Source organism: Microchirus variegatus (genome assembly GCF_963457635.1).
Source record: "Microchirus variegatus genome assembly, chromosome: 7".
Lineage (NCBI taxonomy): Eukaryota > Metazoa > Chordata > Actinopteri > Pleuronectiformes > Soleidae > Microchirus > Microchirus variegatus.
The window spans coordinates 2974184-3118362 of record NC_139808.1 but is presented as its reverse complement, the minus strand read 5'-3'; the positions used below and the strand labels follow the sequence as shown (position 1 = coordinate 3118362).

General features: G+C 40.0%; 1 protein-coding gene across 1 annotated transcript; it reads left to right on the top strand.

Annotated features, from left to right (window-relative positions):
* Nucleotides 1–24537: 24537 nt before the first annotated feature.
* On the top strand, nt 24538–106408 carry kaznb (kazrin, periplakin interacting protein b; the record flags this gene model as incomplete). Its single annotated transcript, XM_083892931.1, has 8 exons — nt 24538–24730; nt 73407–73514; nt 98165–98359; nt 101274–101410; nt 101616–101786; nt 103053–103233; nt 103446–103579; nt 106177–106408. 8 exons carry the CDS (start codon nt 24538–24540, stop codon nt 106345–106347), a joined length of 1290 nt encoding a protein of 429 aa, XP_083749057.1. The 3' UTR covers nt 106348–106408.
* Between the last annotated feature and the right edge of the window lie 37771 nt (nt 106409–144179).

Below are 144179 nucleotides of genomic sequence, written 5' to 3'. Positions count from 1 at the left end.
CGAAGCGCTTGTCAGTCGCGCTATTTTTAGCCATAAATCTCGCCCGAGAAGACAGAGTGTGTTGTGATTGGCCAGCCAGCGTAGAGCCTTCCCACCTGTGTTGTGATTGGCCAGGTATCTGGAAGTGACGTAATCTATCACGTCAGCTCTCAGAAGCGCAGCGCCCCCCTCTGGAACGGTGGATGCACTGCTACTCATTATCAAAACATTGTTTTAACAGTGTTTAAAAATAGCTTCGTCACGACTCCCCGCCGCAGTCCCTTTTATGACTTTAAACCGGAGTCAGACCCAGAGTCAGAAGACACTGTTGCTCGTGAAACACCTCCACAACGGACGTTATTCTTCTTCTGCGGTTCAATGTACGTAACCGGATGTGCCCGGACTAGTGCCCGGAGCAGGACGATCGGTTGTTCAGGAGAACCACTGTTTACGTAACTATTACGGGATTTTCAGTGATCTCGTTGAGCCCCGAGATTACAATAAAACACAACGTTCTCAGCAGTGGCTGAACTGTTTGTTTAGAACCGTCAGGGCTTCATAAACAAGGTAATGACGCAGATACACACCAAAAAAAACAGCGATAATGGGAACTTCCGGTCTAGTTCCGCTTTAATGGGTAAAAACACAGGGTGATAGTGTTTGTAAAACATTACAACCACTACTTAATGTTAAATGTATGATAAAACCAGGAAAAGTTTTTTTTTTTTTTATTAAATACTCGTAGTGGTCATTTTGACCTATCAAAATAGTGCCCCATTCAGTCCTCAAAAGATGTTTATATATTATATTCTTAAATTATTGTGCAAACTAGTGCACATTGACGGTGATTGTTTTCTATTTCATGAATGTGTTTACAGTTCAGGTCATGTAGATAACCGTCGCCTAAATGAGACTTTTGTCTGAAAATGTCGTGATAATGGGAGTTAGTTTTATGAAAACGAGCAGATTGCTGCCACAGATGATGGAAAATGACTGAACGTGGTAAATATCCCTTCAAGGTTCTCCACATTCGATTTGATAACAGCAGATGTCAGGTAAAGACGATCATTTTTTTTCTTGTTTTTATGGAACAATATTTGAATAACCAACAGTTTTGGAATAGGTGATGCACATGTTCAGGTTTGAGAGAAGCTGTGGATTATTCTGCTTTCAAATAATGCAAATCAGATTATCCTGTGTTCATTTACGTTTATTACCTCCGTCACACGCGTCTGTCAGCAGCTAAACCCTACACATAATCTCATATGATTCCTCCTCCTGTTTGCAACACCTTGAAGTATAAATGTGGATTTTAGGGGTTAAATGTTTGGATTTTCCTCCTTCGGTCTCTTACATGTTCTTCATTTTAAGTCAGTTTGCTTCTATACATCACCTATAAATACCTGGCTTCCTTCAGTCTAATCCACACACTTGTCACTCATTCTGTCACAGCAGCATCTCCTCACTCTTTGAGGAGCAGAACTACGGCATGAAGGACTCGTAAAGAAGTTACTGCAACATTAAAGCAGAACTAGACCGGAAGTTCCTATTAACGCTGTTTTTTTGGTGTGTATCTGCGTCATTACCTTGTTTATGAAGCCCTGACGGTTCTAAACAAACAGTTCAGCCACTGCTGAGAACGTTGTGTTTTATTGTAATCTCGGGGCTCAACGAGATCACTGAAAATCCCGTAATAGTTACGTAAGCAGCGGTTCTCCTGAACAACCGATCGTCCTGCTCCGGGCACTAGTCCGGGCACATCCGGTTGCGTACATTGAGCCGCAGAAGAAGAATAACGTCCGTTGTGGAGGTGTTTCACGAGCAACAGTGTCTTCTGACTCTGAGTCTGACTCCGGTTTAAAGTCATAAAGGGACTGCGGCGGGGAGTCGTGATGAAGCTATTTTTAAACACTGTTAAAACAATGTTTTGATAATGAGGACCAGTGCATCCACCGTTCCAGAGGGGGGCGCTGCGCTTCTGAGAACGGATGTGCTGGATAGTACTGGAACAATCACAAGACTCTGTCTTCTGGGGGTGAAAGTTCACTCTGAAATCTCGCAGCAGAAAAACACTGTCAGAAAAGAGGATTTCTATCGGCTCGTTTACAGAGACTAGGAGGTTTTTGACCATAAAAACAAGTTAATATATGTAAGTAGACCTCCATAACTAACATATATGTGCAACAGGACCACTCTATGTCACCTTTAAACCCTATTTCAGTATGTTTGTTTGTGCTAGTTAGTTCTTTTTTTTTCTTTCCGTCTTATGGCGATGACAGGGGGCCACGCGGTTGGTGTTAGTGGTTTGCGCTCTTGCCTTTGCACCAAGAAGACTCGGATTCGAGCCCAGGTTTGAACAAGGGTCATTCTGCATGGAGTTCGCATGTTCTCCCCGTGTGTGCGTGGGTTTTCTCCGGGTTCTGCGGCTTCCTCTCACGATCCAAAAACATGCAATATGGGGATTAGGTAAATTGGACTCTATAAATCGGGGGTCTCAAACTGGCGGCCACATGTGGCCCCCCCACTTAATATCATGTTATAATGAAAACATGGCCCCACGACCTCACCGTCTTTTAAACACAGCGTGTAGCGGAGGCACAGCTGCCAGCGAGGTGATAGAATATAATATATGTTTGCTCGCAATGTTTTTTATAACAGTAATAATAAGACATTTAGTCATAATTATCCCATTATTAAATTACTTTCAATTACATGTACAAATACACTTGTTAATCACAGTTGTCCACACTATTATTTAAAGGCGCCATATGTAAGAATGTGGCCAAAAACGGTTACTACATTGAAATTCAAAATACCCAGGGTCTTTTAGGTTTCGTTTTTCTGACGTAACTGGCAACCCGTGGTTGCTCGGCAGCTGAGACTCTACTGACTGCAATGATTGGTAGACGGCGGTAGGTGGCGCCACATGACGCCAAAACATGATTTAAAAACATATACATGATTTGCAGTCTGCAAAATATTTTTTTTTAATGCAAATATTTTGTCTGTACTGTTGTTGTTGGTGAGTTCAGTTTGTTATATGAACATTATTCCTGAGTCTCTGTGACATATTAGGAGGATTTTATGGCCAGTTGCTTTACATTTATTACATAATGCACCTTTAACCTTGAACAGCTGTTTTTTCCCCCCACTTTTTGATCTCTAGGCCGACCCCCTCTTGACCACAATAGATGCGCGTTGGCCCCCAGGTCATTCTACTTTGAGACCCCTGCTCTAAACTGTAACCATAGGTGTGAAGCCCAATTTATACTCCTGCGTAAAGTGCTCTGCGTAGGCTACGCAGAGTCCTCTGCGTCGACGCAGAACCTGTCGTAGAGCCTCTGCGTCGTCTCCGACTGCACGGAATATTTTTTAAGTGTCCGTCACTCGGAGACGGCAAGAGCTGCGATTGGTCCTCAGGACAGGCCGAGCTAAGCTGCTCTGTGCCGGGCGCCGAGCGTCCACAGAGGGTGGAGCTTAACACCGCCGACTTCGTCGCTGCCGAACTATAAATACGTCATATCTTAACACACACAGCACATGTTTAGACTCTAAATGGCCAATTTCTCGCCTCAAATTATCTTAAAACTGCGTTCCGTCACACAGAAAAGTGACAAACGGCCACTGTTTCAACAACAACAACAACAGTCTTTCTCCCTCGGACGCCATCGCTCGCTGTAGCCAAAAGCACAACAACCTTGCGCAACGACCCCTACTGATCGGGCGGGAAATTGCAGCGCCTATCCTGACGCTGTCGGATAACGCATTACGCAGTCGGGGAAGTATAATGTGGCCTTAAGCGTGAACGGTTGAATAGTTGTTTGTCTCTGTCGGCTGAGATTGGCACAGCTTCCCCCCCCCCCCCGTGACCCTCCTGTGGAGGATAAAGCGACAGCACCACTTCACTCTGACTCTGGGTCCTCACTCTTACGCGTCTCGGCGTAATAAATGTGTTTCTGTGTGTGACTCTGACTGTGTCGCTCTTCTCCTCCGCTCTGCTTGGTCGCTCCGCTTATTGCGTTTTGACTCCTTCAGCGAGAACATGTTTTCGGGGGATCTCGGCTAAAAAACGTATCTGCATGCATAATCGTGCATCGTCTACTGCCACCGCTGCTGCTGCTGCTGCTGCTGCTTCTGCCAGATTACTGAATCTTCATTTTTTTTTATACAATTCCCTGCAGAGCCATCCTGCTTTGTCATGACTCTCTGTGATTTTTTTTTTTTTTGGTGGAGGCAGATGGTTTTTTAATGAACTCCACAGAAGACATTTTAATGTGAGCCTTGTCCTCTTGCAACCCTGAAATAAGCTGCCAGACAGTTGCTTTTTAAAAAAACAGTTATAATTGTTATGCTTTGGAGGAAACGTGCACCTCCGTGTGAATTTTAAATTACACACAAAAAAACAAAAAAAACAATCACATTTTAGGTTTGAATTGACTTAATTTTATCACTTCAACAAGGAAACGAATGTAATGAACAATATTAGAGAGTTTCTTGTCTGTGTGGCAGCAGACGCAGTATAATTGTATGCAAATCACTTCCTTTTAAGTTCCCCGGGTGCTACTTAATGTGTCACGTTGCTATTTTGCCCGCTTTTATTTTACATCAGAGCGTTGACATTATTCTCCGGTTTGGTTCAACATTGAGTCATTTTTTTTTCCGAGATATCGCCACGTTTTCAAAAGTCCCTAAAAGGTTTATGCATTGTGCGTCTCAGCGGGGGAGTTTTAATGATCGCTGATAACAAGAAAAGGTAAAAAGGTTTTTGTTTGTTTAGTTCAATAGGAAACAGCACAGCAATTACTTTTGCCGTTTTTTTAATAATTGGTAAAAAAAAAAAAAACTCTCACTTTTCATGCACACGGCAACACAATGTGTTTTTACAAGAATATTTATAAGTTTTAGTTGTTTTTTTTTAACAGGATTAACTCTTTAAAACCGAACCCTCAATAAAGTGTTGTTGCTTAAATTTTTTTTTAACCATAAAAGGACCAGAAAATGTCTTGGAGCTATGTTCTTTTTTCTAATTTTTCCAGAATAACGTCCCATATCTGACGGTTATTTACAATTTGCTGCGTGTTAACGTAGTGTAATAACAATTTCCTGAGGAAAAACAAAAAGGTTCATTTAGAAAACCACTGCAGTTGTACACAGACGACAGATTTTGCTTGTTCAGTTTGAAATTTGAGTCTCTCGATGTGCAAAAAACGGGCCAAAAAAATGGAAAGAACTGTACGCAAAGGGCGTTCTTCCCACTCTCTCCTCTCTGGCGACAAAGATGCTACATCGCCGGCTTCCGGAAAACAGCAAAAGTGAAATTACCGTAATAACCGCATAACGTGCAACTTCTCAGCTTTCAGAAACCGCCGTCATTTTTCCGATAACAAAAAACGTGGCGTAACGACAATGTTGTGGAAATTCTCTGCTGCTGGGTTTTATTTTCTTTGCAAGTAAAAGGTCAATCTTCACATGAGTGATGATCCTAGCTGAAGAAAGATCCAAAGCAAAGCGAGCCCTCCACATTTATACCTGAGCAATTCCCCTTTCGCATTCCTCCAATAGACAAAGTCTGCCTTTCCACATCTCTTTGTCTACTGTAGGTATCGGGGAGCCGACTGCCTGCGGATGTTGTAGGAAGGTGCAAATTCAGACGAGACCAGTGTTGTTTTCGTCAACGATGACGAAATCTTTTCGTTGACGCCACTTTTTTTCATGACGATAACGAGACGGTGACGAGATAAACGTAACTCTTTGATGACGAAAACATGACGAGACGTGTGTGAGTTTTCGTTGACGAGACGAGAATGGACGAAAATGTCAGTGGGTGTGGTCTGTCAGACGCTTAAAACGCATGACATTTCGTTTTTTTGGCCAATCACCTGACGGTCACGGAGAAAGCACATGGCTACTTAATATGCACTTCCCCCGCTACTGCTTCTGCTGTGTGTGTGTGTGTGTGTGTGTGTGTGTGTGTGTGTGTGTGTGTGTGTGTGTGTGTGTGTGTGTGTGTGTGTGTGTGTGTGTGTGTGTGTGTGTGTGTGTGTGTGTGTGTGTGTGTGTGTGTGTGTGTGTGTGTGTGTGTGTGTGTGTGTGTGTGTGTGTGTGTGTTCACCGTTGAATGAGGATGGATAAGGAATCCCACAGAGGGACTTCTTCTAACCCGACACTTATGTGAGTGGAGTCGTTAACATTTTAAGCTAGCGATCTTTATGCTAACATGTTAGCAAACAACAAACAGATGGATTATTTAGGGACATGACAATAACTGGACACAGTTGTTAGTAGTAGTGGCTAAAGTTAGCTTGTGTTACGCTAACGTCAATTCTTTATGTGTGTGTGTTTCTTTAGCAGCATGTTTAGCCATGTTTACATTCAGTGACAGTGTGGTGATCTCTTTGTGTGTAATAATAGCCAATCTGCAAGCTCACAGTGTGTTGAACTTATAGATCTGCTGCTATTTTCACAACTTATGTGCGACACTGCCCAACAACAATCTCCAATACTTATTGACCTAAATACATTTGTTAAAAGACTATACTTCTTTTTTCGACTAAAACTAGACTAAAACCCTTTTGAGTTTTCGTCGACTAAAACTCGACTAAAACTATCACATATAGAAGTGACTAAAATGTGACTAAAACTAATAAGCATTTTCGTCCAAAAGACTAAGACTAAGACTAAATCTAAGATGGTTGTCAAAAACAACCCTGGACGAGACATCCTAATTCCACAATATACAACACACAATACACAAAAATACTTGTTATTCTGTGTTAGGAAAAGGGTGATGGCTGTCTGGAGACTGCGCTTGTGCAAACTTGACGTCAGCTATACGCTCGGTTTTAAAGGGTAAAGATGTTTTTGTCCGTTTTGCAATTTGTATTGTTTTTTACACACAGTCAATATATGAATTTAAGATGCTCCCATATTTAGATTTTGACCTTCATCCCATTTTCATTTTTCATAACCTCAGCTCAGTATTGGAGACAAACAACCACAATATGTTTCACTTGGGCATCGTTCTTTACGTCTTGGAATGTATTTGCATTTTTGCGGAAAACATGCACTTGGACGGCATGGATGAACTTTTTGGCAGTTTTTTTTTTTTCTCTAACTCCTCATTATTAAACAAATGTGGACGTGAAGGCAGTGAAGTGTAACTCTTGTGGTTGGTGTATGGAGGCGTATTTGACTGTGAGGCAATGATTCTCATTCTTGAAAGTAAGTCTGAAAACAAGTGCAACAACAGCTACGGGGAAATGAGGTGTGATTATATATATATATATATATTTTTTTTTTTAAACCAGCAGAAAAGCTCTTAACACTCACTGTACACTGTACCTGGTTACTACCAAACAGCAGCTGATGCATTAGGTGACTCAGGAGCTGGTTAAACAAAAACACACACACACGCAAATCAAAGAGCAGAGCTAGTACAACATAGAATATTGGATTTACGTCACTGTTGTTCTTTAAGTGAAACTCTAATAAGCAAATCAATGATTTAAGTTTCAAACTGACCCTAGTGTATACTGTGTAAACCCGCCCACATACAGTACTGGCCTCTGGGTCCTTCTAGTCTGCCACACACACACACACACACACACACACACACACACACACACACACACACACATTCTTGATGTAAAAAAAAAATGCGACCCAAAATTTTTGGTCCAAAATGTGACCCAAAATTTTTGGTCCAAAATTTTACCCAAAATTTTTGGTCCAAAATTTGACAAAAACGTCATACTATACTGTCGTCCAAAATTTGAAAAAAAATTTACCAAAAATTTTTGGTCCAAAATTTGACAAAAACGTCATACTATATATATACTATGTCGTCCAAAAGTTGAAAAAAATTTGACCCAACATTTTTGATCCAAAATTTGACCCAAAATTTTTGATCCAAAATTTGACCCAAAAAAGTCATACTATACTATATCGTCCAAAATGTGAAAAAATCTTTGTAAAAAAAATGTTGGTCCAAAATTTTACAAAAACGTCATACTATACAATGTCGTCCAAAAAATGTTTGTTTTTGTTTTTTTTGACAAATTGAGTATAGCATGCTATAGCAACCTAAGGAAGTGATTTCAATGAAAACAAAGTGAGGACCGGCCAAAATGTCCTCACTCAGTAAAAATGACCTCACTTTGTTGGTTAAAAACCCTCACTGGTCATCAGTATGCAGGAAGTACAAGAACACACACACACACACACACACACACACACACACACACACACACACACACACACACACACACACACACACACACACACACACACAAAAAGTAACACTGGAGTGAATAATAATCCACTAATAACTTATTGTTTCTTTCCACAGAACATATATGAAACAACAGAAGGGAAATTGTAAGGTACAAAACATTATATTGGGAGTAGGAAATTGTGTAGATCTTTCTGGGAATAACCCAATAACACAGAGAATGTCGGCTGCTTTTTCCCATTACTATCTTTAAATGTATACAGTATATACAGAGGCTATAAGAATGTGCAATATAGAATGTCTTATATCCTTTTTTTCAGCACAACCGAGGCAATCTAACGAGAAAAAAAACATTATTTTCACCCACTGTATAAACACACCTCAGCAAAAACTTTAAAACAGGATTGAATCTGGGATATTTGGCAATAATATGTCATACAGTAGTTCGTTTTTATGGACAAAAACTAAAGGAAAACTGTCTAATTTTGTGACTTCTGCACAATTTTTGCTACTTTATATCACTGCTAAAAATGTGAATGACACAGAAGACTGAAAAAAACACTGTTTTTAAGCCTCAACAACAACAATCCTGCATTTCTATGTACAGTCAGGTCCATAAATATTGGGACATCGACACAATTCTCTTCGCTTTGGCTCTATGCACCAATACAATGGATGTGAAATGAAACAAACTAGATGTGCTTTAACTGCACACTTTCAGCTTTAATTTGAGGGCATTTACATCCAAATCAGGTGAACGGTGTGTAGGAATTACAACACTTTCTATATGTGCCTCCCACTTTTTAGGGGACCAAAAGTAATGGGACAAACTAATGCACAAAAACTGATTTATGATTGTTCAGTTTGTCCCATGACTTTTGGTCCCCGAAAAAGTATAGAAAGTGTTGTAATTCCTACGCTGTACATCTTGTTCGTTTCATTTCAAATCCATTGTAGTGGTGTATAGAGCCAAATAGAAGAGAATTGTGTCGATGTCCCAATATTTATGGACCTGACTGTATAATATACGTGACATATTGCTCGTTGTACATTAAACCACATATTCTATATCCGTCTATTCGAGTGACAAACAAGGAGATGCATGTACAAACACGGGTGTCCTGACTTTGCAGCTTCTCTGCGGCGTCTTTTCTCTGTGTGCTTTTTTTCACGTCGTGTTCACAGGAGCTTTTTCTATAGTCGAGAAGTCACAAAATGTTCCATTCCGTTCCAAAAAAACTCCAACGTGATTGTTACCCTTGGCAAACAAACGCTTTGCTGAATGACAAATACCTTTCTTTTTCCTTAATGTCTCCGTCCTCTCTTTGTCGGTCCCTTTTTCACTTTTTGTGCCTTTTTTTTTTTTTCTCCCCCCAAATTTTCCCCACCGACAGAAACGCATGCAAACAGCAAACACCTTGAACACGACAATAACATCACCATCCATCCATTTTCCACCGCTTATCTGGGGCCGGGTCGCGGGGCAGCAGTCTGAGAAGGGACGCCCAGACCTCCCTCTCGCAAGACACTTCCTCCAGCTCTTCCGGGGGGACCCCAAGGCTTTCCCAGGCCAGCCGGGTGACGTAGTCACTCCAGCGTGTCCTGGGTCTTCCTCTGGGTCTCCTCCCGGTGGGACATGCCCGGAACACCTCCCGAGGGAGGCGTCCAGGGGGCATCCGATACAGATGCCCGAGCCACCTCAGCTGGCTCCTCTCGATGTGGAGGAGCAGCGGCTCTACTCCGAGCTCCTCCCGGGTGATAGAGCTCCTCACCCTATCTCTAAGGGAGCGCTCCGCCACCCTGCGGAGAAAACTAATTTCAGCCGCTTGTATCCGGGATCTTGTTCTTTCGGTCATAACCCAAAGTTCATGACCATAGGTGAGGGTAGGAACGTAGATTGACCGGTAAATCGAGAGCTTATATAACAATAACATCACAAATAACTAAAAAACACACACACGGACACAGTGACTTTTCTACAAGGAATCTTCTTGGATACATATTCATTTATTCAGCATGATAGCGGTGAGTTTGCTGGTGAAAAAAACTCTGAAGAAACAAACAAAACAACAATTGTTTTGCTTTCCTTGGGTCTCTCCGTATTAATGTCCTGTTCTAATCCCTTACAAGAGCTTAATTCCCCTGAGCCAAACAAGTCCTGGATATAAACTCATTTAACATGCAGATTAATACCATTCCCGAGCCACTGTGTTCAGCACATTTAAATCACATATATTTGTATAATTAGAGAAAAGTTTTGGAGCCGCTTTGTCTCTCTTAACACATTTACATAAGTACATTTTGAAGCGTCATGTGGTCCGTGTTTACCCGGATGCTTTAAAGTGTTCAGTCGGGACACGTGACACGTTGTTTTCCCGTCACTTACATTAACGGAGGAGGCGGCCATATTGCTCTAATTAAAATAATCAAACTCCTGCTGTCAGGTTGGCACCTTTTCAGCACTGTTGTGGCTCGTGTGTGTAATTGCTTTTGCATTTTTATATATTTGAGATGTGTGCGTGAGAAAGAGAGCGGGTTTTATATGGTTATGGAAAGGTTTTCCACTGATGTGCTTAAGTCTCTAGAACGCTGAGAGAATCTGCAGCGCTCCGTGTTCCTTTTTTACTGACTTTACTGCACGCTCGAGTGTCTTTCAATTTAGCCGTTGCGATAACTCGGCCCTGACTCGGAGCGATAAATATAACTGAAATATAATAAGTGACTTTGCAACTTCGCGTTCTTTTTTGGCTCCAAACTCGTCCTCCTCTCGCACCCTTTCGTTTCCTGCTCGCCTCGTCGCTGGTTTACAGCATGTTGTCGTCTTGCCGTAGCTTCGCTAAATGAGGGAAGATCAACTGTTGATGCCGTGGTTATGTTTTTGCTTCTTTACAACTAAATATCATTGTCCACAGTGTAACGTAAAGTGTCTTTTGCTCCACAAGAATACATCAATTACAGAAAATGTCTTAGAAGAAAGACTGTAAAAACAAGTGAAGTCCAATTACAGACGATGACATTCAGTTTAGCATTTTGATAAATTAGCAATTTAATTAATTGCATTAAAGACTTCTTGTTGAATTTTTTCTTTTTGTTTTGGAGTGCAGCGTGCAATGGATGAGACTGATCACTAGTTATGTCGGCCTTCTTTATAATGCTCACGGCACTTTTCCATTATAGCGCTAGCACGGCTCAGCTCGGCTTTGGTATCAGACGATATCAGTCGATATCAGGAAGTATGTATTCCTCTAGTGGGAGCTGAAGAAGATTTTTCAGTCATGGTAATGCATGATAAGGAACGTAAAGGCTAACATAATACAAACACTGTGCAACCTCATAAGCCAACAGCTAGCTACGCTAATGCTAATCGAAAATGAAAACATTTGCGTTGTGACTAATGAGGTTGAGCAGTGTTTGTATTACGTCAGCCCTACGCTAATGCTAATCTTAGCCTCGCTAGCTTACATTTGGAAACAGGTTCGCCAAGTTAAGCCCAATTTCTACTCCTGCGTAAAGTGCTGCGTAGAGTCCTCTGCGTCGACGCAGAACCTGTCGAAGAGCCTCTACGTCGTCTCCGGCTGCACAGAATATTTTTTAAGTGTCCGTCACTCCGTCAAGGGACAACGGAGATGGCAAGAGACGGCAAGAGCCTCAAATTATCTTAAAACTGCGTTCCGGGACACAGAAAAGTGACAAACGGCCGCTGTTTCAACAACAACAGTCTTTCTCCCTCGGACGCCATTGCTCACTGTAGCCAAAAGCACAACAACCTTGCGCAGCGACCCCTACTGATCGGGCGGGAAATTGCAGCGCCTATCCGTCACAACGACGCAGAAGTATAAAGGCTTGAGTGGTCTACGTGGTGACGCAGACGGATAACGCATTACGCAGTCGGAGAAGTATAATGTGGCCTTTAGCCACAAAGTAGTAGCATGCTAATGCTAAAAAAATATGTGCTGGCGTATCGGCGAATGGACACTGACTTCGGCGCTTCAGCATGTTCTGCGGTGAACCGTGTGAAAATGTCTCACCCACCGTGAGGACAGCGTCTTCACTCCCACCTCCCCACTCCAGACAGCGCAGCTGCTGCTGATGAGCCGCTGTCCGCCCTGGTGTAGCGTGATAGATCGGCAAAAATTAAAATTCCTGAATGAAATGAAATCAAGGAAAACCAAGGATGCACAGCATCAGGTCACGCACAACCCACATCCAAAGTCTTAGGTCAATCTGACTAACGGTCAGCGAGATATGCCTGTCACAGACAGACACACTGACAATAATAATCGAATTAATTCAAAAGTAATTAATACGATTATTTCAGTACTTCCTGCGTTTGACACAGTCACTGAACTGAACGTGGTCGTTTCTTCTTCTTTCTGTCATATTCTGGGGAATATGCTTAGGGACCATTTTTCTCTCTCCACTGTTGCCAAGTGCTTGCTCATTGTGTTCCTGTTCTTGAGTTTCTCTGTAATAATTCTAAGGTCTTGCCCTAACCATGTAAAGTGCCTTGAGATAATGTTAATGCTATGAATCAGCGCCATACAAATAATAAACTGTAACTGTGGACAGTTGCTGTTTGCACATCCGAGTGTCCGTGCCAAGCCACCGTGTTAGAAACACCACGTTTTCTCCCAGATTCTTGTAAACAAAAATGTCAAGAATCTTGTTTTTTTTTTTTTACGAGGTATAATAAATATGTTTTATTCTGTTTGTCACCTCGTGAAAACAATAGCACTATCACAAGGACACTACCGAGACAGTATTTGGACAAGCATGGAGTTTATTGCATGCTATAATGCATTTTTTGATAAGAAGCAGATGAGGCTGACACTTGCGTATTGACGCGCATGCAAAGTAGCTGCTTAAGGACACAATAGTTAAGTGGCGGTGGAGCGATTATTGTCTCCAATGTTGGAATTTTTCCTGCGGAATGGGAACCCGTGATAGTGAGACGAGTCTCTGGATCAATAGGCTTTGCAGATGTTCCTTTACATGCACCAACAAGAAGGATAAGCTCTTTATCAATACACTCCTGAAACAGCTCTACGACAGATGACTGTGCAAAGCTTCTTTTTTCCCCCCCTATTTGTCAGTGTTTCCCCTCAGTGCTACAGTAATTCTGTGTTTTTAAATGCAGACTGTTGGTCTGTCGCTGTATACTTGGTCGCTTTGGAATAATTTGATTAGAAATCCAAAATATAACGTATTTACTGTTATTTTTCCGAAGCCTTTTATAAAACGGTAGAAAAAATTTAGTCCTTATATCGTTTTAATGTTATGGAAAACTAAAGATACAGTGTGTAACTTCTGAAGGGATGACTCCTGGTACATATTCCAATTATTCTCTTTCAACATCAATCTCAGTATCTCATCACCTCACTCGTGTTTCAGAGAGAGCCAATAGGATAATTCCTTGAAGATCTAAAGTTCGCTGCTGTCTCACTTCACTGGCCGAGGCTTTTATGCCCCCACCTTCCTTCCTTCCTTCCCTTCCTTCAATCAGACATGATGTAAAAGGCATCAGTCTGTGTCACTGTCACCGCAGACACCGAAACAAAACACCGCGGATATACCGAGGAACACAAAGAGAGTCCCGTGGAGCTGATTGGCTCAATCAGCATCCTGTGAACTCTGTGTAGGACAATGCTTTCAATGTCACTGACAAATAATACTCCTGTTTAAAAAGTAACAATATTGCCTAACATTTGATTTTGTATCATAGGTGCGAAGTTGCATTACTCGTATTACTAAATTACCTTTATAAATTATAATTAATTTTTTTAAAGTGATGAACTACAGGTTAATGTTGCAAATGAATCAACTTCATTGAATGAAAAACTCACAGTCAAACGGCAACATTGTGATATGGCACTATGGCAGAAATAAGGGTTCCAAAAGGGTCCTTCTACAAAGGCTGAGGTTCTACCTGGAACCATTTGCTTCTGAAAAACCCTTTTTAGAAGAAAGAGTTTTTCAAGGGTTCTTGGTAACACTAATGGTTCCAGTAAGAACCATTTTGATCCAGAGAACCCTTTAAAACCCCTTTCCTGGATAAAGGGTTTTAAAAGGGGTTCTTGGTGGAACCCTCTAAAAGGGTTTCAGGTGGAACCTTTATAATAAGGTTCTACCTGGAGCCAAAAAGGATTCTCCTATGAGGACAAGCCAAAGAACCTTATATGGTTCTACTTATCACTTTTATTTCTAAGTGTAAAACTCAGTGTCTGACAACTTTTAGTGTTCTAAGGACAAGAAACTAATTGTGATTTAGTAACACAGTGACTTACTGCGTAGCTGTAATGTTGTTGCTGTTTTGTAAATTGTTGCCGATTACTGAATAATGTGTTACTGCCCCAACACTGGACATGAACCTCCTCTGGTTCCCTGGAGCCCTTTTGACAACCACACGACTTAAAGACTCAATATGAGGAATATGCTTTTTTTTAACAAATGAGATATAATGTAGAGATGTCATGATATATATATAGAATAATAATATATATATGACGGGAACATCAAACTCAATCACAGCATCATAACATTTAAATAATGCTCTTAATTTCGATTTCTCTTCTACCACTTTAAAACTAGCTTTGACAGCAGCTTCATTATAGCTTGATTTTTTACATTTGCAAACATGGCCATTTGTGACACCAGACTCTTCTTAAACTCTTCTACCTCCTGTAGCTTCTGCTGCGTGCATGTCCAGATGTTTTGTCCAATGTTATATCCATCAACTGCAGCCACGTTAGCTCCACAAAAAGGCAACTATGTTAAGGTGCTGTTTTCACTTTCGACAAGCTTAAAGGTGACATAGAGTGGTCCTGTTGCACATAAATGTTAGTTATGGAGGTCTACTTACATATATTAACTTGTTTTTATGGTCAAAAACCTCCTAGTTGCTGTAAACGAGCCGATAGAAATCCTCTTTTCTGACGCTGTTTTTCTGCTGCGAGATTTCAGAGTGAACTTTCACCCCCAGAAGACAGAGTCTTGTGATTGGCCAGTACTATCCAGCACATCCGTTCTCAGAAGCGCAGCGCCCCCCTCTGGAACGGCGGATGCACTGCTCCTCATTATCAAAACATTGTTTTAACAGTGTTTAAAAATAGCTTCTTCACGACTCCCCGCCGCAGTCCCTTTATGACTTTAAACCGGAGTCAGACCCAGAGTCAGAAGACACTGTCGCTCGTGAAACACCTCCACAACGGACGTTATTCTTCTTCTGCGGTTCAATGTACTTAACCGGATGTGCCCGGACTAGTGCCCGGAGCAGGACGATCGGTTGTTCAGGAGAACCGCTGCTTACGTAACTATTACGGGATTTTCAGTGATCTCGTTGAGCCCCGAGATTACAATAAAACACAACGTTCTCAGCAGTGGCTGAACTGTTTGTTTTCGAACCGTCAGGGCTTCATAAACAAGGTAATGACGCAGATACACACCAAAAAAAACAGCGTTAATAGGAACTTCCGGTCTAGTTCCGCTTTAAATATCACTGAACTGTATAAGCGCTGACCACTGACCACTGTGTCATTAGAGCGGTTGGCCAGGGATTGGGCTTCTTCTTCTTCTTCGAATAATAATAATAATCCTCGGCTGTAGGTTGGTTCTCTCAGGTCGTGACCCGCACGGCAGCTGCTGCAATGCTATTTACCAATGAAATTATCTTGTGGGCCGGGGGTATAATTGAGTCTCTGGCCAGATGTGGCCCCGCAGACCTTGAGTGTGACGTGTCTGATATGATGCAATAAATCTGCTTTCGAGTTTCTCTCGTAGGGCCTTTTCCTAAGCTAAGCTAACAAGCTGCCAAACCCTTCTTTTTAAATGATCTTCCATTCCATCACCCCATCATTGATTGATGCTTAATTCTGTAGCCTTGACAAGCGTCTCCCCAGACCGCAGAAGAGACTTACGCCGCTTCATCTTTCCAACCGAGGCTCCCCTCGCCGTCTCGTGGAAGGTGTACTCTAAGCTGTTTTCAGCAGCCTGCCGTGATTAGCCAATAAATAAGTAAACATATATCATAAATCAACAGGGGGAGCTCTGTCGGGGTGATTTCCTCTGCAGTTACCTTTTCAGAAGAGAGAGAAAAAGATGGATGGGGTGGGGAAAGTCGGCAGTGAACCAGGTTTCTCTGTGTGTGTCGTACCAAATGTTTTACCTTGAGTGATATTCCCGTGTAGCCGTACGCAGAGACGGCTCCTTTGCTCTATATATCGAGCAGCTGGTTCGATAATAATAACCTGTAGTTGTTTTTAGGATCACGGCTGCGACGAAGAAGCTGCCACGGGCCACACAAATGATTCCGTGTTAATAGATTTATTCAAATGACACTTTAATTATGTTGATGTTTACAACCGCGTTCGCTTATCTTTCGCTCCTCTCCCCCCTCCCGCGAGCTTTATCGGAGAATCTTTACATCATATAATTTCAGTGTGATGTGTTTCTCGTGCAGAAGAACCCCTGAAAAATAGTGCCATTATGAAGAAACTGCAAATACACAGACGTGCCCTGCAACCAGGCACTTAGTGAACAATACCAATGGTCAATTACACTCACATGTGTGGTATTTTACCATATATTTTCCTCTAAATGGTATAAATCAAGTGAGAAGTAGGCTCATTTTCTCATAGACTTCCATTCCGTCACCTCCTGGTGGATAAATGCTACTTTTGGGTGGAGCAGATGTCAATTGGGTTGAAGTTTAGCAATGGATTCTATCAGAACAAGCAATGACACAAACCAACCAGCAGGGAGCAGAATTAAGATTAGTGTTGGGCACTGTCCTGTGAAGTAGGAACACATGAGTCTGAGTCTCTCAATCGATAGCCTCTGCAGATAATGTGCTTTTTCAGACACCAACAAGGGGATAAGCTCCTTATTAATACACCATAAAACATCTCTCTCTCTCACTCTCTCAGAATTAATCTGTCCACTTTCAGTTTGAATCCCCATCATTGCATGTATGTGCTTTTCACCCAGGGGTCTTGTAGTTCATCATAACCAAACAACCTCATCCCTGCAACCCCGCGCAGACAGGCCTTTATCTCACTCATGACAGCCTCTGGCGCGCAGTCGACCATTATCTCCAAGTGGAGTAGCTGTCAAACTGTTTATTATCGTCAGAATGTGCGAGATGGGAAAAGCAGCTGCAGGGCGACGGGGTGGAACTCGGGAAGGACTTTGGTGTGACACGTGTGCCGAGTTTGACGGCAGATAATAGGTGCTCCTCTCCTGGTCTTATCTCAGACTCCCTAGGCTGCAGCTTCAGGGATGGGAGTTTATCACTGCCAAAGTTTGAGTCTCAGATGAGAGAAGACGCTGCTTTATATACGCTGTCAGCCCCTGGATAACATTCTGCTGAAGGTTTGAATGGGCAGTCAATCGCTAAACATCATAGAATTAATGTGATACACACAGGAGCTCGTTGCAGTGCACAGGACCGTTTGATACCTCGGCTTGAAAGGATGACCATGCATTTGAGAGCTGACGAAATATTGTTCGTTTCAGTTGAAAAGTTTCGAAATACTGTAATTTTCTTGGCCGTATAGCTGTAGTCTGTAGCTTTACTAGCGCAATGTTGCTCTCGCCTCCTTCCGTCTCGACAAGCAAAAACACCGAATTACTTCCAGCGTGCAGCGCCTTGTTCAGACAGTGCTATGATGCTGGTATGCTTAATCACCATTGTGCGAACTCATCTCATCAATGGTTTGAATGTAACAGGCGTTTGTGAATATTTGAGAGTTGCACATTACAGTTTTAAGTCTGCACAGAGGCAACAACATCGCCCGACTCTTACAATGCCAGTCGAATAAGTGAGCCTTGAACAACAGCCGTGCATATAAATCCTGTGCTTGTAATGTTATGGTTTGTCGGGATGGTGTCAGTGTGTTCATCGATAAAATATGCCAGTGTTGTGTGTGTGTATAGCTTGTTGTGTTCAATCAGAGACAACCATTCACATTTAGGGTAAGGGGTGGTGTGACACTCTGATGCTATTGTTCGGGTAGCACCATTTTGTAACTTTCACTCATTCACTTCTACCGCTTTGTCCTCCACATGAGGGTTACCGGGGGCACTGGTGCCAATCTCAGCTGACATAGGACCATCACAGGGGCACATAATGGAGACGAACAACGATCCACTCTCACTGTCAATTTAGATTATCCAATTTGCATAATCCCCAAATCCAGGCCCTTGTTCTGCGCGGATCACGAACCCAGGTGTTCTTGCCGCAAAGGCAAGAGCGCAAACCACTACCATTTTGTACCAATGGACATTAAAATGAAAACACGGAGACGTCGAATCAGGAGGGAGTGTGTTGGCACGTTTGTCAGGCTTCATTTGTTTCAGCTTGGAGGAACTCTTGTGTTTAAGACACTCGTGCAAGTGCCCGTAAGAAGTATGTATTCCTATAGCGGGAGCTGAAGGAAGATTTTTCAGTTGTATGATAAGGAACGTAAAGGCTAACAGTAGCTAGCTGTTTTGTGACTGTCGGCCACGCAACAGCTAGCTGCGCTTATGCTAATCGAAAATGAAAACATTTGCGTTGTGCCGAATGAGATTGCACAGTGTTTATATTGTGTTAGCCCTATGCTCATACTAATCGTAGCCTCGCTAGCTTACCTTTGGAAACGGGTTCGCCAAGTTAGCCGCAAGGTAGTAGCATGCTAATGCAAAATAAATATGTGCTCGCGTATTTGGTGAATGGACACCGTGTGAAAATGTCTCACCCGCCTCTTCACTCCCACCTCCCCGCTCCAGACAGCGCAGCTACTGCTGGTGAGCCGCTGCCTGCCTGGTGTAGCATGCTAAATCAGCGAAAATTAAAATTCCTCCAAAAAGTTGGAAAATCAAGGATGCACACCATCGGGCCATGCTCAACCCATATCCAAAGTCTTAGGGCGATCTGACTAACGGTCAGCGAGATATGCCTGTCACAGACACACGGACGCAACTTGCTTTATCGATAGATAATGGTGTGACAATGTGGTATTATTCTCTCTTGCGTCCCTGCGCTCGCTGCCCTGTATAGTCTTGATTTCGACAATGCACTCACCAAAAAATGGCCTCCACTGGATGTAAGAGATTTAACCCTGTGCTTTGTGCTGTCGGGGGGAGCGATGTGAAGAGTCCTTGACAATCATATTCCCCCGAGAGTCAAGAAGCACCTGCTCTTTCATGGCAGATTGAAAATGACAGAATACAACAGGATTGCTGATTTGTTCATGGCACAAGCGCACATCATAATGTCAAGGCACTGAGCATTAATACTCCACCAACCTTAACCTGCTGGTTTTTAATTTTACATCTTTTCCCTTTGCCTTCCATTAAAATATCCAGTTCTCATACAGCGCGGCTGGCTCTGCATCCATTTCTCACCGTAATTGATGGACATTAGTCGGTTTAGTGTGGGTGTTTTCCCGTTCTCCCTGATAAGATCTGTATAAATAGTTGAGCAGGACATTATATCACTATACTATTGAGGGTGGGGGAAAAAAATGGAAAGCATTGGAGTGTGTGGAGCATTAGTCGATATTCAATTAACCCAGGCAGACAGTCATGGTGACTGTTTATCAATACCTCTTTTTAACTGCACACCCTCTGCACACTTGATTAAACTTCTCATTAATAGCAGCAACAACCGAACAAACTAACAACACAAACACTTGGAGCACAAGTTTGAATTTTTTTTGGTGGTGTTGTTGTTGTTGTTGTTGCCAGAACCACAACTGTTATTTAAGAGACTCGGCCCCTGCTGGTTATGCGATTACTGAAATTAATGCATTCCATTTGTCTGTCAGCTTCGGTCCAGTTGTGGAGACAATGGAGGACTTTGTGCGCGCCGTAAATGAAGCATCCTCAAAAGTATTTGCCCGCTTATTGATGTGTATCTGGGACACGTCGTGACCCCCGTGACCCTAAAATCATTCATTTCCTCGCATTCCACAGTGAAGCATATGAAAGTCCCACCTCCTGTTACTAAAAGCAGACTGTAGTTTCACTTCCATTGTTACGACCAACATTTGCAGTGGAATAATAATAATACTAAGAAGAAGAAGGGGGAGTGGAGACAGCGTCACGGGGCTGTGCTGCATTTGCGCTTTGCTAATCAGCTACAAATCAGGGCCAGTGCACTAATTGGGGACAGTGATGTGACTGTCTAGACCACGGTAATGATCTGCTAACGCGATGTGATCGGCCGAGCCGGGCCACTGCTGGGTTAGGTACTCCGTGTCTATACTGCAGCCTAATAATGGTCATGGTAATTGTTTGTTTATCACGAGTTGTGAGTTAAACAGTGTCCATGAGGCTATAAAAAGCGGACGGATGGAGGGAATCATGCAAGAGAAAAACAGTAGCATGCATCTCTGTGTGTGTGTGTTTGCTGATGATGTTTCATCGTGACTGGAACTAATAACTTTTATATTTTTATGTTTTGTGAGCAGCATAATTCCCAAAAAATCAAACAATGTATTTGGACTTTCTAAGAGGTGAAGGCTGTGACCCAAAGAAGAAATTAAAATTTCATTGGCGAATGAAAAGTGTATCAACACTGTGGGGAAACTGGGCAATGTTGGCGGAGGTCACCACAAAGGTGTTCAATTGTTTTATTTTCTTTTAAAACAGAAAAATTCTCACATAGAAAACCTTAATGGAACACTTCACCAATTTGCATTTAGCTTTGTATTACTAGAATAGGGTTAGAATTTTTGAAAAAGTAGGTGCTTCCCAACCTCAGTTTCCCCTGAGTTGAGAAATATCTTCATCAGTTTTTTGTTACGTACCCACCAGTGACACTTGGTCCTGTTAGCGTAACTGTTAGCAAAGATGGCGGACACTGTTTACATACAAGGAATGAGGTGCCTTCCCCCAGGTGGGTCTAAAAAGTGGGGACTTAGCATTGAAGTTTCAAGCCTCAGACCAAGATATTTCTGGGCTCAGGGGAAACTGAGGTTGGGAAGCACAATTTTTCCAAAATCCTACCCTTAGCATGCTACTACTTTGCGGCTAAATTGGCGAACCTGTTTCCAAAGGTAAGCTAGCGAGGCTACGATTAGCATTAGCGTAGGGCTAACATAATACAAACAGTGCGCGACCTCATTAGGCGCGACGCAAATGTTTTCATTTTCGATTCGCCTTTAGCGCAGCTAGATGTTGTGACCGTTAGGCGTGTGACCTTTTTCTAAAAAAAGGGTTCTTTGTTCCCCGCTGTTCGCCAAAAGGGTCCCATGTTCCCCTGTCACGCATGTGTCAAACTCAAGGCCCGGGGGCCAGATGTGGCCCGCCACGTAATTTTATGTGCGCGAGTGATGCTGCTTTAAGACGTGCGTTGGCCATAAACTACATTTCCCACAATGCATGGCGATTGTGTTACCCGCAAAGTGACGGCATCCCGCCACTAGATCGCAGCGTGTCGTTGTACATGCATCGTCACACGACGAGTGAAATTGAATAAGTAATAAATACAGAAAGTTATTTAGCAATATGTTATGGAGTAGTTACCTTTATTTTACATTATATTTGGTTACATTTATTCTGTATGACAGTTACATCTGGCCCTTTGAGGGTAATATGGAAGTAAATCTGTGCCATCTGAGTTTGAATTCGAATTTCTAGCACTGAATTTTTTTACATCGAAATTAGACTTTGAGCCATTGATTTTTTTTCAACGTTGAAATAAATTCAGTGTAAAAAAATGCAATATCTCAAAAAATTCACTTGCAAAAATTCAGTCGCAAAAAATTCACTTGCAAAAACGTCAGTTAATATCCGGGTCACCAGAGAGAAGCAATCGATCCCTGTCTCAATTCATCCAAGTATAATTTAAGTATCTCGAAGCAGAGCCAAGTGGTCTGCTTTCTAAATATGGTCGTCCTAATTAAAGTCCAGTAACTTTTATCTGTTTAAAACATCATCTTTTTGCTACTGGTTTGTAATATCCTAATTCTTCTGTGCTGTTTGTGATGACAGGGTCGTCAGCATGATGACATTTTGCAGTCAGCCAGGCGCTTATTGCATTTACTCAGTTCGTCTGATAGACAACAAGGAGCAGCCAGTGGTGGCGCCACAAATCAAGTTATGAGGTTTAGTATTAAACTGTAATTCATGGAACGTACGTTGATTGGTGTTGGATGACTTTAGACAGGGATCGATTGCTTCTCTCTGGTGACCCGGATATTAACTGACGTTTTTGCAAGTGAATTTTTTGAGACTGAATTTTTTGAGACATCGAATTTTTTTGCAACTGAATTTTTTGAGATATTGAATTTTTTTACACTGAATTTATTTCAACATTGAAAAAAAATCAGTGGCAAAAAAAAAAAAAACTGCTTGAAATTTGATGGTTTTTAAAATTCAAAGTCTAATTTCAATGCAAAAAAATTCAGTGCTAGAAATTGGAATTCAAACTCAGATGGCACAGATTTACTTCCATAGGTTTACCATTATGCTGATGTGGCCCTCAGTGAAAATGAGTTCGACACCCCTGCCGTGTCACATAAACAGTGGGGAACATAGGTACGACCCCCTTCCTACGGGCACTGCACTAGTTCTGGTAAAACAAAGCTAAAAAAAAAAAAAAAAGAAAAGAAGTATTCCTTTAAAAGCAGCAAGGAATTCTGTAAAACTAATCACATTACTGTATCATATCTTGAGGATGTGCTGCCACATACATGTAAGTTCACATTAAGCCTCTTAACAGAACTTATTGCCTAAATCTGTGTGTAACTGATCTCTCTGATCCTCTTACAACACGCAGCACTGCCAGTCTACTTCACCCAAAAGTGTGTGTTTCATTCACTTGTCACACTTGTATAAGCTCGGTGTTGCCATCTTTGTTTGTCTCTCTCTCTCTCTGTCATTGTGTGGAATACCAATGAGCATCGAGCTGTTATCACCCAGACTGCGGATGACAGAATCCGAGTGATGTATCACTCATCTTATCTCAGTTTTCTTTTTTCTTTTTTTTTTTCCGCCATAGACGGGATGTGTTGCTTTCGCTAAAGAAATTGAAATGTCAAATGCAAATTTTCAAAAGTTGCGGTGGCTCAGAAATCAGGATTTGTTTAAGTTACAGACTCCCCCCGCCTCTGTGTGTGTGTGTAATGGAATTTTACAGCTGTAACAGATACAAAAAAAAAAAAAAATAATCGCAGTGTTTGTTTGTTTCTGCCAACAGTTTTTGGTCAAAGGAGCAAATCTCTGTGTTCGCTTGTAATTCTCTCTCCTCTTTGTGTTCGGCCCAATAGGCCCAATAGGCCCAAGTTTGCTTCTCAGAGTTGAAATGTTTTCCCCCCTCGGCCGCTTTGAGCCAGCCCCCTTCCCCCCCCCCCCTTCCACTGATGTGGGGGTGAGCTTTCCCAGGACAAAAGGATGAATATATATAATGGAATGAAGAAAGGGGGGGGTGGGGGCGGGAGAGACAAAAAGACAGCGGGTGTGTGTGTGTGTGTGTGTGTGAGGGAGAGTGGGAGTGAAAAGATATAGAGGTTTTGACAAGTGCTTGTCAAAGGGTTTAGTACCGTTGGCGAGCTCTGAGTGCGGCGAGAGAGAGAGGAAGAAGAAGAAGTAGAAAGGGAGGGGGGGGGGGGGGAGAAAAAAAATCCGTACATTTCCACATTACGGCCATGCTCGCTAAACTCAGCGCAGACTCTATACCGGGTGTGGGACACACAACTTGTAGTCGGAGAGTAGAGACGGCGAGTGGCTCAGACCAAAAATGTGTCGCCCCCCCTGCTCCCCCCACCTCTCCCCATGGTCCTCCGGCACATGGTACAGTCCATTTAAAAGGCTGCATGTCATCTCAGTGTGTACTGGGTCCTCTCCGAGAGCAGCTGCTCACAGCACATTCTCCTCGGCGGGAGCGCTCACTTTCCCCCTTCCGCCTGCATTGGGCTGCATCTCTTTCCCTCCTCCTGTCTTTTTTTCTTCCCCCCCTCTTCTTTCCCTCTAATCCTCTCTATACTGTAGTCACTCTCTTCTCTCCTCTGCCCGGCAAACACACACACACAGACACACACACACACACTCAGTGATGAGTGTGTGGCCGCACAGATGTTCTTTAGACAGTAACAGGTAGACACACACACACTGTGGAAGGAAGAGGACCCCGATGCTCTGGCGTTTTTTTTTTTTTGTGTTTGGATGTGTACAAAGTAAACTGTGAGGAGAGGAAGGAACAGGTGCTGGAGGAGGAGGAGGAGGAGGAGGTTAACAAGAGGAACAGAAGAGGTCTTGGTCTTCAGCGTCCTCTTCTAATGCTCTAATGCTCCACTTGACACCATGCTGCTCTGTGTGGATTTGGTCCTCAGGGGAAAATCCTTAAAATGATGGAGGACAACAAACAGCTGGCACAGCGGATCGATGGGGCCATCCAGTCAGCCAGCCAGGAGGTGACCAACCTCCGCTCGGAGCTCTCCGCCACCAGCCGCCGACTGGCGGAGCTGGGCGCCAGCAGCCCCCCGGCTCTGGAGAACCATCACCAGCACAACCACCACGATGACAGCCTCCATTACAGGGGTGAGTGTCACAGCGTGCGAGAGCGAGAAACGCGGAACGTGTGCGAGTGTTGAGTGTGAGAAATATTGTGGGGAATGTGCAGCAGGGTAATATCATTCCACTGTTCCCCCCCCGGCTGACTTGTCCCCCCCCCGGCCCACCCCCCTCTAAACTCCCCACCAGTGGAAGAGGCAAAAGAACAGAGTTTTGTCATTAGATGGGAGGAGTTGGGGGTTAGAGAGCGTGGGCCAGAGCCTGTCGGCGTTTGTTTCCCAGGCAGCAGCTGGGCTCCTCTGGGGGCGACAGTCCATTCAGCTCTGGCTTCTTCTCAGACTCTCTTTGCTCAAATCTGGCAAAGAGTCTGCGAGGAACTGTGTAGCAAACATTGCCGATAGGAGCTGGCAACACCGAGGGCGATGTTATGTAGTTTGTGGAAAATGATGTGATGCTCTAACGGGCATCGGGGGACTTTCTTTATACGGACCTTATTGGCTCCAAATATACATTTCTATCTTAAATAACTTGGAGAACGTGAACGTGTTGTTCCGTTTATTGCGCAACTTCCAACAAACTACAGGTTGGCATTGGCAGTGTCGCGTTGTGAGGGTCTTTTGCCTCATGTTGTCCGATTTGACTTGGGTACATTTTTTAGAAATCAGTGGGTTATCGAGATCACGCTCAACCAAGCAGTTCGCAGCAATGTCCATTAAAATAGCTGCCCGTTGACTCTCTGTGTTGTTCTCGTGGAGTTTTTTATGTATGTGGATGGATTGATGATGATGATGCTGTAAGTTCTAAGGTCATGAAAGCCACGCGTTCATCGCGCCGTGCAGGTAAAGGTCCACGGCGTGGCCGTGTCATCAGGGTTATCGCTTCGAGTATGTGTGTTAAAAGCAGACCGAGCCTTATTGACAACCTCCTTGGTGGGGTTAGAGAATCAGAAGTCAGAAGGTTCACTTCCTGGCTAGGCTAGTCAACATGTCAATGTGTCCTTGGGAAAGGCAGCTGCGATGTTTATGAATGATGTGTGATCACATACGCTCTGCATGAATGGCAAAAACTCTACCGTAAAGCAGCGTTGAGTGGTCATCGAGAACTAGAAAAGTGCCACATAAATACAGACCCTATTAAATATTATGAAGCTGCATCATGGGAAATGTTGAGATCCTAGAGCCTGGAGCATACTAAGTAATTAAAGTAAGGATAACCCAGCTTTTTTGCTGCTTGGATGCAGATCATTCCACAGTTGAGCCGGGTTTAAGTTGTTGTGCTGGGGGACTCGCAGAAATGCCAAGTGGAATATTTTCACACACAGTTCTGAACTTGACTGGATAATAGCCGATAACTGGGCTGAAGTGTTGCACCGTTATTGCTCTGTTTTGCTCCCTGCGTGGAGTGAACAGGCTGAGCTGACATTCCCACATTCCACAGTGTTAGTGCAGTGATGTCATACTTCCTGTTCCCAGAGGCCGGGCCAGCAGTCAGGTGACGGATAAAACCAAACACAGACACACACACACACACAATCCACACACACACACACCTCCCTCTTTCATCGTAAACTGACAAACCTAACACAGCTGAGCTCTCACCTCGCCGACACTGAGAGCCGCTCGGCTTTAAGGGGTGTTTTCTCAAGATTTTTAAGTTTAAAGGTCCCATATTGTACCCTATTAACCCAAGTTAAACTAGGTCCTGGTGCCCTAATGAAACATGTCTGTGTCATGCTTTAGTCAAAATATCATAAGGATGAAGCACAATAGCAGTTCAATAACTCTGCCAAAACAGTCTTTTTCCGAACGCTCGGTTTTGTGCCTGATCATTTACATGTGAATGGGACCCAGGTAAACACACATCCACTGCTTCCAGGGGAGTGTCGATCTAACTGTCGCCACTTATCACCTATTGTCATGCAGCGTCGTCACAACCCCCCGCTCCATATACCCCATAGTAATGTCCGTTTACCCGTTGTTACTGCGTTTCACCGTAATGCATAGAGTGACCACACTTTTGGCTTCTCGCGATCATAAAAAAATCGAAGAAAAACGATTAATGCGCCGCGCCGCACGGAGGAGAGAACGTGGAAACACGACAGAAAGGCAGCCTTTGGTCGAGAAGAAATGTAGGAAAACATCTACATCTTTCTGCAGTGCTTTCAAACGCGTGCTCCTCATATCACCGATCCACACTCGCTAACCGCTGGCACGTAACTGGTGCGTTCAAGGTGTCCCTCCAGCATAGGAATTAACATACACGATCAACAACAAAGGGCTTGTGAACATTTTTTTCATAAATAAAATATATCCACTGGACACAAAAATCTTCTGAGGCTGGAAGTTTGTGTAAAACACTTTGCTCCGCTGTGCAGCCACTCTTCCTCCCTCGCCTGCACTCGCATATTTCACAGGGACAAGGGGGAGCTACGGTGGAGCTGTGAAGTAGTCTGCCTGGCGGGGTGCCAACATTCACGGTGAAATGTCCGCACTGTCGTCACTTGGTCGGGAGGTGTAAACATTGCGTGTTTTATCGCCTATATACTTACACAAAGTGGAACCACTAAAACATGACTTGAGTCTTGTTTTTTCACATTTTGTGGACTGGTATGGCCCCCTGAGTCCCAAATATAAGTACTAAAAGATTAAAAAGTTGATTTTGCACAATAGGGGACCTTTAAGGTGATTTGTCAGGGGGATCTCTCAGGTGTGTGTGATGAGCCAGCATCAAAGTCCACTGACTTTAGGAAGATTAAATGTTCTTTAAGTGTGTATCCCTCCCCAGTCTGGACTGTGTGTGTTGTCAATTTGTCGACTTCTGCCCCTCGCAGGATCAAAACAGCCAAGGTTTTAATGCGTACGACCAGACTAAATGAACTGTACATTCATTTTTTTTTTTTTTTTTCAAAATGACTTATTTTATTTTTGCTGTTTTGCCTCCTTGTGGAGCTTCTCTCACGTCTGTGTCAGATCTCCTATAAGGCTGCAAACATTCTGTTGGAGTCTGAACTAATGACGAGGTCGAAGAGATGAAAGCGCCCACAACTTTAAGTGTCTATACACGCTGCTACTTTTGTACCTTTTATGCCTCTATGAGGATATATGTGCACGACATATTACTCAAAATCAACTCTTTAATCATTTTAATACTTATATTGAAGACTCTGGAGGCCCTATGAGTAGGCAAAAAGACCCACTCATGTTTTTGTGGTCCTCAATCTAAAAAACATGTGATGTTGACGTCCCAATGACACATTCCTGGAATTATTGTCTTGCAGTGCAGCGCAGAGTTCTACACAAACTTCCAGCCTCAGAGGATTTACGTGTCCAGTGGATGCATTTTATACATGACGGCGATAACGCTGGCTTCTCCAAATGCTAACTGCTGTTAGCTGCCGTTAGCCTCAGTGACGCTGACGTAGTTTCCTGTGTCTCATTTGCATATTTAAAGAGACAGACACTCAAAAGGGAGCGTTCTGGACAGGGCTGTTTTGTTCAGGGTGATTGAACTGCTGTGGTGCTTCATCCTTAAGGTATTTTGACCAAAGCATGTCCCAGACATGTTCATTAGGACACCGGGGAACTCGGTTCACTTGTAGAAATATGGTATAATATGTCTACTTTAACCTTTAGTCAGACAGTAATGAGGACATCTCTTTGGGAGTAGTACAGCACACCCTATAGTAACTGTAGGAGTTACTTTCTTCCTATTTTCTGCTTTTCTTCACTCCGTCGCAGTGATATCAGGGCTTGTTTAACATTCCTAACAAGGCTTGTCACCACCAATCAACGACGTGCATTTGGGTCCAGCTGTGCCTCAGCTTTAGAGCAGGGTCATCCTCTCAACAGAAGGATGTACTTGTAGTATGTATATGTCGGTACGTCCATGGAACATCTAGGTGTATAAATAGTTCTCCAGTTGTATAAAGCAGACAACGCTGTGTTACGACACACAGGACGTGCTTTTTGACCTACGAAGGTAAAAACACAACAAGGAGCAGAAGCGTTTACAAAAACATTGGATCATTGGATATTACATTATTCATAGTCGGGGTAGATCGGTTCCCTGCAGTCGCCCTGGTGTGAAAGTGCTCATCATGGACTCAAGGGATTCTGCCAACAGCAGTGAAGCAGCTATTAATGAACTCGTGTGGAGTGTGGATGACTTCTGGCTCCTGCTTTAAATAAAGAGGACCAGTGCATTTGTTTTTATAGGTAAAAGCAATGATATTAATATGAATTCTTATTATACATAATCCAGGTTCTTTATATATGATTCTCTGTGACTTGCAGTTGTTGCGTTTCACCTTTGAATCAATGGATGAGTTGAACCCTGGTTGGAAATATCTGGCTCCTGCTTAAAAGCAACAATAAGAAACATTTTAAATTCAGATTTTTGGTCAATTTTGGATTAAATTTGGCATAAGTTGTTAAATTTGTTTTAGCTGATTCCGGCTGTATCTGGCGTATTACACTTAAATAATCATTGTTTCTGAGGAATACATTCAAATTGCCCTATTTGGTATTGTGAAATTGTCTCGGAGACGACGGTGTTGTTTGTGTGGCATCAAGAGTTGTTTTATGAAAATGAAATATTTATGGCTTTTCATTAGACTAAGAACACAAAGTGCCCGGGAGTTTTTGCTATAGTCGTGCACAACGACTCCAAAGAGTGCCGTTGTTTGTTGTTTGACTTTTATTAAGACACATTTACGTTTATCTTTCTTGTGCTGCACTTAACTTTTTCTTTTTTTAATGTTTTTTGTTGTTGTTTCTTGAGAAAATAACATTAAAAGTAAAAAGTTGATATTAAAAAAAAAAAAAAAAAAAAAAAAAATCTTCATTAAGCTGCACATTACTGTTGAAACACGGCAGTATAATACCTGTATTCAGGCACAGAGGACGATAACAGAGCAGGACTTTCTCCGCACTGTAAAAATTAAAAATTGCCAGCGATTATCTTTTCTCTCTGTAGACGACGAGAAGCTGCACCGTCTCTCTCTCTCTCTCTCTCTCTCTCTCTCTCTCTCTCTCTCTCTCTCTCTCTCTGCTGCGGAATAATTGTAGGGAAGAATCATCTCTCCATCTGGCCTGAGTTTGTCAGAGGCCCCGAGTCTCTCATTACTTCATCATGCACATGAGCAGGGCTGGGAACAGAGCGCCATGCTACAGTACAAGGGCAAAATCCCACCCACTTAAACTCTCTCTCTCTCTCTCTCTCTCTCTCTCTCTCTCTCTCTCTCTCTCTCTCTCTCTCTCTCTCTCTCTCTGTAACGCTCTTTCGCTATAACTCTCCCGGGACCACCCGCATTCCTGTTCACATGCAAAGACGGTGTGCGGTGCTCTCTCAACTTTCCCGCTGTATCTGTCCCCACCACTGTCCAAATACCTCACCCCTTCCTCCTAATAACTCCCTGCCTGGCCTCCCTCTGCCACGCCCTGTCTGTGGTCAGAGCAGCATGAGAGGAACTGTGTCCAAACAATAGCTTGAGAAAGGCAGTAACTCCTTCTACATGTCTCTCTCTTCCTCTTCCTCACTGACTTCCTCCAGTAGAAAAAGTCATCATGGTATATCTGTGAAAATACCTTTGGTGGCGGGTGGGTGTAGTTTCCTTTTTTTCTCTATAGAGCTGTTGATTAGAAACCTAATTTCCCTTTTTAAATCATTGTAAATGTGCTCACTTTTAATTGAAGAATGTAATTAACTTTAATCGTATTATTACGTTTTTTTTTTTTTTTTTGGGGGTGGGGGGGACAAAGCTAAAATTGAATATAGATTAACTGAGATAATGTAGTTATTCTATTGATCGCATAATTACGCTCAATCGTCAAAGGGCAAACTGCTGTGACGCAGAAGCGATTTGAAAGCAAAACAGATCATTGTAAAATAGAATATCACTCTATTAATCCTCCAGTTATCTGTGATACAGCTGCAGAACTAGGATCACTCGAGAGAGAGAGCACAGACCTCCGCAAAGGCAGCTCAGATAAAAATGGTGATAGCGTCTACGGATCACAACCAAAGTCACTTGTTCCTGGTCCCATTGCGATCATTTCCTGAAAATTTCATCCAAAATCCGTCCGCTACTTTTCGAGTTATGTTGCTTAAGGGTTCCAAAAGTGTTCTTCTACAAAGGCTGAGGTTCTACCTGGGACCATTGTTTTTCAAGGGTTCTTGGTAACACTGGTGGTTCCAGTAAGAACCATTTTGAGCCAGAGAAACCTTTAAAACCCTTTTCCTGAATAAAGGCTTTTAAAAGGGTTCTTGGTGGAACCCTCCAAAAGGGTAGAACCTATGAGGACCTATGAGGATACTATGAGGACAAGCCGAAGAACCTTATATGGTTCTACTTGGCACGTTTATTTCTAAGAGTGTACTCTGGTCGAAAACGTATACCTCCTGGAGGAGGTGAAAAATAGATGATCATAGACAACCATGTTTTTTAATTGTAGACACAATAATATAATGTAATATGACCTATCTATTTTGTTGTGTTTGTGGTTTATTTGCCTTTTTAATCAGACATCTGCTTCATTTTGCCGTCCGTATCTTATTCGGTTTGAGTCGAGTGTATCTGCACTCAATAGCCGAGGGCCTCGAAGCACTTGGTTGCACAATGGCAGCCTTTGCTCTAAACTGGTTGCTAATGACCTTAAATAAATAATGATTCTGTGGTGGTTATTTTGTTTTTGTTTTTGTAATGGAATGCAAGCCTCGCTAATGAACTGTCAGAACTGCACAGCATGTGTCAGTCCACGGAGCAGAGGCCCACGGGGCCAGTGGGGACAAAAACTCTATTTGACTCGCAAGAGTTTCCACTCCGTCAGCACGGGATTGGCACCAGCGCCCTCTGCGACCCTCGCGTGGAGGATAAAATTAGTGAGCTAGTGAGGTTCCACTCGCGGACGGTGCACTGTTTTGTTTCAGAAGCTTTTTTTTTTTTGAAGTTGGCAGGTTCTCAAGGAGGCGCCGTAGCGTGCCAGCGATTCCATGTTGCAGCATTTGTACAGGGTCAGAGTTCAGAGTCTGTTGGCAAAGACGTCAGCTGGTGACGGCATTCCTGTGTTGGGGTTTGGCTGGCAGGCGGCCACATGTGCCGTCGCCACACAGCACCTGGTGTGAGATGCTAACAGGCGGTGGAGCTGAATCAGAGAGACTTTTAAAGACGGGATACATTTCAAGCCAAGACATAAACTGACTAAAGGCCACATTATACTTCTCCGACTGCGTAATGCGTTATCCGTCTGCGTCACCACGTAGACCACTCGAGCTTTTATACTTCTGCGTCGTGGTGACGGATAGGCGATGCAATTTCCCACCCGATCAGTAGGGGTCGCTGCGCAAGGTTGTTGTGCTTTTGGCTACAGTGAGCAATGGCGTCCGAGAGAGAAAGACTGTTGTTGTTGAAACAGTGGCCGTTTGTCACTTTTCTGTGTCCCGAAACGCAGTTTTAAGATCATTTGAGGCGAGAAATTGTCCATTTAGAGTCTAAACGTGCTGTGTGTGTTAAGATATGACGTATTTATAGTTTGGCAGCGGCGTTTATCGGCGGGGATCAGCTCCGCCCTCTGTGGACGCTCGGTGCTCACTGTGAGCCGGAACAGAGCAGCTTCGCTCGGCCTGTCCTGAGGACCAATCGCAGCTCATGCCGTCTCCGTTGTCCCTTGACGGAGTGACGGACACTTAAAAAATATTCCGTGCACCCGGAGACGACGCAGAGGCTCTTCGACAGGTTCTGCGTCGACGCAGAGGACTCTGCGTAGCCTACGCAGAGCACTTTACGCAGGAGTATAAATTGGGCTTAAGGCTCCGTCCCAATACCTCCCCCTTAAAATTTCCCCTTGGTTTTGAGCGCCCTCAACTACCAGTTGTACCAATTCTACCAGTGGAGCGAGCTACTATTTTCATTCAGGAAAAATGCCGGCGGATCAGCTGTTTGTTTTTATCCGTCCTCGTAAACGCTATAGCACGAATGTGATTGAAATCTGACAAGTCCATGGTATTTGTGTGTTCAAGTGAACGCCGCTACACACATCCAAAACACTGACAAAACTACCCAGATGTAGCAGAGCTAGCTAGCGGCTATTTGCCGGGTGCTTCGAGAGCGTTTGGCGGGCGTGCTCTCTCGGGGGAACTCGGCGGGGTAGCCGCTCGCCAGCTAGTTCGCTAGCAGCTTTCATAAATCGTCACTTACTTTCTGACATTAGTGTAGATGTGTATCAAACTAACATATTCGAACACAATTCGACATTGTAACGTGCTTATTTTGCGAAAATATATTACAACGGAAAATGTTCCTCGGCAGATGTGGCCGCCATCTTTGTTGGAAAATATCAGCCGGCTCGCTGAATTCGCAAAGCGTCGTGGGTTATTTCATCTTCCACTTCTTTTTAAGCCCGCATCAGAGCTCACTACATTTTGAGGGTTGATTATAAGGGGAAAATCGTATTTACCCTTTTGCTCCCACCCTAGACGTGAACGCGCAAAATGTAGGGTTAAAGGTACAATGTGTAGTATTTATGGGTTTATATAACCCAAAATCCACTTTTTTTATACATATTATGTGCTCCTGCATTGTCTAGTCACTGTATAATAGTTTTTGTTTCATTTTCGTAGTGTTTCAAAAAGTCATGTAAAATAACATGACCGCGGACCGCGGTTGCATAGCCACTGTTAGCAGTGAGACGCCATGTTTCTACCGGAGCCTGTAAGGACAAACGCGAGAGAACAAAACAAGCGTCTCTTTACTTGTAGCGGAAGTCCCGCCTCCTCTCTCTTCGCTTCGTCTGCTACGGCCGCGGTAGCTCCGCCCTCTCCCTCGCCTCACGAACCTCATCTGCTGACACGGAGAAAGACGACGAGGACGACATTTGACCGGCTGCGGATACCGTAGCGCTCAGGGAAGGGAGGGGGTGAGCAGAGGAGCAGGTCTTTGTTGTAAATTTCAGCCTCTCCTCTCGATGGCACTATAAACTACTTATTTCCCCTGTAAGGGAAAAATGTAGGGTTAGGGTAGGTATTGGGACAGAGCCCTAATACGAGTATGAACGCAGAGCAAAGTTAGCGAACGCCAGTTCAAGGGGAACTGAGGATCACTTAAAACCGTGACGCCAAGCAGTGAATTACTTTCCGAGATGATATTATTCCCATCAGTGCGACTGATACGTCTCTGTATGCTAATTAGATGCATAAAAGCCAAAGTGCGCTTTTAACCGTTTCTCTCCCAGCGGCTCGCAGCGGGCTTCGTTTCCCATGATGACTTTTTGATGAAGATGACATTTTAATATGGATTTTCCTGTAGGTCGTGGCCCGGGTTAAGAGCACATTATGAGACCGCCTCTTATTGGCTGGGAAGTTGAGAGAGGAAGTGATAAATGAGGATATTACTCAACATTATCTCTTTTTCTTATTATACTTTTCTGGCCCCATTTCCTCTACACGGACCTTCATCATAAATTCACATGCAGCAAATATTCTATCATTTTTTTTTTTTTTTTTAATCCAAAGAGGAAATGGACTGGAACAAGTGATAGAAAAAGATGTCTGCAAATCTTCAGTGGCTTTTTTCTTCCTTCATTTATCACCACCGTATGTCAGAGTGGAGAATTCATGTTGTGGACTGAGCAAAGTATTTCTTCCTAGCTGGTGTTTTATGGACCTACTGGGTATTCCGTCTCCATCGTGAGCATCTGGACAGGATCACTCTAAATTCAGAAACTTTGCAAAGAAGTGCAATTAAAAGGATTTTCTTTCGTTTTTTTTTAAATGAGGGAGCAGCTGAAAGGTGCAGATATCTACACGTCTTAATCCCTTGCATCACCTAAAAAATCATATCGTCCACGTTGAGTCGAAACTCCAAACAACTCTCAGAGAAAGTGGATGAGACGGGATGACGAGGATCCCCCAGTCTCAGCTCATCCTATTAAAATGCTTCATTGCTTTAGCAGTGGAGACTTTTTTTTTTTTTTTTTTATTACTGCTGGTACGTATTGTTGCCTTGGCAGAAGAGAATGGACTAGGAGGCACGGAGGAAAATGAGTTTTGAAGAAGTACAGAAGCGCAACACCCACCCACCCACCCACCCGCCTCCCTCTGTATCCCGAGGACATTAAGGGTGACATTCCGAGCGAGCAGAGGGGATAAGCAGAGCACTTCACGCAGGCCTCCTTCAAGATTCATGGGCGGAAGACAGAACTGTGCACTTTTTAAACATCCACGCGGTCCATGAAAGTCACAGTAAAGGCCACATTATACTTCTCCGACTGCGTAATGCGTTATCCGTCTGCGTCACCACGTAGACCACTCGAGCCTTTATACTTCTGCGTCGTGGTGACGGATAGGCGCTGCAATTTCCCGCCCGATCAGTAGGGGTCGCTGCGCAAGGTTGTTGTGCTTTTGGCTACAGCGAGCAATGGCGTCCGAGGGAGAAAGACTGTTGTTGTTGAAACAGTGGCCGTTTGTCACTTTTCTGTGTCACGGAACGCAGTTTTAAGATCATTTGAGGCGAGAAATTGGCCATTTAGAGTCTAAACATGTGCTGTGTGTGTTAAGATATGACGTATTTATAGTTTCGGCAGCGACGAAGTCGGCGGTGTTCAGCTCCGCCCTCTGTGGACGCTCGCTGCTCACTGTGAGCCGGCACAGAGCAGCTTAGCTCGGCCTGTTCTGAGGACCAATCGCAGCTCTTGCCGTCTCCATTGTCCCTGGACGGAGTGACGGACACTTAAAAAATATTCCGTGCACCCGGAGACGACGCAGAGACTCTTCGACAGGTTCTGCGTCGACGCAGAGGACTCTGCGTAACCTACGCAGAGAACTTTACGCAGGAGTATAAATTGAGCTTTAGGGTGACGTCCTGAGGGGTATGTCTTTAACTAAAGGTCAAACTTCAGTGTTGTTCCTCTGTTGTTAATTTGGAACAAATCAAAATGTCATATTTTTTGCCACTTACACTGCAGAGATTGGGTCAGAATGAGTCGAATAATCTATAGGGAAAAACTTAGCAGTGCTTTCTAGCTTCTATAAATGTAAATGTTTGCTGCATAGAAGTAGTTTTGGCTTTTGGGAAATTGCGGTAGACAAAAAAACACCAGATTTGTCAATACACTCTTAGGGCGCTTTCACACCACTAGTTCGATTATTTTATCCGCACCAGGCAATACAATTGTTATTATGTAACATATGACTCCAGTGTGGTCCGCTTTCACACCAGCAAACGAACCAAAATTGGCACGATTGACGTTTCATCAATGTGTTTATATCTTCCGGTAGAAAAGCGCCACTTTTGACTCACTATGGAGCAACACGTTCGCACATTGCTACTTGCTCTGATCTTCGTTTATTACATTCTCTGTATTGGCCATTTTTGGCAAAATATCCAATTTGAGAATGAGTCGCGGCCGCGTCCGGAGAACAATCTGCTGACGCGCTGGAGTCGGCGGTGAAGACGTATAGCGCGTCATTTCAGGCAGAGGAGACGCGCTATTTTCATGAATGTGACGAAGATTGCTCCAAAGACCTACAAGGTAGACTATGTCCATGGCATTTACTGCAGAATATGGTTTGGACCCGAGTTCGCGTTCTCACCAGCGGGACCGCACCAGAGTCTGACATTTGGTGCGGAGTCAAGCGGACCGAGACCACCTCTTTTTGGCGGTCTCGGTCTGCTTGATTTGGTGCGGACTGTTGATGCTTTCACACCAACGAAAACGAAATGAACTAGAGTTTTTGGTTCGAATGGATCGTTTGGTGTGCGCACCAACTGCTGTTGGTGTGAAAGCGCCCTTAGAAATAAGGGTTCCGAAAGGGTTCTTCCACAAGGGCTGAGGTTCTGCCTGGAACCATTTGCTTCTGAAGCAAGTCCACCCTTTCCCAGAAGAAAGGGTTTTTCAAGGGTTCTTGGTAACACTAATGGTTCCAGTAAAACCCTTTAAAATCCCTTTCCTGAATAAAGGGTTTTAAAAGGGGTCTTGGTGGGACCCTCCGAAAGGTTCCACCAGGAGCCAAAAAGGGTTCCCCTATGAGGACAAGCCGAAGAATGGTTCGACTTTGCACTTTTATTTCCAAGAGTGTAGTCAATCCAGTTGGCCTGCACAGAGCAGTTGAGGTTGATTTTCCATATTGTATAATTCACACTGCTTCTCTCAGACTGTAACCAATGGCTCACAGTTGACTTTCCAGTGGCATTCCACCAAACACAGCTGCTCAGATTATTCCAGTCACTCTCAACTGAATCAGTTCACTGTTTGAAATAATCTCTAGACAAAACATGGATTTCACAAGTGAGGTTTACTGTTATGTTTTACATATAATCTGACTGGACTTGGTCTGGTTCTCTCTGACTGGAGAAACCACTTGTTTGCATCTCGATCAGCTGCCCTTGATGTATAGCATTTAAATGGGCTCCATCCCTGCATTATTTTTGGGTTTCGCAGCCTGAAGGCATTAGCGTTGGAAGCATGTTTTTTCGCCCGCTGAGGGGCTTCTACACAAATATTTATCAGGTCAACCAATTACTGTACACAGTGTGCTCAGGCATATATACACTCATAAAACCCACGAGAAGGCTGTGCGTATACATTCACGTAGATGTGTTTACTGTTTGTAGTAAGTGCAGCTCCATTTTTCCTTTTTTTTTTTTAACCTCCAAACAGATGTCGTCCACCAATCACATGTGAAAAGGCCACGTTTCCCAAGGTTCTTTCTACTGTATATTGCTGAAAGGATGTTTGTGCATTCCTTTTGAAAAAAGAGCCAATTCAAAGAAGGAGCTTTATCATCAAGTCACTAGGTTACAGTGGTCAGGGAAAGTGCCGTCTTTTTCATTTATTGTATAGCTGTATTTGTAGACCTAAAAGAAAAAAACGGTTATTTACCATATGCTTCTCTCGCAGATTTAGGACAAATCTGAATCTGCAAGAACAAGAAATGCTGAAAATAAACTTTCCATCAATTACATCTGGCATTAACTGTGTTTTGGGGGGTGATAGGATTACAATTCTTGATCACATGAATGTTCAGGTCCAGATTTATGGCCTCTCAAGTCACTGGTTTGTTTTTAGCTCAAGGCAAAAAAAAAAAATACACTAAATCTAGAATTATAGACCTACCTTAAACTAGACAGAGCACCGGGGGAGTGTAAAACTCTGCCAAGTCCGCTCACTTTTCATATCTGTATCACCACGGAAAAATCCTTTCTTCCTTGGAGGTTCACCTCCACCTTCAGATCATTTGATCCAAAGTCATTCTTTCCCGCATCACTTTACTGCTCACTGGCAGACAACACAGCATTTTACAGGTGCATTATACGCAGGTGTTTGTCTTAAATAGCCTGTGCTGAACTACACTACACTCTTACTCTCTTGCTGTTGAGCAAGGCACTTAACCCCCTCACTGCTCCCCGAGCGCCGCTCACTGGCATGGCAGCTCACTGCGCTGGGTTAGCATGTTCTCCACCTCACTGTGTGCTGTGTGTGTTCACTAACTCACTGCAGAATTGAATTTCCCCTTGCGGGACTTAAAGGGTTCTTAATCTAATCTAATCTTAAGCCCAATTTATACTTCTGCGTAAAGTGCTCTGCGTAGGCTACGTAGAGACTCTGCGTCGACGCAGAGACTGTCGAAGAGCCTCTGCGTCGTCTCCGGGTGCACGGAATATTTTTTAAGTGTCCGTCACTCCGTCAAGGGACTACGGAGACGGCAAGAGCTGCGATTGGTCCTCAGGACAGGCTGAGCTAAGCTGCTCTGTGCCGGCTCTCAGTGCGCTCCGGGCGTCCTGACAGAGGCGGAGCTGATCCCCGCCGATAACGCCGCTGCCGAACTATAAATACGTCATATCTTAACACACACAGCACATGTTTAGACCCTAAATGGCCAATTTCTCGCCTCAAATTATCTTGAAACTGCGTTCCGTCACACAGAAAAGTGAGAAACGGCCACTGTTTCAACAACAACAGTCTTTCTTTCTCGGACGCCATTGCTCACTGTAGCCAGAAGCACAACAACCTTGCGCAGCGACCCCTACTGATCGGGCGGGAAATTGCAGCGAGTGTCCGTCACCACGACGCAGAAGTATAAATGCTCGAGGCGTCTCCGTGGTGACGCAGACGGATAACGCATACGCAGTCGGAGAAGTATAATGTGGCCTTTAGACATAAGGGTTCCAAAAGCGTCCTTCTACATGGGCTGAGGTTCTACTCGGGAACCATTTGCTTCTGAAAAACCCTTTCCCAAAGAAAGGGTTTTCTTGGTAACACTAATGGTTCCAGTAAGAACCATTTTTATCCAGAGAACCCTTTAAAAAAGCCCTTTCCTGAATAAAGGACTTTAAAAGGGTTCTTTGTGGAACCCTCTCAAAGGGTTCCGGGTGGAACCTTTATAAAAAGGTTCTACCTGGAGCAAAAAAAAGGGTTCTCCTATGAGGACAAGCCAAAGGACCTTATATGGTTCTACTTAGCACTTTTATTTCTAAGAGTGTAAAATGGGCGGGAAAAGTTTGGGATCATCAATCAAACACAGTTAGGCTTGTCGTTTATTCTTCTGTTTGCTAACCAACTAGCTAGCTAACCCAGGCTGTTTTTAAACCTAGCAAAGCCAATAAGGTTATTTTCTCAGGGTCTTCCATAGGCGTGAGTAGTGGTCCTTGTGTCTTGTTAAGTTAATGGATCTAACCTTTAACTGTTATCATCCTCCTGTTACACTTCCTCCTCTGTTGTCTGGTTGTATTGTTGTAGCCTCTGTCTCTGCATGGTCTTGGCCTTTAAAGCGTAGCTGCTGCGACGACCGGACAGCAATGGAATCTTCTGTTCTGGACGCCGAACAATGAGTTCCATTCAACGTAGCTACGGCTACTTGAAGCAGTGTGAGCTTTTTGGAAGGAGGGTTTCAGATTCAGGGGTTTCCCACAGACGTTTTAACCCACCACAAGCAACTCAGCTACTGTCCAGGAATGTGTTCCCAAACCCCCAAGTATGCCTCAGTTTCATCCCCGCCAAAGCAACTTCTTATTTCCATATAATGTGCACAGGAGACACTCATGGGAGTAAGACTTGAGCGGTTTATTTTACAGTATTACACAGTTGTTAATGTCGTGTGGAGGGATAGAAGCTACTTCACCTTTACCTGTGCATTTAGAACCAGGGGTGTCAAACTCATTTTCACTGAGGGCCACATCAGCATAATGGTTGCCCTCAAAGGGCCAGATGTAACTGTTAGACACAATAAATGTAACTAAATGTAAACATTTCCTTAAGAAAAAGAAGTTTTTGGTTATGGCATTTGTGAACACATTCTTCTGCGAATGCAGATTGTTGTTTTTCTTGAAGGCTAACTTTGGCATACTTGGCTCCTTGTTCGGTGTCAAAATGCCGACGTAGATTGTACTCTTTGACGACCGACACCACCTCATAACACAAAAGACACACTGTTTTTATTTTTTTGTATTCGCTTTCCCATCTTTCTTAAAACTGCCTTCCATCTGCATCAATCTTTCTCTTCCTGGACATTTTGGGATCATTCGTGGATATTTAAATCAAATAAATAATGATTCACTGCAAACTAGTGGCGGGATGCCGTCACTTCTCGGCTAACACAATCGCTATGCAAATATGGGAAATGTAGTTTATGGTCAACACACGCTTTAAAGCAGCATAGACCTCGCAGGGCCACATAAAATGATGTGGCGGGCCACATCTGGCCCCCGGGCCTTGAGTTTGACACGTGATTTATGGTGAATTCCAATTCCTTGCTTAACCCTCAATCTCAAAAATGTGCGCTCCCTCTAGTCCAAGTGCTGTCCCGATTCTCTGAAAAATTAAGTTGAGGGCCAAGTTTAAGGGCTGTATCGCCCTCAATGTTGAGATTTTCCGAGACCACCCTTGGGAGCAAGGGCTACCCAGAATGCATTGCGTGTTTTGACATAACAAAGATGGCGCCGAAAGAAGCGAAAACGAGTACGCTACAAATGAAGTTTTTTCTTTGTCAATAGAGATATAAAAATGATGAAAACCATTGTATTATCTTAGTTTAGGCCCATGTTATGGATTACTGACGTCATTGTTGCGTAACATTTATTTTTATTTTACGATCTTTTGTCAATAGCCGGCCGGTGCGGACAAGCGATCGCTTGCTATCGTTTACTTTTCAATAAGCCGTGGTGTGTGGTAACTGTCAGCTGAATATTTGTATGAGTATCATCTTATAACTAACTGACAACCTAATAACTTGACCGACAAACGGATCGTAATAAATAATCGTGACGTAAATGTGTTCTTCTTCTTCTTCTTCTTTTTGGAGTTGACAGACTGGACGCAGCTTTCGCGTTATTCCGCCCCCTACAGTCTGAAGACGTATCTGCATTTAAGGGGTGTCCCATTTCTAAGAGACAAAATTACCCTCAACACTTTTTGGTTTTGAGGGCCAGTTAAGATTAAGGGTTGAGCTTGAGGGTTAAGATTGGAATTGGAATTGGCCCTTTGACAAAAGAAAGAAGTGAGAGAGGAGAGGAGTTTTTGGACCTTCCTTCGTTAACAGACCTCTGCATGCTGTTGAATTAATGTTAAGGTCAGTCCATAAAGCAAACTGCCTCAGCATTGAACTGACAGTGGCATCATTATGGTGTTATTAGTGCAGTGAGGGAGGCTATGAGAGCAATTTACAGGTGTGTTAAACATGGCGACTGTTGTACGAAGAACACGAACAGCGTGAGTCTCAAAGCCTCTTTAAAAATGTCAAATATTGTTGCACTTGTAGGTTTTTATTTTCATACTGTAGGTTTAAGTGCTTGTGTTCTAAAATGCTGTTCAACTGAAAAATGGAAGTCGTCAGATCGAGAGCAAAAAACCACTTAACCACTCTGTTACTTTCCACAACTGTTGAGCAGGTGTGGAACGATACAGTAGCTGTGAAAAAGCATATCATTTACATGCAAATTCATCTGCGAAGCAGAAATATCACAGCGTGCATCTGGCTCTGGCTCAACACCTCATCACTACAGTGTGAAGTCACTAATTGAGTGTGATACAGTAATGGTAATTTAACAGTAATTTACAATAATAGGACGTGTAAAAAGTTGCCTCTGCTTCTTTTTCCGGACTCAAGTACAGGTCGTAGAATTTACTCCAGTTACCATTAAGTCCTGTTTACTGATGCGACTTTTCCCTTATTAGTTTTCCGTTGACCTTTCAGTAAGTCAACACAGGCCCAGTAGGCATTTGAATGGGTTCTGCTCACGCTGTGCTGCCTTTATGAATAAATGAATAAAGGACATGCCTGGTGCAGAGGAGCTGTACAGTAATTATGAATGCTTGTTTCACTTTAACAGACCTAGGGCAGAGTATGTAATGTTGATTATGAGGCTATTTCTGTAGCGGAAATCATCATATGTTGGTTCTTTTTTTTTTTTTCTTTTTTTTTCTTGGATTCCCTGAAGTGGTCTCCGTTTTCCTGCTTTTTTTTTTCCCAGCACCACAACAGTCACGGGGGGAATTCCAACCATTTTCAGTGCTGAATCAAAATTACAGCTCATGTCATAAGGTTTACGGTTACAGCGTGCTTTGTTACAGGGGAATGTGGGAATTTGGATTCATTCATCTCGCGATGGATAAACAGTTTGGACAACTTAAGCGAGACTATGAGTTCAGCCCTTTGTGCCCCAGTGTCTCACTGTTGGGGTTTTATTGTTCTACATGCCAACAACAGAGATGGGAAATGTTAAAGTAGACATATTATACCCTATTTCTACAAGTGAACCTAGTTCCCTGGTGTCATAATGAACATGTCTGTGACATGCTTTGGTCGAAATACGTTAAGGATGAAGCACCACAGCAGTTCAATCACCCAGCCCTGTTCATTTACGCTCTGTTTTGAGCGCCTGTCTCTTTAAATATGCAAATGAGACACAGAAAACTACGTCAGGCTCTGGCAGCTAACAGCAGTTAACATTTGGAAAAGCCATCGTTATTGCCGTCATATATAAAATGATCCACTGGACACGTAAATCCTCTGAGGCTGGAATTTTGTGTAGAACTCTGTGCTGCACTGTGCAGCCAAGAATAGAACACTTCGCAGACTTCCGCTCTTCCGGATACCATTGCCCTCGCCTGCACTCTCGCGTTTTTTACGGACAAAGCGGAGCTCCGTGAGACAACAATTCCAGGAATGTGTCATTGGGACGTAGCAATGAGTGCGGAAGTCAACATCGCGTGTTTTAGCTCCTGTACTTAGACTGAGGAGGCTGGAAGTTTGTGTAGAACTCTGTGCTGCACTGTGCAGCCAAGAATAGAACACTTCGCAGACTCTTGCGTTTTTCAGGGACAAAACGGAGCTCCGCGAGACAACAATTCCAGGAATGTTTCATTGTGAAGTCACAATGTGTGCGGAAGTCAACATCGTGTGTTTTATCTCCTGTACTTAGACTGAGGCCGACCAGTGAGTCATCTTTTTTCACAATTTGCCAACTCATAGGGCCTCCAGAGTCCCACATATAAGTATTAAAAAGAATGATAAAAAGTTGATTTTGCATAATATGTCCCCTTAAAGGTCACATAGAGTGGTCATGTTGCACATAAATGTTAGTTATGGAGGTCTACTTACATATATTAACTTGTTTTTATGGTCAAAAACCTCCTAGTTTCTGTAAACGAGCCGATAGAAATCCTCTTTTCTGACAGTGTTTTTCTGCTGCGAGATTTCCGAGTGAACTTTCACCCCCAGAAGACAGAGTCTTGTGATTGGCCAGTACTATCCAGCACATCCGTTCTCAGAAGCACAGCGCCCCCCTCTGGAACGGTGGATGCACTGCTCCTCATTATCAAAACATTGTTTTAACAGTGTTTAAAAATAGCTTCGTCACGACTCCCCGCCGCAGTCCCTTTTATGACTTTAAACCGGAGTCAGACCCGGAGTCAGAAGACACTGTCGCTCGTGAAACACCTCCACAACGGACGTTATTCTTCTTCTGCGGTTCAATGTACGCAACCGGATGTGCCCGGACTAGTGCCCGGAGCAGGACGATCGGTTGTTCAGGAGAACCGCCGCTTACGTAACTATTACGGGATTTTCAGTGATCTCGTTGAGCCCCGAGATTACAATAAAACACAACGTTCTCAGCAGTGGCTGAACTGTTTGTTTAGAACCGTCAGGGCTTCATAAACAAGGTAATGACGCAGATACACACCAAAAAAAACAGCGTTAATAGGAACTTCCGGTCTAGTTCCGCTTTAAAAAGAATGATAAAAAGTTGATTCTGCATAATATGTCCCCTTAAAGCATTTTTTCTCAGTGTCTCTAACCTAAACTGCAACTCAAGTCCTCACTTATTCATATTTCATTCACATTGTGCTATATTATGATGGATTTTTTTCTGATGGGAGAATATTTTGGGCTACTGACCTTTTTCTGTACCTGAGAGAGAGAGAAGAAGCATAAGAAGGGAACATGTAGGAAGGTATACAGACAGACAGACAGACAGACAGACAGATACAGCAAAGCTGAGACTCTCAACAGACCAATGAGCTGCGATGAGAAGAGCACTGACAGACAGGTAATGAGTGCGGTTACACACCTCCAGACCTTAATTGGTTTGAATGAGCAGGCTGGAGAGAGGCTCTTCCATCAGGCTGTGGATGAGCAGAATGTCAGGGAACTAATTGGGTCTCTCCTCCAGACATGACTCCTGTCTTTGTCTCGCGTTGCCGAGACAAACCCGAAGCGTCATCGCTCATGTCTCTCAGCGCTCGATTAGGAAATGTGCTTACATTTGGAGTGTGGACTCAGCCCACCTCTTTGTTGAGGCTGATCTTCTTCTTCTTGTGTGAACATTATAAATATGTCTACATTAAAGGGATAGTTCGGACATAAGACCTATTTTCCAACTCAGCCGGTGTGATGGAGACGTTTTAACATGCAGGTAACTGTAAATAACTAGGGTTAGGGTTAGTTGTTCAATCAAAGGGTGAATTCCAATTCCTTGCTTAACCCTCAATCTTAACCCTCAATCTCAAAAATGTGCGCTCCCTCTAGTGCAAGTGCTGTCCCGATTCTCAGAAAAATTAAGTTGAGGGCCAAGTTTAAGGGCTGTATCGCCCCCTCAATATTGAGATTTTCCGAGACCACCCTTGGGAGCAAGGGCTACCCAGAATGCATTGCGTGTTTTGCCAGAACAAAGATGGCGGCGAAAGCAGCAGAGACGTCTGGAGACGTTTTCAAGAAATATCATTCATTTCTTCTAGTTGCCGAGTTCGCTGATGCTATGGCTAGCGCAAGTCAATGATACAAGTTAGCATGGCATTAAAAACACTCACAGCGACTCCACAGTGCACCCGAGGCAAATCGATTGTAACGGCAGACTATCGATGTACATATCTGTGTTGATAGAATAATATTTGAAACAAAACTAACGTCGCATCGCATGAATTTTTGAGGGACTACTTTCTCAGCACTATACTTCCGGCAGCGGAATCAGTCCGCCGCTGCCGGAAGTATGACGCATTGCTGCTGCTGCTGAGACATAAATCCTTCAAATTGCAAGGTTGGTTTTATTTCAAACATTCTATCAACACGGATATGTACATCGATAGTCTGCCGTTACAATCAATTTGCCTCTGGTGCACTGTGGAGTCGGTATGAGTGTTTTTAATGCCATGCTAACTTGTATCATTGACTTGCGCTAGCCATAGCATCAGCGAACTCGGCAACTAGAAGAACTGGATGAACTTTCTTGAAAACGTCTCCAGACGTCTCCGTCACACCGGCTCGGAGTTGGAAAATAGGTCTTATCTCCAAAATTCCGAACTATCCCTTTAAGTAGGAGATGAAAAGCTGTCTGCAAAGCACTTGATGCTAAAAAAAAAAGAAAAATGCACTGTTAGTTGAAATACGCTGAATGGTCAAAACGCTGAAAGAAAGTTGAAGTGGCTATTGAAGCCATGTGGTGAGTGAGAAATATTGGAATGTGCAGTTTAATTATCCGTGTCAAGGTAAGTGCTAATGCAAAGAAGGTGACACCTGAAGTGAAGCGTTTGTCAGCTATAGAGGAAAATAATGTGCTCGATGTTGTGGATATAAGTGGACGTATAATATAATATAATATACTTATGTGCAGATTGAATAATTGCACAGCGAGGAAAATACGTTGTTAAAAGCTAACCAGGAAATAACCATCTGGGGGTGACTAACTTGTCTCACTTGATTTAAAAACGTCCGTGAATGTTGTCCTCAGGAGTCTCAAGATGCTAGATTCAGGTCTTCTCCAATAGCAGATGATTTAGTTTTATAGATTATGTTCCAATTTTAGCACACGGTTGACGCAGTGGTTAGCACTCAAGAAGCAAGAAGAGCTGGGTATGCGAGTAAAAGGGCTTTTCCGCGTGGAGTTTGCATGTTCTCCCTGTGTGCGCGTTGGTTTTCTCTGGGTTCTCTAGCTTCTCCGGCTTCCTCCTACAGTCCGAAAACATGCAATATGGGGATTAGGGTAAATTGGACACTGGACTACATTTGACCGTGGGTGTGATTGTGAGAGTGGGTGGTTTTTTTGTCTATGTATGTGGCCCGTTGGCGATGTGTCCAGGGTGTGACCCTGCCCGTTGCTCTACGTCAGCTGTGATTGGCACAGCCCCCACCCCCCCCCCCCCCCCACGAACCTCATGTGGAGGATAAAGCAGTCGAAGGTGCATGGATGTTCCCATTTAAGGCCACATTATACTTCTCCGACTGCGTAGTGCGTTATCCGTCTGCGTCACCACGTAGACCACTCGAGCCTTTATACTTCTGCGTCGTGGTGACGGATAGGCGCTGCAATTTCCCGCCCGATCAGTAGGGGTCGCTGCGCAAGGTTGTTCTGCTTTTGGCTACAGTGAGCAATGGCGTCCGAGGGAGAAAGACTGTTGTTGTTGAAACAGCGGCCGTTTGTCACTTTTCTGTGTCCCGGAACGCAGTTTTAAGATAATTTGAGGCGAGAAAATGGCCATTTAGAGTCTAAACATGTGCTGTGTGTGTTAAGATATGACGTATTTATAGTTCGGCAGCGACGAAGTCGGCGGTGATCAGCTCCGCCCTCTGTGGACGCTCGGTGCTCACTGTGAGCCGGCACAGAGCAGCTTCGCTCGGCCTGTCCTGAGGACCAATCGCAGCTCTTGCTGTCTCCGTTGTCCCTTGACGGAGTGACGGACACTTAAAAAATATTCCGTGCACCCGGAGACGACGCAGAGGCTCTACAACAGGTTCTGCGTCGACGCAGAGGACTCTGCATAGCCTACGCAGAGCACTTTACGCAGGAGTATAAATTGGGCTTTAGAGGAAAACAGCCGATCACCTCACAGCTGGTATTGTCCGATTCTGCTTGGTTGAAGTTGTGTTCAGCTAAAACACAAAAGGCTTCTAAACATCTAGTTCAGATTCTCGCGAGTGACATCACTACTAGTACTGGCTCGATATCACTTTTTCACGTCCAGTACAGATACCAATATCAGTCCAAGAAGGAATAAACCGCTAAAAATGCTGTTGCTGTAAATCTTTATTTACATTTTTACAGTCTGCGCAAAGTATGCGATTTTCTAGGATTTTTGGACTGTAATGGCTTCAGTAATTGATCCAGTATCGGATCAATACTGATACTAAGATTCATCCCTATCGACTCATCCCTTGTCACTACCAGTCGCCACTTGGTGACATCCTGAACTCAGTCTTTATGGCTAACAATGGAAGTGTAAGCACATAATGTAGTGAACGGTTAAAGCATTTGAATTGTAATCTTATATATTCGGATAATAAAGGAGAGTAATAAACAGTAAAAACACAGAAATAATAAGTAAAAAGAAATGAATAAATATCATAAATACACAGTTTGACTGTTCTGTGAATACATCCCATGGTGTTGACAGTATTTCAGCACATTATTTTCATTTATTTGGTCCTTGCACAGACAGTAAATTAAAGTAAAAACATTGACGTCATATGATTTGTCCAAGAGTGGTGTGAGATACTTATGTCGCATCTGAAGTGGTGCAGTCGTGTCGTTGTCGTGCAGCGGGCAGATATCGAAAGGATTGCGCCGAGGCCGTCTCAGTCCTTACATATGTCTCTGTGTCACTGACGGGCATTAGCTCTGTAACTCTGTCTGCTTTAGCTCGTCTGATTACACAGCTGGAGAGGGAAGGTCCTATAATCCAGCGAGTGTATCAGAGTATTTAATGGAATGTGCCCGTCTCGGGGGGGGTTGGGGTCATTGCGGGGTATTAGACCAGCGGGAGGTGGACACAAGACCCCGTACTTAATTATAAGGATTGTATGTAGGGGATATACTGTATGATGACGGGAGGGCGTGGACTGATCTGGAATCCTCTAGAGAATTAAAGCTGACTCTATATATGCGTACAGGACGAGAGTTAAGAGCGAAAGAGAAAACAAAACTGAGCAGGAAGGAAGGAAGCCCCGGATATGGATTTTTCCTTCTTGTCGAGGGCTGAGAAGGTGCTGCGACCCAGCTGTATACCGTGGGAACTGCACGGAGCGCAGGCGAACGGAGGTAGAGTACAGCGATAGATTACTTCTCAACGCCGGGGGTCATGAAAACACGGCAGCGACGGCGCACCAGCTGCCGTCCGCCTCTGACTTCTGTGAGTGTCACACAACTGCAGTGCGGTAACTTTTGATGTACGGGGCTGCGTTTCTGCAGCCTTGTAATGAGATACGCACACGGCGTGATATCATTTTTTTTTTTTTTTTTAACCGTACGATCAGCAATATGTGGACATCTGATACCAAAGAGAGACAATGCCCGTGTGTGTGTGTGTGTGTGTGCATGGTCGTATACGCGTGCGTTAGGATGATGCATTGCAAATGAATAAAGGCCACATTATACTTCTCCGACTGCGTATGCGTTATCCGTCTGCGTCACCACGGAGACGCCTCGAGCCTTTATACTTCTGCGTCGTGGTGACGGACACGCGCTGCAATTTCCCTGCCCGATCAGTAGGGGTCGCTGCGCAAGGTTGTTCTGCTTCAGGCTACAGTGAGCAATGGCGTCCGAGAAAGAAAGAGAGAGAAAGACTGTTGTTGTTGTTGAAACAGTGGCCGTTTGTCACTTTTCTGTGTGACGGAACGCAGTTTTAAGATAATTTGAGGCGAGAAATTGGCCATTTAGAGTCTAAACATGTGCTGTGTGTGTTAAGATATGACGTATTTATAGTTTGGCAGCGGCGTTATCGGCGGGGATCAGCTCCGCCCTCTGTGGACGCTCGGTGCTCACTGTGAGCCGGCACAGAGCAGCTTAGCTCGGCCTGTCCTGAGGACCAATCGCAGCTCTTGCCGTCTCCGTTGTCCCTTGACGGAGTGACGGACACTTGAAAAATATTTCGTGCAGTCGGAGACGACGTAGAGGCTCTTCGACAGGCTCCGCGTCGACGCAGAGGACTCTGCGTAACCTACGCAGAGCACTTTACGCAGAAGTATAAATTGGGCTTAAGGATGGTGTCACGCGAGGCCACGGAGAAACATGATGAAACAGGAAGAGTGTGAATCACCGCGCGGTGCTACTGAGTAGACGCGATAAATGAGCAGCCGGCTTGTGAGTGTGTTTCAGTGTTGATACCACAGCTGCTAGTTAAACTGCTCTATCAATAATTTTAATTATCCCCGGCTCTATTGACCTGCTATAATGACTTTGTTGAAAGTCTCTTTAAACGCGGTGTTTTTTTTCCGCCGCATCTGTTGTTGTTGCTTTTGCCATCTCCCGACACGGCGAAGCACTAAATTAGCCTCTTCAGCTCGAGTCCCGCAGATACGAGAGCAGCCAGCAGCAGCAGCAGCTCCTGCGTGACATTTCTAGGCCGGGATCAGGTACGCGGAGATGAAAGATGGTTAATTTAAGAATGGCCAACCTCCCACTGACTCTGTTATGTCGGCGCACCGGCGTGTTTGGAGAGAACTCACTCGGGGAGTTCAAGAACCAGTGTTGGTTTTTTATAATTGTACCTATAGATTATGCGTGCATCTACAGAATATTTTAAACCAGAGCAGATGCTTCGGGATGCTTTCTTTTATACCCTGAGCCAATATTGTGGCGCACATCTCCATCAATAGTCTTTTCTTTCTGAGATTATCTTGACACATGTTGTCTTATATTGATGTTTTTTTTTGGCGTGTGTGAAATGACATGCTTTATCCCCTGAAGGCGCCTTCTTTTTGAATATAGATATTTTCTATAAATATCTACGGGACTGGTCTTTGTACGACGCTACATGGCCTACTTGCACAACAATACTAGACGGTGTGTGTCTTATATTTGTTAACCGGAATAAGACCATTTTCTGGCATAAACGCTCACCTTGTCAGGACCAGTAGTGCTTTCAGACGGACACTGTAGTCTCAGAAACTTGGGGATTTCTGGCGAAAACCAGCTCACGTTAACACCAGTTTTAAGAGGAACCGAAGTGGGAGGACTCACTCCGCGTTACTAAGGCTGAAGTAAACACGACACTGGTACTTTTCTCTGTACTTCCTCTACTTGTCTCGTCTTTTGCAACCCAGAATATGACACGTTCACTGATGATGTCACCGTTTGCGATGAAGAACCAACTTTTCAGGTTCCGGACCTATGTTTTTGGCCAGTTTCGAAGTTAGGTTCGGCTACCGGCACGGAGCCCTGCCAGTATGACAGCTAATGCTAATGGGGACCGAAACCTGGTTCTAATGAAGGAGAACTTAATTTCTGAGGAACTGGTTAAGTTTAGGGCTAAGATTTGAATTTGTAGTTAAGTTAGGGTAAGGGTTAGGGTTAGGCACGGAGCCCTGCCAGTATGAAAGGTATAGCTAACGGAGACCAAAACCTGGTTCTAATGAAGGAGAACTTAATTTCTGGGGAACGGGTTAAGTTTAGGGCTAAACTTTGAATTTGGGGTTATGTTAAGATTACGGTTAGGCATTAACTGGGTGTGGTAACGTTTTGGATAATGCTTTGTTTAGGGCTAAGGTTTGGCAGGGTTAGGGTTAGGCACAGAGCCCTGCCGGTATGACAGCTAATGCTAATGGAGACCAAAACCTGGTTCTAATGAAGTAGAACTTAATTTCTGAGAAACTGGCTAAGTTTAGGGCTAAGATTTGAATTTGTGGTTAAGTTAAGTTAAGGTTATGGTAAGGGCTAGGGTTAGGCACGGAGCCCTGCTGGTATGAAAGCTAATGCTAATGGAGACCAAAACCTGGTTCTAATTGAAGGAGAACTTAATTTATGAGGAACTGATTAAGTTTAGGGCTAAGATTTGAATTTGTAAATACATGGAGCCTTGCCGGTATGCAAGCTAATGCTAATGGAGGCCAAAACCGAGTCATAATGAGGGAGAACCTAATTTCTAAGGAAACTGGTTTAGTTTAGGGCTAAGATTTTCAATTTGTGGTTAAGTTAAGGTTAGGGTTAGGGCTAGGGCGCTTTGTTAAGGTTGTAAAATGAACAGTCGTCAGTGCAGTAGCCTAAGAAGACTAGCTACGAAAACTTGCATGTGCATGTGTAAAAATAGGCAAAAGTAATATCTCAAATGTGTTAATGAACAAGATGTCGAAGTTACTTTGTACACATGTATTTAAAAAGTCCTGGTGTGTGCGATCTTTGTGGTTTACTTTCGAGAGTTTCTGTTGGTCGCTCAGCCTACTTTCGCACTTTAATGAGAGTTGCGGACTTGACTCAATAGGATGTACCTAGTGTTTTGACCTTTAATACCTCACATCTGTCTTTGTTGGGGTATTAATTAATTGTGGCTTCCTCTGCACCCCCCCCCCCCAACCCCCCCTCCCGTTTCTCATCACTCACGCTGCATTATGCACAGACTCTAATTTCTCTGACGTTGTTTAATGTTTTGTTTTGGGAGAGGATTAAAGTTTAAGCCCAAGGTTGCCGGCAGCGACCGATACCAAGGAACCCTGGCGGCTGAAATGCAGCGGAGCGACAGTGGATGATTGAATGTTTGTACTTCAGTCGGTGCAAGTAAAAGAAAGTCAAGTGTTGAGTCAAATTGATATATGATGATATATTCAAACTTGAAGTTGCTCTGCAGAATCGTAAATACCTTGAGTTGTTTTTATTTTATTAGTAGTGCATTAATGTGTACGTCAAAAGTTTCAGTGTGTAGGGATTTGGTACAATGGTGAAGCTAATGAACAACTGAATATCCTTTCCTTATAAGCATGTACAAGAACATGTGTTACACAAAAGGCCCCTTTTAGAACTGTTTTTTTTAGTTTGTTTTAGAAATGCAGCCGTGTCATGCACATACAAAAGGGATACATTACTCTTTTTAAGGCAGTGATAATAACTCTAAATCCATCTTTAATGATGCAGCTGATAAACAAATTGTATTTACTTCATACAAATCTACTGCAGCTTAACCCGTAAAGGCATCTTGTACATTGATATTTTCAGAGGCAGTTAATTAAAAAGACAATCAATAGAACAATAAACAATCACAATATACTGTACACTCTTAGAAATAAGGGTTCCAAAAGGGTCCTTCGACAAGGGCTGAACCATTTAAAGGGACACTTTGTAGTATTTATGGGTTCATATAACCCAAAATCCACTTTTTTATACATATTATGTGCTCCTGCATTGTTTAGTCGCTGTATAATAGTTTTTGTTTCATTTTCGTAGTGTTTCAAAAAGTCATGTAAAATAACACAGTCACAGGCCGCGGTTGCATAGCCACTGTTAGCAGAGAGACGCCATGTTTCTACCGGAGCCTGTAAGGACAAACGCGAGAGAACAAATCAAGCGTCTCTTTACTTGTAGCGGAAGTCCCGCCTCCTCTCTCTCCGCTTCGTCTTCTACGGCCGCGGTAGCTCCGCCCTCTCCCTCGCCTCACGAACCTCATCTGCTGACACGGAGAAAGACGACGAGGACGACATTTGACCGGCTGAGGACACCGTAGCGCTCAGGGAAGGGAGGGGGTGAGCAGAGGAGCAGTTCTTTGTTGTAAATTTCAGCCTCTCCTCTAGATGGCACTATAAACTACTTACTTCACCTTTAATGGTTCCTCAGAACCTCAACCCTCAGCAAATTTTGCTTCAGACAAACTTCAGACAAACTTTCTTAAGGGTTCTTGGTAACACCAATTTTTGATCCAGAGAACCCTTTAAAACCCCTTTCCCGATTAAAGGGTTTTAAAAGGGGTTCTTAGTGGAACCGTCCAAAAGGGTTTCCAGTTGGAACCTTTATAAAAAGGTTCTACCTGGAGCAAAAAGGAGTTCTCCTAAGAGGACAAGCCGAAGAACCTTATATGGTTCTACGTAGCACTTTTATTTCTAAGTTTGTACTACAGGTAATGGTTGATTAGATGATGCAATAAATTGAGGATTTTCTGGGCACGTTCTTCAGGTAAATATAGGGCTTTTTATGAGATGGAATGAAAAATATTAACATGTTCGAATTATGTTCTTGGAGTGAAGAACGTGTGACACTTGAAGACAAAGTTATCCTCACATCTGCAGAATAGTAAGAGAAATCTTGGACTTTTTAAAATCTTGGCTGCGACCCAGTTTGGAGCAGATTTTCAAACTTTTGCCTTCGGGCGGTTTCAGAAAGATGAGATCATCGTTAACTGTTGCTGAGAAGGATTTATTGATGATGTTTTTGATTGATTCTTTTCTCAAAAACGAAACTTTTCATCTTTTATTTGTGATCCCTGTCTGTTGTGTCTGTGCATGTCGTGCTGGATGGGTTTTAAAGCTCGACACGCTTGTAAAAAAGACGGTTGGATTGTTTTTCTTTCTAGGCCGAGTTGAACTGAATCAGTTGGTATCCATAACGTCACCATAGCCATATATTTAACTGCAGTAACTCCAATATATGACTTGCATAAACCTGGATTATCCTTTCACAGGTGAGACAAAAAATAGCAACCCATAAAATTACATTCCACATTCAGGTTAGACTGTTTCCTCGAGGCAGACATTTTTCCTGTGTGTGAATTTTAAAGTAATCTGCTTCACACAAGAGTAAGTCTACTTTCCCCCAGACAAATCTCCCCACAGTAACTTTTATGGTAAATTGATCTTAGGTGTTGAAATGTAAGCTCCTTTGGCACTTTGGAGTGTGTGATGTTGTCCAGATGCTCTGGAGTGTCTTGGGATGTGTGCCTAAAAAAAAAAAAGAAGATAATATGGTGTAAAAAGAAAACAAAATAGTGCCTCAAGAATCTGTGCTGAATGTTTATTAATTAACGCGATAACAGTGTGGAGGAAGAAGGAGTCGTCAGTCGGTCCCTTGAGAGGACGTTCCCTCGGGGAGACATGGTCACTGGAAAACCATTCAGTTTTTCCCTGATTTGAACGATGAAATGTGTGGAAGTGTTTGTCGTGGTAGCATTTACAGTCTCTCTGCTATCATAGTTTCACTATATTATAGTGCTGGGCACGAGGTTAACGCCCGCTAAGGCGTGACACGGTTGTCGTGTTTACGTGGCGCATCACCAGAGTCCAGGCACCGTTTACCAGTTAGCGCCGCTAACCGCTTTAGCTCGTTTGGCGGCGTTAGCGCGCCTACAGTCGAACTTGAGAGGTCTGTTTATTAAACGAAAAGTGTGGCGAGTGGCGCTACAAATAACCAGCGTACCTGTGCACTGCTTATGTGTGCCTCTGTTTTTAAAGTTTAGCGTTTACTTTAGAGACTCATTTTAACAATCGGGAGTCACGTAAACATGACGTCACGGGCATCTTTTTCCGGTCAGTCGTCGTGGAATTGCGTCATCCGCTAACGTGCGTTAAGGCCACGTTATACTTCTCCGACTGCGTAACCACGGAGACCCCTCGAGCCTTCATACTTCGGACGGACACGCGCTGCAATTTCCCGCCCGATCAGTAAGGGTCGCTACGCAAGGTTGTTGTGCTTTTGGCTACAGTGAGCAATGGCGTCCGAGAGAGAAAGACGCAGTTTTAGGATCACTTGAGGCGAGAAATTGGCCATTTAGAGTCTAAACATGTGCTGGCAGCGACGTTGTCGGCGGTGATCAGCTCCGCCTCTGTGGACGCTCGGTGCGCACTGTGGCCCGGCACAGAGCAGCTTCGCTCGGCCTGTCCTGAGGACCAATCGCAGCCCTTGCCGTCTCCGTTTGTCCCTTTGACGGAGTGACGGACACTTAAAAATTATTTTGCGCAGTCGTAGACGACGCGGAGGGCTCTGCGTAACCTACGTAGAGCACTTTACGCAGGAGTATAAATTGGGCTTTAGCGTTGACACCGTTAACGCACATTAGCGCGTTACTAATTGCACTCTGACCTGCAGGGTGCCACTCGTGAGTCTCTCAGAGTCTCTGTGCTCCCGTTTTACTCTCTCGGGCAGAATCCTTGGCAGATCGAACTGAACAGTTCGCCGGTCAGCGACGCATGAACCGACGAGGGGGAGACGGTGGAGGGACATTAAAGACGAAGGAGAAACAGCGAGAGAGAGAGAGAGAGAGAATATCTATCGCTGCGGGAGTTACAGCTCAGAGAGACAGCGGCGGAATCTTTAATAATCATGAGAAAGAGAGAATCCTAAGAGAGAAATAACTAGATGAGTTGAGGGATTTGGGGGTTTTGAAACTCGGAGAAGAGCTCGATTGATGCAGGAGGAGAAGGCAGCGGGCGAGACGAGAGGCTGATGGGCGTACGGGGGGTGAATCAAGAAAGAGTGTCTGCGTTTGCCATAATAAATGAGGCGACATCAGTCACGGAGCACGGTATCACACAAAAGGTCAGCTTGGCGGGGGCAGGTGGACGAACCTGTCTCGGACTGTCGCTTATTTCATCCAAGTCTTATCAGACAGAAGAGCGATGATGGTAAAGCAGCACAGTGAACACACACAGATCATCATCCTCCATGTTAAATGTGTGTCGTCTTACTTTGAAACACCGTTTACGTGTGGACATTGAAGTCTCACATTGGATTATCTCATTTTTTCAGTCTCACATGACACTGCTGTGTGAAGTTAGTCTTTCTGCAGGATGAGATTTTGGGTTGATTTTTGTTTTTTAACAACACACTTAACCCTTAAACACGAAGCATATCAGTGACGACACATTTACGCACTTGTGCACTTTGAATTGCGGTAATTGCATGATGGTTTGTGCTGTCGTAAAAAAATCCAACTGTTTCTGAAAGCTGAGAAGTTGTATGGAAAAACGCCTTTACATACTGTAGTTTGCATTTTTTGGCCTGTTTTTTTTGGCAAAAAAGACTCAATAATCAGTGCAGTGTTTTTCTTAATAAAGCGTTTTGTTTTTCTTCACTTTATATTGTTAATACACTATTTTAACATGCAGGAAACTGTAAATAACTAGGGTTAGGGTTAGTTATTCAATCAAAGGGTGAATTCCAATTCCTTGCTTAACCCTCAATCTCAAAAATGCGCTCCCTCTAGTGCAAGTGTTGTCCCCATTCGCAGAAAAATTAAGTTGAGGGTCAAGTTTAAGGGCTGTATCGCCCTCAATATTGAGATTTTCCGAGACCACCCTTGGGAGCAAGGGCTACCCAGAATGCATTGCGTGTTTTGCCATAACAAAGATGGCGCCGAAAGCAGCGAAATGAGTACGCTACAAATGAAGTATTTTCTTTGTTAATGGAGATATAAAAATGATGAAAATCATTGTATTATCTTAGTTTAGGCCCATATTATGGATTACTGACGTCATTGTTGCGTAACATTTATTTTTATTTTACGATCTTTTGTCAATAGCCGGCCGGTGCCGACAAGCGATCGTTTGCTATGGTTTACTTTTCAATAAGTCGTGGTGTGTGGTAACTGTCAGCTGAATATTTGTATGAGTATCATCTTATAACTAACTGACAACCTAATAACTTGACTGACAAACGGATCGTAATAAATAATCGTGAGGTAAATGCGTTCTTCTTCTTCTTCTTTTTGGAGTTAACAGACTGGACGCAGCTTTCGCGTTATTCTGCCCCCTACAGTCTGAAGACGTATCTGCATTTAAGGGGTGTCCCATTTCTAAGTGACAAAATAACCCTCAACACTTGGTTTTGAGGGCCAGTTAAAGGGATAGTTCGGAATTTTGAACATAAGACCTATTTTCTAACTCAGCCGGTGTGATGGAGACGTCTGGAGACGTTTTCAAGAAATTTCATTCAGTTCTTCTAGTTGGCGAGTTCGCTGATGCTATGGCTAGTGCAAGTCAATGATACAAGTTAGCATGGCATTAAAAACACTCATACCGACTCCACAGTGCACCCACACATCAACAAGCTAACATAAAACTTAAACAACAAGGAAAATCAGAGATGGCAGACTTCACCCCATTCACGCGACAAGCCTCTGGCGGCCTCTGCTGGCCATATTGGCAAGTGCAAGTGTGGAAGCACAAACAAACAAACACACACACACAGAGCCACTAAAAACAATATAAAACATATGTAAGACAAAGACCCTCCACTCACATTCTACTCTTCTTATTTAGAGTTAATTTTAAGTGACTAAATCACAACAGCTGCCATTAACTACGCGATAAACCGGACGTGTGCACGAGGGTTTGTGTCTTGCTTGGTAAAAACTTGTCTTTAAAGATGTCATTAGCATTTCCAGTGCCGACCCACTGAGTCCAGCCACAGGCTGCAGCACCAACAGAGTGGATTGTGAGAGTTTCAGTGTGGACGCTCTGCTACGCTGGAGCTCATCTCGTTGCCACGCTCTGCTGCAGCACAGGAGAGGAGTAAGTGGTCCGCTCTCTTCTCCAGACTGGGCCCACGCTGGGACATTAGTCATTCTGAGTGGTGCATACTGCTTAGCCAGAAGTTGATTCAGCTTCCTATAGAACGGTGGGGAACTGCGAGAGGAAGTCAACGACCTCGGCGGCTTCAGCGTCCGCAGTAACTCTAGCCGTGACTCGAAGTCATGACATGGGGAAGCTTACTCGGCCATTTTTCATTTACTGATTTTTTTTTTTTTTTTTTAATATTACTGTAAAACTTGCCAGTAAAATGGGGTAATTCATCACCTCGGCAGAATTCTATGCGATGCGTTGCATTTGCTGCCCCGCGAGTAATTGAATGAATTTACTATCTGTATTCCTCACCCTCGCAGACCTTTTTTAAGCTTATTATGTAATTCATTTGCCAAATGAGTAACAACCGGCGGGATTGGATTGGACTTCGTGTGAAGGATTCTCGTGTTTGTCTCCGTCCTCCTTCGCGTCCGTTGATTTCAATATATCACACAGTAGGTTATATACGCTACAGTAAGACATGCTCATCGGATTATTTCATTTTTAGATTTTAGATTCATCAGAGCTAGAAAAAAAACAACAACATAATAATCAATTTGCACCAGATTGTGGAGGCAGCAGGTTAAACAGACGAGTCAGGATGAGCCTTTCTTCAGGAACACTGAACACTGAGCTCCAAGCTCCTCTGGGAATTCTGAGGTGTTTCGAAGACAGACGCGGGCGTAAAAACCTCTTACTACACATTCACAACTTCTACCTTTTACATACGCTTCAGTGGGCATCTGGATCATATGTATAGCCTACCTAAATTGGCTTCTGTGCATGGGGAAAACCAAGATCCCTAAGTCCTTGAAACAGCATATTTCTTGCCTCAGATGAAGAGGTGTTAAAGGTCACATAGAGTGGTCCTGTTGCACATATATGTGAGTTATGGAGGTCTACTTACATATATTAAGTTGTTTTTATGGTCAAAATCCTCCTAGTTGATGTAAACGAGCCGATTGAAATCTGTCCTTTTCGAAGCGCTTGTCAGTCGCGCTATTTTAGCCATAAATCTCGCCCGAGAAGACAGAGTGTGTTGTGATTGGCCAGCCAGCGTAGAGCCTTCCCACCTTTGTTGTGATTGGCCAGGTATCTGGAAGTGACGTAATCTATCACGTCAGCTCTCAGAAGCGCAGCGCCCCCCTCTGGAGCGGTGGATGCATTGCTACTCATTATCAAAACATTGTTTTAACAGTGTTTAAAAATAGCTTCTTCACGACTCCCCGCCGCAGTCCCTTTATGACTTTAAACCGGAGTCAGACCCAGAGTCAGAAGACACTGTTGCTCTTGAAACACCTCCACAACGGACGTTATTCTTCTTCTGCGGTTCAATGTACGCAACCGGATGTGCCCGGACTAGTGCCCGGAGCAGGACGATCGGTTGTTCAGGAGAACCGCTGCTTACGTAACGTTTACGGGATTTTCAGTGATCTCGTTGAGCCCCGAGATTACAATAAAACACAACGTTCTCAGCAGTGGCTGAACTGTTTGTTTCGAACCGTCAGGGCTTCATAAACAAGGTAATGACGCAGATACACACCAAAAAAAACAGCGATAATAGGAACTTCCGGTCTAGTTCCGCTTTAACTCTCATCCTTGGATATTTGTCTGCTATTTCTTTGAGAGAAACAAGAGTTACATAAATACAGGAATTCAGACATACACAAAATACAAATTCTTAGTTATAATATAACTAAGAATTTGTATTGTATTTGTATTGTAGAGTCATATAATAAGATATTATCTTATTATATGACTGTAGACAAAGCCCAAATCTCAGTGAACACTTGTTGTGATGGTCTATATAACTGAGGTCAAAGTTCATGGGATTGAGTTATGAGTTGAGGGCCAAGACTGACGAGTATGGCTCACTCATGGCGCTTTTCCATTGTACAGTTCTAGCACGACTTGGCTCGGCTTGACTTTTCGCTTTTCCATTAAGGATTGTACATGGTACCTGGTGCATTTTATAAGTCCCTGCTGTAGCGTTGTTCCAAGCGAACTGAGCCGATACTAATTTGTGAAGTCAACAGACTGCAGTGCCGGCCACTGATTGGTCAGAGAGCGTCGTCACTGGAAGAGTCGTGAGCGCGACGTCCGACACAAGAATCAAACCGACCAATGCCGAACTGCAGATCAATTAAAAAGACTTGAAAATCCTGAAAACAAAGAGCAAGGACATTTCGTAAATCTCAATATTTAACAGAGGAGTCTGGTGTATTTAGCGAAAGCCGGCGATCGTGAGCCAAATCACGACCTGTTCTGCCGTATTTCAGTTCAGTGACTTTTGTCTGATTCTAATGATTCAGTTCAACTGAAAACACCCGCTTTTCTCGTCACTGTGTGTTCGTTAGTGTCGCGTCGGTCATGAATGATTCGTTCGAAAGAACTGTGGCTGAGGACGTGAATCTCGCCAGCGCTGTCACTCACTCACTCAATGACCCGCGACGTGAACGCACTGCGCTCAGGGAGGACGTGAGTCACGTAGCAGGGCACCGGTGAACAAATCTTTTGAACGAATCATTTTAAGGAACGGATTCTAGTGATTCAGTACACTCGAATGAACTGCCGATCCCATCACTAGTGTTTGTATCACGGCAGTTTCGTTTAGCTGTGCTATGACAACCCCGTCCAGGTTGAGGAGGGACTATGCAGTCATGAAAACGACGTGCCTGATACCAAACCTGAGTAGAGTCAAGCCAGACTGAGCCAAGTCTTTGCTTTAACTTTATAGTGGAAAAGCGCCATCAGATAGAAACAAAGTCAAATTCTGTGTGGAGTTGAAGTGTACTCAAATTGAATCAGACTTTTGTGTTTTCTTTACCTCCAGTGGTCTAACAATACAAGCTGAAAGACTGTGTGTGTGTGTGTGTGTGACACATCTGTTAGTAACTGCACTTTATCATGAATGCTTTTTCAAAAACATCGACTCCCAGAGTCATTGTGTGTCTGCCAGTTTCAGGGTCATTAAAGCAGGGGAAATATATTTTGACTAATAGCTCTCTCGACTTGGTTGGTTCCAAGATAACAGAGCAGCGCTTTTGCGGCTCCTTTTCAAATGATACTTGATGCCAGGAACACAGCAGTTTTTTTGGGGGGTCGTTGCCACTTTTTGTCGCTCAATTAGCGACCGTGATAAGAGAGTATAGATGCAACTCCAGCAGGTAAGTGCTGTGTGTAACAAGAGTAAGACGAGTCAAACCTCAGCAGCGTCTTATCAAGTCAATGTGCTGCCGTCTTGGTTTGAATGCAACATATGAATGTTGGCTTTAACTGCTGCGTTTGAGTTTTTGTACATTTCAGATGATATTATTCAGTTGGGTTTGAAAACAGTGTGTTGGCTGCGTGGAGGAGCTGACAGTGCAGGTTCCTGCGTGGGTGATTCCCATCCTTCCATTAGTAGCTGGCTCATATTGAACCCGTGGAGCGAACTTGTCTCAGTTCTATTATTCACAACTTTACCCATAGCATCACTCTTGGTCACCACTGCAAACTGTGTCTCATATTCTGCGTCAGCTTTTACACCGAAGTGCAGCATCACTGACAGAACATCTCTGCCGCTCTGAATCAAATGAGATAGATAGATAGATAGATGCAACTTGGTATCTTGCAAGCTAGATAGATAGAAAGATAGTAGCTTTGTATCTTGCAAGCTAACTAGCACGATAGATAGATAGATAGATAGATAGATAGATAGATAGATAGATAGATAGATAGATAGATAGATAGATAGATAGATAGATAGATAGATAGATAGATAGATAGATAGATAGATAGATAGATAGATAGATAGATAGATTGCAACTTGGTATCTTGCAAGCTAGATAGATAGAAAGAGAGTAGCTTTGTATCTTGCAAGCTAACTAGCACGATAGATAGATAGATAGATAGATAGATAGATAGATAGATAGATAGATAGATAGATAGATAGATAGATAGATAGATAGATAGATAGATAGATAGATAGATAGATTTTAGCTTGGTATCTCGCAAGATAACTAGCACACTAGCTAGATAGATAGATAGATAGATAGATAGATAGATAGATAGATAGATAGATAGATAGATAGATAGATAGATAGATAGATAGATAGATAGTAGCTTTGCGTCTTGCAAGCTATCTAGCACACTAGCATGCTAGATAGATAGATTGCAGCTTGATTTCTCGCAAGCTAACTAGCACGATAGATAGATACGTTGCAGCTTGATATCTCGCAAGCTAACTAGCACGATAGATAGATAGATAGATAGATAGATAGATAGATAGATAGATAGATAGATAGATAGATAGATAGATAGATAGATAGATAGATAGATAGATAGATAGTAGCTTTGTGTCTTGCAAGCTAACTAGCACACTAGCACGCTAGATAGATAGATTGCAGCTTGATATCTCACAAGCTAGATAGATAGATAGATAGATAGATAGATAGATAGATAGATAGATAGATAGATAGATAGATAGATAGATAGATAGATAGATAGATAGATAGATAGATAGAAAACCTTCAGAAGAGTAGGTGAGTTGATGGATGTTTGACATGAGCGAACATATTATTTATCAGTTCCCTGGTCTGAAGGAGGAAGAGGTCAGGAAACATGTCACATTCTATAACATTTACTTATACACTTATACAATATTAAATAGCTCAGTGACGACAACTGCTGCCATCATCTCAGCAACGCCGGGAAAGGCCTGTGCATTAGGAGTGCATTCAGCAGCCAAAGGATTTTTGTTGTTGTTGTTGGAGTTGTATTTTGCTGGATTTCTTCCAGGCAGATTTTTCCAGATTAATCTTCACTCTAAATCCACACTCATCTAGCTTTCCAGGTCCAGCAAAGCCTTTTGGTGATGGCAGGGCGGATGACGCCCTGCAGTGACCAGCTGAGTCCCAAAGAGTCCACCACATGAGCCATAAACTCTGTGTGTGTGTGAGAGACAGGGATTTGTGTGTAAACGAGTGTGTTCTGTATACAATATATGTTTATCGCCACGGTTGTCTACTGAGAATCCCTTTTAAATATAGAAATACATTTTACTTTTTCATTTCATTTTTTCCCTTTCAGTCTGGATTAATATTCGTCTCAATGTATTATGTCTGCACTGTACTGCAGTGTTTTTTTGTTTCAATCTGTGTACTATTGTAAAAATAAATCGATTCCCAGTAGCACCATTTCTCTGCAGGCAAAATAAAACAGCTGTTTTAGAAGAACTCTATTTTTTCTCTACAGAATCCTGTCAGACACTGGTTAATCTACCTGAAACTTGAGGTTGTGAACGTACGACTGCAGCTAATCCTCTGGAGTTAGAGAAATATTTACTATCTGGGGCCAAAATGGGTTTCCCATTTTTCACTGCTTCTACATTTACAGTACCTACATCTGTTTCATTTTTGTATCCATACGGTAGCCGACGTGAAGGATTAATCACCACAGACGTATTACTTTAAGCTCCAGACTTCCAATTTGGCAGGTCAGCCACGCTGTGATTCTGCTGTAGCTCAGCTACCTACCAGTCGCAGAGGAGCGATGCGTAACTACATCATACCACAGTGACTCCAGGGTTAGCCATCACATCATAAAACCTGTTTTCCTGGCGGTATTGATATGAATAATCAGTGTAGGTGGTTTCTTCTCTCCTGAGCCTGTCGAACTGTTTTAGTGTCAGTACAACAACATAGCTCAGTTTAATCACAGGGTTGAGCACCACAGCGGTGATATCATTTTTGAGTAGGTGCGGCGTGTGATACTGAATTCGAAGGACGCTCATACAAATGTGCCCCCGTCTCCTAAAATCTTTTTTTTCATTATTCTTATTTTTGTAAAAGCATTTGAAAACCTATAAACCCTCTTATCAGTGTTGGAGGATTTTTCATGCAGTGGAAGTTATGTTTGTCAGGATTTCAGACTCTGCATCGTTTACAACATTGTTGTTAACCCTTAGTGCTCATGCGGAACGGATCTGTGCCGCAGGTGCACCCATGGTAATTTGCTGTGGGTATAATACACAACTCCTTATATAGACATCCTGGGGGTGTGTGTTTATAGGTCACATATTCAGGTTTTAAAAAAAAAAAAAATTAAACTTGCAATAATTGTGCAGAAGTCCCTTTTTGCTCATAAAAACAAGCCTAGTGAAATTTGAACTGTGATGTCCTTCCAAATTTCACAAATTCAAGATAGATATTAAACATTTTGAGTAGTTTTTACTCAAATTTTACCAACAATTTTTAAAATTTTCAACCAAAAATTCTATGGTATGACGTTTTTGTAAAATTTTGGACCAAATTTTTTTATTTTTTTTTTAAACAAATTTTTGGACGACATACAACATACGGACGACATACGACATAAAAAAAACCTTTTTTTCAAAACACTTTTCAGATTTGAACGACATACTAAAGTATGACTTTTTGTCAAATTTTGGATGACATACCTGATGGCGTTTTTGTCAAATTTTGGACCAACATTTTTTTTCCCCAAAAATTGTCAAATTTTGGAGCAACATTTTTTTCCCCAAAAAATTTTCAAATTTTGGACAACATGCCATTTTTGTCAAATTTTGCGGCAAACATTTTTTTTCAAAAAGAAATAAACATTTTGGATGACATACTATAGCATGACGTTTTTGTAAAATTTTGGACCACATTTTTTTTTTCCCCAAAATTTTTTTTTTTCAAAAAAATTGGTCATATTTTGGACAACATGCTAACTTACAATGTTTTTATAATTGGTGAAAATTATAATTTTTTTCATCACATTCATCAGACTATATATTGCTTTATAAACTGTGTTATAACCTCCATTAATATGCACTTCCAAACACTTCTACTGTGATTCAAAAAAGGTTGTGTTTACAAATAATTAGCTGGAGAAAAGTTGTAGTTTCCCCATAATGAACAGGATTCCAGCAGGTTCATTAATGTATTTCAGCTTACTCTGTGTTGCTTTTTATATTTATTTATCTAATGTTTTGCCACCGATATTATAAAAATTGATAGAAATGCAACACAACTGCAGAGCTGGCTGAGCAAAGTCAGCCCTAACACCGGTAACCCTGGATACTCATCTTCCACAGGCAGTTTCTACTCATTGATGTAATAGATGTGTCCCTGAAGGGTATTATCGTGCATGTTTCCTCAGGGCAGGCTTGTGCTGTGGTCGTAACGGCGGCACACAGACAGCATCTAAAAACTATGGATCACAGCAGCCTTGGAGCAGCGAGGCCTAATGTTCTGCGAGCGCGAGGAGTATTAATTCACCGTGTCGTGTGTCGTTATGAGCGCAGATTAATAGACGGTGTGTTTTCAGCTCCAGACAAAGAACAACATGAGATGAATTACATTTCCTTTCTTTCTTTTTTTTTGCCGTGTTTGGATGCATGTTTGGGTTGCGCAACAGAGATTTGACAGCTCGACCTGCGATATATATATATATAACTCTTACTTTCAACATTCAATCCGTCCCAGAGGAAATATCTACCTGTTGCCTTTATTATGGTGTGGAGTGTGTTGAATACTGAATCAGATTCAACCCATAGTATGTCACTGCAGTTGTTAAATAATGATTATTTGACATGCTTTACAGCTGTCTTTATAGAGCCGTTTCTGGTGCAATTTTCGAAATGTCATATTATTAAGATGATGAATAAAGGTTTATTTTAACTCGATCCCTATTTTCTGTTTCAAAAATTGATATTAATTAATATTAATTACTGTTAAAGTGAATTATTAATCATGCCTGTCAGTGGGCATACGCTCTGTGGTGATGTGTAATTAGTTTTACAGAGTTCTGAATGCTGGGGTTTTAACAAGCTCCATGTGTTTGTGTCTGATAATAAGAGGAGGGACCCGTGAGTGCTGGGGGTCATTGATATGATCAGCGTCCTTAGTGAAATTCTCCGACATTTTTTAATATCTTGATTAAACTCAACATCATTGTCTTATGTAACCGCGCAGGCAAACGTTTTCAGGACTCAGTCTGGTGCCAAAGGTTAAAAATCCAAAAAGAATTCACATCATTTAGCTCTCACTAATTTATTCATTCATTCATTCATTGTCTGCCCTGCAGTGAAATTCCATTCATGAACGTTTATTCATTAGGATAAATTCGCCTCAGACGAATCATCTCATTCACAAAGACAGTCCGGCATGTTTACATGCAGCAAAAATTAAATTATAGTTAAACACAACAAAACCACCAAATGACGGATGTCAACATTACTGAAACAAGTAATTAGCTTAAAAATAAATATCTTCATCAAATTCATTTCCATTGTCTTTTATAACCGGGCGATGTTTTCTGGCTCTGTCTTTTGCCAAAGGTTAGAATCACATCAGTTAGTTTTCCTAATTAGTTTCTTGCCTGCACTGCTGGGAAATTCTAAATTCTTCTCATATGATGTCTTATGTCAGTTTAAATGCATGAGGGATAATAATAACATCAATTTGAACAGTACGGTTATTGTTTGCCAATGGGGAAACATTACAGTGCCACACAATAATTTTTTTTAGGGTGCATTTTTACCTACCGCTTTTTTTTAATCGCCTTTCTCTCAGCTATGTGAATAAAATAAGCAATTAACACAACAAATCCCCTCATTATCCACTGCTAAGGCTTTTGGATTTTAATCTCCACCACAACCCTCATCGACGCTATCGTTCAAGACCCAAAAACATTGAGGTTTTTGAGAACATGAACGTGGAAACAATAACGTGACCTTTGATTCTGACAGCCAATCAGCACTTAAAGCTCCCATAGAGTGGTCCTATCGCACATATATGCGAGTTATGGAGGTCTACTTACATACATTAACGTGTTTTTATGGGCAAAAACCTCCTCGTTGCTGTAAACGAGCCGATAGAAATCTCTCCTCACTGAAGCTCTCTTCAGTCGCGCCGTTTCAGACTGAAATCTCACCCCCAGAAGACAGAACTGTGTTGTGATTGGCCGGCCAGCCAGCGAGAGAGCCTTCCCAACTGTCTTGTGATTGGCCAATACCTGGAAGTGACATAATTAGCACACCAGCTCTCAGAAGCGCAGCTCCCCCCTCTGGAGCGGTGGATGCACTGCTACTCATTATCAAAACATTGTTTTAACAGTGTTTCAAAAAATGGCTTCGTCACGACTCCCTGCCGCAGTACCTTTAATGACTTTGGACAATGGACGTTTTTCTTCTTCTGCGGTTCAATGTACGCAACCGGATGTGCCCGGACTAGTGTTTTAGTGTAGTTTACGTAACCAGAACGGGTTTTTTCAGAGATCTCGCTGAGCCCCCAAGATTACAATCCAACACAGCGTTCTCAGCAGTGACTGAAACTGTTTGTTTTTGAACCTTCAGGGCTTCATAAACGAGGTAATGGCGCAGATACGAACCAACAAAAACAGCGTTAATTGGTACTTCCGTTTCTATGGGAGCTTTAAAGCTACAGTATAGCCCACTCTTTTACACACACGCAGGGTGAAGGGCCTGGTAATTATAGCATGTGATGCCCTTACAGGTTTGTGTTCAACACATCATTTTACAATATTCTCACTGTACAGGAACGACTCCATCTCCTGCTAAAACACACTCACTGCCTTCTTTTCTTGTTATGTTCTCTCAGCATATTCTTATAATAACTAGTGGGAGTTTTCCCCCCTGTAACGCTGTCAGGTTGTTTTTTTTTTGTTTTCATTTGCAGGGAATCTATCTATCTATAAATGCGAGGGAAGTCTGTCTCTGTGTGTAACTCAGTGTATTTGAACGCAGCACGGGTGAAGCTAGTTCCGATGTATTTTAAAGCGGAACTAGACCGGAAGTTCCTATTATCGCTGTTTTTTTTGGTGTGTATCTGCGTCATTACCTTGTTTATGAAGCCCTGACGGTTCGAAACAAACAGTTCAGCCACTGCTGAGAACGTTGTGTTTTATTGTAATCTCGGGGCTCAATGAGATCACTGAAAATCCCGTAATAGTTACGTAAACAGCGGTTCTCCTGAACAACCGATCGTCCTGCTCCGGGCACTAGTCCGGGCACATCCGGTTACGTACATTGAACCGCAGAAGAAGAATAACGTCCGTTGTGGAGGTGTTTCACGAGCAACAGTGTCTTCTGACTCTGGGTCTGACTCCGGTTTAAAGTCATAAAAGGGACTGCGGCGGGGAGTCGTGAAGAAGCTATTTTTAAACACTGTTAAAACAATGTTTTGATAATGAGTAGCAGTGCATCCGCCGTTCCAGAGGGGGGCGCTGCGCTTCTGAGAATGGATGTGCTGGATAGTACTGGAACAATCACAAGACTCTGTCTTCTGGGGGTGAAAGTTCACTCTGAAATCTCGCAGCAGAAAAACAGCGTCAGAAAAGAGGATTTCTATCGGCTCGTTTACAGCAACTAGGAGGTTTTTGAGCATAAAAACAAGTTAATATATGTAAGTAGACCTCCATAACTAACATATATGTGCAACAGGACCACTCTATGTGACCTTTAATACCGGCCATGAGAGGCCGTACAAAACACCCGGGATCAGATCAACGATGTTAATGCCAGGTTTGAACGAGGCGATAGCTTTGTTATTTTGGAGGAGCAGAACAAAGGCGGTAAACGCATTTTATTGTTTGTTTGTTTGTTGTGTGGGTTTCGCCGCATATTGATAGGTGCAGCTGTTTTGAAAAGCCCAACATTTGATACCGCCATTCACCTTTTGTTTCATGACTCCGGCTGCTCTCGAGAGGACAGCTGTGTGCCTGTGTTGTTTTTGGGATTTGTTTAAAAGGTATTTTTTACCGTGTCACCATCAGGAGGGCAGACACACGCAGGTGTGCGGAACATAATCATAACGATGATAATAATAATAATCACGATAATAGTGATTGAATCCCATTTTGACGCGACACCGTCGGGTTCCCAGTGACTCACAGTCGTTATTGTCGTGACTAAGTGGAACACCTGTTCACAACGTTGTTGCAGCATCAGCTTTTCTGTTCATGTTAGCTTGTGAAGCATTGTTTCCTCATATAACCCCAGCCCATGAGTGACAGATGGGGATTTGATAAGTGAGATGATTTTTTTTAAAGACACTTTAACCCTTTAAGCACCGACAATTAGCGGAAAAATTGCGATTTTGCATTCATATTATTTTTATTAAGGTAATTTCACTCATGCTGTTGCAAGAAGCAGGCAAATCAGCATCTTTGTCACCAGAGGTAACACAAGGTAACACTTTAGATTATTTTTGCTATGGAAGATTTTCACCGAAGTCTGTGTGATTCATCCTCTGAGGACGATATGTGTTTTGTGAAGAAAGTCAGCTCACTGTCAAAGTGCATCAGGGCAAATGGATCATTTCCTGAAATTCAAAAAATCATTAAAATTATTCCTTAAAGATTTGCAAATATTTTCAATGGATCCTTGTTCAGGATGATGTCGACTATTATGATGGTAAATTTCAAGTCATTCCGAGACACTTTTTGTTTTTGTGAAGAAAGTCAGCTCACTGTCAAAGTGCATCAGGGCAAATGAATAATTTCTTGAATTTCAAAAAAATCATTAAAATTATTCCTTAAGAGGTTTTCAAATATTTTCCATGGGTCCTTGTTCAGGGCGATGCCGACTATTATGATGGTGAATTTCAAGTCATTCTGAGATACTTTTTGTTTTTGTGAAGAAAGTCAGCTCACTGTCAAAGTGCATCAGGGCAAATGGATCATTTCCTGAAATTCAAAAAATCATAAAAATTATTCCTTAAGAGGTTTGCAAATATTTTCAAAGTATCCTTGTTCAGGATGATGTCAACTATTATGATGGTGAATTTCAAGTCATTCTGAGATACTTTTTGTTTTTGTGAAGAAAGTCAGCTCACTGTCAAAGTGCATCAGGGCAAATGGATCATTTCCTGAAATTCAAAAAATCATAAAAATTATTCCTTAAGAGGTTTGCAAGTATTTTCAAAGTATCCTTGTTCAGGATGATGTCAACTATTATGATGGTGAATTTCAAGTCATTCTGAGATACTTTTTGTTTTGGTGAAGAAAGTCAGCTCACTGTGAAAGTGCATCAGGGCAAATGGATCATTTCCTGAAGTTCAAAAAATCATTAAAATTATTTCTTAAGAGGTTTTCAAATATTTTCAATGGATCCTTGTTCAGGGCCATGCCGACTATTATGAAGGTAAATTTTGAGTAATTCCGAGATACTTTTTGTTTTTGAAGAAAGTCAGCTCACTGTCAAAGTGCATCAGGGCAAATTGATCATTTCCTGAATTTCAAAAAATCATTAAAATTATTCCTTAAGAGGTTTTCAAATATTTTCAATGGATCCTAGTTCAGGGCGATGCCGACTATTATGATGGTGAATTTCAAGTAATTCGGAAATGCTTTTTGTTTTTTGAGTAAAGTCAGCTCACTGTCATGGTGCATCAGGGAAAATTACACAACATTTCATCTGTTTGTGAAATGTTTCAATTTGGACCAAAGTGGTAGAGCAGCCATCAAAGAGACAGGTTACCATTCATGTTTTTTTTTTTTTTTTAAACATAACAAGAAAACTAGATCAAACCAGTCAAGTTTGCATCTGTAGTGAAGACTTGGTAACACTTAAGATGAGGGAACACATATTCACCATTGACTAGGTGCTTACTAGCATACATATAAGTCGCATACTAGCCCTTTATTAGTAAATATTAAGCATGTATTAACATCTTATGTTGGAAAAAATCTTACTCCATGTCATAATAGATGTAGAATAAGGTTATGTTGGAAAAGGTGTTAATACGTGCTTAATGAGTACTAATAAAGGACTAGTATGCTACTTACATATGTTAATAAGCACCTAGTTAATGGTGAATACGTGTTCCATAATCTAACGTGTTGCCAAACACAAGCAATTGTTATTTTAAACGTGTTTTATACTGTACATAGAATATTCTAACATTCAGTAAAATTGTAAATAACTGCCAGATTTTGAGGCTGAAGGTGTTACAGTGGTTTAAACTCAGGGTTTAAACCACTGTGGTGTTAGTCGGCATCACAATCCTCATAATTCTTTGTGTGCTCCTGTGCTTTCCGCTCCCTGTCAATTCAATAACCTTTCGCAGCAGCGGTTTCCCCTTGAAACACAAAAGACATTCAAATACAATGTCCAAAAACAGGCCAAAACTAGAATAACCACGTTTCTCAGCTTTCAGAAACAGTTGGAATTTTTTTCCGATAGCACGAACCGTTGCGTAATTACGCTAACGCAAAGTGTCGTCTGCGATACATCGAACATTCAAATACGAGATCATAGTTCAACACACAATACAGCTGAGGCTGAAGTATTTGGTCATAACCCAAAGAATTGTATGAATGAACCCTTGTCAATAATACTTAACTCCTTATATGGACATCCTGGGGGGGTGTCTTTATAGGTCACATATTCAGGCTTTAAAAATGTGTTAAAATATCCTGCAACTAAGTGGTTTTGCCCATTTTTCCAGAATAACTATCAATATCTGGCAGCTATTAACAATTTACTGCATGTTAAAATAGCGTACTAACAATTTAAAATGAAGAATAAATTGAGTATAATTGAGGAAAAAAACTCCCTAGTTGTACACCAGAGTTTGCACGTTAAAATTTGAACAGTATAAAACATATTTAAAATACCATTTGTTTGAATTAACCCTTGGGAAAAATACGCAACTCCTTATATGGACATCCTGGGGGTGTGTCTTTATAGGTCACATATTCAGGCTTTAAAAAAGGCTTTTCTTATGTGTTGTTGAGTCAAAGCTATGATTCATTTTATATCACATTTTTAGTAGTGATATAAAGTAGCGATAATTGTGCAGAAGTGAACTTTGAACTGTGACGTGTTTCCAAGCCAATGAAAAGCTCAGACGGTCGGAATATGTTGATTTTTAAATGTTTCGTTTTTTATGGAAAAAAGGCAAAAATTCAGAGTAGTAACTGCAGTTCAGTATAGTTCACCTGTATCTATCTTTTAAATAGTCAGTGTTGCTGGAGGGTTTACCCTACTGTGGGCGAGGAAACAGCACTTGTGTTTAAATACCAGCTCTCTGACTCGAGGGGACGACTGTCGTCGCCCATCTTTATATTTAAATTGATAGCGAGCCGTCGCCTCCGTCTAAATCTTCAAACTAACTGTCTGTGAACGTGTCCCCGCGTTTAGCAGCCACATCCTCTCTGTGTCTGTGGCTCATTATCGCCAGCGCTAAGTAAAGGCAGAGGGGGCAGAGCGTGAGGCCGCCTGCTGTCCAATCTCCATATTAAAGACTCGGGGGGGGAAAAGGTCAGCGAAACAACACCTCAACAGTTATCGACAGGTCAGGAGCGCGGAGGAGGGGGATGAGGAGGGCGTATCACTGATTCAGATAAATACCTTGCGCTTTTTAAAAACGAGGCTGTTGAAACATGGACAGAAGAGTGAGGTCATTGCTTGTTGCTGTCGTCACGGATGACGACTGTTTAGGGTTTTTTGTATTCGCGCGCACGCAATCTGACTCGGAATCTGACATTTACAGCCTCAGCAGGACTACTTTCATTTCATAAAGTTTTCCGATCGATAGCGGGAGGTGAAGTGCTCTTAAAGGGGAAAATCATTTCCATTCCGATGCAGACGTGTACGGCAAGACATGTTTGCTGTCTCCGATAATCACTCACTTCTCATTGCGACTGATGCTTAACGCGTCGAGGTGAAGCCTTTTCTTGTCTGAGGGAATAACTTAGTGGAAGGGAGAGAAAATGACAATCAGACAAACCTGAAAAGGAGCGGAAAAGCCCTTAAAGGAGACATATTATGCAAAATCAACATTTTAATGATTTTAATACTTATATTTGGGAATCTGGAGGTCCTGTGAGTGTGAAAAAATATGACTCGGTCATGTTTTTGTGGTCCGCCTTAAAGGGACACTGTGTAGTATTTATGGGTTTATATAACCCAAAATCCACTTTTTTATACATATTATGTGCTCCTGCATTGTCTAGTCGCTGTATAATAGTTTTTGTTTCATTTTCGTAGTGTTTCAAAAAGTCATGTAAAATAACACGGTCGCGGACCGCGGTTGCATAGCCACTGTTAGCAGCGAGACGCCATGTTTCTACCGGAGCCTGTAAGGACAAACGCGAGAGAACAAATCAATCGTCTCTTTACTTGTAGCTGAAGTCCCGCCTCCACTCTCTCCGCTTCGTCTGCTACGGCCGCGGTAGCTCCGCCCTCTCCCTCGCCTCACGAACCTCATCTGCTGACACGGAGAAAGACAACGAGGACGACATTTGACCCTCTGAGGATACCGTAGCGCTCAGGGAAGGGAGGGGGTGAGCAGAGGAGCAGGTCTTTGTTGTAAATTTCAGCCTCTCCTCTAGATGGCACTATAAACTACTCACTTCACCTTTAAGGTATTTTGACCAAAGCATGTCACAGACATGTTCATTAGGACACCAGGGAACTAGGTTCACTAGGAGAAAAAGTGTATAATATATCTAATTGAATCGTTATAGGTGAATGTATGGAGCGCTGGAATAAAAACATAAATGGTCGGATTTTATTTGAGGAAATAAGAAAGATGTATTAGGAGTAAGGCCACAGTTCACCAGGCGTTTTAATGTCGTGAAATTTGCACGCGTCGATTCCTAAATGCGGCCTCGTGTTGCTATTATTGCTCTGAAATGCCGCTCACACAACTGCGGCGATTTGTAAGAGAGGTTCACGCACATTTGCCATCTGCCCGAGAGCTCAGAGAGGTGTGTGCGGGCGAATCGTCGATCGCGTCAGAACGAATTACCGGATTTAACAGGCCCGCTCAGGCTTCACCGCCGTACACAACGCCGCTCCACTTATCACCGTCGCTACATGTTTGAAACGGCGCTGGCTGGGAAAGTTTGGATGACGGCGCGACGTTTGGTTTAAGTGACTGTGAAATTGCATTCATTGTTCATTTTTTTGTCCCCCCCCCCCTCACCCCTCCCTCCCTCCCTCCCTCCACAGATCCATCAGTACATCACAGACACAAGACGGTGGTGACAGACATGTGCTACCCGACAGAGATATCTAGCCTGATGGACTTTGGCACTCCAGATTGCTCGCTAGGCAAAGGTACGTCGACGGCATGAAAATGTAAAGCGTTGTTCTCGTGTGACGGGGAGGACGTGTGCGGAGTGATTTATCCTGGCAGTTAAATGGCACAAAGCTGTCGGCCCGACAGGGGAAGTTAACTGTGGGGAGAAGGGCTGAGCAGGTTAAGGGTGTGAACCATCAGCTCTTTGGCCATGAGGGGCTTTAGCGATTTCGCCGAAGGCTCGGATTTATTGCAGCTGAATAACACGTTTTGTCGCTATAAAGCACAGAGTCGCTGGCGAAAAAGACTGAGACCGATGTCTTACGCGACAAAACCCTATACCAGGTGGTCTGCGACCTTTAGAATGAAAAGAGCCATTTTATCACTTCTCCACCCAAATACAATTAATCTGGAGTTAATATCATGTATAAAGTTTTACACATACACTATATTTAAAGAACTACAGTTTGTCCCATTTATGACATTTTAGAACTACAAAAAGAAAACTCTTCAATAGACTTTGAAATGAAATAAAATGATGTGATGTAGTTTATGACTGAGAAAACCTGCATGGCATATACGTACCATATTTTCCGCACTATAAGGCGCACTTAAAAGCCTTTCATTTTCTCAAAAAACGACAGTGCGCCTTATAATCCGGAGCGCCTTATATAAGGATTAATTGGTAAAGTTTGACTTTATCTGTTTTGTTGACATTCCCTATAGCACAGCTCCATCTAGTGGATGCATAACGTAAACCCCAGTCAAACGTTTGACTGCAATATCTTCTATTTTATGCGCCTTATAATCCGGTGCGCCCTATATATGAAAACAGTTCTAACAGTTAACACATGACACATTTTCATGACGATTGACCGGAAAAGGATGCGCGTGACGTCACGCGAAGTGTTCTATTCTTGGCTCCACAGTGCAGCACAGAGTTCTACACACACCTCCAGCCTCAGAGGATTTACGTGTCCAGTGGATCATTTTATGTATGACGGCGGTTTCCAAATCCAAATTTCCTTTTCCAAATGCTAACTGCTGTTAGCTGCCGGAGCCTCAGTGACGCTGACGTAGTTTCCTGTGTCTCATTTGCTGACTTACGTGTCTCCTGATTGTTAAAATTAGTCTCTAAAGTAACGTTAAACACAGAGGCACACACAGGCAGTACACAGGTACACAGCTGGTTATTTGTAGCGCTGCTCTTTTCGTTTGTTAAACAGACCGCTCCGGTTCGACTTTAGGTGTGCTAATGACGCTAGCAAAGCTAACGGGGCTAACTGGTAAACGGTGCCTGGACTCCGGTCCCTGGGCACGTAAAAAACGTGACGTTTCGCGCGTCTTTTTCCAGTCAGTCGTCATGGAAACGCGTCAACACGCGCTAACGTTGACGTTGTTAACACCGTTAAAGTGCCCAGCGCTATTTATAACGCACGAATACTCATCAGTATGTAGTCTATGAACGCAGTTATAAATAATGAGTATTCATGCATTCTTAATTATGAATTTATTTTTTATTCATGCTTAAAGGGACACTATGTAGTATTTATGGGTTTATATTACCTAAAATCCACTTTTTTTATACATATTATGTGCTCCTGCATTGTCTAGTCGCTGTATAATAGTTTTTGTTTCATTTTCGTAGTGTTTCAAAAAGTCATGTAAAATAACATGGTCGCGGGCCGCGGTTGCATAGCCACTGTTAGCAGAGAGACGCCATGTTTCTACCGGAGCCTGTAAGGACAAACGCGAGAGAACAAATCAAGCGTCTCTTTACTTGTAGCAGAAGTCCCGCCTCCTCTCTCTCCGCTTCGTCTGCTACGGCCGCGGTAGCTCCGCCCTCTCCCTCGCCTCACGAACCTCATCTGCTGACACGGAGAAAGACGACGAGGACGACATTTGACCAGCTGAGGATACCGTAGCGCTCAGGGAAGGGAGGGGGTGAGCAGAGCAGCAGTTCTTTGTTGTAAATTTCAGCCTCTCCTCTAGATGGCACTATAAACTACTTACTTCACCTTTAACTAATGCTAAAAAGTGTGTACTTTGTGGCTCAGGATCCCAGATTTACTCAACCTGTCACGTATGGCGATCGAACTGGGCCGGGCCTGTAATTTTACACGTCACAAAAGATATCGATCGTAACGTCTATAGACCACACGAGCATTACAAGCCTTGACTCTGTTTCTTTTTCTCAAACCCTAACGACGGCTATTGTTGTTCGCTGCCGTAAATACCGATCCAGACGGGCTGCGGCACCATTGTAACGGCGGGTCTTTTCATCCAGTCTCACCTCTAAAAGCTGGCAAGAGCACGTTCAGAGACGATTAGACTGGTCTGCTGTTATTTCCAACAACAATGGCCGGTGACAGTGGTGACCTCAGTCAATCATTCGTCTTTCTTTTTTCTCCACCCGTGCCCCTGGTAACCGTTGCAGCTTTCACTCTCCCTCCTCGCCCTCGCCTCGTCTCTCTCAAGGCCGGCTAACATTTTAATGCTGCTCTGTCCCCGGCTCTCTATCAACGCTCCCCCAGCACTGATAATGCAGACTGACGGGTCATACCATGTGCAGCCAAGAGAGGAGAGAGAGAGAGAGAGAAATGCAGCAGCAGACGAGTCTGTGTGAGCAAACGAATGACACGGCAATCCAGTGAGTTAAGACGGAAAAAGAATAAGGACCCTGAGGAGTGAATCGTTTCAGACTTTAAAGCGGAACTAGACCGGAAGTTCCTATTATCGCTGTTTTGTTGGTGTGTATCTGCGTCATTACCTTGTTTACGAAGCCCTGACGGTTCGAAACAAACAGTTCAGCCACTGCTGAGAACGTTGTGTTTTATTGTAATCTCGGGGCTCAACGAGATCACTGAAAATCCCGTAATAGTTACGTAAGCAGCGGTTCTCCTGAACAACCGATCGTCCTGCTCCGGGCACTAGTCCGGGCACATCCGGTTGCGTACATTGAACCGCAGAAGAAGAATAACGTCCGTTGTGGAGGTGTTTCACGAGCAACAGTGTCTTCTGACTCTGGGTCTGACTCCGGTTTAAAGTCATAAAGGGACTGCGGCGGGGAGTCGTGAAGAAGCTATTTTTAAACACTGTTAAAACAATGTTTTGATCATGAGCAGCAGTGCATCCACCGCTCCAGAGGGGGGCGCTGCGCTTCTGAGAGCTGACGTGATAGATTACGTCACTTCCAGATACCTGGCCAATCACAACACAGGTGGGAAGGCTCTACGCTGGCTGGCCAATCACAACGCACTCTGTCTTCTCGGGCGAGATTTATGGCTGAAATAGCGCGACTGACAAGCGCTTCGAAAAGGACAGATTTCAATCGGCTCGTTTACATCAACTAGGAGGATTTTGACCATAAAAACAACTTAATATATGTAAGTAGACCTCCATAACTCACATATATGTGCAACAGGACCACTCTATGTGACCTTTAAGACTTCACGTGGTGAATAAGTAGCTTCAGCGCGGCATTGGAATTATGAAGAAGTTGGCGAAACCTTGGTTTTTTTTTTGTTTTTTTTTTAAATAAAATATTCAGAACAGGATCTAATTTCAGAGTGGATGTGCAAAAAATGTCAACACGTCGTCTAACGAGACGCCACAGGAGCGTTATCGTTTATTTCAGGTGCAATCAAACGTAGAGCGAGGCCCTGTCGGTGCAGTCCTTGAGCTGTCGGCGTGTGATTGACAGAGCCATTGCGTCGCGTGACAAGTATCGGGATAGAGGACGACCGATCTTTGAACGCTGCTAAAGCGCTGGACGTTGGCCTTTGACGAGCAGGAAACGCTGTCACGTCTTTAAATGCGAAAAAAAAAACAGAGAGATTTTTATCTTAAATCTCTCATTCGACGCTCACACTTGGGCTTTAGTATGCTTGCTGTGATACTTGGGTTTTTTTCCAGCCAATGCTCTGCAGGCTGAATTAATTAGGTTTTATCTTCTTTTTTTTTTTCTTTCTTTTACCTTCAAACCACCTGCTTGTCCTCCCTCCCTCCCTCCCTCGGGGGTTTCAGACCTGAAGAGCCCTGAGCGGTAAACTGGATCAGCCTTAACTGTATTTACTCTGTAACTTTGTTTGAGCACAAACAAGTCTCTCCATCTCAGTGTGACACATGCTGTTGTGTCAGGGACCAGGCGGGAAAAAAGCTGCAAAAAACATGCATATAAGTAGCAAACTAGCCCTTTATTAGTAAATATTAAGCACAAATCAACACCTTATGTAGGGAAAAATCATGTCATAATAGAGGTAGAATAAGGTTATGTACAATAAGGTGTCAATACATCGTAAAATTAAATTGTTTAAATCAGGGTTGAAAACATTATAGTTTACTGCAGCGTTCTGATGATGCCAATTTTAACCACTTTCCTTTAATAACTTTCCTTTTTAATCATTTTAATCATTTTAAAATAATGATTTTAAATTACATTCCAATGTTTTGTTCATTGCTGCTTGATTTTAAATAGTTTTATTTTCTATTATAGATTTTTTAAAATTGATTTTGTTTTTAATTTCCGATTTATTTCCTTGCCTGTAAAGCGCTATGCATAAGAATGGAGCTACACTCTTAGAAATAAGGGTTCTTCTGCAAGGGCTGAGGTTCTACCTGGAACCATTTTGCTTCTGAAAAACGAAAGAAAGGGTTTTTCCAAGGGTTCTTGGTAACACTAATGGTTCCAGTAAGAACCATTTTGATCCAGAGAACCCTTTAAAACCCAATTCCCGAATAAAGGATGTTAAAGGGTTCTTGGTGGAACCCTCCGAAAGGGTTCTAGGTCGAGCCAGTGTCTCCTTTCTAAGCCTCTTTCAAGTAAAGGTCTTCATTCTTCAAAGAGGTCTATTTATTAGGTCATTCTACCTACCTACCTACACTCTTAGAAATAAGGGTTCCTTCTACAAGGGCTGAGGTTCTACCTGGAACCATTTGTTTCTGAAACAAGGGTTCTCCGTAACACTAATGGTTCCAGTAAGAACGATTTTGATCCAGAGAACCCTTTGAAACCCCTTTCCTGAATAAAGGGTTTTAAGAGGGTTCTTGGCCTGGAGCCAAAGAGGGTTCTCCGATGAGGACAAGCTGAAGAACCTTATATGGTTCTACTTAGCACTTTTATATACAAATATAGTGTATACAAATAATACTTGCCTTGCCTACCTGCTTAATGATCACTAATAAAGGGCTAGTATGCGACTTATATATGTTAGCAAGCACCTAGTTAATGGTGAAAATGGGTTCCCTGATCTAAAGTGTTACCCCATAATTTATATTCCTGTCTTTTCTGGCTAAAAAACATGTGATCATGTTCAGGAAACGAGTGAACTTCAAAGGCAACTGAGTGTGAGCAACAAACTGTGTGTTTTGTCAGCGCCGTCGTCTGCTCGCTCTCGTCCATCAGGTGGAGTGAGAGCTCCACCGCTGCCGTCTCACCTGAGTCGTTTACCTGAGACGCAGCTTGTGCTCCCCTCCCCCCCTCTCCCTCTCCCTCTCCCTCTCCCTCTCGCTCTACTCTACAGGGAAGGAAAACAAAGATGAAAAAGCAGCAGGTAGTGAGTGAGCTGTGCGGGGGGTGAAAGTTGTCCTCGCTGTCTCTGGGCGTGTCACGAAACAGGTATATGGAAAGCAAGAGAGAAGGAGGGGGGGGGGGGGGGGGGGGGTGTGTGAGGAGGCTAAAAAAGAGCAGGAAATGGAGCTGAATGGCTCTTGGGAGCCAACTTCCTAGTAACCTGTCTGGGTGGAGCCTGGGCTGGGAGCGGCTGGTTGTGACTGAGCCTTGTGTGTGCAACTGTGTGTTTGGTTTGAATGGTATGTGCCACTGCTGGCCTGTACATCTGTACATATATATGCGAGCGTGTGTGTGTTTGTGTGTGAGTGTGTGTGTGTCTGCCCGCCCGCGATTCTTTTTTTTTTTTTTTTCACCTGCTATGAGAACCTGGAACACAGTTGACAGTGGAGCCGAGTGGAGCCCGTGCCAAGGAGGCCATGAGGTCTGAGAAGGAGGACGGGACCAAAGCTGGTGAGTGAGAGACAGAGACAGAGACAGAGAGAGAGGGAGACGAGCAGAGGGAGAGAGAGGTTGTTTGTGTGTGTGTGAGTCACGGTCAGCGGAGTGTGAGTGGGTTCAAGTTGACATACGTAAGTGCTTGTGTGTGTCGTGTGTGTGTGTGTGAGATGATTACCCGTGTTGTTTGTCAAAGTAGAATTTGAGAATCACAACCACAACCTGAAACTGCTCCACCGTCTTGTCATGGAAAACAATGTGTGGTACACACAGAGAGTATATATACGTGCTTTACGTGCATTTATACCTCCACACAGCTGTACTTCGGTATGACTTGAAGGTACTTTTACTTTAAATCAGGGGTGTCAATCTCAAATACAGAGTGGGCCAAAATTTAAAACTGAACAAAGCCGCGGGCCAAGGTTGAACAAATTAACCTTTTAATAGGGACCCAAACAAGTTTTGCATTGAATATTGAACAAGCAAGGCTTATATAACTTTATAGTGACATGCAAAATCGAGTTTCAAATAATAATAATAATAATAATTAAAAAATATCAATGGCATATCAAATAAAATTTAAATAAAAATTGAATGCACCCTAAATACAGGATAAGCGGTAGATAATGGATGGATAAAAGTTTAATGCCTCTTTTCTATTTGCAGCCTTCTGAGGTAAATATCAAAATAAACTTTTTCCACAGGCTAATAATAAATTTGAAAATAAAATAACAATAATGAATGAATCAAACATTCAAGTAATTTGAAGTAGCAAGAGAAAGTGCATGAATCCAATGTTAATTATTGCTCAGTTTGCTACACTGATTTGCTTTAACACTGAATATGGAACAAGCAACGCTTATATAACTTAATTGTACAAAATCAACTTTTCAAAAAACAAACGAAAAAACATCAATGGCATATTAAATAAAATTAAAAGAAAAAATGTAATGCCTCTTTTCTATTTGCAGCCTTCTGAGGTAAATATCAACATTAACTCTTTCCACAAGCTAATAAATTTGAAAATAAAATAACAATGAATACAAAACAACAGCAGAGCATTATGGGATTTGTAGTATTAGCGGTGAATGCGGTGTTACAGCGGCGGTGCCGATGTATAATACCGGCGGGGCAGCTCTAATGTTAATTTGATATTGCCTCAAGGGCCAAATTAAATTACATGGCATGGCCAAATTTGGCCCGCGGGCCAGAGTTTGACACCCATGCTTTAAATGATATTATGCTGTTTTTGCACTGCGATAGAACTTTATTGCAAAAATCCTTTCCAGGTCACTTCACTGCATTTATTTGATTGTATTACATAGGATATTAATATATAGATGTAACTGTATTCAGGGGTAGAATTAGGCGATCCTTGATTAGATGGTCAACTGTAGGAGCCAATGTGGGGTTTAGTATGGGGTCGGTTTAGGTGGTTGGTACAGGATTATTTGTTACATTGTCATTTGTAAACGGTTAATGTCAAGTTGACATTGTCAACCGTTGGCCTTAAGCCTTTTGTTAAATATGTGTAGCCTTGTAGCTTAACTTTGTCCTTTGGTTAAAGGGGCACCATGGGCACTTTGATGTCTTTGATGGCTGTGATATAAAGAGACATTAATATATGTCCCGAGAATATCTAGCAGGCTAGGGCTTCATGTGTCCGTTTTTGCTTACTAAGTTAGGTGTAATAAGGTTTTTTGACCGTTGGATTACGTCGTCTACTGTTGGAACCTATTGGCCATCGTTCACAACTCGGAACGTCAAAGGAATATTTCTGTGCATTGGTGATCCTCGACAGTCTTGGATACATGTCAACAGGTCAGGAATATAACTCGGATGAACGGCAAGTGGAAACAAATGTGCAAATCTTCACATGACTTTCTCTCGCCCTCGTGATTGACGAATTAAAACAGTGCCTACGAGTCAAGCCCCGCTAGAACCTTACTATAGATGAAGACTTTTCAGTGGCATCGGAATTAAAGGTACAATATGTAGTATTTATGGGTTAATATAACCCAAAATCCACTTTTTTATACATATTATGTGCTCCTGCATTGTCTCGTCGCTGTATAATAGTTTTTGTTTCATTTTCGTAGTGTTTCAAAAAGTCATGTTAAATACCATGACCGCGGACCGCGGTTGCATAGCCACTGTTTAATTTCAGCCTCTCCTCTAGATGGCACTATAAACTACTTATTTCCCCTTTAAGTGTACTTTGGCCACTACAGTCAACATTTACATGTTTTATATTATTGCTGTTTATAATAGTGATAATATCCTGTTGACTTCCACTATTATTATTATTATTATTATTATTATTATTATTATTATTATTAATAATAATAATAATAATAATAATAACAATAATAATAATAATGTATGTTTTGAATCACCATAAGAATGGAATACACAATATATAGAGTATATAGAGTACTCTATAGACTCAAAATATAGTTACTTTTTAAATAAAACATTGTAATTGATTAAAAAACCCATTGTATGCTGGGACTAATAATTATTATTTAGACTAACAATATCAATATCCCAAATTATTTGATTTTGTCCTGATAGATAATCAATTAAATTTCACTGTAACTATATTATAGACAATTTGTTTTGACCATTAACTCATTCTCATAAAGCACTTGCAGATTTATTTGAAATCAGCAGACTAAGAACTAAATGCTGACCTAGATATTTAATTTCTATACGTGGATGACGTGGTTAATCTGTTAATCTCCGACGAGTATTACACATTAATGGAGCGATATTCTGTAATAAAGCGTACAGTGTTACGGGCGGTCATAGATTTGAGTAGAACAGCAGACGTGTGGACGCTCACATGAGGGAACAGTGAAATCTCCACGAGGGATCTTTGTGTCTGAATAGCTGATGACGCAGTGAAGTCAACTGAGCTTTGAAGAGCGTAAACAGAGGCTCTGTTTTTTGGATTCTTCTTTCATAGAATGTTTGAAGAGAGAGATATTCTGAATTTTTGTGAATGGATTGAGATACGTGTGATCTTACTGTAGCCTCTAGAAAGTCTTTTTTAAAACTTTTATATTCGTTATTTTGTGTGAATTGCACACAGCAACTCAACAAAGAGCATTATCTCCACCCGCTCTTATTCCCTTAAGAATAATTGCTGTATTTTAAATGATTTAAACTCCTCAGTGGGACTTTTTAAAGTCTCTTACATACACAGTATAAGCTTCAGCAGCAGCTTCACCAACAGATGCATACGAGTGGTATTATTCTGTCATGTTTAGGGACATCTGTACATTCTGCATCTCGCTGTTTCAGACACATGTCATATGGAAAAATGAAAAAGCGAAACAGCACTTCTGATGACACAATAGCCACCGAGCCTCCAGAATATGCCCAAATAGATTTATAGCCTTGCATAACTAAGACAAGGCAGGTTTTGGTGTGTGCACAACGCCTCTGGACACGTTTGGAAACAAATCATAAGAATAGCATATTTAAATAGCATATTTAAATAGCATATTAAAGGTGCATTATGTAATAAATTTAAAGCAACTGGCCGTAAAATCCTCCTAATGTGTCACAGAGACTCAGGAATAATGTTCATATAACAAACTGAACTCACCAACAACAACAGTGCAGACAAAATATTTGCATTAAAAAAAAATATTTTGCAGACTGCAAATCATGTTTATGTTTTGAAATCATGTTTTGGGCATGTGGCGCCACCTACCGCCGTCTACCAATCATTGCAGTCAGTAGAGCCTCAGCTGCCGAGCAACCCACGGGTTGCCAGTTATGTCAGAAAACGAAACCTAAAAGACCTCGGTATTTTGAATTAGAGTGTAGTAACCGTTTTTGGCCACATTCTTACATATGGCACCTTTAACAAATATTATATGCAAAAATACGCGTAATAATCCGAATGGTTAATGTGCAATTATTGATACCAGGACTGAAAACAAGGGAAGTTTGTCCAAAAAAAAACAGAATAAATACGCCACAAAAACATTTGAAGAGAGTCAAATGTTACGTTTCCTCTCCAGCTATTTTATATCCAGCCTTTAATGTATTTCCCATAAAATGTGAGAGCATTATCAAACGTCACCTCTTCCCCCAAAATGTCAAACTATTCCTTTTAAACTACGTAGTAAATATAAAAATGTCAGCCTCACACCATCCGGCTGCAGAATCGTGGGACACTGAAACTGATCCACTATTCCAGTCAGGAGCGCTCGAGCGACACGAGGATCCTCGTATGCGTGTGTGTGATCGTCGTCGATGGTCGGTGCTCGTCGTCCTTATTATTGTCGCTTTGTGGACATAAATCAAAGGCCTCTGTGTTTCCCACTCGCAGCATCTGTGTCTACCAGGTTCATTTGCCTAATCGTGTAAAACTAAAGCCACGGACAGCGAATGGTCGTGGTGTCGAGTGACAGCTCCTCGACAGCAGACTCTAAAATTGCCCTCGTCCGAGTTCTCGCTGCCTTTTCCCGGTGGCTCCAGCGCTTGGCGTTCTGCCCGATCTGCACATTATCAACGTGTGAATCGATCACATCGCTCTGTTCTCGGCCTCCTCGCGCTGACCTCACTTGTAAGGTAAAACCCACAGGAAATTAATTAACGGAAGCTGTTCACAACAACAACCCGCAAATACTCACGCGCCAAGAATGAAATGATGCACATACACTACACTCTTAGAAATAAGGGTTCCTAAAGGGTCCTTCTACAAGGGTTCTATCAGGAACCATTTGCTTCTGAAAAACCCTTTCCTGAATATTGTTTTTTCATGGGTTCTTGGTAACACTAATTTTGATCCAGAGAACCCTTTAAAACCCTTTTCAAAAATAAAGGGTTTTAAAAGGGTTCTTGGTGGAACTCTCCAAAAGGGTTCCAGATGGAACCTTTATAAAAAGGTTCTAATCATCCAATAGCCGTCTTAACGCCATTAGCAAAAACAAAGTACCATTAGAACACTGGAAATGGGCCTCTATACACTCTTAGAAATAAAAGTGCAAAATGGTTCCGACTGGAATCATTAGTGTGACCAAGATGGAACCTTTATAAAAAGGTTCTACCTGGAGCCAAAAAGAGTTCTCCTATGAGGACAAGCCGAAGAACCTTTTATGGTTCTACTTAGCACTTTTATTTCTAAGAGTGTACCGTTCAAAGGTTTGGGGTCACCTATACAATTTGTTTGTGTTTTCCATTAAAAGTCACACTTTTATTCACCAAAAGAGTTGAATAGAAAATATAGTCAAGACATTGACAAGATTAGAAATAACGATATTTATTCAAAATAATAATTTTGCCCTATCGTCAAAGAACCAGCAGAACTGTTGTCAGCTGTGCTAACATCATTGCACGAGGGTTTTCAAGGGTTTTCTAATCATCCAATAGTCTTCTAACGCCATTAGCAAACACAATGTACCATTAGAACACTGGAAATGGGCCTCTATACACTCTTAGAAATAAAAGTGCTAAGTAGAACCATATAAGATTCTTCGGCTTGTCCCGAACCCTTTTTTTATAAAGGAACCCTTTATTCAGGAAAGGGGTTTTAAAGAGTTCTCTGGATCAAAATGGTTCTGACTGGAACCATTAGTGTGACCAAGAACTCTCAGAAGCAAACGGTTCCAGGTAGAACCTCAGCCCTTGTAGAAGAACACTTTTGGAACCCTTATTCCTAACAGTGTACACCTATGTACATATTCCATTAAAAGCCACAACGTTTGCAGCTAGAATAGTCGTTTACCACATTAACAATGTATAGAGTGTATTTATGACTCATTTTATGTTATATTTATTGGGGCGAAAAAGTGCTTTTCCTTCAAAAATAAGGACATTTCTAAGTGACCCCAAAACTTTTGAACATTAGTGTGTGTACATATACAGGAACATCAGATGTGCTGAACCAGCCGAGCGTTGCTTTGTCTCGCTGACCGTGATGAATCACCAGCGCCCCGAGTGGTGATTACTCTGCTCAGGTGGCTGTGAGAGGCAGCGACATGCATTATTTAAGTCAGTATGTATTGTGGAAAGGCAGGGAGTAATACCCGGAGTGTGAAATGGACCTGACCCCTTACATGTTTGAGGCTTTTTTTTCGCCGCCAAGCAGAAAGTACCACGTTTGGAGTCACACACACACATTCACACAGTGTGAAGACATCAGAACTAGAGCAGCGTTTTTTTTAAAGCCTATCGCAGCACGAGGCTTGTCGCCGAGAGTGGAAGAACGTCAGATGATTTTTTTTTAAATCTTTGCAGCCCACGCTACTCTTTACAACCTCCGATTCCTTTATCGCACATGGCTCCCACTGTGACTTTAGCACAGATTAACAATAAAGATGCTAAACATAGTCCTGCCAATGATTTCAAAAGCGCTCCGCATGCCCACGTGACCTCCACCTGATTCGAGATGCGGCAAAAAGGCCTCTGACGGCGTGACTGTGTTGATTTGTGAACCCTTAAAGAGTGTTTGGGGGTGTCCTGTAGTTCTGGATTATAAACAGCTCACCAGACTCTCCTTTAACGGGGGAAACCCAAACAGATTTTTGTTGTTTTGTTCGAAAATCAACTCTTTTTTTTCTTTTCTAGAATTTGGAACAGTTGTACAAAAGTTGTTGTTGTTTCCTCAGACTGTTACACCCCAATCCAAATGCTTGCAGATGTGATGCGTCTTTTTTAAAACAAGCCCCCCCCCCCCCACGGTGGCTAAAAGGCCACATTATACTTCTCCGACTGCGTAATGCGTTATCCGTCTGCGTCACCACGTAGACCACTCGAGCCTTTATACTTCTGCGTCGTGGTGACGGATATCCGCTGCAATTTCCCGCCCGATCAGTAGGGGTCGCTGCGCAAGGTTGTTGTGCTTTTGGCTACAGTGAGCAATGGCGTCCGAGGGAGAAAGACTGTTGTTGTTGAAACAGTGGCCGTTTGTCACTTTTCTGTGTCCCGGAACGCAGTTTTAAGATAATTTGAGGCGAGAAATTGGCCATTTAGAGTCTAAACATGTGCTGTGTGTGTTAAGATATGACGTATTTATAGTTCGGCAGCAACGAAGTCGGCGGTGTTCAGCTCCGACCTCTGTGGACGCTCGGTGCTCACTGTGAGCCGGCACAGAGCAGCTTAGCTCGGCCTGTCCTGAGGACCAATCGCAGCTCTTGCCGTCTCCGTTGTCCCTTGACGGAGTGACGGACACTTAAAAAATATTCCGTGCAGCCGGAGACGACGCAAAAGCTCTACGACAGGTTCTGCGTCGACGCAGAGGACTCTGCGTAGCCTATGCAGAGCACTTTACGCAGGAGTATAAATTGGGCTTAAATCGCGAGGATAATCAAGTCATTAAGATCAATCTTCTGTGTACAAGGTTTTTTTTTTTTTGTTGGTTTTTTTACGACAATCCATCCATTGTTGAGACGACGTTTAAAGCCGCTGCCCCGTGAAATACTTAATTAAAATATGTTAATCCGCTCAAATATCTGATGAACAGCTCTCTCTTCTCTCGTCAGCTATCAGTGATCACAGAGTGTTTGGTCAGCGGCGTGACTTTTTAAGTTCAAAACTCGAATATATAACCAACTTCTTCCATTTACTAACTCCTTTAGCGTCTTGATACCAATGTTTTGAACAACGATGTTCCCCTGAAATAGTGAAATTATTTTAAGGAACAACCCTTTTTTGGAAGCTGTTTAAACTCTGTATTTCATTTGAATAGATGTGTGTAATCAACCAGGTCCTTAAACATCCTTCATGATGTAGATAGAGGGCGGGGAAACAACAAAGGACAACATCACTGAGAACAGCTTTAAAGGTGTAGGTTGGAAATCCTGGAGAAACTAGAGTTAGAACAGTCCACTTTCTTCAGACTTCCCTCCAAAAGCAACACAGATTCACGAGCAACTGCGCAGCATCGCTAACACTCGGTACTTTTTCGGTTAACGCGCTAACTTTTTTGGATGCCAAAAAACAACAAATACTGCATTAGCCTTTTTCTTGGAAATAGCTTTCCCCCCCAAAAAAAGCCTTTTTGTTGTGCGACAAACACCTGTTGTTAGCGTTGCTGCAACTGTCTAGCTAGCTGTCTTAGCTAGCATAAGCTCTGGCGTTGTCTTCTAAGCATGCGCGATTAGTGCACGACGAGATCTAGATACAAGACGGGCTGAATCTTAAAAGTGACGCCTATTGTCCATACAATAACACGCATATTATCTCCCTCGCAGCTTAAAGGTGAAGTAAGTAGTTTATAGTGCCATCTAGAGGAGAGGCTGAAATTTACAACAAAGACCTGCTGCTCTGCTCACCCCCTCCCTTCCCTGAGCACTACGGTGTCCTCAGCTGGTCAAATGTCGTCCTCGTCGTCTTTCTCCGTGTCAGCAGATGAGGTTCGTGAGGCGAGGGAGAGGGCGGAGCTACCGCGGCCGTAGCAGACGAAGCGGAGAGACTGGAGGCGGGACTTCAGCTACAAGTAAAGAGACGCTTGACTCGCGTTTGTCCTTACAGGCTCCGGTAGAAACATGGCGTCTCTCTGCTAACAGTGGCTATGCAACCGCGGCCCGCGACCATGTTATTTTACATGACTTTTTGAAACACTACGAAAATGAGCAAAAACTATTATACAGCGACTAGACAATGCAGGAGCACATAATATGTATAAAAAAGTGGATTTTGGGTTATATAAACCCATAAATACTACACAGTGTCCCTTTAAGTCACGTGAGACTTTAATGGAGGAAAAAAACACCACGACAACACTTTCTTTTTTGACCGCATGTCAACGCCACTGTGTTACTCGCAAGATGCGCGTCATGGAGGGTTGACGCAGACTGTGCTGTCGTCCGCCGGGAACAATGTCGACTTATCTTTATACTGTAATTAGAGGAGTCCAGAGCTCAGTGGAGATACGCTGCTCTACAGACAGCACAGTGTACCAGACACATCGTGTAAGTTACACAATTATTACGAAAAGTGTGCTCGTAACTGATTGCAGAGCTAATATTATTATGCATGAGTGATTCTGTTTGACGTCTGGTGCCCAGATTGTGCGGTCGTGCATGTAACCTTGGAATAGCCTACGATGAAATGGATTTAAACTGAAATCTATTTTAAAAAATATATCTTAATTCGTATAATAATGAGGCAAAAGTTGGATACATTCTTAGAAATAAGGGTTCCAAAGGGGTTCTTCTACAAGGGCTGAGGTTCTACCTGGAACTGTTTGCTTCTGAGGGTACTAATGTTCAAGTAATTAACCATTTCAATCCAGAGAACCCTTTAAAACCTCCTCTCCTGGATGAAGGGATTTAAAAGGGTTCTTGGTAACACTAAGGGTTCCAGGTGGAAACGTTATAAAAGGTTCTACCTGGAACCAAAAGGGGTTCTCCTATGAGGACATCTATATTTCAGTATCTATATAAATAATCTTTGTGATGTGTACATTACACTCTTAGATTTAAAAGTGCTCAGTAGAACCATATACGGTTCTTCGGCTTGTCCTCATAGGAGAACCCTTTTTGGCACCAGGTAGGACCTTTTTATAAAGGTTCCACCTGGAACCCTTTTGCAGGGTTCCACCAAGAACCCATTAAAAACCCTTTATTCAGGATAAGGGTTTTAAAGTGTTCTCTGGATCAAAATGGTTCTTACTGGAATCATTAGTGTTACCAAGAACCCTTTTTTTAATGGTTCCAGGTAGAACCTCAGCCCTTGTAGAAGGACGCTTTTGGAACTTTTATTTCAAAGAGTGAACTGCTAAAAAAAGTAGTGCGTAACTTTTAAATACAGTATAAACAAACGTGTGTTACATTGAAACCACTGCGAAATCTGTTCACACAAAACCGATGAAGCGTATCAGCTCAACACAACTCTCTCTGCGGGACTAAAAACACAAAAGAAGCGCACACAAAAAAAAAACCTGTCGGCAGTTTGACATCCCCGCCCCGCCCCTGCGCTGCCACTGCATACACACAAACGCTCCCTCAGTCAGGTGTGAGAAAAAGTATGAGAAAAAGTTACACACTGTAGCTTTAACTTTGTAACCAAAAAAAAAAGGTACATTTTATAAAATCAGGAGAATGTAATGTATTGTCTCATAGAGGTTAAACAAAAGCAGCGTTTCCTCTTTGCTTCAATGGTCACGGTGTTATTGAGCTCACTAACACTCACACAGACATGGCGCTGGCTCACTTGCCCTCGGGGGGAGAAAAGCTCACAGTTTGAGTCAACATAGTCACCTGCATTGCGGTTACAAACTTACATAACGTTTTTCCCCGTTTTACATGAAGCCTCTGAGCAGCACGCCATCCTGGGAAAACGAGTTTTTTGATGTTGTTGTTTTTTCATTCTGGGATGAAGTTTCTCAATAAGAGCGGAGCTTTCGGAGAGAAACTCAGGCTCAGGAGGCTTCGAGGAAACAATTTAAAGACGGTTCCACTGCTCATATCAGTGACTTACAGAGAGGCGTTTTGTGTTGCATTGCCACCCGGCATACCCGGAAAACATTCTGTCAAAACTTGCACACACAGTAGCTCTTGATTCACAGATATAATTATTAGCTGCGCGGCAATTTGTTTGAGAAACGCGACGAAAAAAAATGATGCCGCTTGATCCTGCCTTATTAGCTGAATCCTCTGTAATACATCAAAAAAAAGAAAAGAAAAGAAAAGCCTTGAGCATTTTTTTCTGGAGAAAGCCATTACTCTTTTCATGCTTTACTTGCAATCCCCTCCACCCTAACCCTCGTACATAGCATAGTCGCTGCACCTCGCTCCACGCATGAGCCAACAGGAGCGACCGAAACACCTTCAGGCTTTATTTGTGTAGGAAAGCTGACATTTAAATATTAATCCCGCGCCTGTACTTTATCTAAACACGGTGACTGATTACGATCACGTTCGCTCTTACCGCCTCCCAAAAATATGTTGTGTGGTTATTTACGACCTTGGAGGGGAAATTATAGCGTAAAGGAAATGTTTCGCGCGTCTGTTTCCAAAGGCAGTGCTTTGCTTTGCTTTGTTAGAGCCTCGTTAATTGTGTCGCACGGATTTCGGGACGTATATCAAAGAGAGAGAGGTGGCAATTCCGGCGACGCGGAAGCAATTTCGCGTTTGAGGTTTGTGTCTCGTCCAGTGTCCGACAAGACAGTATCTATTATAGGGGTTGTCTTTTAATGATGTATCTTTAAAGGTGAAGTAAGTAGTTTTTTTTTAAACACTACGAAAATGAAACAAAAACTAATATACAGCGACTAGACAATGCAGGAGCACATAATATGTATAAAAAAGTGGATTTTGGGTTATATAAACCCATAAATACTACACATTGTGCCTTTAAAGGGCCACTTCACCCCAAAAAAAATATTTATTTTTTTTTGCTAGTTTTAGAGATAAATTTGTTATTTTGTCATCAGACAGTGGAACTGAGACACACGTCCCATTCCCACAACAACAGAGGATGTTGGGATTGAAAAGTCGATGTCAAAGTCACTTCCTTCAAAGATAATAAAAGCCCTACACTGCTCTAAAAGATCTCAATACATAAATACATAATAAGAATCTGGTCAACTTTGGTCACATTAAACAAACACAGCAGCATCATAACGAGTTAATTATCGCAGTTTCTTCTGTAAGAATTTATGTATGAATGACTTCCGGTCAATTTAGAGTGTCCTGGAGCATTATGGCATTATGTCCGTACGTACTTGGTCTCACATTATTTTCCAGTAGCAGCAGTTTCACATCAGGAGTTCGCCCTAATTTATATGTCCTTGCATTGTTTGAGCGATTGATTTTTCTTAAAGGCACAATGTGTAGTATTTATGGGTTTATATAACCCAAAATCCACTTTTTTATACATATTATGTGCTCCTGCATTGTCTAGTCGCTGTATAATAGTTTTTGTTTCATTTTCGTAGTGTTTCAAAAAGTCATGTAAAATAACATGGTCATGGGCCGCGGTTGCATAGCCACTGTTAGCAGCGAGACGCCATGTTTCTACCGGAGCCTGTAAGGACAAACGCGAGAGAACAAATCAAGCGTCGTCTGCTACGGCCGCGGTAGCTCCGCCCTCTCCCTCGCCTCACGAACCTCATCTGCTGACACGGAGAAAGACGACGAGGACGACATTTGACCAGCTGAGGATACCATAGCGCTCAGGGAAGGGAGGGGGTGAGCAGAGCAGCAGGTCTTTGTTGTAAATTTCAGCCTCTCCTCTAGATGGCACTATAAACTACTTATTTCCCCTTTAAGCAAAAGCATCGATAGGTTACCGTCGTCTTTACTGTCTCTTCTGACTGGCACAATTAATATGTCTTGATTTCTATTATTATTGTGGATTATTTGTCCACTACCGCCTACAGTTTCAATAGGGCCAGCTGTGGCGGCTCTGAATGTCACTGTGCTGTTATAAACGTGTAAAATAGATGACCTTGTTATCCAGCTATTAGTTTTTTGTACCTGTGAGAGTTGAAGAGAGGAACGGGCAGCGGTGTTATCCCCTCAGGTGCTGTGTCTTGGACAGAAATAGCTTAGCGAAACCCCTGTACTGGATAAAAGTACACAGATTTGAATTGTCAGGGAGACTGAGGCATAAAAGTGACGGTCATGCTCATCGTAACTCCCCCCCGGGGGCGGAACAGTCACTCCATATTATTATTACATGGCTTTGCTTTCAGGTTGAGTGTGATTAATACTGGAATTATGAAACAAACAAAGACGCTTTAAAAAAAAAAAAATTCTTTAAATGTATATTTGACATTTCTGAGATTCAAAATGAAAACAGTTTCTCTGAATCATCACAAACCTCATTAGATTTTACTGGAATAATTATGTTTGTGGAAAGAGTTTCACTAATAAAAAGACATTTTTCGGGCAGTTGTATGCAGGAGGATTAAGGAGCACGTGAACATTCTGAGAATTAAAGTCACATTTCTGATCAATCCAGATTAAAGTCAGAATTGTGACTTTGATTTCAGACCTGCTCAAAGTCACAAATCTGTGATTGGAGTTACACAAAGAAGGATTTGTCTCTGTGCGTCCGTCTACCACATTATCTTTAGCGTCAAGACTTTGAAAAGATTGTGAACTAAACAGAGTTTGTTTGGAAGAAATAATCACACAGACCTCGATGAAATCATCTCTTTTGTGGAGGAGCAGGAAATGACTGCTAGTGGTCGACTGCAAGGATAACGCTGGCTAAATCTGTGTGCTGCTGCTATTTATTATTAATAATACTACTACATTAGATAATGATAAAAGAAAGAAACTTTATTCTCTTATAATGGTGACTTTTTTAATATTACAACTTTATTCTCATAATATTGTAAGTTTATTCTCTTAAAATTAAGACTTTATTCTAGTAATAATATGACTTTATTCTCATGATATTAGAACTTTATTCTTGTTAAATTACAACTTTTTTCTTGTAATATTAGGACTTTATTCTGGTAATATTACAACTTTATTCTTGTAAAATCATAGCTTTATTCTCATAATATTACAACTTAATTTTTGTAAAATTCCAACTTCATTTTTGTAAAATTCCAACTTAATTTTTGTAAAATTCCAACTTTTTTTTTGTAAAATTATCACTTTATTCTTGTAAAATTATCACTTTATTCTTGTAAAATTATCACTTTATTCTTGTAAAATGATGACCTTTTTTTTGCAAAATTATCACTTTATTCTTGTAAAATTATGACTTTATTCTTGTAAAATTCGGACTTTTTTTTTTGCAAAATTATCACTTTATTCTTGTAAAATTATCACTTTATTCTTGCAAAATTATGACTTTATTCTCATTATATTACTATTCTTGTCAAATTATGACTTTTTTCTTGTGATATTAAGATTTATTCTTGTAAAATTACTACTATTTCTCTAGTATTACAAGTTTATTTCTCTTCCGTTTGGCCCTAATACTCCATTGTACAACAACAACTGGACTTCTATATATATATCTATATATCTATTAATATAGTTCACGATGATATGTGTGAAACATTAAGTGTAACAGAGACATTATAGATGAAATAAGCACTTACATTTATAGTATAGTATAGTAACTATAATGTAACAGTGAGAGTCTTCTATCCTGAAGTCATTGTGCAGGTTATTCCTATACCACTGTGGAGCCACAGCAGAGAAGATGAATGGCCACAGGTCGACTGAATGATGGGATGGTCAAAACTCCCCGGGCTGAGGAACACAATGGTTGAAATGCTGAAGTATATAGGTTTAGGTTCAGAGCCTTAAAAATGGAGACAAGCTATGACAGGGAGCCAAGTTAACGAAGCTGGTGAAGGTTATGTGAGAAGCTTTCTTTCGTTTTTATAACTATACATGTAATACCTTTGGTCGGTTGTACAGAAAGCTTGGCATATGAAGGTGTAACCAGACATTTTGGTCAGATAAATGGCAGAGTAATATACTTTAAAACCCAATCATGTCGTTTGCCAATTGCTGAAACTGTGCTTTATAATTGTGCAGTATAACAGCCCTTAATTGATAAACACACACATTTTCCGTAAACGCTCGGATGGAAATCTGCACGATCGTGCGTAACTAAGACGGTACATACTAGAAAACTTGAACTATTTGTATCAGTTTCATGTCAGAATTCTTAAGATTTCCGTTTTTGACAGACGCCTCCGAGCGCTGAAACCAGTGAGTCGGAAAATGTTTTAGAAAATAGACTCAGAGACCTGGTCCTGACTTTGATGGACACTCTAATGGGAGGCTTGGACGAGAAGTTATTTGAACTGGCTGCTGCCTGAGTACGAAGGAGAGTGGGCTTCTCCTCTGGTGTGTGGGAGGACTGTAATAGCTCTGGCTCAGGATCACTGCACTCCAGTGTTACAACTCTGAGAGAACAGTGCGGCGTGGAGGTAAATTATCTACGGTATAGGAAGGTGGCTTATTATATATAGGTCACCAGTGAATTAACACAAGCCTGTATGTAACTTCTTCAGGGGGAGAAACCTATAGCCGTGTGTGTGTGTGTGTGTGTGTGTGTGTGTGTGTGTGTGTGTGTGTGTGTGTCACAGGGGTTGATGCTGGATGTAAATGCATTGGTTTTGGGAGAATTCATCTACGTGATACGCATTTTTCTCTCTAAATACACACTGTACATGTGCAGATGACACAAATGTAAATGTTTTTGACTAAATTACAGTGATGTAAATGTAACATGCAAACCAGTATCATATGCATGTAATAGATCAGGGGTCTGCAACCTTTAGAATAAAAAAGAGCCATTTTTGTCCCCTCTCCACCCAAATAAAATTAATCTGGAGCCGCAAAACCCATTTGATCCTTAAAATTATGATAAAATCACGTTTTTTTAACACATATATACTATTTATTTAAAGCACTGCAGTTTGTCCCAAGTTGATACCCAACCTCTAAAGTGTATAAAAAATGTCTGAGAAAATCTGCCTGGCCTAAGTACATGGATCTAAAGATGGACAAGACTCCAAATGTGAACTCCTTCATGTACACATTACTTTAATGGCTTTTGGGGGAGGTTTTTCAATTGGGTGTGACGGACAAAATATCAAAAACACTTAATTTATGCCTTTAACTTGACAAAAAAAGTGTGAAAAACATGAAAAGTTTTTTCTTCAAAGCTAGAAGGAGCCACTACAGAGGGGCAGAAGAGCCACATGAGGCTCTAGAGCCACAGGTTACAGACCCCTGTAATAGATCATTGGGAATTGCTCAGTTCCTGAACTCAGCTGCTGACTGAGGTCAGTCTTAAAGGGCCACTTCACCCCAAAAAATTTTTTTTTATTTTTTTTGCTAGTTTTAGAGATAAATGTGTTATTTCATCATCAGACAGTGGAACTGAGACACACGTCCCATTCCCACAACAACAGAGGACGTTGGGATTGAAAAGTCGATGTCAAAGTCACTTCCTTCAAAGATAATAAAAGCCCTACACTGCTCTAAAAGATCTCAATAAATACATAATAAGAATCTGGTCAACTTTGGTCACATTAAACAAACACAGCAGCATCATAACGAGTTTATTCTTCATTTCACCAAGTGAGGATAAAAATGGGCGAAAACCGCCACTTTAATGCTGATGATTTAATCCGCTTCTTTTGGCGTTTACATTTAAACCAAGCGCGGCAAAGCACTTTAAAAAATGCCCACGTCTGTCTGTCTGTCTGTCTGTCCAGCATCAGCATCAGAAACATCCAGCTGAGCTCCCTGTGACAAATATAGGAAGTAGCGCCTATAGGTGAAGGGATGAATAAGCGGATTTACGCTGCAAGGAGGCAGTGAAAGATTGCTCTCTGAGACGGAAAAAAACCAAACTCTTTTTGTCACATGCTGCATTGAGCTTCCACGTGCTTCCATAGTCCTGAGTTGACAGAGACCAATGGACTGTCCCCCTTTTCCTTCTCTTATCGGCGCTGCTGCAGCCCCATACGTCTGGCTGCAGGCCTGCACAGACCTTCTCCCTCTTGCACTCGTACTCCACACACTCGCTCTCAATGAGTATATAATATACGCGAGTCTTACAGGGAAGTGTTTGTGATTAAGGGAACAATCAGGTTTTAAGTGTCAGCGACAGCTCAGGCGGCTCCACTTGTTATGTTTTTGGAATGTCCTTCTGACCCAGTCCTGTGGACTCAGGAATTTCCCTCCTTGAGCAAATTTCACGTTTAAACTGATTAGATTTTTTTTGCGGTCAAAGTCTAAAGGTCACTGAGAACATTTTTTGTGGGTTAAACTTTAAGGATGTCTGTGGGTTAGTATTCAACACCATAACCAGGGAACAGAAGGGAGTTTGTGGCATTATTGTACTGGTTTCCCAGATCTCTAATCAGAGCATAGCATAGAATCTGTTAGGACCAGTTTTTTGGTCTCCATGCTCACAGATTTTTACAAGGATTCAAGTTAAGTGTGAATCCTTTTTTTTTAATTATTATTATTATTATTGCTTTATCTGTTATCTGTCTCACAGGCTTCACCGCGCTTCTTTTTGAATATATTTAAATGCCAGAATGGCAGCAATCAACTTTCATCACAAGTTCACAGTGCAGTGCTCAAGTCATCAGCTTCAAATTTCCAATCTGTCTCAGTATTTAAAAATATATATTTTTTTATTTTTCTGGCATAATCATCTACTGATTCTCTGCTTTATCACTAACCAACAAAGCATCTTTTTTTTTTTTTAAATATATATACACTACCGTTCAAAAGTTTAGGGTCACTTAGAAATGTCCTTATTGTTTTAAGGAAAACTGAGGCATCTTTTTTTTCAATGAATGTATAAATGAATTAGAAATACACGCACGTTAACGCATGTTTACGTGACTCTGGATTGTTAAAATGAGTCTCTAAAGCAGGGGTCACCAACGTGGTGCCCGCGGGCACCTGGTAGCCCACAGGCAGCCAATACGGTGCCCGCGGGCTCACTTCACTTCACCTCACTTGCATGTATCCGTATGATCGCTCAGTAAAATATCTTTGATATTGTTTATAAAAACTGGTAATCGTTAGGAGTAAGCACTGGAATTAATGTGTATGCAGTTGAATGCATAATATTAATCATTTAAATGGTAAACAAAAAAATAAAATGTTAATGTGGTAGCCCTCCATATTATTCTTTACCCTTCAGGTAGCTCTCTGTCTCAAAAAGGTTGGTGACCCCTGCTCTAAAGTAACACTAAACTTTAAAAACAGTAACAGAGGTACGCTGGTTATTTGTAGCGCTGCTCTTTTTTCGTTTAATAAACAGACCGCTCCAGTTTGACTGGAGGCTCGCTAACGCTAACCAGTGCTAAAAGGAGCTAACCGGTAAACGGTGCCTGGACTCCGGTGTCGCAGGACGTAAACACGACGTCGCGCGTGTCTTTTTCTGGTCAGTCGTCATGGAAACGTGTGCGTTAGCGTGCGTTAACCTAGTGCCCCGCACTAAATATAACATTAAATGAATCAGAAATACACTCTATACATTGTTAATGTGGTAAACGACTATTCTAGCAAACGTCTGGTTTTTAATGGAATATGTACATAGGTGTATAGAGGCCCATTTCCAGTGTTTGCTAATCACGTTAGAAGGCTATTGGATGATTAGAAAACCCTTGTGCAATGATGTTAGCACAGCTGAAAACAGTTTTGCTGGTTCTTTGACGAAAGGGCAAAATCATTATTTCTAATCTTGTCAATGTCTCGACTGTATTTTCTATTAATTTTGCAACTCTTTTGATGAATAAAAGTGTGACTTTTAATGGAAAACACAAAAGAATTAGGTATAGGTGACCCCAACACTTTTGAACGGTAGCGTATAGCTCAACTTTGTCTATGTGTCATTCATCACAATTGTATCAATCAGAGTTGAACGTTTTGACATGTGTTAATTTATTTTTTCAGACCATGTCCTGGTCGTGCAGAATAGAAAAACATGACGACGTACTGTACTATTGCTGCTGTGTTGCTGGTGGATTTTAATATCTGTCTGTCCTCGTGGTTGGACAAACGTGTCCAACAGCTTCGGTTCTTTCAGCTCACGCACACATCGCCGTGTCCTCTCCTCAGTTTCCTATTCCTAAGCATAATCTGCTCCTTCAAGTGCTGTTGTTTGATATTACTTATTTCATTTCCTGCCCCGCTCCATTTCCCCCTCGTATTCTCAACCGTCTTTATTCCTCTCTCGTGTTCACTCTGTGACTCTGTCTGCCCTCAGTGTTGTTACGCGAGGAGGTCGCCCAGCTTCAGGACGAGGTCCACCTGCTGAGGCAAATGAAGGACATGTTGACCAAGGACCTGGAAGACACGCAGGGCGGAGGCTGCTCGGCCAACCTGCTCTCAGCCACCGAGCTCCGGGTGCAGCTGGGAGAGAAGGAGCAGGAGTTGGACCGAGCCAAGGAGGCCTTACAAGGTCAGGGGGGTGGGGGGGGGGGATGCTCATCCTTCACCTCAGATATTACAAGCAAGACTTTAGAGTCAGACACACAGGGCCAATTCCAATTCCTATCTTAAAGGTGCATTGTGTAATAAATCTAAAGCAACTGGCCATAAAATCCTCCTAATGTGTCACAGAGACTCAGGAATAATGTTCATATAACAAACTGAACTCACCAACAACAACAGTACAGACAAAATATTTGCATTATAAAAAATTTTTTTTTTGAAACCATGTTTTGGCATGTGGCGCCACCTACCGCTGTATACCAATCATTGCAGTCAGTAGAGTCTCAGCTGCCGAGCAACCACGGGTTACCAGTTACGTCAGAAAACAAAACCTAAAATTCTGTATTTTGAATTTGAATGTAGTAACCATATTTGGCCACAGACTTACATATGGCACCTTTAACCCTCAAGCTCAACCCTTAATCTTAACTGGCCCTCAAAACCAAAAAGTGTTGAGGGTTATTTTGTCACTTAGAAATGGGACACCCCTTAAATGCAGATACGTCTTCAGACTGTAGGGGGCAGAATAACGCGAAAGCTGCGTCCAGTCTGTCAACTCCAAAAAAGAAATAGAAGAAGAAGAACACATTTACGTCACGATTATTTATTACGATCCGTTTGTCAGTCAAGTTATTAGGTTGTCAGTTAGTTATAAGATGATACTCATACAAATATTCAGCTGACAGTTACCACACACCACGACTTATTGAAAAGTAAACCATAGCAAACCATCGATTGTCCGCAACCGGCCGACTATTGACAAAAGATCGTAAAATAAAAATAAATGTAAACGCAACAATGACGTCAGTAATCCATAATATGGGCCTAAACTAAGATAATACAATGGTTTTCATCATTTTTATATCTCTATTAACAAAGAAAATACCTAATTTGTAGCGTACTCGTTTCGCTGCTTTCGGCGCCATCTTTGTTATGGCAAAACACGCAATGCATTCTGGGTAGCCCTTGCTCCCAAGGGTGGTCTCGGAAAATCTCAATATTGAGGGCGATACAGCCCTTAAACTTACCCCTCAACTTAATTTTTCTGAGAATGGGGACAGCACTTGCACGCGCATTTTTGAGATTGAGGGTTAAGCAAGGAATTGGACTTCACCATTATTAGACTTAGACACTTCACTCAGCTATTGTGTCGTTTGTACACAATTCTTCATCCAAGCTGTTTGTTCTGCACAAAAAAAATCAGCTTTTTGTCGAAACTTCTTTTGTTCCAAAGTCACATTTCATCGTCTTAAATGGACACAGGTTTGATTTAATATAAGTGTTGTTTAGTCGCCTGTCGTCTGCTCTCGGAAAAAACAAACAAATGAAACTGTCACTGCTATTAAATTCAGTATTGGAGTTTTCTTTTCTGACCAGCAGACGTAACTCAGTTTCTTATAAAATGTGCACTCAAACTCTGTTTTGTCTGTTTTGTGCCATATGCACACACACACACACACATAAGTACAGATATTTTTTTTGCTGTTTCAGAAAAAAGGGTGCAGCCGTGTAGCATTTTAATTAGCATCCATCAATCACACAGACCTACAGACTTCACTTTGAAGTATTTATGTGGTATGGTATGGTATTCTGGAACGCGGTGCTGATTGTGCAATAACCATTCATTCATTCCATTCCATTCCATTCATTCTGTGATTGTGTAACAGTGTGTTTCCCCCCCCCCCTCTCTCTCTCTCTCTGTCTCTCTCTCTCTCTCTATCTATTCTGGGATGAAAACAAATAGAACTGATTTTTTTGGATTTTAACTGAAGGATTCAGGGATCGTGTCTCCTTCAGCTCGCTGTCTCTGTTAAACACATGCGTTTATCTCGTAAACTGTTGCAAAACAGGTTTGAACGTCGGTTCTATAACATGAAGACACTGGATGTTGACAGTAGGAATGCTTCTTGAGTGACATACGTGGGTAGTTATGTAAAATACATGGGGCCAGACTTGTCTCTGCCTTCGCGGCTCTCAGGCTCAGTCAGGAGAGCACTTTTTTTTTGTTTTTTTTGTTTCGTTTTTTTTTGTTATTTTTAAACCTGCGCTGAGCCTCAACAGTTGCATCACCGTCACTGTCTGCGGTGTTTTCACCGACAGAGAACGATGTTGAATGAGATCAGGTCCAAGTCTCTCTCGGATTCACTTTCACATGCCAACCGAAACTGTTTCACGTACGAGCTGATAATTGCCCCCCTCTGCCGCTTATTTCCAGAGATGATTACATCATATTCTCTGAGCACATTTCTGTTTGAAGGGAGGAAAAAACATTTTAAAATGATGTGCCTCAGTGACAGAAAGCACAGCACCACCTAGTGGCTCACTGCATGGAGTCATATCACACTGACTTGTTGGCTTTATTTTTACCTTATGCCTGAGATTACAGTCGATTGCAGTGGGAATAATACTCAACTCCTTATAAGGACATCCTGGTGGTGTGTGTGTTTATAGGTCACATATTCAGGCTTTAAAAAATGTGTTTTCTTATGTGTTGTTGAGTCAAAGTTATGATTCATTTTACATCGCATTGATATAAAGTAGCAGTAATTGTGATGAAGTTATAAAACAGAGCGTTTTTCTTTTGTTTTTGTTCATAAAAACACATATTTTGCAAATTCAATTCAATACGATTAAAAAAAAACAAAAAACTTTTTGCTCAGGTGTGTTGATTTTATAGTTGGTGAACATTAACAATTGTTTTCAAGGTTGTGCTGCAAAAAAAGGTGATAAGACACTATATTTATATATATTCTTATAGCCTCTCTATATAATGTACGTTTAAACATAGTATTGGAAAAACAAGGAGCTGAAATGATCTGTGTTCTAAGGGTTAAAATGTACACGTGTGGATAAAGTGTGTGTTTGTTTGTTTGTTGTTGCAGCAATGAAAGGGGACCGTAAACGTCTAAAAGTGGAAAAGTCCGACCTGGTGAGTCAGATGCAGCAGCTGTACACAACACTGGAGAGCAGAGAAGAGCAACTACGGGAATTCATACGCAACTATGACCAGCACCGAAAGGTAACATTCGTGATTGACTACGCACTACATGTGTTTTCGTTCGTGTATGAATCGGTTGATCAATAACAAGACATCAGTGCGTGGGCTTATATCATTCAGAAATGGTGAAAAATCTATTTGCAACGGTGAACTCACATCACAAGAAAAAAGCTTATCATATAGAACGCTGCGTTTCCTGACCTGAGAAAGTGTCTGTGTGCTTTAGGAGAGCGAGGACGCAGTGAAGGTCCTGGCGAAGGAGAAAGACATGCTGGAAAGAGAAAAGTGGGACCTGAGGAGGCAAACCAAGGAGTCGACAGAGCAGGCCAACATCCTGCGCTCTCAGATGGACACAAAGGAGAACAGGATCAAAGAACTGGAGGCTGAGCTCACCATGGTGAGTTTAACCCTGAGCCACTTTGGAGTATGTGTGTGTGTGTGTACGTGTGTGTGTGTGTGTGTGTGAGAGACATACATTTAAACAAAGTGTTGGTTTGTCACGATGTTGATTGATCACACTTTTTAAAGTCGTTTTTAAACATGCAATTGTACTTTTACTAAAGTATGTTTTTTGGGAAGTACTGTACTTTGTTGAATGAGGAGGACAGGTGAACGATGAGGACAGGTGAATGGTGATGAGGATCGATGAACGATAAAGACAGGTGAACAATGAGGACAGGTGAACGATGATGAGGACAGGTGAATGATGATGATGACAGGTGAAGGATGAGGACAGGTGAATGATGATGAGGACAGGTGAACAATGAGGACCGGTGAACGATGAGGACAGGTGAACGATGATGACAGGTGAGCGATGATGACAGATGAAGGATGAGGACAGGTGAATGATGATGACAGGTGAACGATGATGACAGGTGAATGATGAGGACAGGTGAGCGATGATGACAGATGAAGGATGAGGACAGGTGAATGATGATGACAGGTGAACGATGATGACAGGTGAATGATGAGGACAGGTGAGCGATGATGACAGGTGAGCGATGATGACAGATGAAGGATGAGGACAGGTGAATGATGAGGACAGGTGAACGATGATGACAGGTGAACAATGATGACAGGTGAATGATGAGGACAGGTGAGCGATAATGACAGATGAGGATGAGGACAGGTGAATGATGATGAGGACAGGTGAACAATGAGGACAGGTGAATGATGAGGACAGGTGAGCGATGATGACAGATGAAGGATGAGGACAGGTGAATGATGATGACAGGTGAACGATGATGACAGGTGAATGATGAGGACAGGTGAGCGATGATGACAGGTGAGCGATGATGACAGATGAAGGATGAGGACAGGTGAATGATGATGAGGACAGGTGAACAATGAGGACAGGTGAACAATGAGGACAGGTGAATGATGGTGAATGATGATAAGGACAGGTGAACAATGAGGACTTGTGAACCATGAGGACAGGTCAAATTGGCCATTTTTTTTTTTAGAAATGTTTATACCAGTACTTTTACTTGTACTTAAGTCTTGTACTTAATAATTTTATCAAAATAGGAGTATTTTACTTAGAACATTTCAGTACTTTCTTCACCTCTGTATTTGTAGGTCCAGCAACTGTGGAAAAACAGTTGAATATATAACATATTTATCAATCTCTGTTCACATCTACTCTATTCTGTTTTTCCCCCAGGCGAAGCAGTCCCTCGCCACACTGACTAAAGACGTACCGAAGCGTCATTCTCTGGCCATGACGACGGAGCCGGTGGTGAACGGCAGTCAGGAGTGGGTGATGCAGGCCGACCTGCCGCTCACCGCCGCCATCCGTCAGAGCCAGCAGACCCTGTACCACGGACACACCACAGACAGACAGGGTAGGTCGTCCTCTTTATCTCTCAGCTCAGCTCTCCGTGTCCTCTGCTGCTTTGGTGTTGCTTTTTTTTTTTTTTTTTTTTTTTTTTTTCTTTTTACAGACCCAACACACTAACAGAGGGTTTCCCTGAAGGGTTCTCGTACTAACTGTGGACATTTTTCAATGTGTGTGTGTATATCTATATCTACGTGGGGGGGGGGCTACATCATCCAGCTGTGGTCAGAATTAGCCCCTGTCACTCTCGCCAGCCCTCCGTCATCTCCGACGCCTCGGCGGCCGACGGCGACCGCTCGTCCACGCCCAGTGACATCAACTCGCCGCGTCACCGGACCCACTCCCTCTGCAATGTAAGAGCTGCCTGGCCCCCCTGACCAAGTAATCACACCTTCTTCTGCTGTTTGTGTTTGTCCCTCTGTCCTGTCGGCTTACCTGGGTGTCAGCCTGCCTCTGCTCAGTCGTGGTGGTGGCGGTGGCGGTGGTGGTGATGTTTTTAATTAAAAAAAACACTTTAAAGCAGTAGTTTGATTTCACGTATTCTGTGACCGGGTGCGTACCTATGTTCCCCGGGTCCTATGTTCCCCGTTTTTCCCAAAAAAGGTCCACTTTGTATGTGACAGGGGAACATAGGACCCTTTTTTTGAAAAAGTGTATGGTTAGGATTAGGGTTAGAGAAAGGGTCCTATGTTCCCCCGGTCACATACAAAGCGGGGAACATAGGACCCGGGGAACATAGGACCCGGGGAACATAGGACCCGGGGAACATAGATACGTCCCCCCCCCGTGTCCTATGTTCGGTTTCTACGTGACGATGCGCTATATCCCCTAACCCTAACCGTCACCATAACAGTAACTGTAACGCTGGGTAGAGACTTGAAAAATCTCCGTAATAACTGAAAAATGGAAGATCCCTTTTGGGGAAAAGCGGGGAACATAGGACCCTGTGGACCTGTTAGCTTAGCTTAGCTCAGCATAAGGGCTAAAAACAGGGGTAAACAGTTAGCATGGCGAAACTAGCTAGCACCTTTGAATGTCCTGTGTGTACCATATGGTTGTGTTTATTGAATTCAAATTGAATAAACTTCCCATTTTGGTTCACATAGAATCACTTTAGAATTAGCCCTTTTTTTTAATGTAGTCGAGGCAGCCATCTTGGACAAACCTGGTTTTGAAATGGAAGCTAGCTACACAAACAAATGGAAAAACCAATAGAAAAACAATGATAAAACAGCACAGTTGTAGACAGAACAGTGGAAGAAATAAGAGAGTTGAGTTGTGAAATGGTGGTTACTTCCTTTCTGTCACTTAAAGGCCACTAGTTTCCTGACACACTTGGGAAAGGTAGGGGTTAGGCTCAGTGAAAGAGTGCAGTTTGTTTCACCTTACGACGTCACCAATCCTTGCACACAAACCCCAAAAGCATAAAATGAAAAAGCTCATGTGTAACGGGAGCAGTCGACCGATGAGGACGCCAAGAAGTCACTGCACCAAAAATAGTTTTCATATAAAAACACGTGTATTGATTAAAAGCCTTTAATACTGAGCGTATCGCAGACCGTAGTTATGCGACAGTTTGCGCTATCGGAAAAATTCCAACTCTTTCTAAAAAGCTGAGAAGTTGCACGTCTACGCCAACATGTGGTTATTACGGTAATTTCACTCAAATCAGCGTCTTTGTCTCCAGAGAGGAGAGAGTTGGAAAAAACACCTGCAGTTTACATGTTTTGGCCTGTTTGTTTTTGGACATCGAGACAAAAACTCAAATTCTATTTTAAATATGTTTTATACTGTTCGAATTTCAAATTTAACACGCAAAAAATCTGGTTTTCATGTCCAACTACTATGTATTTTTTTTTTCTAATTTTCTTAATTTCAATTGTTAATACACTACTTTAACATGCAGCAAGTTGTAAATAACTCTCAGACATTGAAATTATGCTGAAAAACTAAAAGTAAAAACTGGTGCTGGGCACGTTAACACGATAACGGCGGTTAACGGCGTCAATGTTAGCGCACGTTAACGCGCAACTTTTTGCTCGTGCTGGTTGCTAAGTTAGCGCACGTTAACGCGTTTCCATGACGCCTAACTGGAAAAAGACGTGCGTGATGTCGTGTTAACATGCCGCGACACCGGAGTCGGGGTCGTACCTACGTTCCCCGCGCGCAAACGCCGATAAAGGAGCTAATGCAGCTAACGGAGCTAACCAGTAAGCGGTGCCTAGACTCCGGTGGACCGTGTCTATGTTCCCCGGGTCCTTTGTTCCCCGGGTCCTATAACATAGGACCCGGGGAACAAAGGACCCGGGGAACATAGGACCCGGGGAACATAGACACGGTCCCCCGGAGTCTAGGCACCGCTTACCGGTTAGCTCCGTTAGCTGCATTAGCTCCTTTACCGGCGTTAGCGCGCCTACAGTCGAGCTGGAGCGGTTTGTTTATTAGACGAAAAGAGCAGCGATATAATAAATAACAAATAATATGTGTGTGCCTCTGTTTTTAAAGTTTAGCGTTACTTTACAGACTCATTTTAACAACAATCTGGATTCACGTAAACATGACGTTCACGCAGGGGTCTTTTTCCGATCAGTCGTCATGGAAACGCGTCGTGCGTTAACGTGCGTTAACCTAGTACCCAGCACTAGTAAAACTAGCACTTCCTGGCCCTTTTATGGTTTGAATAAGGAAAGAAAAAAGTCCAGATGGACATTTTAAGCATGATGTCACTTCTTAGAGGTGCATTTTTGACAAAGCCATGAGCTTCATGCTCTCTCACGAGCCGCGCGTTTACATTTTACCTACAGATCAGAAAACATCCGATTTATGTTTTTTCGGCGTCGAAACGAATGCGTGCGATTCCAAAAACCGTCGCTTTAACTGTGTGCGTACGAGACGGACCGAGCTAAGTTTCCCCCCCCCCCCCCCCCGTTCTCCTCTGTGTGTGTTTCAGTCCATGGAGGACCTGGAGGACCAGAAGCGTAAGAAGAAGAAGGAGAAGATGACGCTCGGCTCTCTGTCGCGGGTGTTCACTCGGGGCAAACAGCGCAAATCCATGGAGCCCGGCCTGTTTGATGGTACAGCCACACCCGATTATTACATAGAGGAGGATGCCGACTGGTGATACTGTGTGTTAAAACATCTGTGTGTGTGCGCGCGTGTGTGTGTGTGTGGATATCCACCTGGCTTTAACAGTGCGTTTGGAGCATTTTTGTCTGTGTGTGTGTGTGTGTGTGGAAACGGGGTGAAAAATTGAAAAATGAGAAAAGCCCTAACAGAGACTGCTATTCCATAAATGTACAGTATATTACCCTTAAATTGTGTTTGTAAATTAGATATATATTTATAGATGCACATGTATGCATATGTATATATATATATATATATATATATACAGTATATATGTATGTCTACACGCATATAAATATATACAGTACATGGGGTTATGATAATGTGTAGACATGTTTATGCTGTATTATCTTTAAAAAAAAAAAAGGAAAAAAAAAAAAGCTTAATGTTTATGTTTTTATAACTGGAGACTTGAAGGACTGCTGTTTATATGTAAATAGGAGTTATTGTGAAAGTTAGTGTTTTTTTTTACTGTCAATGTCATTTGGCTTTATGTTACTTTTACAGTTGCTTTTATCGTGCGTCATATCATTCTTCTTATCACCCAAGTTTTATTTCGCCATTTTTTTTAATTATTATTATTATTATTGAAGAGGAGATAATAGAGAAGAAAAAAAAGATTTTATGGACTATTATTGGCCAAATTATGCTCATGCTAATTATGGCTAATAAAGGTTATTTTTAATCGTAGTTTAAATGCACAAGCAAACAAAAAAAAATTGCAGAAAATGATCAGGGATGTATATTTTGCAGGCACAAATCTGTCAGAAATCACGTGAAAAGTGCCAAAGGTAAACCACTCATCTTTGAAAAAACAACAACAACGTGCATATCATTCAGCCCCTGTTAGCGTTAGCACACACGCGTTAGCGAGCGCTGTCTAACGTGTCCGTACGAGACAAATGAATGTGCATTCTACACTCGCATGATCCTGAAAAAAATGTCCATTCATCGTCAGTCAGATGAATAATCTGTGTGTTAATCCTCTGTTTCCACTGACCGAGTTGTCTTTCCTTGCATTCCTGTATGCACACAGCCCCCCCCCCTTTGTTTGTTTGTTTGTTTGTTTGTTTGTTTGTTTTAGAATGTATTCCTTTTTTTTTTTCTTTCTTAACAACAACAAAATGTGGCTCTAATAATTATTCTTATTCTTATCTGTTTGTAATTTAGAAAAATGTTCCATAAGAAGATGAACTCTATCAAAGTATTTTATTTAAAAAAGAGGAAGAAAAAAAAAGGGCAAACACGAGAGAGGCAACTTAAAAAAAAAAAAAAAAAAAAAAAAAAAGATATTTATCGTCGAGGAGGTTTCAGCATTTTCAAAAATGAAATTATAATTGAAATGAAATCCTATTTTAAAAATAAAACTAGTAACTGAATACAGCCTATGTGACCTATTTCTTTTCTGTTCTGTGAGTAATCTTGTTCTTGTGTGTAGTCTTAACATGTCCCTCCTTCTCCTTCTCCTTCTCCTTCTCCTTCTCCCGCCATTTCTAATGGCGACTCTCTCCCTCCCTCTGGAAAGTGACTCCTCATCTGTGATTACCAGTTGTCTGTTTTTCCGGGGATTATTCATGTCACTCCACGTCCACTGGACAGATTATCCCCGACCCCCCCCCCCTTTGAAAGACGGTGAACTTTGCATGCAGCGTTGTTTTTTGTCAGCATGCGGGGGACGAATAAAGTTATTTCACTGAATTCATCCTTGGTTCAGAATGAATCAGTGTTATCCTACTGTGTTGTTGAGCTGTTTTATGAATAATCCCCCGTGTCTCTAATACATTATATCCTGATAGTCGTCTTCATTGTCATGAGTTAGTACATTTTAACACATTAACTGAACATTTGTGCCATAGTTTCAGACCTGATCGTAACCATTTTGTGCAGTTTGAATGCATTTTTTTTTTTAACACAGCAAAGTGAAGAACAATTGAATTATTCTGCCTCCATCTAGTGGCCAAACAGTGCAACTTCAAGACAGAGTATCAAACCCGGACAAACCCTTATTCATCTCACCGATAGCTGTTTATTAGAAGGTTATTTTAGATTAGAATTCAGAGGAAGGTGCGGGTGAATCTTCTGTGTCAGACTCTCTCTCTCTCCACAAGAGTCATTATTGTTGATTTCCACATCCCCCCCCCTCCGAACCCTGAACCCTGAATCCCACCCTTCATCCACATCATGCCAACTTCCAACTTCTCCTGACCAATCCAGACTCTGACAGCCTCACACAGCAGAGCCTGTCCGACGGCGAGGAGCAGCTCGACCGCCTGCAGCAGGCCGAGCTCACGCGGACCACGTGCATGTCGCTGTGGAGAGCGGCGGCGGTCCAGGCCTGGATGGAGGTTGTCATGGGGATGCCCATGTACACCAGAGCGTGCTCTGAAAATGTCAAAAGTGGCAAGGTACACACACACACACACACACACACATCTGCATAAGTGATTATGGTACGGTGGCCCTGAGGTGCAAAACGCAAATCACAAAACACAAATGCAAGGGGCGGCGTTGAGCTCACTTTGTGGAGCTGCCGTCCCATGCTGACTGCTGACTACAGTCCTCAGAATCCTGCATCGAGCAGAAAACACAAAAACATTAACTCGCAACGGAAACGCAAAACTCAAAATGGAAATACAAAAGCAGAAAACACAAAAATAATTAACGCACAATGGCAACGCAAAGCAGAAAACGAAAACACAAAAGCAGAAAACGCTAAAACTTTAACTCGAAAAAGGAAATCACAATACATACCTCTACCTCGTTAATGTTTCCTGCTTTTGTATATCCGCTATTGATTTGCGTTTCCGTTGTAAGTTAATGTTTTTGTGTTTTCTGCTTTCGTATTTCTGTTTTGTGAATTGCGTTTCTGTTTTGCGTTTCCGTTGTGAGTTAATATTTTTGTGTTTTTTGCTCAATGCGGGATTCGAACCTGAAGTGATTTGCGTTTTTTTGTTTTGGTTTTGCGTTTTTGGTTTTGCGTTTTTGGTTTTGCGTTCTTGCGTTTTTGCGTTTTTTGGTTTTGCGTTTTTTGGTTTTGCGTTTTTGGTTTTGCGTTTTTTGTTTTTGCGTTTTTGGTTTTGCGTTTTTTGGTTTTGTGTTTTTGGTTTTGTGTTTTTTGATTTGTGTTTTTGGTTTTGCGTTTTTGGTTTTGCGTTTTTGGTTTTGCGTTTGCATTTTTGGTTTTGCGTTCTTGCGTTTTTTGGTTTTGCGTTTTTTGGTTTTGCGTTTGCATTTTTGGTTTTGCGTTCTTGCGTTTTTTGGTTTTGCGTTTTTTGGTTTTGCGTTTTTGGTTTTGCGTTTTTTGGTTTTGTGTTTTTGGTTTTGCGTTTGTGTTTTTTGATTTGTGTTTTTGGTTTTGCGTTTGTGTTTTTGATCCGCATTTGTGTTTTGCACCTCAGGGCCACCGCAATTATGTCCTCGAGCGCGAGGTAGTTACTCAGCAAACGAGTGTATCCGGCTTGAATAAAAGTATGGATTTCTTCCCCAAAGGTGCTGCTAGGATTGACAGACGATGATTTAGAGTTGGGTCTGGGCGTCAACAACCCGATTCATCGCAGGAAGCTGAGGTTGGCCATCGAGGATTACAGAAGAGCTGAAGGGGATCAAGGGTGAGCAGCAATGAGGAAAAACAAAGTACTTCACTTGGATACAAATACGAGGTCGTTGAACTTCACTCAGTGTATTTCACTTTGTTCTTGCAAATTAGGATTTTAGAAATCATTTAAAAACATAATAAAATACACTACTACTGTCCCTCAAACCACCCAAGGATATAAAAAAGAAAATTGTGCCTTTGTTGCTTATACTCCTCTAAACTTTGGAACACACCGTCCTTAGGCATCATGGAATCTTTTTTACTTTAGCCTCAACTCCTTTTTATTCAACCCTGTGCTGTGTTTTATTTGCATGTTTAGCTTATTTTAAAGTTAAAACAGGGTTTTTCAACCTCTTGACTCAAACCTTTTCCTTTTCATTTAACCCTGTGTTGTGTTTTATTGCTGTATTTGCATCTCTTTTCTCTTTAAATTAGATTTTCCTTTTATTGTGAACCGCTGCTATACAAATAAAGTTTATTATTATTATTATTATTATTATAAAATAAATTTAACTCTGTCACTTTTAACAACTTTTAATAATAATATAATAATAGTATTGTGATGCCCAAAAGGGGTTAAGGCAGAGGTGTCAAACATGTAGCTTAAATGTTTGATTATTGATATTTGTAGATTCCTTTAGCATCATAAATGTGTTTTTATAGTGAATTATATAGTGTTAAGCATCAGAATAAATGCTTTTATTTTGAAATTATGGAAAATATCATCACAAATGTTGAGTCAGTTGGACCAGACGAAGCTCATTTGAGTTTGAGACATTAATACTTAAATTTCATTTTAATTTTTAATACTTAAGCAAAACTGTGCTTTTTTCTCTCTTATTGGTGCATTTTTACATAATCTACACTACTGTTCAACAGTTTGAGGTCACCTATACAATTTGTGATGTGTTTTCCATTAAAAGTCACACTTTTAATCATCAAAAGAGTTGCAAAATGAATAGAAAATATAGTCAAGACATTGACAAGATTAGAAATAGTGATTTTTAGAACCAGCAAAACAGTTTTCAGCTGTGCTAACATCATTGCACAAGGGTTTTCAAGGGTTTTCTAATCATCCAATAGTCTTCTAACACCATTAGCAAACACAATGTACCATTAGAACACTGGAAATGAGCCTCTATACACCTATGTACATATTCCATTAAAAACCAGACGTTTGCAGCTAGAATAGTCGTTTACCACATTAACGATGTATAGAGTGTATTTATGATTCATTTAATGTTATATTCATTGGAAAAAAGTGTTTTTCCTTCAAAAATAAGGACATTTCTAAGTGACCCCAAACATCTTTCCACCATGACTGCGTCTAACTTTTCCCTCTTTCATGTTGCAGACTTTCCAAAGCCTCGGACATGGACCATCACTGGGTGTCCACGTCGTGGCTGAACGACGTGGGGCTGCCTCAGTACTCGCAGACTTTCCAGAGTCACTTGGTGGACGGACGAGTGCTGAACTCTCTGAGCCGCAGAGACCTGGAGCGATTCCTCAACGTCGGCGACCAGTTTCACCAGACGAGTCTGCTGCTGGCGATCCAGCTGCTTCAGATCCTCAATCTTGACAAAGAGGTGAGACCATTGATCGGTGTGTGTATAAATATATATATTGTTGAGTAGTTCTTTTCCAGTCCTCAGTCACTGCACGAGCGTTTTAACTGAGCTCCACTGACAGGACTGCATGTGATTTCCATTAATGTCCACCATAGCTGGAGGCACACAGAAGCTGTTGGTGCTGCATTATCTCAGCAGGCCATCATCCTTTCGCTGACCCCTCTCTGCGTTTTTTCCTTGGCCTTTGCCACATTAGCGCTTCTGCGGCTATCTGCATCTTGTGTGTGTGTGTGTGTGTGTTTTTTTTTTTGCAGGCCCTGCAGGCGCGCCGTGCAAAATGTGAGCACCAAGACCGAGACCCCATTGTTTGGACGTGTCACCGAGTAATGAAGTGGATCAGAGACATAGACCTCAAGGTGGGTGGGAGGTCAGCGATGGTATATTCCATCGCTCGGGAGTTTTTGTTTTCCCGGGCGAGATCGGAAAGCAGTTTCTCTAGGTTTTTATTCTGAAAATAATGATATCAATGCTGCTGAAAAGGAGACGGAGAGAAAAGAAAACAACTGATTCGGACACATCAGCATCACCAGATATGACTATTAACAAGTACAAGTGATTCTCTACATCCACAATGAACGCATTCCCTCCTTTGTCAAGCTTATCTTTGGTGAACACACATTCAGCAGCTCTGGAGACTAAAGCACTTTTTCTGCCTCACAGGCAGCTCATTTCATCTAAAACTGTGGAACTTAAATTATATTAAATGAGTGAGTGATTTAACCCTTAGAACACTGAGTATTTTGGCTGCTTTTTTTCCATTACTATGTTAAAAACATACATTATATACAGAGGCTATAAGAATGTGCAACAGAATAGAGTGTCTTATGTCCTTTTTTTTAGCACAACCTATAGGAAATTTGATGAAAAACAACAACTATATAAAGACTCCTGAGCGAAAAACTATGCTCAAAATCGGATAGAATTTGTGAAATGTGGAAATACGTCACAGTTTTGTTTGTTTGTTTGTTTTATTTGCACAGAAAAAAAAAACCATAATATTTAATGCGATACACAATAGATAAAAACAGGTGCAGGAGGAAGGATAAAGCATTTATAGCTTATACTAGGCCCTCCTCCTCTATAGTAATCAAAAATGAATTATAATCGATAAGTAATATAGCAAAATAATACATAAAATGTAGTAACAATCAATAAGCATAATCAATTAATTAATAGACTAAATTAAGATAGAATAAAAACTTATATATATAAGGTTACTACAAGAGGCTAGGATGACTTATGAGATGGGTTTTCAAGGCTTTTTTAAAGGTCAGAAAAGAGGAAATTGTTTGTATATTTATCTGAAGACTGTTCCATATTGTGACACATTTATATTTTACGACTATTTGACTGTGCTAATGATGTGCGGAAGAGAGGAATATGGAGTTGATTTCTTTGCCTAGTATAATAGTTGTGTACAAGTGAATTAGGGTTTAGGAAATTATCAAATATATTGGGGAGATTGTTGGAAAGAAAGTTGAATGTGAATATACTCATTTGTAGTTTATTGATATCGTGGATATTGAGTATGTTAAGTTTTTTAAAATAAAGGAGCCGTGTGTGAGCGTAAGTCAGAAGCAGTTGCTATCCTTGTGAATTTCTTTTGGAGAATTATAAGAGGGTGTAGAGTTCAACGTGCACTAATCTAAATCTAATATTTTTGTGACTTCGGCACAATAATCGCTACTTTATACCACTACTAAAAATGAATGATAAATTTGACTCAATAGCGCATAAGAAAACCCTGCATTTTTTAAAGCCCGAGTATGTGACCTATGAACACACACACACCCCCACAGGATGTCCATATAAGGAGTTGTGCATTATTCCCACGGCTATTCTGCACACACATAACTACAAAAGTGCCCTCTGTATGTTCTGGCTCTGCAGGAGTTTGCGGACAATCTACAGGGTAAAGGCATCCACGGAGCCGTGCTGGCTCTGGATCCGTCCTTTGACGCCGACGCCATGGTCAAAGCGCTGGGGATCCCCGGCAACAAACACATGCTGCATCGGCACCTGTATGAAGAGATGAGATCACTCTCGCTGCCTCTCGGGTACATCAAATAACCTGCCCCGTTATATTCGTTATTGAGTCACATTTTTTTATTCACATAATTAACTTCCACTCGCGCCCCAAAAAAATGGGTATGAAACCATAACCGTCCTTGTGTTTTGCAGCAGTGCGGAGCAGAGCAGCGACGTCATCGGTTCCTCTTCGCCTGTGGCTGTGAATCGCTTTGCTGAGGAGAGAGTGTCCATGAGGAGAACTAACAGGGTATCACATCTATATCATACTATTGGAAATAAATATCATATAAACTGTAGAAACATTATATTTAGATGATTTTATATTTAAATAGATATTTTATACACATACGGGCGAAATATCCACCATAGGAGCTTACGTTACCGTTCAAAAGTTTGGGCTCACTTAAAAAATGTCCTTATTTTTTAAGGAAAAGCACATTTGAATGAATGCATATTATGAATATGTTAATGAATAAAACATTAAAGGCGCCATATGTAAAAATGTGGCCAAAAGCGGTTACTACAATCAAATTCAAAACACAGAGGTCTTTTAGGTTTCGTTCTCTGACGTAACTGGCAACCCGTGGTTGCTCGGCAGCTGAGACTCTACTGACTGCAATGATTGGTAGACGGCGGTAGGTGGCGCCACATGACGCCAAAACATGATTTCAAAACATAAACATGATTTGCAGTCTGCAAAATATATTTTTTTAATGCAAATCTTTTGTCTGTACTGTTGTTGTTGGTGAGTTCAGTTTGTTATATGAACATTATTCCTGAGTCTCTGTGACATATTAGGAGGATTTTATGGCCAGTTGCTTTAGATTTATTACATAATGCACCTTTAAATATATAATATAACATTATTATTGAATAAGACATTAAATGAATCAGAAATACACTCTATACCACATGCGTCAAACTCAAGGCCCGGGGGCCCAGATGTGGCCCGCCGTGCCCGAGTGATTAATTGGTTAAATAAGTTAATTGTTAAAATAGGTCCATGCTGCGTTAAGGTGTAACACCATCGCGGACTCGGTTACATCTATAATGTTTAATATTTGTAACTTGAATCAGTAATAAATACAGAAAGTTATTTAGCAATTATGTTACGGAGTAGTTACCTTTATTTTACATCATATTTGGTTACATTTACATGTTTTGCTAATGTGGCCCTCAGTGAAAATGAGTTTGACACCCCTGCTCTACAGGTAAACGACTATTCTAGCTGCAAACGTCTGGTTTTTAATGGAATATGTACATAGGTGTATAGAGGCCCATTTCCAGTGTTCTAATGGTACATTGTGTTTGCTAATTGCGTTAGAAGGCTATTGGATGATTAGAAAACCCTTGTGCAATGATGTTAGCACAGATGAAAACAGTTTTGCTGGTTCTAAAAATCATTATTTCTAATCTTGTCAATGTCTTGACTATATTTTCTATTCATTGTGCAACTCTTTTGTTGAATAAGAGTGTGATTTTTAATGGAAAACACAAAAAAATGTGTATAGGTGAGCCCAAACTTTTGAACAGTAGTGTATATTCAAACTATTTTCAAAAGTATTGGAAACATGGAAAGGCAGAGTTGAACATGTAATAAACATCGGTTATTAATAGTGTGATAGCACACAATCAGTTTTCTTTTGAAAGGATCATCCATTTAAATAACAAACAGGGATTCGTGTGCATTTCGTTCCATTCATATTTGCAGCTCTTGAGTGTTTTGGCGCAGTTTTCGCTTGTCTCTGGTGAACAGTACAGCCGACAGGAAATGAGAGGAAAGAGCAGGAGGTTTTTTTTCCGTGCTCCAAAAAAGCCTTCAGCCAGATGCAAACTGAGGACGCTCAGATTACATGATCAGCCTCTTCAAGCCTTCAAAGCATCTGGAAGTCTTTACTAGACAGCTTTTCTTCATAATGATCACGGTAAAGTGTTGCATAATAGTTTCATATATATATATATTTGTTGTTTTTCAGACTCTGCTGAGGTTACATGCAAACAGCCACTCTGTGGAGAGAAGCGTGGGCTTCCACGGCAGCTGCAGCTCTCTGCCCAGGGAGGCAGCGAGAGTTCAGGCCACTCCTCAGGCCAAAGGAAGCCCGGTGCATACCTACACTGGTGTGGAAATCACAAACGTCTGAGAAGCAGCCGCCGCTGAGATCTTCGCCGTTGTTTTATAGCTGTGTTTTATACTACTGAGAGAAACCTACTACTCAGCATTGTTGGAGTTTAAAGTGTTTTACTCAAAAAAAAAAAAAAAAAAAAAAATGCATGTATTTAAACACATTATGTCATCACTTTTGGCCAGAATTGGAATCACATGTTCTCTGAACACTTTGTCAGGTAAAGGACTATATGTGGTAACTTCCACAGACATTCAAAACAGTTCTGAAGCAGTTGCTAAAAGCCAAAAAAAAAACAGTTCATGTGGCTCAGACTTCTCCTGCATCTATGGTTATATTTCAGAAAACTAATTATGAAAAGGTGATGCCATCAACCAGGTGTTGGAGCAGGGAAACATCTAAAACATGCAGGACAGGAAGTCCCCGAGGACCAGGATTGGGGAACGGAGTTCTAAAATGTTATACTATAATGTTCCTTTCACTTTATTTGTGTTTTTCTTTGCATATATTCTAATATATACTATTTTCAGGGGGAAGGAACCATGTGTGGCACCTTCATGGACCTTGGTTTTCTACATGAAAGTAACACAAAGTCTTCTATAGCCTGCAATAATCCAAGTGTATCAATGAACGTCCTGTAAAGGGTTTAAACATAACCACTTAATGCCTAATCCTTAACCTAACCACAGTTCAAATCTTAGCCCTAAACTTAATCAGCTCCTCGGAAATGAATCTATTTTTCTTAAGGGACCAGATTTTGGTCCCCATGACGACTACAGGTCAGTAGAAAAGGTCAAATGCCAGAAAAGGTCCTTAAGAATAAATGGACACATACACTCTTAGAATTAAAAGTGCTCAGTAGAACCATATAAGGTTATTTGGCTTGTCCTCATAGGAGAACCCTTTTTGGTTCCAGGGTAGAACCTTTTATAAAGGTTCGACTTGGAACTCTTAGTTTTTACCAAGAACCCATTTGGAGGGTTCCACCAAAAACCCTTTTAAAACCCTTTCTTCTGGAAAGGGTTTTTCAGAGGCAAATGGTTCCCGGTAGAACCTCAGCCCTTGTAGAACCCTAACCCTAACCCGAAGAACACTTTTGGAACCCTTATTTCTCAAGAGTGTACACATGGAGATAATTAACCCATTGAACTGTTGTAAATAGAAGATAAAAAAGTTCATATTATGTATTTAGAGAAAATGACAACGATATACAGTAGATTAGAGAATGACCTTCAAATACCGTGCAGGTTGGTTGGTCTTTGATGCCTTACAGGAAACATTTCCCATATTTATATGATCTTAACAGAGCTGTTGTGGTCTCTGTCTACACTTTTTTTTTTTTTTTTTAACAGATCAGCTCTTCCCCCCCCCCCCCCCCTCCACACAGTAACTGATGACTTATGCCTTAGGTACAGTAGAATTCATTATAATATGCTTCCACAGCAGAGACACGCGGTACATATCGGTTGTTCGTCTTTCGGAGGACGACTGAAGTGTGTCGCGTCAGCAGCTCTGCACACACGAGGGGAATGTTGGTCTGAGTTTGTGACTCGGATCACTTCCTTTACCTCCCCGTGACCCTCTCACAATTGGTATTAACCCTTTAAATCAAAACGACATTAAAAGATAGAATATGTGGATATGCTGGGGAGATTTAATTGCCACTAATTCTACTTTTGTACTGTTTAATACTGGTTTAATCTGTTAATTCATGCTGTTACATTCAGTTTATTCAAGAAACACATCAGTAGAGTTTTTTAGTTTTCAATTAAAATATGAATGTTGTTTCAAATACTAACCGTGGAATGTTTTGAAAGTGATCATGTGAACACCATGTTTATATTGTATTATACAAGGAGGGGGTGGGACGACAATTGTGTGACATCTTTTGTACAATTTGATGGTGTTTTTGTAACACACACTGTGTGTGTGTGTGTGTGTGTGTGTGTGTGTGTGTGTGTGTGTGTGTGTGTGTGTGTGTGTGTGTGTGTGTGTGTGTGTGTGTGTGTGTGTGTGTGTGTGTGTGTGTGTGTGTGTGTGTGCAGTTGAAACCCCCGGAGGCCAATCCACATAGTAGGAAACCGGTTTTTCCACCCACTCGATGGGCGTCTTCGACAAAAGCAGAACCGTTTAAGCGGCAAGATGAAACCAGTTCACACTTGTAGGCACACATAAAACAAAAAGAGAAATGGTGTTCAAACTCAAGGGTAATATGACATTTAATTTATTTTATAAATGTGTACAAATATGTGTCAACTGTCATATTATTCAATATTGGCTTTTAATGGTTGTTTGTAACGACAGCTGCATTAAAATCTGTGTTAACACGTTAAAACCTTGAACTCCTGAGATTTTTGTTGTTTGCTCATGATGACTTAGACATGTGAACCATAGTTTAAAATCAGACCCCAACAGTCTGCTTTCCATTAAAACAGACAAGAGTTAAGAATGTCGTTCAAAATTTGACAAAAAAGTCATACTTTTCAATGTCGTCCAGAATTTGAACATTTTTTGGAAACATTTTATTTAGTCCAAAATTTGACAAAAACGACATACTATACGATGTCGTCGACCTCAATGTCATACTACACAATTTTGTCCAAAATCTGACCAATTTTTTTGAAAAAAAAAGTTTGGTCCAAAATTTGACAAAAACATCATACTATACTATGTCGTCGACCTCAATGTCATACAACACAATTTCTTTCAAAATCTCACCTATTTGTAGAAAAAAAACTTTTGGTCCAAAATTTGACAAAAACGTCATACTATAATATGTCGTCCAAAATCTGAATATTTTTTTGAATTTTTTTTTTTAGCCCGAAATGTGACCAAAACGTCACACTATACAATGTCGTCGACCTCAATGTCATACTACACAATTTCTTTCAAAATCCCACCATTTTTTAGAAAAAAAACTTTTGGTCCAAAATTTGACAAAAACGTCATACTACACTATGTCGTCGACCTCAATGTCATACTACACTATTTCGTCCAAAGTCTGACCATTTTTTTTAAAAAACAATTTTGGTCCAAAATTTGACAAAAACGACATACTATACTATGTCGTCCAAAATCTGTAAAAAATATTTAATAGTTTTTTTTAGCCCAAAATGTGCCCGAAACGTCATCCTATACTATGTCGTCGAACCTCAATGTCATACTACACTATTTCGTCCAAAATCTGACCATTTTTTTGAAAAAACTATTTTGGTCCAAAATTTGACAAAAACGACATACTATACTATGTCGTCCAAAATCTGTAAAAACATTTGAATTGTTTTTTTTAGCCCCAAATGTGACCAAAACGTCATCCTATACTATGTCGTCGACCTCAATGTCATACTACACTATTTCGTCCAAAGTCTGACCATTTTTTTTAAAAAACAATTTTGGTCCAAAATTTGACAAAAACGACATACTATACTATGTCGTCCAAAATCTGTAAAAAATATTTAATAGTTTTTTTTAGCCCAAAATGTGCCCGAAACGTCATCCTATACTATGTCGTCGAACCTCAATGTCATACTACACTATTTCGTCCAAAATCTGACCATTTTTTTGAAAAAACTATTTTGGTCCAAAATTTGACAAAAACGACATACTATACTATGTCGTCCAAAATCTGTAAAAACATTTGAATTGTTTTTTTTAGCCCCAAATGTGACCAAAACGTCATCCTATACTATGTCGTCGACCTCAATGTCATACTACACTATTTCGTCCAAAATCTGACCATTTTTTTGAAAAAACAATTTTGGTCCAAAATTTGACAAAAACGACATACTATACTATGTCGTCCAAAATCTGTAAAAAAAATTTAATTGTTTTTTTTAGCCCAAAATGTGACCCAGACGTCACACTATACTATGTCGTCGACCTCAATGTCATACTACACTATTTCGTCCAAAATCTGACAATTTTTTGAAAAAACAATTTTGGTCCAAAATTGACAATAACGACATACTATACAATGTCGTCCAAAATCTGTAAAAAATGTTGAATAGTTTTTTTTAGCCCAAAATGTGACCGAGACGTCACACTATACTATGTCGTCGACCTCAATGTCATACTACACTATTTCGTCCAAAATCTGACCATTTTTTTGAAAAAACAATTTTGGTCCAAAATTTGACAAAAACGACATACTATACTATGTCGTCCAAAATCTGTAAAAAATTTTCAATAGTTTTTTTTAGCCCAAAATGTGACCGAGACGTCACACTATACTATGTCGTCGACCTCAATGTCATACTACACTATTTCGTCCAAAATCTGACCATTCTTTTGAAAAAACAATTTTGGTCCAAAATTTTACAAAAACGACATACTATACTATGTTGTCCAAAATCTGAAAAAAAAAAATTAAATTTCTTTTTAGCCCAAAATGTGCCCAAAACGTCATCCTATACTATGTCGTCGACCTCAATGTCATACTACACTATTTCGTCCAAAATCTGACCATTTGTTTGAAAAAACGATTTTGGTCCAAAATTTGACAAAAACGACATACTATACTATGTCGTCCAAAATCTGTAAAAAATTTTGAATTGTTTTTTTTAGCCCAAAATGTGACCCAGACGTCACATTATACTATGTCGTTGACCTGAATGTCATACTACACTATTTCGTCCAAAATCGGACCATTTTTTTGAAAAAACAACTTTGGTCCAAAATTTGACAAAAACGACATACTATACTATGTCGTCCAAAATCTGTAAAAAAGAAATTAATTGTTTTTTTTAGCCCAAAATGTGACCCAGACGTCACACTATACTATGTCGTCGACCTCAATGTCATACTACACTATTTCATGCAAAATCTGACCATTTTTTTGAAAAAACAATTTTGGTCCAAAATTTGACAAAAACTACATAGTATACTATGTCGTCCAAAATCTGTAAAAAAATGTAATTGTTTTTTTTAGCCCAAAATGTGACCCAGACGTCACACTATACTATGTCGTCGACCTCAATGTCATACTACACTATTTCGTCCAAAATCTGACCATTTTTTTGAAAAAACAATTTTGGTCCAAAATTTGACAAAAACGACATACTATACTATGTCGTCCAAAATCTGTAAAAAAATTTGAATTGTTTTTTTTAGCCCGAAATGTGACCAAAACGTCATACTATACCATGTCGTCGACCTCAATGACATACTACACTATTTCGTCCAAAATCTGACCATTTTTTTGAAAAAACAATTTTGGTCCAAAATTTGACAAAAACGACACACTATACTATGTCGTCCAAAATCTGTAAAAAAATTTGAATTGTTCTTTTTAGCCCAAAATGTGACCAAAACGTCATACTATACCATGTCGTCGTCCTCAATGTCATACTACACTATTTCGTCCAAAATCTGACCATTTTTTTGAAAAAACAATTTTGGTCCAAAATTTGACAAAAACAACATAGTATACTATGTCGTCCAAAATCTGTAAAAAAATTTAATTGTTTTTTTTAGCCCAAAATGTGACCCAGACGTCACACTATACTATGTCGTCGACCTCAATGTCATACTACACTATTTCGTCCAAAATCTGACCATTTTTTTGAAAAAACAATTTTGGTCCAATATTTGACAAAAACGACATACTATACTATGTCGTCCAAAATCTGTAAAAAAAATTTAATTGTTTTTTTTAGCCCAAAATGTGACCCAGACGTCACACTATACTATGTCGTCGACCTCAATGTCATACTACACTATTTCGTCCAAAATCTGACCATTTTTTTGAAAAAACAATTTTGGTCCAATATTTGACAAAAACGACATACTATACTATGTCGTCCAAAATCTGTAAAAAAAATTTAATTGTTTTTTTTAGCCCAAAATGTGACCCAGACGTCACACTATACTATGTCGTCGACCTCAATGTCATACTACACTATTTCATGCAAAATCTGACCATTTTTTTGAAAAAACAATTTTGGTCCAAAATTTGACAAAAACTACATAGTATACTATGTCGTCCAAAATCTGTAAAAAAAAAATTAATAGTTTTTTTTAGCCCAAAATGTGACCAAAACGTCATACTATACCATGTCGTCGACCTCAATGTCATACTACACTATTTCGTCCAAAATCTGACCATTTTTTTGAAAAAACAATTTTGGTCCAAAATTTGACAAAAACAACATACTATACTATGTCGTGCAAAATCTGTAAAATAAATGTAATTGGTTTTTTTTAGCCCAAATTGTGCCCGAAACGTCATACTATACTATGTTGTCGACCTCAATGTCATACTACACTATTTCGTCCAAAATCTGACCATTTTTTTGAAAAAACAATTTTGGTCCAAAATTTGACAAAAACGACATACTATACTATGTCGTCCAAAATCTGTTAAAAAATTTGAATTGTTTTTTTTAGCCCGAAATGTGACCAAAACATCATACTATACTATGTCGTCGACCTCAATGTCATACTACACTATTTCGTCCAAAATCTGACCATTTTTTTGAAAAAACAATTTTGGTCCAAAATTTGACAAAAACGACATACTATACTATGTCGTCCAAAATCTGTAAAAAAAATTTAATTGTTTTTTTTAGCCCAAAATGTGACCAAAACGTCATACTATACCATGTCGTCGACCTCAATGTCATACTACACTATTTCGTCCAAAATCTGACCATTTTTTTGAAAAAACAATTTTGGTCCAAAATTTGACAAAAACAACATACTATACTATGTCGTGCAAAATCTGTAAAAAAAAGTAATTGTTTTTTTTAGCCCAAATTGTGCCCGAAACGTCATACTATACTATGTTGTCGACCTCAATGTCATACTACACTATTTCGTCCAAAATCTGACCATTTTTTTGAAAAAACAATTTTGGTCCAAAATTTGACAAAAACGACATACTATACTATGTCGTCCAAAATCTGTAAAAAAATTTGAATTGTTTTTTTTAGCCCGAAATGTGACCAAAACATCATACTATACTATGTCGTCGACCTCAATGTCATACTACACTATTTCGTCCAAAATCTGACCATTTTTTTGAAAAAACAATTTTGGTCCAAAATTTGACAAAAACGACATACTATACTATGTCGTCCAAAATCTGTAAAAAAAATGTAATTGTTTTTTTTAGCCCAAATTGTGCCCGAAACGTCATACTATACTATGTTGTCGACCTCAATGTCATACTACACTATTTCGTCCAAAATCTGACCATTTTTTTGAAAAAACAATTTTGGTCCAAAATTTTACAAAAACGACATACTATACTATGTCGTCCAAAATCTGTAAAAAAAATTGAATTGTTTTTTTTAGCCCGAAATGTGACCAAAACATCATACTATACTATGTCGTCGACCTCAATGTCATACTACACTATTTCGTCCAAAATCTGACCATTTTTTTGAAAAAACAATTTTGGTCCAAAATTTGACAAAAACGACATACTATACTATGTCGTCCAAAATCTGTAAAAAAATTTGAATTGTTTTTTTTAGCCCGAAATGTGACCAAAACATCATACTATACTATGTCGTCGACCTCAATGTCATACTACACTATTTCGTCCAAAATCTGACCATTTTTTTGAAAAAACAATTTTGGTCCAAAATTTGACAAAAACGACATACTATACTATGTCGTCCAAAATCTGTAAAAAAAATTTAATTGTTTTTTTTAGCCCAAAATGTGCCCGAAACGTCATACTATACCATGTCGTCGACCTCAATGTCATACTACACTATTTCGTCCAAAATCTGACCATTTTTTTGAAAAAACAATTTTGGTCCAAAATTTGACAAAAACAACATAGTATACTATGTCGTCCAAAATCTGTAAAAAAATTTAATTGTTTTTTTTAGCCCAAAATGTGACCGAAATGTCATACTATACTATGTCGTCGACCTCAATGTCATACTACACTATTTGTCCAAAATCTGACCATTTTTTTGAAAAAACAATTTTGGTCCAAAATTTGACAAAAACGACATACTATACTATGTCGTCCAAAATCTGTAAAAAATTTTGAATTGTTTTTTTTAGCCCAAAATGTGACTGAAACGTCATACTATACTATGTCGTCGACCTCAATGTCATACTACACTATTTGTCCAAAATCTGACCATTTTTTTGAAAAAACAATTTTGGTCCAAAATTTGACAAAAACGACATACTATACTATGTCGTCCAAAATCTGTAAAAAATTTTGAATTGTTTTTTTTAGCCCAAAATGTGATTGAAACGTCATACTATACTATGTCGCCGACCTCAATGTCATACTACACTATTTGTCCAAAATCTGACCAGTTTTTTGAAAAAACAATTTTGGTCCAAAATTTGACAAAAACGACATACTATACTATGTCGTCCAAAATCTGTAAAAAAAATTTAATTGTTTTTTTTAGCCCAAAATGTGACCAAAACGTCATACTATACCATGTCGTCGACCTCAATGTCATACTACACTATTTCGTCCAAAATCTGACCATTTTTTTGAAAAAACAATTTTGGTCCAAAATTTGACAAAAACAACATACTATACTATGTCGTGCAAAATCTGTAAAAAAAATGTAATTGTTTTTTTTAGCCCAAATTGTGCCCGAAACGTCATACTATACTATGTTGTCGACCTCAATGTCATACTACACTATTTGTCCAAAATCTGACCATTTTTTTGAAAAAACAATTTTGGTCCAAAATTTGACAAAAACGACATACTATACTATGTCGTCCAAAATCTGTAAAAAAATTTGAATTGTTTTTTTTAGCCCGAAATGTGACCAAAACATCATACTATACTATGTCGTCGACCTCAATGTCATACTACACTATTTCGTCCAAAATCTGACCATTTTTTTGAAAAAACAATTTTGGTCCAAAATTTGACAAAAACGACATACTATACTATGTCGTCCAAAATCTGTAAAAAAAATGTAATTGTTTTTTTTAGCCCAAATTGTGCCCGAAACGTCATACTATACTATGTTGTCGACCTCAATGTCATACTACACTATTTCGTCCAAAATCTGACCATTTTTTTGAAAAAACAATTTTGGTCCAAAATTTGACAAAAACGACATACTATACTATGTCGTCCAAAATCTGTAAAAAAATTTGAATTGTTTTTTTTAGCCCGAAATGTGACCAAAACATCATACTATACTATGTCGTCGACCTCAATGTCATACTACACTATTTGTCCAAAATCTGACCAGTTTTTTGAAAAAACAATTTTGGTCCAAAATTTGACAAAAACGACATACTATACTATGTCGTCCAAAATCTGTAAAAAAATTTGAATTGTTTTTATTAGCCCAAAATGTGACTGAAACGTCATACTATACTATGTCGTCGACCTCAATGTCATACTACACTATTTGTCCAAAATCTGACCATTTTTTTGAAAAAACAATTTTGGTCCAAAATTTGACAAAAACGACATACTATACTATGTCGTCCAAAATCTGTAAAAAATTTTGAATTGTTTTTTTTTAGCCCAAATGTGACTGAAACGTCATACTATACTATGTCGTCGACCTCAATGTCATACTACACTATTTGTCCAAAATCTGACCATTTTTTTAAAAAAACAATTTTGGTCCAAAATTTGACAAAAACGACATACTATACTATGTCGTCCAAAATCTGTAAAAAAAAATTAATTGTTTTTTTTAGCCCAAAATGTGACCAAAACGTCATACTATACTAGTCGTCGACCTCAATGTCATACTACACTATTTCGTCCAAAATCTGACCATTTTTTTGAAAAAACAATTTTGGTCCAAAATTTGACAAAAACAACATACTATACTATGTCGTGCAAAATCTGTAAAAAAAATGTAATTGTTTTTTTTAGCCCAAATTGTGCCCGAAACGTCATACTATACTATGTTGTCGACCTCAATGTCATACTACACTATTTGTCCAAAATCTGACCATTTTTTTGAAAAAACAATTTTGGTCCAAAATTTGACAAAAACGACATACTATACTATGTCGTCCAAAATCTGTAAAAAAATTTGAATTTTTTTTTTAGCCCGAAATGTGACCAAAACATCATACTATACTATGTCGTCGACCTCAATGTCATACTACACTATTTCGTCCAAAATCTGACCATTTTTTTGAAAAAACAATTTTGGTCCAAAATTTGACAAAAACGACATACTATACTATGTCGTCCAAAATCTGTAAAAAAAATGTAATTGTTTTTTTTTAGCCCAAATTGTGCCCGAAACGTCATACTATACTATGTTGTCGACCTCAATGTCATACTACACTATTTCGTCCAAAATCTGACCATTTTTTTGAAAAAACAATTTTGGTCCAAAATTTGACAAAAACGACATACTATACTATGTCGTCCAAAATCTGTTAAAAAAATTTGAATTGTTTTTTTTTAGCCCGAAATGTGACCAAAACATCATACTATACTATGTCGTCGACCTCAATGTCATACTACACTATTTGTCCAAAATCTGACCAGTTTTTTGAAAAAACAATTTTGGTCCAAAATTTGACAAAAACGACATACTATACTATGTCGTCCAAAATCTGTAAAAAAATTTGAATTGTTTTTATTAGCCCAAAATGTGACTGAAACGTCATACTATACTATGTCGTCGACCTCAATGTCATACTACACTATTTGTCCAAAATCTGACCATTTTTTTGAAAAAACAATTTTGGTCCAAAATTTGACAAAAACGACATACTATACTATGTCGTCCAAAATCTGTAAAAAATTTTGAATTGTTTTTTTTTAGCCCAAATGTGACTGAAACGTCATACTATACTATGTCGTCGACCTCAATGTCATACTACACTATTTGTCCAAAATCTGACCATTTTTTTGAAAAAACAATTTTGGTCCAAAATTTGACAAAAACGACATACTATACTATGTCGTCCAAAATCTGTAAAAAATTTTGAATTGTTTTTTTTACCCCAAAATGTGACCGAAACGTCATACTATACTATGTCGTCGACCTCAATGTCATACTACACTATTTGTCCAAAATCTGACCATTTTTTTGAAAAAACAATTTTGGTCCAAAATTTGACAAAAACGACATACTATACTATGTCGTCCAAAATCTGTAAAAAATTTTGAATTGTTTTTTTTTACCCCAAAATGTGACCGAAACGTCATACTATACTATGTCGTCGACCTCAATGTCATACTACACTATTTGTCCAAAATCTGACCATTTTTTTGAAAAAACAATTTTGGTCCAAAATTTGACAAAAACGACATACTATACTATGTCGTCCAAAATCTGTAAAAAATTTTGAATTGTTTTCTTTAGCCCAAAATGTGACTGAAACGTCATACTATACTATGTCGTCGACCTCAATGTCATACTACACTATTTGTCCAAAATCTGACCATTTTTTTGAAAAAACAATTTTGGTCCAAAATTTGACAAAAACGACATACTATACTATGTCGTCCAAAATCTGTAAAAAATTTTGAATTGTTTTTTTTTACCCCAAAATGTGACCGAAACGTCATACTATACTATGTCGTCGACCTCAATGTCATACTACACTATTTGTCCAAAATCTGACCATTTTTTGAAAAAACAATTTTGGTCCAAAATTTGACAAAAACGACATACTATACTATGTCGTCCAAAATCTGTAAAAAAAAATTAATTGTTTTTTTTAGCCCAAAATGTGACCAAAACGTCATACTATACCATGTCGTCGACCTCAATGTCATACTACACTATTTCGTCCAAAATCTGACCATTTTTTTGAAAAAACAATTTTGGTCCAAAATTTGACAAAAACAACATACTATACTATGTCGTGCAAAATCTGTAAAAAAAATGTAATTGTTTTTTTTAGCCCAAATTGTGCCCGAAACGTCATACTATACTATGTTGTCGACCTCAATGTCATACTACACTATTTGTCCAAAATCTGACCATTTTTTTGAAAAAACAATTTTGGTCCAAAATTTGACAAAAACGACATACTATACTATGTCGTCCAAAATCTGTAAAAAAATTTGAATTGTTTTTTTTAGCCCGAAATGTGACCAAAACATCATACTATACTATGTCGTCGACCTCAATGTCATACTACACTATTTCGTCCAAAATCTGACCATTTTTTTGAAAAAACAATTTTGGTCCAAAATTTGACAAAAACGACATACTATACTATGTCGTCCAAAATCTGTAAAAAAAATGTAATTGTTTTTTTTAGCCCAAATTGTGCCCGAAACGTCATACTATACTATGTTGTCGACCTCAATGTCATACTACACTATTTCGTCCAAAATCTGACCATTTTTTTGAAAAAACAATTTTGGTCCAAAATTTGACAAAAACGACATACTATACTATGTCGTCCAAAATCTGTAAAAAATTTTGAATTGTTTTTTTTTACCCCAAAATGTGACCGAAACGTCATACTATACTATGTCGTCGACCTCAATGTCATACTACACTATTTGTCCAAAATCTGACCATTTTTTTGAAAAAACAATTTTGGTCCAAAATTTGACAAAAACGACATACTATACTATGTCGTCCAAAATCTGTAAAAAAAATTTAATTGTTTTTTTTAGCCCAAAATGTGACCAAAACGTCATACTATACCATGTCGTCGACCTCAATGTCATACTACACTATTTCGTCCAAAATCTGACCATTTTTTTGAAAAAACAATTTTGGTCCAAAATTTGACAAAAACAACATACTATACTATGTCGTGCAAAATCTGTAAAAAAAATGTAATTGTTTTTTTTAGCCCAAATTGTGCCCGAAACGTCATACTATACTATGTTGTCGACCTCAATGTCATACTACACTATTTGTCCAAAATCTGACCATTTTTTTGAAAAAACAATTTTGGTCCAAAATTTGACAAAAACGACATACTATACTATGTCGTCCAAAATCTGTAAAAAAATTTGAATTGTTTTTTTTAGCCCGAAATGTGACCAAAACATCATACTATACTATGTCGTCGACCTCAATGTCATACTACACTATTTCGTCCAAAATCTGACCATTTTTTTGAAAAAACAATTTTGGTCCAAAATTTGACAAAAACGACATACTATACTATGTCGTCCAAAATCTGTAAAAAAAATGTAATTGTTTTTTTTAGCCCAAATTGTGCCCGAAACGTCATACTATACTATGTTGTCGACCTCAATGTCATACTACACTATTTCGTCCAAAATCTGACAATTTTTTTGAAAAAACAATTTTGGTCCAAAATTTGACAAAAACGACATACTATACTATGTCGTCCAAAATCTGTAAAAAAATTTGAATTGTTTTTTTTAGCCCGAAATGTGACCAAAACATCATACTATACTATGTCGTCGACCTCAATGTCATACTACACTATTTGTCCAAAATCTGACCAGTTTTTTGAAAAAACAATTTTGGTCCAAAATTTGACAAAAACGACATACTATACTATGTCGTCCAAAATCTGTAAAAAAATTTGAATTGTTTTTATTAGCCCAAAATGTGACTGAAACGTCATACTATACTATGTCGTCGACCTCAATGTCATACTACACTATTTGTCCAAAATCTGACCATTTTTTTGAAAAAACAATTTTGGTCCAAAATTTGACAAAAACGACATACTATACTATGTCGTCCAAAATCTGTAAAAAATTTTGAATTGTTTTTTTTAGCCCAAATGTGACTGAAACGTCATACTATACTATGTCGTCGACCTCAATGTCATACTACACTATTTGTCCAAAATCTGACCATTTTTTTGAAAAAACAATTTTGGTCCAAAATTTGACAAAAACGACATACTATACTATGTCGTCCAAAATCTGTAAAAAATTTTGAATTGTTTTTTTTTTACCCCAAAATGTGACCGAAACGTCATACTATACTATGTCGTCGACCTCAATGTCATACTACACTATTTGTCCAAAATCTGACCATTTTTTTGAAAAAACAATTTTGGTCCAAAATTTGACAAAAACGACATACTATACTATGTCGTCCAAAATCTGTAAAAAATTTTGAATTGTTTTTTTTAGCCCAAAATGTGACTGAAACGTCATACTATACTATGTCGTCGACCTCAATGTCATACTACACTATTTGTCCAAAATCTGACCATTTTTTTGAAAAAACAATTTTGGTCCAAAATTTGACAAAAACGACATACTATACTATGTCGTCCAAAATCTGTAAAAAATTTTGAATTGTTTTTATTAGCCCAAAATGTGACCGAAATGTCATACTATACTATGTCGTCGACCTCAATGTCATACTACACTATTTCGTCCAAAATCTGACCATTTTTTTGAAAAAACAATTTTGGTCCAAAATTTGACAAAAACGACATACTATACTATGTCGTCCAAAATCTGTAAAAAATTTTGAATTGTTTTTTTTAGCCCAAAATGTGACTGAAACGTCATACTATACTATGTCGTCGACCTCAATGTCATACTACACTATTTGTCCAAAATCTGACCATTTTTTTGAAAAAACAATTTTGGTCCAAAATTTGACAAAAACAACATACTATACTATGTCGTGCAAAATCTGTAAAAAAAATGTAATTGTTTTTTTTAGCCCAAATTGTGCCCGAAACGTCATACTATACTATGTTGTCGACCTCAATGTCATACTACACTATTTCGTCCAAAATCTGACCATTTTTTTGAAAAAACAATTTTGGTCCAAAATTTGACAAAAACGACATACTATACTATGTCGTCCAAAATCTGTAAAAAAATTTGAATTGTTTTTTTTAGCCCGAAATGTGACCAAAACATCATACTATACTATGTCGTCGACCTCAATGTCATACTACACTATTTCGTCCAAAATCTGACCATTTTTTTGAAAAAACAATTTTGGTCCAAAATTTGACAAAAACGACATACTATACTATGTCGTCCAAAATCTGTAAAAAAAATGTAATTGTTTTTTTTAGCCCAAATTGTGCCCGAAACGTCATACTATACTATGTTGTCGACCTCAATGTCATACTACACTATTTCGTCCAAAATCTGACCATTTTTTTGAAAAAACAATTTAGGTCCAAAATTTGACAAAAACGACATACTATACTATGTCGTCCAAAATCTGTAAAAAAATTTGAATTGTTTTTTTTAGCCCGAAATGTGACCAAAACATCATACTATACTATGTCGTCGACCTCAATGTCATACTACACTATTTCGTCCAAAATCTGACCATTTTTTTGAAAAAACAATTTTGGTCCAAAATTTGACAAATCGACATACTATACTATGTCGTCCAAAATCTGTAAAAAATTTTGAATTGTTTTTTTTTTACCCCAAAATGTGACCGAAATGTCATACTATACTATGTCGTCGACCTCAATGTCATACTACACTATTTGTCCAAAATCTGACCAGTTTTTTGAAAAAACAATTTTGGTCCAAAATTTGACAAAAACGACATACTATACTATGTCGTCCAAAATCTGTAAAAAAATTTGAATTGTTTTTATTAGCCCAAAATGTGACTGAAACGTCATACTATACTATGTCGTGGACCTCAATGTCATACTACACTATTTGTCCAAAATCTGACCATTTTTTTGAAAAAACAATTTTGGTCCAAAATTTGACAAAAACGACATACTATACTATGTCGTCCAAAATCTGTAAAAAATTTTGAATTGTTTTTTTTTACCCCAAAATGTGACCGAAACGTCATACTATACTATGTCGTCGACCTCAATGTCATACTACACTATTTGTCCAAAATCTGACCATTTTTTTGAAAAAACAATTTTGGTCCAAAATTTGACAAAAACGACATACTATACTATGTCGTCCAAAATCTGTAAAAAAATTTGAATTGTTTTTTTTAGCCCAAAATGTGACTGAAACGTCATACTATACTATGTCGTCGACCTCAATGTCATACTACACTATTTGTCCAAAATCTGACCATTTTTTTGAAAAAACAATTTTGGTCCAAAATTTGACAAAAACGACATACTATACTATGTCGTCCAAAATCTGTAAAAAATTTTGAATTGTTTTTTTTAGCCCAAAATGTTACTGAAACGTCATACTATACTTTGTCGTCGACCTCAATGTCATACTACACTATTTGTCCAAAATCTGACCAGTTTTTTGAAAAAACAATTTTGGTCCAAAATTTGACAAAAACGACATACTATACTATGTCGTCCAAAATCTGTAAAAAAATTTGAATTGTTTTTATTAGCCCAAAATGTGACTGAAACGTCATACTATACTATGTCGTCGACCTCAATGTCATACTACACTATTTGTCCAAAATCTGACCATTTTTTTGAAAAAACAATTTTGGTCCAAAATTTGACAAAAACGACATACTATACTATGTCGTCCAAAATCTGTAAAAAATTTTGAATTGTTTTTTTTAGCCCAAAATGTGACTGAAACGTCATACTATACTATGTCGTCGACCTCAATGTCATACTACACTATTTGTCCAAAATCTGACCATTTTTTTGAAAAAACAATTTTGGTCCAAAATTTGACAAAAACGACATACTATACTATGTCGTCCAAAATCTGTAAAAAATTTTGAATTGTTTTTTTTAGCCCAAAATGTGACTGAAACGTCATACTATACTATGTCGTCGACCTCAATGTCATACTACACTATTTGTCCAAAATCTGACCAGTTTTTTGAAAAAACAATTTTGGTCCAAAATTTGACAAAAACGACATACTATACTATGTCGTCCAAAATCTGTAAAAAAAATTTAATTGTTTTTTTTAGCCCAAAATGTGACCAAAACGTCATACTATACCATGTCGTCGACCTCAATGTCATACTACACTATTTCGTCCAAAATCTGACCATTTTTTTGAAAAAACAATTTTGGTCCAAAATTTGACAAAAACAACATACTATACTATGTCGTGCAAAATCTGTAAAAAAAATGTAATTGTTTTTTTTAGCCCAAATTGTGCCCGAAACGTCATACTATACTATGTTGTCGACCTCAATGTCATACTACACTATTTGTCCAAAATCTGACCATTTTTTTGAAAAAACAATTTTGGTCCAAAATTTGACAAAAACGACATACTATACTATGTCGTCCAAAATCTGTAAAAAAATTTGAATTGTTTTTTTTAGCCCGAAATGTGACCAAAACATCATACTATACTATGTCGTCGACCTCAATGTCATACTACACTATTTCGTCCAAAATCTGACCATTTTTTTGAAAAAACAATTTTGGTCCAAAATTTGACAAAAACGACATACTATACTATGTCGTCCAAAATCTGTAAAAAAAATGTAATTGTTTTTTTTAGCCCAAATTGTGCCCGAAACGTCATACTATACTATGTTGTCGACCTCAATGTCATACTACACTATTTCGTCCAAAATCTGACCATTTTTTTGAAAAAACAATTTTGGTCCAAAATTTGACAAAAACGACATACTATACTATGTCGTCCAAAATCTGTAAAAATTTTTGAATTGTTTTTATTAGCCCAAAATGTGACCGAAATGTCATACTATACTATGTCGTCGACCTCAATGTCATACTACACTATTTGTCCAAAATCTGACCATTTTTTTGAAAAAACAATTTTGGTCCAAAATTTGACAAAAACGACATACTATACTATGTCGTCCAAAATCTGTAAAAAATTTTGAATTGTTTTTTTTAGCCCAAAATGTGACTGAAACGTCATACTATACTATGTCGTCGACCTCAATGTCATACTACACTATTTCGTCCAAAATCTGACCATTTTTTTGAAAAAACAATTTTGGTCCAAAATTTGACAAAAACGACATACTATACTATGTCGTCCAAAATCTGTAAAAAAATTTGAATTGTTTTTTTTAGCCCAAAATGTGACTGAAACGTCATACTATACTATGTCGTCGACCTCAATGTCATACTACACTATTTGTCCAAAATCTGACCAGTTTTTTGAAAAAACAATTTTGGTCCAAAATTTGACAAAAACGACATACTATACTATGTCGTCCAAAATCTGTAAAAAAAATTTAATTGTTTTTTTTAGCCCAAAATGTGACCAAAACGTCATACTATACCATGTCGTCGACCTCAATGTCATACTACACTATTTCGTCCAAAATCTGACCATTTTTTTGAAAAAACAATTTTGGTCCAAAATTTGACAAAAACAACATACTATACTATGTCGTGCAAAATCTGTAAAAAAAATGTAATTTTTTTTTTTAGCCCAAATTGTGCCCGAAACGTCATACTATACTATGTTGTCGACCTCAATGTCATACTACACTATTTGTCCAAAATCTGACCATTTTTTTGAAAAAACAATTTTGGTCCAAAATTTGACAAAAACGACATACTATACTATGTCGTCCAAAATCTGTAAAAAAATTTGAATTGTTTTTTTTAGCCCGAAATGTGACCAAAACATCATACTATACTATGTCGTCGACCTCAATGTCATACTACACTATTTCGTCCAAAATCTGACCATTTTTTTGAAAAAACAATTTTGGTCCAAAATTTGACAAAAACGACATACTATACTATGTCGTCCAAAATCTGTAAAAAAAATGTAATTGTTTTTTTTAGCCCAAATTGTGCCCGAAACGTCATACTATACTATGTTGTCGACCTCAATGTCATACTACACTATTTCGTCCAAAATCTGACCATTTTTTTGAAAAAACAATTTTGGTCCAAAATTTGACAAAAACGACATACTATACTATGTCGTCCAAAATCTGTAAAAAAAAATGTAATTGTTTTTTTTAGCCCAAATTGTGCCCGAAACGTCATACTATACTATGTTGTCGACCTCAATGTCATACTACACTATTTCGTCCAAAATCTGACCATTTTTTTGAAAAAACAATTTTGGTCCAAAATTTGACAAAAACGACATACTATACTATGTCGTCCAAAATCTGTAAAAAATTTTGAATTGTTTTTTTTAGCCCAAAATGTGACTGAAACGTCATACTATACCATGTCGTCGACCTCAATGTCATACGACACTATTTGTCCAAAATCTGACAATTTTTTTGAAAAAACAATTTTGGTCCAAAATTTGACAAAAACGACATACTATACTATGTCGTCCAAAATCTGTAAAAAATTTTGAATTGTTTTTTTTAGCCCAAAATGTGACTGAAACGTCATACTATACTATGTTGTCGACCTCAATGTCATACTACACTATTTGTCCAAAATCTGACCATTTTTTTGAAAAAACAATTTTGGTCCAAAATTTGACAAAAACGACATACTATACTATGTCGTCCAAAATCTGTAAAAAAATTTGAATTGTTTTTTTTAGCCCGAAATGTGACCAAAACATCATACTATACTATGTCGTCGACCTCAATGTCATACTACACTATTTCGTCCAAAATCTGACCATTTTTTTGAAAAAACAATTTTGGTCCAAAATTTGACAAAAACGACATACTATACTATGTCGTCCAAAATCTGTAAAAAAAATGTAATTGTTTTTTTTAGCCCAAATTGTGCCCGAAACGTCATACTATACTATGTTGTCGACCTCAATGTCATACTACACTATTTCGTCCAAAATCTGACCATTTTTTTGAAAAAACAATTTTGGTCCAAAATTTGACAAAAACGACATACTATACTATGTCGTCCAAAATCTGTAAAAAAAAATGTAATTGTTTTTTTTAGCCCAAATTGTGCCCGAAACGTCATACTATACTATGTTGTCGACCTCAATGTCATACTACACTATTTCGTCCAAAATCTGACCATTTTTTTGAAAAAACAATTTTGGTCCAAAATTTGACAAAAACGACATACTATACTATGTCGTCCAAAATCTGTAAAAAATTTTGAATTGTTTTTTTTAGCCCAAAATGTGACTGAAACGTCATACTATACCATGTCGTCGACCTCAATGTCATACGACACTATTTGTCCAAAATCTGACAATTTTTTTGAAAAAACAATTTTGGTCCAAAATTTGACAAAAACGACATACTATACTATGTCGTCCAAAATCTGTAAAAAATTTTGAATTGTTTTTTTTAGCCCAAAATGTGACTGAAACGTCATACTATACTATGTCGTCGACCTCAATGTCATACTACACTATTTGTCCAAAATCTGACCATTTTTTTGAAAAAACAATTTTGGTCCAAAATTTGACAAAAACGACATACTATACTATGTCGTCCAAAATCTGTAAAAAATTTTGAATTGTTTTTTTTAGCCCAAAATGTGACTGAAACGTCATACTATATACTATGTCGTCGACCTCAATGTCATACTACACTATTTGTCCAAAATCTGACCAGTTTTTTGAAAAAACAATTTTGGTCCAAAATTTGACAAAAACGACATACTATACTATGTCGTCCAAAATCTGTAAAAAAAAATTAATTGTTTTTTTTAGCCCAAAATGTGACCAAAACGTCATACTATACCATGTCGTCGACCTCAATGTCATACTACACTATTTCGTCCAAAATCTGACCATTTTTTTGAAAAAACAATTTTGGTCCAAAATTTGACAAAAACAACATACTATACTATGTCGTGCAAAATCTGTAAAAAAAATGTAATTGTTTTTTTTAGCCCAAATTGTGCCCGAAACGTCATACTATACTATGTTGTCGACCTCAATGTCATACTACACTATTTGTCCAAAATCTGACCATTTTTTTGAAAAAACAATTTTGGTCCAAAATTTGACAAAAACGACATACTATACTATGTCGTCCAAAATCTGTAAAAAAATTTGAATTGTTTTTTTTAGCCCGAAATGTGACCAAAACATCATACTATACTATGTCGTCGACCTCAATGTCATACTACACTATTTCGTCCAAAATCTGACCATTTTTTTGAAAAAACAATTTTGGTCCAAAATTTGACAAAAACGACATACTATACTATGTCGTCCAAAATCTGTAAAAAAAATGTAATTGTTTTTTTTTGCCCAAATTGTGCCCGAAACGTCATACTATACTATGTTGTCGACCTCAATGTCATACTACACTATTTCGTCCAAAATCTGACCATTTTTTTGAAAAAACAATTTTGGTCCAAAATTTGACAAAAACGACATACTATACTATGTCGTCCAAAATCTGTAAAAAAATTTGAATTGTTTTTTTTAGCCCGAAATGTGACCAAAACATCATACTATACTATGTCGTCGACCTCAATGTCATACTACACTATTTCGTCCAAAATCTGACCATTTTTTTGAAAAAACAATTTTGGTCCAAAATTTGACAAAAACGACATACTATACTATGTCGTCCAAAATCTGTAAAAAAAATGTAATTTTTTTTTTAGCCCAAATTGTGCCCGAAACGTCATACTATACTATGTTGTCGACCTCAATGTCATACTACACTATTTCGTCCAAAATCTGACCATTTTTTTGAAAAAACAATTTTGGTCCAAAATTTGACAAAAACGACATACTATACTATGTCGTCCAAAATCTGTAAAAAAATTTGAATTGTTTTTTTTAGCCCGAAATGTGACCAAAACATCATACTATACTATGTCGTCGACCTCAATGTCATACTACACTATTTCGTCCAAAATCTGACCATTTTTTTGAAAAAACAATTTTGGTCCAAAATTTGACAAAAACGACATACTATACTATGTCGTCCAAAATCTGTAAACAAAATTTAATTGTTTTTTTTTAGCCCAAATGTGACTGAAACGTCATACTATACTATGTCGTCGACCTCAATGTCATACTACACTATTTGTCCAAAATCTGACCATTTTTTTGAAAAAACAATTTTGGTCCAAAATTTGACAAAAACGACATACTATACTATGTCGTCCAAAATCTGCAAAAAATTTTGAATTGTTTTTTTTAGCCCAAAATGTGACTGAAACGTCATACTATATACTATGTCGTCGACCTCAATGTCATACTACACTATTTGTCCAAAATCTGACCAGTTTTTTGAAAAAACAATTTTGGTCCAAAATTTGACAAAAACGACATACTATACTATGTCGTCCAAAATCTGTAAAAAAAAATTAATTGTTTTTTTTAGCCCAAAATGTGACCAAAACGTCATACTATACCATGTCGTCGACCTCAATGTCATACTACACTATTTCGTCCAAAATCTGACCATTTTTTTGAAAAAACAATTTTGGTCCAAAATTTGACAAAAACAACATACTATACTATGTCGTGCAAAATCTGTAAAAAAAATGTAATTGTTTTTTTTAGCCCAAATTGTGCCCGAAACGTCATACTATACTATGTTGTCGACCTCAATGTCATACTACACTATTTGTCCAAAATCTGACCATTTTTTTGAAAAAACAATTTTGGTCCAAAATTTGACAAAAACGACATACTATACTATGTCGTCCAAAATCTGTAAAAAAATTTGAATTGTTTTTTTTAGCCCGAAATGTGACCAAAACATCATACTATACTATGTCGTCGACCTCAATGTCATACTACACTATTTCGTCCAAAATCTGACCATTTTTTTGAAAAAACAATTTTGGTCCAAAATTTGACAAAAACGACATACTATACTATGTCGTCCAAAATCTGTAAAAAAAATGTAATTGTTTTTTTTTGCCCAAATTGTGCCCGAAACGTCATACTATACTATGTTGTCGACCTCAATGTCATACTACACTATTTCGTCCAAAATCTGACCATTTTTTTGAAAAAACAATTTTGGTCCAAAATTTGACAAAAACGACATACTATACTATGTCGTCCAAAATCTGTAAAAAAATTTGAATTGTTTTTTTTAGCCCGAAATGTGACCAAAACATCATACTATACTATGTCGTCGACCTCAATGTCATACTACACTATTTCGTCCAAAATCTGACCATTTTTTTGAAAAAACAATTTTGGTCCAAAATTTGACAAAAACGACATACTATACTATGTCGTCCAAAATCTGTAAAAAAAATGTAATTTTTTTTTTAGCCCAAATTGTGCCCGAAACGTCATACTATACTATGTTGTCGACCTCAATGTCATACTACACTATTTCGTCCAAAATCTGACCATTTTTTTGAAAAAACAATTTTGGTCCAAAATTTGACAAAAACGACATACTATACTATGTCGTCCAAAATCTGTAAAAAAATTTGAATTGTTTTTTTTAGCCCGAAATGTGACCAAAACATCATACTATACTATGTCGTCGACCTCAATGTCATACTACACTATTTCGTCCAAAATCTGACCATTTTTTTGAAAAAACAATTTTGGTCCAAAATTTGACAAAAACGACATACTATACTATGTCGTCCAAAATCTGTAAACAAAATTTAATTGTTTTTTTTAGCCCAAAATGTGCCCGAAACGTCATACTATACCATGTCGTCGACCTCAATGTCATACTACACTATTTCGTCCAAAATCTGACCATTTTTTTGAAAAAACAATTTTGGTCCAAAATTTGACAAAAACAACATAGTATACTATGTCGTCCAAAATCTGTAAAAAAATGTAATTGTTTTTTTTAGCCCAAAATGTGACCGAAATGTCATACTATACTATGTCGTCGACCTCAATGTCATACTACACTATTTGTCCAAAATCTGACCATTTTTTTGAAAAAACAATTTTGGTCCAAAATTTGACAAAAACGACATACTATACTATGTCGTCCAAAATCTGTAAAAAAATTTGAATTGTTTTTTTTAGCCCAAAATGTGACTGAAACGTCATACTATACTATGTCGTCGACCTCAATGTCATACTACACTATTTGTCCAAAATCTGACCATTTTTTTGAAAAAACAATTTTGGTCCAAAATTTGACAAAAACGACATACTATACTATGTCGTCCAAAATCTGTAAAAAATTTTGAATTGTTTTTTTTAGCCCAAAATGTGACTGAAACGTCATACTATACTATGTCGTCGACCTCAATGTCATACTACACTATTTGTCCAAAATCTGACCAGTTTTTTGAAAAAACAATTTTGGTCCAAAATTTGACAAAAACGACATACTATACTATGTCGTCCAAAATCTGTAAAAAAAATTTAATTGTTTTTTTTAGCCCAAAATGTGACCAAAACGTCATACTATACCATGTCGTCGACCTCAATGTCATACTACACTATTTCGTCCAAAATCTGACCATTTTTTTGAAAAAACAATTTTGGTCCAAAATTTGACAAAAACAACATACTATACTATGTCGTGCAAAATCTGTAAAAAAAATGTAATTGTTTTTTTTAGCCCAAATTGTGCCCGAAACGTCATACTATACTATGTTGTCGACCTCAATGTCATACTACACTATTTGTCCAAAATCTGACCATTTTTTTGAAAAAACAATTTTGGTCCAAAATTTGACAAAAACGACATACTATACTATGTCGTCCAAAATCTGTAAAAAAATTTGAATTGTTTTTTTTAGCCCGAAATGTGACCAAAACATCATACTATACTATGTCGTCGACCTCAATGTCATACTACACTATTTCGTCCAAAATCTGACCATTTTTTTGAAAAAACAATTTTGGTCCAAAATTTGACAAAAACGACATACTATACTATGTCGTCCAAAATCTGTAAAAAAAATGTAATTGTTTTTTTTAGCCCAAATTGTGCCCGAAACGTCATACTATACTATGTTGTCGACCTCAATGTCATACTACACTATTTCGTCCAAAATCTGACCATTTTTTTGAAAAAACAATTTTGGTCCAAAATTTGACAAAAACGACATACTATACTATGTCGTCCAAAATCTGTAAAAAAATTTGAATTGTTTTTTTTAGCCCGAAATGTGACCAAAACATCATACTATACTATGTCGTCGACCTCAATGTCATACTACACTATTTCGTCCAAAATCTGACCATTTTTTTGAAAAAACAATTTTGGTCCAAAATTTGACAAAAACGACATACTATACTATGTCGTCCAAAATCTGTAAAAAAAATGTAATTGTTTTTTTTAGCCCAAATTGTGCCCGAAACGTCATACTATACTATGTTGTCGACCTCAATGTCATACTACACTATTTCGTCCAAAATCTGACCATTTTTTTGAAAAAACAATTTTGGTCCAAAATTTGACAAAAACGACATACTATACTATGTCGTCCAAAATCTGTAAAAAAAATTTAATTGTTTTTTTTAGCCCAAAATGTGCCCGAAACGTCATACTATACCATGTCGTCGACCTCAATGTCATACTACACTATTTCGTCCAAAATCTGACCATTTTTTTGAAAAAACAATTTTGGTCCAAAATTTGACAAAAACAACATAGTATACTATGTCGTCCAAAATCTGTAAAAAAATTTAATTGTTCTTTTTAGCCCAAAATGTGACCGAAATGTCATACTATACTATGTCGTCGACCTCAATGTCATACTACACTATTTGTCCAAAATCTGACCATTTTTTTGAAAAAACAATTTTGGTCCAAAATTTGACAAAAACGACATACTATACTATGTCGTCCAAAATCTGTAAAAAAAATGTAATTGTTTTTTTTAGCCCAAATTGTGCCCGAAACGTCATACTATACTATGTTGTCGACCTCAATGTCATACTACACTATTTCGTCCAAAATCTGACCATTTTTTTGAAAAAACAATTTTGGTCCAAAATTTGACAAAAACGACAAAAAATTTGAATTGTTTTTTATAGCCCGAAATGTGACCAAAACATCATACTATACCATGTCGTCGACCTCAATGTCATACTACACTATTTCGTCCAAAATCTGACCATTTTTTTGAAAAAACAATTTTGGTCCAAAATTTGACAAAAACGACATACTATACTATGTCGTCCAAAATCTGTAAAAAAAATTTAATTGTTTTTTTTAGCCCAAAATGTGCCCGAAACGTCATACTATACCATGTCGTCGACCTCAATGTCATACTACACTATTTCGTCCAAAATCTGACCATTTTTTTGAAAAAACAATTTTGGTCCAAAATTTGACAAAAACAACATAGTATAATATGTCGTCCAAAATCTGTAAAAAAATTTAATTGTTTTTTTTAGCCCAAAATGTGACCGAAATGTCATACTATACTATGTCGTCGACCTCAATGTCATACTACACTATTTGTCCAAAATCTGACCATTTTTTTGAAAAAACAATTTTGGTCCAAAATTTGACAAAAACGACATACTATACTATGTCGTCCAAAATCTGTAAAAAAATTTGAATTGTTTTTTTTAGCCCAAAATGTGACTGAAACGTCATACTATACTATGTCGTCGACCTCAATGTCATACTACACTATTTGTCCAAAATCTGACCATTTTTTTGAAAAAACAATTTTGGTCCAAAATTTGACAAAAACGACATACTATACTATGTCGTCCAAAATCTGTAAAAAATTTTGAATTGTTTTTATTAGCCCAAAATGTGACCGAAATGTCATACTATACTATGTCGTCGACCTCAATGTCATACTACACTATTTGTCCAAAATCTGACAATTTTTTTGAAAAAACAATTTTGGTCCAAAATTTGACAAAAACGACATACTATACTATGTCGTCCAAAATCTGTAAAAAAATTTGAATTGTTTTTTTTAGCCCGAAATGTGACCAAAACGTCATACTATACCATGTCGTCGACCTCAATGTCATACTACACTATTTCGTCCAAAATCTGACCATTTTTTTGAAAAAACAATTTTGGTCCAAAATTTGACAAAAACAACATAGTATACTATGTCGTCCAAAATCTGTAAAAAAATTTAATTGTTTTTTTTAGCCCAAAATGTGACCCAGACATCACACTATACTATGTCGTCGACCTCAATGTCATACTACACTATTTCGTCCAAAATCTGACCATTTTTTTGAAAAAACAATTTTGGTCCAAAATTTGACAAAAACAACATAGTATACTATGTCGTCCAAAATCTATAAAAAAATTTAATTGTTTTTTTTAGCCCAAAATGTGACCCAGACGTCACACTATACTATGTCGTCGACCTCAATGTCATACTACACTATTTCATGCAAAATCTGACCATTTTTTGAAAAAACAATTTTGGTCCAAAATTTGACAAAAACTACATAGTATACTATGTCGTCCAAAATCTGTAAAAAAATTTAATTGTTTTTTTTAGCCCAAAATGTGACCCAGACGTCACACTATACTATGTCGTCGACCTCAATGTCATACTATACTATTTCGTCCAAAATCTGACCATTTTTTTGAAAAAACAATTTTGGTCCAAAATTTGACAAAAACGACATACTATACTATGTCGTCCAAAATCTGTAAAAAAATTTAATTGTTTTTTTTAGCCCGAAATGTGACCAAAACATCATACTATACTATGTCGTCGACCTCAATGTCATACTACACTATTTCGTCCAAAATCTGACCATTTTTTTGAAAAAACAATTTTGGTCCAAAATTTGACAAAAACGACATACTATACTATGTCGTGCAAAATCTGTAAAAAAAATGTAATTGGTTTTTTTAGCCCAAATTGTGCCCGAAACGTCATACTATACTATGTTGTCGACCTCAATGTCATACTACACTATTTGTCCAAAATCTGACAATTTTTTTGAAAAAACAATTTTGGTCCAAAATTTGACAAAAACGACATACTATACTATGTCGTCCAAAATCTGTAAAAAAAATGTAATTGTTTTTTTTAGCCCAAATTGTGCCCGAAACGTCATACTATACTATGTTGTCGACCTCAATGTCATACTACACTATTTCGTCCAAAATCTGACAATTTTTTTGAAAAAACAATTTTGGTCCAAAATTTGACAAAAACGACATACTATACTATGTCGTCCAAAATCTGTAAAAAAATTTGAATTGTTTTTTTTAGCCCGAAATGTGACCAAAACATCATACTATACTATGTCGTCGACCTCAATGTCATACTACACTATTTCGTCCAAAATCTGACCATTTTTTTGAAAAAACAATTTTGGTCCAAAATTTGACAAAAACAACATACTATACTATGTCGTGCAAAATCTGTAAAAAAAATGTAATTGTTTTTTTTAGCCCAAATTGTGCCCGAAACGTCATACTATACTATGTTGTCGACCTCAATGTCATACTACACTATTTCGTCCAAAATCTGACCATTTTTTTGAAAAAACAATTTTGGTCCAAAATTTGACAAAAACGACATACTATACTATGTCGTCCAAAATCTGTAAAAAAAATTTAATTGTTTTTTTTAGCCCAAAATGTGCCCGAAACGTCATACTATACCATGTCGTCGACCTCAATGTCATACTACACTATTTCGTCCAAAATCTGACCATTTTTTTGAAAAAACTATTTTGGTCCAAAATTTGACAAAAACAACATAGTATACTATGTCGTCCAAAATCTGTAAAAAAATTTAATTGTTTTTTTTAGCCCAAAATGTGACCGAAATGTCATACTATACTATGTCGTCGACCTCAATGTCATACTACACTATTTGTCCAAAATCTGACCATTTTTTTGAAAAAACAATTTTGGTCCAAAATTTGACAAAAACGACA